General features: G+C 47.7%; 1 protein-coding gene across 1 annotated transcript; it reads left to right on the forward strand.

The window, feature by feature from the left end:
- The first annotated feature begins 28,925 nt into the window (after positions 1 to 28,925).
- LOC144767979 (sodium/potassium-transporting ATPase subunit alpha-3) lies at positions 28,926 to 106,485 on the forward strand. Its single transcript, XM_078651343.1, has 10 exons — positions 28,926 to 29,057; positions 39,886 to 40,036; positions 42,250 to 42,418; positions 55,716 to 55,870; positions 62,900 to 63,023; positions 66,610 to 66,755; positions 76,861 to 76,991; positions 90,971 to 91,072; positions 92,117 to 92,208; positions 103,277 to 106,485. Exons 1-10 carry the CDS (start codon positions 28,927 to 28,929, stop codon positions 103,303 to 103,305), a joined length of 1,230 nt encoding a protein of 409 aa, XP_078507469.1. The 5' UTR covers position 28,926; the 3' UTR covers positions 103,306 to 106,485.
- Positions 106,486 to 136,512: the final 30,027 nt, after the last annotated feature.

Below are 136,512 nucleotides of genomic sequence, written 5' to 3' on the forward strand. Positions count from 1 at the left end.
TTAAAGTTTCTTTTTGTACTTCTCAAACTGTCATATTGAACACTCTGAAGCGCAAATCCTTAATAAATAACCCTGGGTGAAGTTCTACCCTACGCTCACGTAGTTTGCGAAGTTTGCGCTATTTCGCACTTCGCAAATTGCATGTAGCACAGTGCAAGAACACGTAGCGTATAGCAGTCATTTTATGCTTGCGAGCAAAATGACAACCCAGCGAGACTTTTTCCTCGTTCGCGATCAGCAACATCCGATTGCGAATGTGGAAAATAAACCTCCCGGCGAGATTCTCAACGTGGGGAGGTCAGGTTTCTCATTGCGAGTGGTTGCGTATGCTCACGACCGCTCGCGATGAGAAACTACCAGTCCGCCTTGAGAAAGCTGCCGCTCGAGTAGAAATCTACTCGAGCGGTAGATAACGACCGATTGCACTGTGCAAGATGCGGTTTGCACTGATTGCACAGTGCGGACAAGCATTCTGCACTGTGCAATCAGTGCGAAAAGCCTTTTGCACAGTGCACTGCAAGATTCACGTAGCTCGCGTAGTGTGAAGTGCACTTTGCATAGCTACGTGTAGAACTACTACATGAACTACGCCCAGGGTTATTAAGAAACCAATGCACTAGAAGTGATAACTTCCATTGTGAGATGGGGCTGCGGAGAACTGTCCATGGACCAGGTCTAGCTGCAGGCTCCAAGTTTACCCAGGTCTGACTTTGAGGAGAATGAGGTGCTGCCCTGCTTAAACTTCAGGGGTCTTGTCTGGTCTGACCTGGAATGAGAGGGGCTCTCCTCTCTTCTTTCCCTTCTGGATCAGATGTGATCTCACCTCAAGTGGAGATCTGGCCGGGTCCTGAACTTAGAATTTGTTTGTACTTAGTTAGAGAACAGATCTTGGCTTATAATTATAAACAGTTCTCGACTGATCTTGACTAGATTTGAGGGGTCGTCTTACCTTTACTTTAGAGAAAGTTTAGCAGGTGCAGGGCATTGGGAGAGCTGGAAGTGAGCGTTGTCTTCTGCTGAGTGACCATGTCCTGAGTTGAGGAGACGTTTTCATGCATTCAGCTCTGGGATTCTTGTAACTTCTTTGATTTCTCTCAAGGTTTTGTCCTTCCTCAGTTGCAAGAGTTCCTTGAGCTTGAAGATGCTTGTTGTATTCTCTTATTTTACATCTTCCCTTTAAGTAGAACATTCTATATCTGCTGATGTCACCTTGCAACTTAGTGCTCTGGTGTTCTCTTATTGACAGTTGCTCCTGAGCCTTTAATGGGAACACCAGCTTTTCTCTGTACTTCTATTAAAGTACCTAAACTTCACTTCACTTTGATAACTTTATTTCGGTCGATGACCATAAAAGTGCAATAAAATATGTACAGGCAAGATGATAAAACATAAATACTTCAGAATTAAAAAGTAATTAAACATTGGTTATCAAAGGAATAGAAAAACAAAAACAGTAGTCCATTATTCCTTATGGATAAATACAGATGTAAAATCCCATCACCTCAAACTGCTACACTGCTCTACTTCCCTGGGTAGATTGTCCACTGAGTTCCTCATAACAAAAGTACCTAAACTACTTCAATGGCTTCATTGACTTAATAACTTAGATTACATCAGATGGCGACGAGGATGAGATACATCAATGCTCTGGTTGGTCACACTTTTCTCTCCTGGTCTCCGCAGCGCGACGTTGCTGGCGATGCCTCCGAATCCGCCCTCCTGAAGTGCATCGAGCTGTCCTGTGGGCCTGTGAAACAGATGCGAGAAAGGTACAAGAAGGTGGCCGAGATACCCTTCAATTCCACCAACAAGTACCAGGTAAATACTCCAGGTCAACAGCCTCCTGAGGGTGGCAGGGTGAGCCTGTCCGATCAAGCGTCCACTCCTGTGCCCTGCTTTCCTTTCTTGCCCCCCATCTACTGACTTCACGCCCGTCCTTTCACTGGGTTCCTCCTTCCTCATGTCTCTCTCCCTTCTTTTCACCTTTCCCTCTATTTACCTTTGATATTGTTACCCCATTGGTTGATCCTTCTTTATTGCCAATTCTATTCAGGCTGGTTGTGTGAATTCATTTGCATTGTTCAGGCTTGTGCAACTGCCACTCAAGCTCCTGAGAAGGACATTAGTGTGTAAGAATGGAGAGGGCCTTTCCTAAGTGAGACCCACTGTGGCTCTGGTCACTGCAGAAGAGAAGCCAAGTCTGCTAACACTCACAACAACTCCTCTCCATGACAAGGGTCCAGGATAAAGCAAGATGGAAGCTGGAGCAGGGAGCAAAGATTCAACACAATGAGAACTCAACAACAGAGGAGCTAGAGCAGAGGGGGCAGAGCAATGAGTGCTATGGAAATGAGAGAGTACCTAAAATGGTAGATGTTTACTGAAAGTGAACTAGGCAAGAAGAGATGTATTCAATGGCTGGTCCCAGATCAATGAAGGGGGGAAGGGTACTACTCAAATAGATTGACGGGAGCTCTAGAAGGGATTGTGCTACAGAGCCGGACGGGTGGTACAGAGAGGGTGGTGCTTCCAAGATTGGTGGATAATTCTAGAAAGGATGGTGCTAAGGAGGAGGATGGGTGGTACAGAAGGGGTGGTGCCAAGAACTGGAAAGACTTTACTAAATTATCATATCAAGCATGGTGGTATGCTATCTGCTGCAATCACAGACTAGACACAACATTTGTTTACCCGATGCATTGGCACCAAGACGCCTTGCTCTATGGGAGTCTGTTACGTTATTTATTGATGCTAATGCACGACGTTCTCTGTCTCTCACTCCCTTTCAACAAGAAGTGACCAAACCTCCATGACTTCCTCCATGTTGTTATTATATCGCTTAATAACGCCTCACTTTGTAGTATGGTTATTAACATAGACTGTAGCACCCTCCTCTTCACTGATTTTTTATATGACATTATTTATTTTGCATATGGAATGTTTAACTGACTTACATTCATATAATTTATGTCTATCAAAACTGAATTTGTTTTATTGTATGTCATTTTTTCCTTTTGTTATTGTACTTTATGCACTAATATATTCCTTTACCCCAATAAACTTACTTTGAACTCATAAAAGAAGTGGCGGTGCTACTAAAACAGATGGGTGGGCACTCTAGAAGGGATGGTTCTACGGATAAGAGTGGGTCCTAGAAAAGTGGAGCTGCTGATAGAAAAGATGGAGGTGTCCTGGAGAAGGTTAACTTGTGGTAGGTGGTATATAAAGGGTGTGGGCCAGTAGAAGGGGTGGATGTGTGCTGCAGAAGAGGATGTTTGCTACTGGAGGGTGCTGATGCGGGAAGAGGGGGACAAGTGTAAGAGAATTGGATAGATGTCAGAGATGCTAGAAAAGAGGCATTGGGTCCAGAGAAGGGGCATGGGTCTTATAGGATGGGGTGGAAGTGCCAGAGAGGACAGGGTTACACTGGTGCTATAGAAGAAGATAGAAAAGAAGGCAATGGGTGCTACAGAAGCCAGTGGGTGAGAACCTTCTGACCCCCATGATTTTTGGGGGGCCATACCAGGATAGATTTCTTTAGCTCCCGAAGGTTGTTCTCATCTTTGTGACAAAAGTAAAGCAGATGGGTACTTCACACCCCTCCACTGAGTTGTGCTTCCAGACTGGATTCAGGCTGACCTGCCGGAGTAGCTCTTACTCTTGTATAGCATGGCCCAAACACCTAGAATTAATATACACACACAAATGTGTACTTTATGAGATTACTGTTAATTATTAGGTGCTAATCTAATGTATCATGTGAATTAGAACCATCACTACTACAATGACAAATAATTTGAGGCCTCAAGTACAAAAAAAATGGCAAAGCCTGAGAAGTGCTAAAAACAGTCTGTTCAAAAGAGTATTTTGTTTTGTACAAAACCCCTTTTCCAAGTTGGAAAAGTATTTCTAATAAGTGGTTTGCAGACACATTGGTCTTTACAATATTCTCTTCTTCTTTCCATAAATCTCTAATAACTCTGAAAATCCAGGTACATTAACTCTAAAAAGAAAGAGGACCACACCAAAAAGACCCCTTTGTCCTTCAGTTTGTATCTAAATAACATCAGGAAATGGAAGCGGGTGTTTCTTGATTTCATTTGGTAGGTAGCACAGAATGTTTATATTGGATTAAACATGAGATGAAATCATTGTACCACAGAAAAGTCTTAAAAAAGTTCTATTTCCACCAGTTATATAGACATGTCTCCTGGAGCGGTAAGGATATATTGATATACAAGTGCAGGAAATCTGCCTTTTCTACATGGTCACCACAAATATTTCTCCTTTTGCTCAACCATAACGTAATTGAATTGGTGTATTTCTAATCAGCACATTTCACTTGTTTGTAAGTCCATAGTATATGGTGTAGATAGTGCACCCAGGGCCTGGAAGTTAGATGCCACAAGTGGGCTGCAGCCCCTATTTAGCAAATCATAATAGTGACAGTGCAAATATGGCTTCAGGCCTACCCTGTGTAACCTGACTATTGCAGTAAACCTTCACTGTGGCCTGTCAAAAGAAACCCCTTTTGACAGGTGAAAACCTCCCTCCTTTTAAATATTAGTAAGTCACTGCTATGTAAGTCTTGCAGCCACTGGGTAAGGGGCATGGTATTTAAAAGAGGGACATGTAGACTATTAACTATACAATGTCCCTACAGTGGATAAGTCCTAAAAGCTATTTTAACTGTGTCAAGCCTAGCTAGTTCTTTGTTTTGGAAATTAAACCATCCAAATAAATAATTAAACCACCATTTTTAATAGTTATTCAAAGTTCAATTCAAATGTGAAGTTAGAATTTTAAAACATATTAAGGAAAAGTAACTTTTAGAAAGTTACCTTTTATTTGTCAAATCTGATAGAGGCTAATTAGCATAAGGCAATGGAAGCTGTCAGCCTTGAATAGCACTGAAAAGGGTGTGAAATGCCTCCCAGCAGTAAATAATAGGCTGATCTGTGTGAGCAGAGATAACTCTTCTGAACTCCACAGAATATGCTGGGTGGAGGATGTGGGCATTTGTTTTTACATTATTGTCAAATCCTGTTTGACAGGTCTGTGGAGCCACATGTAACACTTGAGACTCTTGAAAGGGAGTGAACAGGATACCAAGACAATTCTTGTGGCTCCCATGTCTAGTTGCTGGAGGGCAATGCTTTTGTCCTACCAGACGTCTGTTTCTGGGTGTGTTGTGGGCACAGTGCCAGTCTCAAACTGTATTTTTATGTTAGATGTGGGATGACACTAGGATTATCCTTGTACACCCCCAAAACACACCCCAAGCCCACAGAGCCCATGCTGAGTGAGGGCGAACACTTTGTCATTTTAAAAAAATGCCCTGACACATGGCATTTTGGGCCTCTTTGCAGTAAGGCAAACAGGAACTGCTGAAAAGTGGGTAGGTTTTATCCAGGAACTTTTACGGGTAGGGAGTGCCAGTGCTTATTTTGAGCCAGTGGTTTACATTTGGGGTGCACCTGAATGTATTTTTCTTTTTTATTCATCAACAGTGAGGCGTTCCTACGAACCAGGGGTGCAACCCATAAAAGATTTATCTAGGTCATCTGCTTGAGTTAGATGGCTTTTCGATTTGTCAGTTGCATTGACAATGGGCCATGTAATATGCCAATTAACATGCAATAAAGAATGGGCTCAACATACGTAATTCTAGAAGTGGTAATTCCAGGGGAACAAGGCTTTAGCTTGTGAGAAATGAACAACCAGAAGTCTGACATCCAATCTGTGAATCCAAAGAAGCACTTTTTCCATGCGCTCTACCTTGTCGCAGCCATTTGGTATTTTCTGCCTGAGAGACAGGGCATTTGTTACACAGGGCATTGATATCTTGTGCTAGTCATGTACACTTTAGCAGTGCCAGTCCATTTCTCTGTACATGGCAGTGCACACCAGCCTAATCCTATCCTTTTGTATGACTAGTGAATTGCAGCTATAGTTTTGAAGACTTCCATAGAGCCTCAGAGAGGTCTTGGCAGAGCACCCATGCTTGGGCACCGGATGCTGCCTTGGCAGAGGCAATGCTCAGATCAGGCTCTACATCTAGTAGTTGGCAGTGGGGAGAGGCAGGTAAGGCCAGAATCAATCCCAGATACTGATGCAGGACATGGGAGGGTGCATCTGGAGGGATCACTTCAGTGGACCAACTAAGTGCACCAGTGAAGTTCCCAGTTGCAAACTTTTCCCCGTGAGTTCTCGTCGCCGCATGCCTTGTAACACCGCCTGGGTCTGATATCTCAGTGACACTGTCTCCCTTCTTACAGCTCTCCATACACGAGACTGATGACCCCGATGACAACCGGTACCTGCTGGTCATGAAGGGTGCTCCCGAGAGGATCCTGGACTGCTGCTCCACCATCATCATGCAGGGCAAAGAGCAGCCCCTGGACGAGGAGATAAAGGAGGCCTTCCAGAACGCGTACCTGGAGCTCGGTGGTCTCGGCGAGAGGGTGCTGGGTATGTATGCACCGTGGAGGTGCTACCATTGTCCTGGAGAGCTTGCAGGGTATGTGCCTGTACTGGGGGAGGTGATGGCTTGAGAGGGCTCTGTGAATGTGTATTATGGAGTGTGATAATGCAAGGGGGTACCTACAGGGGGGTGTCACAGTTTGAGAGTGCTGTGTGGATGTGTATTAGGGACGGTGACATTGTAAAAGACCCCGGGGTATGTACCTGCACTGGTGGATACTGTAGAGTTCCTAGGGCAACTTCAATATATGTTTAAAATAGATAATGCAAATGTTTTCAATAGAGGAGATCATCTCTCAATGTACAAAAATACAAAACAGTGTTCTATTAAATATTTTCTATACCATTTATGTCATATTAAACTTATTTTGACAGAGAAATTACTAATTCATACTACATGCATACTGCACTCATTCATATACCCATACATACGGATCATACATTTAATTGAGTTCTTTGAAAAACATTCTTTACATTTGATTTACAAGAATTGTAAATGGGTGATGATGCAGCATCCCACTATTAATCACAATAGGATATACAGTGAACCAATGCACCAATAAAAGAGAGATGTGGCAGCGATTCATCTACACGCGTTTCGGCAGAGGTCTGCCTTCTTCAGGAATGCCACTTCCCAAGTATTACTCTGGTGAAAATATGTCGCCGGAAAAAGGTAGAGTGTGTACTGAAAGGCGAGCTATAAGTTCATATGCCGGTCCCGTTGGAAGAAAAATGTGGGATCCTAAGCATATATCCACCGTTGGGCTGGAATAATGCTCCTGATTGGTGAGATAATACCAATGTGCAGAGGGTTTTCTAATTAAAATCTGGTCCTGAATAAGAGCATATAGTGGGGGGGCGACGAGCTGTGTACCCAGGTTATAAAGCGGATTACTTCGTATAGGAGGGTAATCCTTGTTGAGAATATCACTACTTCCTCAGCTCGCGCTTCTGTGTTACGCGATGCGGTCCAACTAGGATCCGGGTGCTTGGAAACTGGTGGACGTCATGGCTTGAACAGATTTTGCTAGAATGTACTAGGGACTGTGACATTGTGTTGTTCTATGACACAAAATGTAAGAGACCTCTGGGTATGTACCAGTAAAGAGTTTCCCATGTTCTGAGAGTAGGGGGCTTTGGTGAGTCTTAGTTTCAAGGCTGGAAGAGCATGCTGTGTGATATAAAAATTGATATCACCAAACCAAAGAGTGGAATTTTAAATTGTTAACTAGACCTACCACAAGTTAAATAACCAGTTCCTAAGAAGTAAAGAGCAGGTTTCGATGAGGATTTTCAGGCTCAGCCCTGGGGAGGTTTGGTGTTTGTTTTTTATTTAGTTGGAAAAAAGGGGACCCCTATATAGTGACTAGACTAGCTCTACATAGGGAAAGAAACTGGTAGGGAAAGGTCTATAGCTTAGTCAGAGGCTGTGACATTGTAATGAAACCCAAAATAATGTTTCCTAGCAAAGCTATGGCCTAAGAAACACCTTATTATAATAGATGATAATTTCAATCATTTTTTTGACAATTTATTATTGTTATTTTTAAATATATAAAAAATGAATAATACTTTTTCAGTACAATATCAGACATATATTAATCCTTAATCATGATGATCATTATATAGTACAAGTATACAGTACAAAATAAAACATAAGACACAAATGATGATGGTAAGGCGGTAGTGAGGTTTGGGGTTTGTGTCTGCTCTCCTCAAAAAGCTGCACATGTTGTTGTGCTGTCTTTGTCAATACATTTGTAGAGCACTTGCTACATTAAGAAAGCTTGTTTCTAAGCACTCCTAATGTTTACAGCTAAGAGACTAACAGCATAATGAGATTGTGCGGCCTAAGATTCTATTTCACTCCAATTCAGTAATGAGTTTACGTCCTTTGTACGCTTAACTACCAAAGGCAGTGATCACAAGCAAGGGAGGCTTACTCCAAGGTGATGTAGAGAGATAGAAACTCAGATACAGCATAACACAGGATTGTCGAATGTATGTCTCTTATCGAGACACAATGGGCATCATTCAGAAGCCATACTGATATAAACCTTCAAAACAACGCAACAACTCACAGTCGACACTATGTACATGCTTTGCTCCCCCTATGCCTGCCTTACACCCACCTCTCTCGACACAACCTTACTGACATCAATGCAGCCCTTGGTCACCTCACAGACCATACTTTTGGGCCCCTGGGAATATGTTTTCGAGTACCAATGGCCGATAGGGTGTGGGTGAGCCCGCTCCAGGGCACTGCTGCACCCTGCGGTGATTTGGCATGCATGACCCAAACTGCTGGGTCATCCCAGTCCAGAGTTTGACCCTCAGACTTAGCATCTCAGATGGAAGCCAAAGTCCGACAGGGGAGTAGGGCAGAACTTTCTGGCTGGCGAGCTCCATGAGGACAGAGGGCCCGATTCACAGATCTAACTTAAGACAAAATCCTAAACTTACTACCATTTTGGTATTCACAGAAGGTACTTACTCATTTTGGTATTCACAGAAGTTAGGACTCTTATCTTTAGGACTCATAAACTGAGAACATTCCTAACTTTAAGACTTTTGATATTCACAGAAGGACTTTAGAAGTCCTAAAGTTAGGAGTCCTAACTTTACTACTCCTAAACTGAGAAAAATCCTAACTTTAAGACTTTCGGTATCCACAGAAGGCACTTAGGAGTCCTAAAGTAAGGACTCCTAACTTCTGTGAATACCAAAATTAGTAAGTGCCTTCTGTGAATACCAAAATGGTAGTAAGTGCCTTCTGTGAATACTAAAATGGTAGTAAGTTTAGGATTTTGTCTTAAGTTAGTTCTGTGAATCGGGCCCGAGAACCTAAAGTGGGGTTTCAGATTTGCGAAAAATCTTTGAGTGGTATATCCCCAACAGAGATCTTAGATCGGCTAACTCCGGCCTTATCTGTTCCACTACAGTCTGCAGAGTCAGATGGGGAGGGAGAAACTTGTCACATTGTGCTGCCAGGTTGTGGAACCAATTGCCCATTACACTTAGAACTCAACCAAGTTTGTCAGTTTTTAGGAAGCAATTAAAAACGTGCCTGTTTCCAGGGGCTTAACTGATTAGTTGTAATCATGCTTGATCTCCCTTTCTCACTTTTAGCGCCAAGACGCCTCGGCATTCGAGCGCTTTATAAACGGAAATCTAATCTAATCTAATTATGGTACCAGATTATCGCTCTTAGAATTTTGTGTGACATAAATGTTGTGTCCCACATATCATTTACACAAATATCACACATTGTGGATAATAAAAGTACCCACTGGAGCAGCATTTCTGTTGTAAATATTTAGGACACTCATTATGTTAGAATATATTTTTACTACATTATTCTAGCATCCAGACCTCACCAACAGAGACAGAGAGCGTCAGAAGTGCCCTGTCTGGCACTATGAAAGCCAAAGATTCCCCTTGAAGGTCTCACAAGTTAAGGGTTCCTTCTCACGCTTTGTTTCAACATCATCTAGCCTCCTACCTGTCCTCTGTCCCTAAATCAAGCCCCCTTGAAGTAACTGAGACTCAGCAGTCCTGGTCAGTGCTTCAAATGGAAAAATAGAAGTGCAGGTACTCTGTACCAGATTACCTGCTTGTTTCTGAGAAGTGCTGGTACTCTCCAATTAAAAGTATTGCATTTCTCTTGAGAAGTGCTGGTACTCTACAATTAAAAGTACTGCATTTCTCTTGAGAAGTGCTGGTACTCTACAATTAAAAGTATTGCATTTCTCTTGAGAAGTGCTGGTACTCTACAATTAAAAGTATTGCATTTCTCTTGAGAAGTGCTGGTACTCTCCAATTAAAAGTATTGCATTTCTCTTGAGAAGTGCTGGTACTCTACAATTAAAAGTATTGCATTTCTCTTGAGAAGTGCTGGTACTCTACAATTAAAAGTATTGCATTTCTCTTGAGAAGTGCTGGTACTCTACAATTAAAAGTACTGCATTTCTCTTGAGAAGTGCTGGTACTCTACAATTAAAAGTATTGCATTTCTCTTGAGAAGTGCTGGTACTCTACAATTAAAAGTATTGCATTTCTCTTGAGAAGTGCTGGTACTCTCCAATTAAAAGTATTGCATTTCTCTTGAGAAGTGCTGGTACTCTACAATTAAAAGTATTGCATTTCTCTTGAGAAGTGCTGGTACTCTCCCTCTCAAAATAACAAAGTGCTGGTACTCGGTACCGGACAGTACCAGCCCAATTAAAGTACCCGTCCTGCTCCCATGGAAAGGTTCTGTTGTGCCCCTCTCCACAAACCAGGGACTGGTGCTATGAAGGAGACATGCACTATAACAAGACAGAAGAAAACTGAATATTCAAACATTCATAATAAGACCTCCTCCACCAAGGAGTACCCACAGACAGGTCCATCTCAGGTGAACGTCTAAGGAGCCTCAGTGTTCATACACACATATTCACCCAGCCCTGCTTTGAAAATCACACAGTAGTACTAAGGCGAAACGCCCAACAGTGCCCATGTTGCTGCACTGTGATTTCTAATATGTAAAGGTTTCAAAGAGAAACAAGAGATGCATTGAAGGCCATAGTGGTCTCACTGTTGTTTGCTACCTCAGGAGTACTTATGATACAATACCCAGGGGGGTTGCGGGGTCTTCCTGTGGGTCAGAGCTGTGCTTTTCTGTGCTCCCTTCACACTCAGTGTCAGGCCTGACCTGAGGTTCCCCTTCTCTTTGCAGGATTCTGTCACTTCTTCTTCCCAGAAGAGCAATATCCCAAGGGGTTCGCCTTCGACACCGAGGACGTGAACTTCACTACGGAGAACCTCTGCTTTGTGGGCCTCATGTCTATGATTGACCCCCCCAGGGCCGCGGTGCCTGATGCAGTTGGAAAATGCAGGAGTGCCGGCATCAAGGTGAGAGTGCCATCAAGAGGAAAGCAATCAAATTCAGATTTAGAGATGAGGGCAAAGCCTTCAAGATCAGGAGTGCCATTAGGGTGAGAGTGCCATCAAGAGGAAAGCAATCAAATTCAGATTTAGAGATGAGGGCAAAGCCTTCAAGGACAGGAGTGCCATTAGGGTGAGAGTGCCATCAAGAGGAAAGCAATCAAATTCAGATTTAGAGATGAGGGCAAAGCCTTCAAGATCAAGAGTGCCATCAAGGTGAGAGTGTCATCCAGAGGAAAGCAATCAAATTCAGATTTAGAGATGAGGGCAACGCCTTCAAGATCAGGAGTGCCATTAGAATGAGAGTGCCAGAAAGAGGAAAGCAATCAAATTCAGATTTAGAGATGGGGGCAAAGCCTTCAAGATCAGGAGTGCCTTAGGGTGAGAGTGCCATCAAGAGGAAAGCAATCAAATTCAGATTTAGAGATGAGGGCAAAGCTTTCAAGATCAGGAGTGCCTTAGGGTGAGAGTGCCATCAAGAGGAAAGCAATCAAATTCAGATTTAGAGATGAGGGCAAAGCCTTCAAGATCAGGAGTGCCATTAGAATGAGAGTGCCAGAAAGAGGAAAGCAATCAAATTCAGATTTAGAGATGAGGGCAAAGCCTTCAAGGACAGGAGTGCCATTAGGGTGAGAGTGAATCAAGGTGATACTATCATCAAGGTAAGAACGAGGGAATTCAGGTTCAGAGGCGAGAAAGAGGCCTTCAAGATCAGGAGTGCCATCAAGATAAACGTGAGGGAATTCAGTGTCAAAGGTGAAAGTGGGGCATTCAAGATCAGGAGTGCCATTAGGGAGAGAGTGCATCAACGTGATACTCCCATCAAGGTAAGAATGAGGGCATTCAGGTTCAGAGCTGAAAGTTAGGCCTTTATGGTCAGCCGCTGCACACGGTGAGAGTGAAAAAAATGGAATTCAGAATCAGAGGTGAGTGGCCTTGCAGCGATAAGGAGTGACATTGGGGTCACAGTACTTGAATTCAGGAGCAGAGTGATACGATCTGTGGGGCCTTCCCCAGAATCGCAGGGGGTGGCTTCCTAACCCCTGGTGCAAGAGATTTGTCAATGCACAAATATGAATCAGAAATGCAACTGGACTGCAACACATACAGAACCCACCGGCAATACTGTGCAGGAATTAAATCATGATCAGTCCCACAAGATGAGTTCAGGACAATTGTGGAACTCCAGACCCTCTTTAGAAAATGAATAGCACACTGAAAATAGCACTAAGAAAAGGGACATGTATTTAAAAAAATTAATCTGTATGTAGTGCATGATATATGAAAGCTAACCACACAGAATGCAAACATGAATGCAGCAAAACATGTTATGACCACCAAAAGAGCATGAATATGTGTAACATGGTTATTGAGTTTTTTCATGCTAACGCCCTCTGGGTATTTCTAAGCGCTATGTTATGTTTCAGCTACAGCAGTAAATATCAAAGCTGTGCTCGAGTTTCTGAGATGGATTGCACAGCATACCTGTATTGTCTTCATAAAATAGCAAGTCAGCTACTCTTTATCACTGCTTGATAGAGGCCAGAAAAATAAACACCCACAGGCTGGAGGCCACATTTTCTCTCCATCTTGAATGTCCCCTCTGACTGAGGCTGGTTGGTCCTGCAAGCTGGCATGTCTAGTGGCTTGATAATTCTAGTGCAAAATCCCTCCCTGACTATGTTATGTTATTAAAATGTATAAAGTGAACAAATACCAAGTTGTGTCTTGGCGCTAACAGTCCTGAAGCAAGTTAGGCCTCTATCCGTTAAATAGCAGGGTCTTAACCCCTTCGACGCTGATGACGAGCTCAGCTCGTCATGAGGTACACCTCTCGTACGCTCATGACGAGCTGAGCTTGTCATGAACCGCGGGATTTGCGAATCTTTAGCGCACAGCGGGAAATGCGCCGCACCGATGGTGTTAAGGGCTTTCCTGAAGGATGTCAAAGAAGGGAGACTTCTGATGGAGATTATGGAGGGTGTTCCAGAGCTTCAAAGCCCCCACTGTGAAGCCTCTGTCGCCCCAGTTAGACTTACAAAATCTGGGAGAGAGCATCAAGTTTTGCCCCTTCCGAACGAAGGCATCTGTTTGGAGAATACCAACGCAGTGACCGTCTCAAGAACGGAGGACCAGTACCGTGCAGCGCCTTATATGTGATGCATAAGGCCTTGAACTTGATGCCATTCTTAACTGGGAGCCAATGCAGTCTCCGAAGATGCTTTCCCACTAATTGAAACTTGAGGATCCCCAGCAGGAGCCTTGCAGAAGCGTTCTGAATCAAATAAAGCTTCTGTAACTGCTTCTCGGGCATGCCGAGATAGAGAGCATTGCAATAATCCAGTTTGGCAAGAACTAAAGATGTAACCACAGTTTTCCTACTATCTGCTGGAATCAAAGGTAAGATTTTCTTAATCACCTTAAGTACGAAAGAAAGGATGAAGAAACTGCTTTGACTTGAGCTTGGAAGTTCAGTTTCTCATCTATAATCACTCCCAGATGTTTTGTTTTGGTGGCCAGGATAGGTACTGCTCCCAATTTGTCCGGCCACCAGATCTGTGACCAGCTAGGGGCATAGTTACCAAACAGGATTATCTCCGTTTTTCCTGAGTTCAGGTTGAGGCAGTGCGAGCTCATCCATGATTCGACTGCCGGCATGCAATCCCTAAATCTTCTTACTGGCGGCATGATATTTTTACAAATGGAGAGGACAATTTGAGTGTTATCCACGTAGGATGTTAATGCCATCCCGAAGGATCTGATTAATGTAGCCAGTTCAGACACATATACATTAAAAAGAGTAGGGCTCATTGAGGATCCCTGAGGGACCCCACATGGGAGAGTGAAGGACGGGCAAACGTAGTTGCCCAACTACGGTTCAATACCTCAGTTTTTATAGTACCTGATCGCCGATTTTCTATTATGAAAACAAATGCAAAACCATGTCATCCTATACAGTGAGTGTTGGAAATGGGATCCCTTGCTGGCCAGGGCTTTCGCCAAAGTCAGTCAGAGACCACCACTCCCAAGTCAGGGCAAGGGAGTTACACGGCAAGATAACCCCTGCTCACCCTCTAGGTAACGTGGCGCGAGCAGCAAGGCTAAACTTGGAGGCGATGTAAGTCAAGTATTTGCGCACGCACCCCAGCAACAACACCCAGGCCCACCACAAAGGAAACTCCACACAAGGTTATATAAAAATAGCCTTTGTATTACACCAAAACACATTAGATAAAACACACACTTTACAATGTGCCAGAGGCACGGGCAGAATTTACAGGGGATATTTACAAGACAGGGCCACCTGGACCACTGTCAGGAATCAGAAGTAACACTTTCAGAAATAGCACTTAGAATATGAAATTACTTTAGCACAAAATAGCACACAACCAGTAACTACTGGTAACCAGGGTCTCACTAGCACCACCTGTACTAGGGAAAAACAACCACCTAAGTATTACAATACAAGTAGGGGCATAGACCTGGGGACAAAACACATGATGCAGAACCTACATTCAGCGGTGTAAAGAACACATGACGCATCAACACACGTTCAGCGGTGTAGAACACAGGGTGCGCAAAACATACTACACATTGTACATTTCCTAACACCCAAAAGCAATAGGACATAGATCATAACAGCATCTAAACCTCAGTTAGCGCATAAATTACCTTTAGCGCCGAACTCACCAAGTCCAGGTTGCGCCATTGCGCCAAGACCTAAACGTAGCAGCTGCCCACAAAGTGCTGGGCAGCTGAGGGACAGAACAGGGGGCCTAAACGCTGCAGCTGGCACTAAGTGCTGCGCAGCTGGGAAAAGGCCAAGGATGAAGGAGTGCGCCTCACTCCTAAAGTCCAGAGTACATGTCCCTAAAAGCAAAATACCTAAATGGTGCAGCTGCCCACTACTTGCTGGGCAGCTGGAATCAGAACTCGCCAGGGGCTCTCACTAGCCCCTCCGGAACACTGCGCCACACTGAGCCATCTGGCTCTCGGAATACTGGGCACCTGAACCTCTCTGGGCTCGAAAAACAAGAATGCCCCCTGAGCCTCTCGGGCTCTCAAAGAACGTTGGAGCCTCTCAGGGCTCGTGAATAGGGTGGGGGGGCCTTCGCTGGAGTCCCCCCTCTGGGGACTCGATATGGCCATCTGGGCAGTGGGGTCCTCCACGGGGGACCTAGGAACACCTGAGAGCCACTCTGGGCTCGAGAACACGGAACTGGCTTCGAGCCTCTCAGGGCTCGCGAAACACCCTATGGCCGGGAGCCTCTCTGGGCTCGAGCAAGGTGGGCGGTAGGAGGAGTCCCTCTCGGGGGACTCGAACATCACTTGAGGCCTCATGGGCCTCCTAACGCAACAGGGCTCGCTCTGAAGGGAAGGGGCGGGCCCCGACGCCCCTCCTCCCCGGCAATACACTCATCGGGTCTTTAGACGCGCCGGTCTCTGCCTCACCCGGTCCCCCATCTCGGGACCGGGCCTCGAAATGGAGCCTTCGTGGCTCCTGGACAAATCAGTATCCGGGGCTCCCTCCTGGTCACGGGAGCCCCGCAATGCTCGCACCACTGCCTGCTTCCGCCTCGCTCCCCGGCAGGGGCGGGACGGGGAATCTCCTCGGGCCGGCAGCCAATCACGGCGCGGCCCGGGGACAGCGTCACTAGGGAATCCCGGGCCGGCAGCCAATCACGGCGCGGCCCCGGGAAGGCATCATCAGGAGGCTCGGCCGGCTGGACCAATCCCAGCGCGGCCTAGTGATGACGCTGCATCTTCTCCTTCTCGGCCCGGTGCTGCGGCGGTGAACACACGCGGCAATGCCGGGTGGGCACCGGCTTGTTTAAAATCAAAGTACAACGGGCAAAATACGGGCGGCCAATGAGCGGGGTGGCACCCGCGCCGCTCGGTCACCTCACGGGGTGAAAGGATGCCGGGTGGGCACCGGCTGGGCACCCAAAGCGCTAGCAGCGCTAGCCACGAAGAAAAGGCGCTCCCAAGCGCCGCAGGACAAAATAAAGCGCTCTTAAGCGCTAGCCATGGGATTCCAGCGCTCCCAGCGCTGAAGGGCAGAAATACAGCGCTTCCAGCGCTATAAGCAGGATAAAGCGCTCCCAAGCGTTAGGAAGGAAAATACAGCAACAAAGTCCTTCAGTAGTCCAGCATCCTAGCAGTCCAGGGGCTGGGCAGGGCTCAGGGAGGCAAGCCTTCCCCTGAGCCCAAGCAGCAGCACGCCCCTGGCAAGATTCAAGTTGGGAACAAGAACATTTTTCCAAGAGGTCACAGCCTCTTTTTATACAGACAAATCCTTTGTCTAAGGGTGCAGGGTGGGGGAGAAACCAGTCGTAGCTGGTTCTGGAGCACTCTTGATGGCCCAACCACCCATTTCATTCACTGGGGAGGCTAGGGTCGTTAGACACACCACAGGGGGGCGGAGCCAGCATTGTGTGGGGAAAACCCAGCCCATCCAGGACACAGGTACACTCCTCCCACACATCACTCATGCTAATCTCACACTCACCACCGGGCAGACCCATCCAGACTTCCTGGAGCCTGGCATGCCAGCCAGCTCCAGCCAATCACGCTCCAGCACCCTCACTGCACACACACAGCCATGTCTAGAAGTAGCACTTCCCTTCTAGACACATACATGCCGCATACACCATCTCGCAGCATTCACTCTCACAAGTTCACACATACCAGACTCAAGCCTGTACACCCCACGCATCAGGAACTACCAGGGACACATACATTCCCCATGCATTCCTATGGGCGGGCAGGCCTAGCTCAGCACATGCACTCAGGGAGCGCACGCACTCTACACTGCGCCACAGTGTCAAAGTGCGCAAAGGCCAGAAATCACTATACTTCGAGGCAAAAAGTTCAGGGGTGACCCTGCCAGAAGGCCCAAGTCCAACACAACCCCCTTCCAGCCAAAACGCAGGGTAGGCCAATCACCACCGTGATGGACTTCCCTGGTGACACAACCGATAGAACACGGACGCGGGCCCGCACTGCAGGGACACCCTCCGGTCCTACGCCACGTTGATCCATAAGCCAAGCACATACTAAAAAAAAAAACAGGCCCAACTAGGCTACCCCACTGGTACTCCTTAGCTGTCCACGGCTAGGACCAGGCCCTAGGCCACCCAGATACCACTGGTCCATGCCCATCCACAGAGTGGGGGGTTGTAATCCCTGGCCTGCACTAGCCATTCTCCACTCCCTTTCTCAGTGTAGTTCCAAACTACCACTGATCCTTCAACCTAGGGTCCGCACCCTCAGGCTGACCAGAGGTCACGGGCAAGAATGCCCCACCCTACCTCTACTTCTGAAGCACCCTCCAGAACACAACTCTCCCACCCGTTTAGGACCTTACTTCCTCAGCAGCAGTGACCACGGTCAGACCACCACAAGAACGGTGTAGCGAGGCGTTGCACGTCGCGGTTCCCCCCAGTTGCGGTGCAGCCTCTGGCTCGTTGACGGCATCGAGACGACGTCGGTGAGCGCAGAGGCGGCGTTGCTCGAGGGGGACGTTGCTCAGTGCGGTGCCTACAGGACACCAGGGTGGTCATGACCGAGTCACAGCTCCTTTAACTGGTTTACCACCTGGGATTCACATTCACCGGATGCACAGGGGTCAGACTCCCTCTGACCCCCTTCCAGAGTTCTGCACCCTCCCACTGTAGAACAGGGTCCCTCCACTTAAGGTAGGCCCCACCTGCTCTCAGGGTAGTACCACAACACTCAGCCAAGAACCCTAAAGATCCCTGCTAGGCCTGTACCACCCCTTCTGGGAAACACAGGGTCTCTTCACTTAAGATGAGCCCCACCTGTGTTCACAGGGGTACCGCTAGAAGGCAAACCGGCCAGGACACTGGCTACAGTTGCCCTGCCGTCCAGGACAGGCAACCACCTGAACCTGGCTCCCTAACCTAGGGACGCTACCCTTTGGTTAGATGCCTGGCGCACCAGGACTTCTACAAGTTGAAAACAAAAATCTAAGACTTTCTCTCCTCCTTCAGCAGCAAGGCAACCACTGCAGGTCAATACCCCATACAGCTTACCCGGTTCCTTCTCTTCAGGCAGGAGTTCCCTCTTGTAACTTCAGGACACTACGTACAGTTGCCCTTACGTCCAGATCCGGAAACACTGGCTACTGGCTCCCCAACCAAGGGGCGTACCCCTTTGGTCAGATGCCTGGCGCACCAGGACTTCCTTGAGGGTGACACAACTAATGTGTCGTGTACAAGTCTGCCTGACACTCAGGACAGAAGTGGCATCACCATGGTCACTCCCTGGCGACACAACCCTTCTGGCTGGCCCCTGACCCACTGGCTTTTCCACTGGGGAACCTATCCCCCTCGCACCCCTCCATCTGGACTTCTGCACCCTCCCAACTGGAGCGGTACTGCCAGACACCAGAACTACTGGAACCCTGGTTACAGAGGTTCCACGTTCTCCAGACACTCTGGAAGATCCTCCTCAAATGACCTATTGGTACAGCCTAGGCCCCTAACCTGATGTTCCCTTCAGAAACATTCCAGGCCCTGACACTGGGTTTCGGGGACCTGGAGACATGCAGTCCCACCCACTCCTTCTCCTCTTGAGACAGGAGGTGAGTCCCTACACCGAGACCTAGCTGGGCTACAATGAACCTCTTCCACCACGCTGGGCTGGAAGACACCTCAGACACTCCTTTTGGAATCACTCCATCCCCTATGCCTCTCTCCTCCCAGAACATTACCAACTCCAAAATTCTGTCTCTCAACAGACCACAGAAATCAAAAAGCAGGCTCCACTATCTGCAGACGTTCTTGGGAAAAGTTCAACACACAGGACTTGAATATCTGAGCAAAACTAGCATTCAGCAAGCTCCCCATCCAGAGAACTCACAAACACATCCAGTGCCACACACCATTCATCCACACACACCCCTCCCCAGACTGGTAAGGCAGTTTCTACCACCCCTGACTTCTCAACCTGACCACACTTGACACAGGTACCATTACTCCAGGGCAGGGACGGGGGACACATGCACTAGACACACTTATGCTGCCACCACTGGATCCCACCCTTCTGGTGAATCCAGAAAACACACTGCACTTAGGGGGATAATCTACCCTCCAGAGCTAGGGACACCTAACTCAAAGTGCACAAGAAACACATTTCCACAGAAATGACATTTTCAGCAAACTCACAATAATCCCCACAATGTGATTTATCTAAAATGCAGAGTTTTGTGGTGCAGCCAGCTGCTACTGTGGTACAACGCAAACACAAATCCTTATCCTCACCGCTTGCCGCCAATGTTGGAAATGGGATCCCTGGCTGGCCAGGGCTTTCGCCAAAGTCAGTCAGAGACCACCACTCCCAAGTCAGGGCAAGGGAGTTACATGGCAAGATAACCCCTGCTCACCCTCTAGGTAACGTGGCGCGAGCAGCAAGGCGAAACTTGGAGGCGATGTAAGTTAAGTATTTGCGCACGCACCCCAGCAACAACACCCAGGCCCACCACAAAGGAAACTCCACACAAGGTTATATAAAAATAGCCTTTGTATTACACCAAAACACATTAGATAAAACACACACTTTACAATGTGCCAGAGGCACGGGCAGAATTTACAGGGGATATTTACAAGACAGGGCCACCTGGACCACTGTCAGGAATCAGAAGTAACACTTTCAGAAATAGCACTTAGAATATGAAATTACTTTAGCACAAAATAGCACACAACCAGTAACTACTGGTAACCAGGGTCTCACTAGCACCACCTGTACTAGGGAAAAACAACCACCTAAGTATTACAATACAAGTAGGGGCATAGACCTGGGGACAAAACACATGATGCAGAACCTACATTCAGCGGTGTAAAGAACACATGACGCATCAACACACGTTCAGCGGTGTAGAACACAGGGTGCGCAAAACATACTACACATTGTACATTTCCTAACACCCAAAAGCAATAGGACATAGATCATAACAGCATCTAAACCTCAGTTAGCACATAAATTACCTTTAGCGCCGAACTCACCAAGTCCAGGTTGCGCCATTGCGCCAAGACCTAAACGTAGCAGCTGCCCACAAAGTGTTGGGCAGCTGAGGGACAGAACAGGGGGCCTAAACGCTGCAGCTGGCACTAAGTGCTGCGCAGCTGGGAAAAGGCCAAGGATGAAGGAGTGCGCCTCACTCCTAAAGTCCAGAGTACATGTCCCTAAAAGCAAAATACCTAAATGGTGCAGCTGCCCACTACTTGCTGGGCAGCTGGAATCAGAACTCGCCAGGGGCTCTCACTAGCCCCTCCGGAACACTGCGCCACACTGAGCCATCTGGCTCTCGGAATACTGGGCACCTGAACCTCTCTGGGCTCGAAAAACAAGAATGCCCCCTGAGCCTCTCGGGCTCTCAAAGAACGTTGGAGCCTCTCAGGGCTCGTGAATAGGGTGGGGGGGCCTTCGCTGGAGTCCCCCCTCTGGGGACTCGATATGGCCATCTGGGCAGTGGGGTCCCCCACGGGGGACCTAGGAACACCTGGAGAGCCACTCTGGGCTCGAGAACACGGAACTGGCTTCGAGCCTCTCAGGGCTCGCGAAACACCCTATGGCCGGGAGCCTCTCTGGGCTCGAGCAAGGTGGGCGGTAGGAGGAGTCCCTCTCGGGGGACTCGAACATCACTTGAGGCTTCATGGGCCTCCTAACGCAACAGGGCTCGCTCTGAAGGGGAGGGGCGGGCCCCGACGCCCCTCCTCCCCGGCAATACACTCACCGGGTCTTTAGACGCGCCGGTCTCTGCCTCACCCGGTCCCCCATCTCGGGACCGGGCCTCGACATGGAGCCTTCGTGGCTCCTGGACAAATCAGTATCCGGGGCTCCCTCCTGGTCACGGGAGCCCCGCAACGCTCGCACCACTGCCTGCTTCCGCCTCGCTCCCCGGCAGGGGCGGGACGGGGAATCTCCTCGGGCCGGCAGCCAATCACGGCGCGGCCCGGGGACAGCGTCACTAGGGAATCCCGGGCCGGCAGCCAATCACGGCGCGGCCCCGGGAAGGCATCATCAGGAGGCTCGGCCGGCTGGACCAATCCCAGCGCGGCCTAGTGATGACGCTGCAGCTTCTCCTTCTCGGCCCGGTGCTGGGGCGGTGAACACACGGGGCAATGCCGGGTGGGCACCGGCTTGTTTAAAATCAAAGTACAACGGGCAAAATACGGGCGGCCAATGAGCGGGGTGGCACCCGCGCCGCTCGGTCACATCACGGGGTGAAAGGATGCCGGGTGGGCACCAGCTGGGCACCCAAAGCGCTAGCAGCGCTAGCCACGAAGAAAAGGCGCTCCCAAGCGCCGCAGGACAAAATAAAGCGCTCTTAAGCGCTAGCCACGGGATTCCAGCGCTCCCAGCGCTGAAGGGCAGAAATACAGCGCTTCCAGCGCTATAAGCAGGATAAAGCGCTCCCAAGCGTTAGGAAGGAAAATACAGCAACAAAGTCCTTCAGTAGTCCAGCATCCTAGCAGTCCAGGGGCTGGGCAGGGCTCAGGGAGGCAAGCCTTCCCCTGAGCCCAAGCAGCAGCACGCCCCTGGCAAGATTCAAGTTGGGAACAAGAACATTTTTCCAAGAGGTCACAGCCTCTTTTTATACAGACAAATCCTTTGTCTAAGGGTGCAGGGTGGGGGATAAACCAGTCGTAGCTGGTTCTGGAGCACTCTTGATGGCCCAACCACCCATTTCATTCACTGGGGAGGCTAGGGTCGTTAGACACACCACAGGGGGGAGGAGCCAGCATTGTGTGGGGAAAACCCAGCCCATCCAGGACACAGGTACACTCCTCCCACACATCACTCATGCTAATCTCACACTCACCACCGGGCAGACCCATCCAGACTTCCTGGAGCCTGGCATGCCAGCCAGCTCCAGCCAATCACGCTCCAGCACCCTCACTGCACACACACAGCCATGTCTAGAAGTAGCACTTCCCTTCTAGACACATACATGCCGCATACACCATCTCGCAGCATTCACTCTCACGAGTTCACACATACCAGACTCAAGCCTGTACACCCCACGCATCAGGAACTACCAGGGACACATACATTCCCCATGCATTCCTATGGGCGGGCAGGCCTAGCTCAGCACATGCACTCAGGGAGCGCACGCACTCTACACTGCGCCACAGTGTCAAAGTGCGCAAAGGCCAGAAATCACTATACTTCGAGGCAAAAAGTTCAGGGGTGACCCTGCCAGAAGGCCCAAGTCCAACACAACCCCCTTCCAGCCAAAACGCAGGGTAGGCCAATCACCACCGTGATGGACTTCCCTGGCGACACAACCGATAGAACACGGACGCGGGCCCGCACTGCAGGGACACCCTCCGGTCCTACGCCACGTTGATCCATAAGCCAAGCACATACTAAAAAAAAAAACAGGCCCAACTAGGCTACCCCACTGGTACTCCTTAGCTGTCCACGGCTAGGACCAGGCCCTAGGCCACCCAGATACCACTGGTCCATGCCCATCCACAGAGTGGGGGGTTGTAATCCCTGGCCTGCACTAGCCATTCTCCACTCCCTTTCTCAGTGTAGTTCCAAACTACCACTGATCCTTCAACCTAGGGTCCGCACCCTCAGGCTGACCAGAGGTCACGGGCAAGAATGCCCCACCCTACCTCTACTTCTGAAGCACCCTCCAGAACACAACTCTCCCACCAGTTTAGGACCTTACTTCCTCAGCAGCAGTGACCACGGTCAGACCACCACAAGAACGGTGTAGCGAGGCGTTGCACGTCGCGGTGCCCCCCATTTGCGGTGCAGCCTCTGGCTCGTTGACGGCGTCGAGACGACGTCGGTGAGCGCAGAGGCGGCGTTGCTCGAGGGGGACGTTGCTCAGTGCGGTGCCTACAGGACACCAGGGTGGTCATGACCGAGTCACAGCTCCTTTAACTGGTTTACCACCTGGGATTCACATTCACCGGATGCACAGGGGTCAGACTCCCTCTGACCCCCTTCCAGAGTTCTGCACCCTCCCACTGTAGAACAGGGTCCCTCCACTTAAGGTAGGCCCCACCTGCTCTCAGGGTAGTACCACAACACTCAGCCAAGAACCCTAAAGATCCCTGCTAGGCCTGTACCACCCCTTCTGGGAAACACAGGGTCTCTTCACTTAAGATGAGCCCCACCTGTGTTCACAGGGGTACCCCTAGAAGGCAAACCGGCCAGGACACTGGCTACAGTCGCCCTGCTGTCCAGGACAGGCAACCACCTGAACCTGGCTCCCTAACCTAGGGACGCTACCCTTTGGTTAGATGCCTGGCGCACCAGGACTTCTACAAGTTGAAAACAAAAATCTAAGACTTTCTCTCCTCCTTCAGCAGCAAGGCAACCACTGCAGGTCAATACCCCATACAGCTTACCCGGTTCCTTCTCTTCAGGCAGGAGTTCCCTCTTGTAACTTCAGGACACTACGTACAGTTGCCCTTACGTCCAGATCCGGAAACACCGGCTACTGGCTCCCCAACCAAGGGGCGTACCCCTTTGGTCAGATGCCTGGCGCACCAGGACTTCCTTGAGGGTGACACAACTAATGTGTCGTGTACAAGTCTGCCTGACACTCAGGACAGAAGTGGCATCACCATGGTCACTCCCTGGAGACACAACCCTTCTGGCTGGCCCCTGACCCACTGGCTTTTCCACTGGGGAACCTATCCCCCTCGCACCCCTCCATCTGGACTTCTGCACCCTCCCAACTGGAGCGGTACTGCCAGACACCAGAACTACTGGAACCCTGGTTACAGAGGTTCCACTTTCTCCAGACACTCTGGAAGATCCTCCTCAAATGACCTATTGGTACAGCCTAGGCCCCTGACCTGATGTTCCCTTCAGAAACATTCCAGGCCCTGACACTGGGTTTCGGGGACCTGGAGACATGCAGTCCCACCCACTCCTTCTCCTCTTGAGACAGGAGGTGAGTCCCTACACCGAGACCTAGCTGGGCTACAATGAACCTCTTCCACCACGCTGGGCTGGAAGACACCTCAGACACTCCTTTTGGAATCACTCCATCCCCTATGCCTCTCTCCTCCCAGAACATTACCAACTCCAAAATTATGTCTCTCAACAGACCACAGAAATCAAAAAGCAGGCTCCACTATCTGCAGGCGTTCTTGGGAAAAGTTCAACACACAGGACTTGAATATCTGAGCAAAACTAGCATTCAGCAAGCTCCCCATCCAGAGAACTCACAAACACATCCAGTGCCACACACCATTCATCCACACACACCCCTCCCCAGACTGGTAAGGCAGTTTCTACCACCCCTGACTTCTCAACCTGACCACACTTCACACAGGTACCATTACTCCAGGGCAGGGACGGGGGACACATGCACTAGACACACTTATGCTGCCACCACTGGATCCCACCCTTCTGGTGAATCCAGAAAACACACTGCACTTAGGGGGATGATCTACCCTCCCGAGCTAGGGACACCTAACTCAAAGTGCACAAGAAACACATTTCCACAGAAATGACATTTTCAGCAAACTCACAATAATCCCCACAATGTGATTTATCTAAAATACAGAGTTTTGTGGTGCAGCCAGCTGTTACTGTGGTACAACGCAAACACAAATCCTTATCCTCACCGCTTGCCGCCAATGTTGGAAATGGGATCCCTGGCTGGCCAGGGCTTTCGCCAAAGTCAGTCAGAGACCACCACTCCCAAGTCAGGGCAAGGGAGTTACACGGCAAGATAACCCCTGCTCACCCTCTAGGTAACGTGGCGCGAGCAGCAAGGCTAAACTTGGAGGCGATGTAAGTTAAGTATTTGCGCACGCACCCCAGCAACAACACCCAGGCCCACCACAAAGGAAACTCCACACAAGGTTATATAAAAATAGCCTTTGTATTACACCAAAACACATTAGATAAAACACACACTTTACAATGTGCCAGAGGCACGGGCAGAATTTACAGGGGATATTTACAAGACAGGGCCACCTGGACCACTGTCAGGAATCAGAAGTAACACTTTCAGAAATAGCACTTAGAATATGAAATTACTTTAGCACAAAATAGCACACAACCAGTAACTACTGGTAACCAGGGTCTCACTAGCACCACCTGTACTAGGGAAAAACAACCACCTAAGTATTACAATACAAGTAGGGGCATAGACCTGGGGACAAAACACATGATGCAGAACCTACATTCAGCGGTGTAAAGAACACATGACGGATCAACACACGTTCAGCGGTGTAGAACACAGGGTGCGCAAAACATACTACACATTGTACATTTCCTAACACCCAAAAGCAATAGGACATAGATCATAACAGCATCTAAACCTCAGTTAGCACATAAATTACCTTAAGCGCCGAACTCACCAAGTCCAGGTTGCGCCATTGCGCCAAGACCTAAACGTAGCAGCTGCCCACAAAGTGCTGGGCAGCTGAGGGACAGAACAGGGGGCCTAAACGCTGCAGCTGGCACTAAGTGCTGCGCAGCTGGGAAAAGGCCAAGGATGAAGGAGTGCGCCTCACTCCTAAAGTCCAGAGTACATGTCCCTAAAAGCAAAATACCTAAATGGTGCAGCTGCCCACTACTTGCTGGGCAGCTGGAATCAGAACTCGCCAGGGGCTCTCACTAGCCCCTCCGGAACACTGCGCCACACTGAGCCATCTGGCTCTCGGAATACTGGGCACCTGAACCTCTCTGGGCTCGAAAAACAAGAATGCCCCCTGAGCCTCTCGGGCTCTCAAAGAACGTTGGAGCCTCTCAGGGCTCGTGAATAGGGTGGGGGGGCCTTCGCTGGAGTCCCCCCTCTGGGGACTCGATATGGCCATCTGGGCAGTGGGGTCCCCCACGGGGGACCTAGGAACACCTGGAGAGCCACTCTGGGCTCGAGAACACGGAACTGGCTTCGAGCCTCTCAGGGCTCGCGAAACACCCTATGGCCGGGAGCCTCTCTGGGCTCGAGCAAGGTGGGCGGTAGGCGGAGTCCCTCTCGGGGGACTCGAACATCACTTGAGGCCTCATGGGCCTCCTAACGCAACAGGGCTTGCTCTGAAGGGGAGGGGCGGGCCCCGACGCCCCTCCTCCCCGGCAATACACTCACCGGGTCTTTAGACGCGCCGGTCTCTGCCTCACCCGGTCCCCCATCTCGGGACCGGGCCTCGACATGGAGCCTTCGTGGCTCCTGGACAAATCAGTATCCGGGGCTCCCTCCTGGTCACGGGAGCCCCGCAACGCTCGCACCACTGCCTGCTTCCGCCTCGCTCCCCGGCAGGGGCGGGACGGGGAATCTCCTCGGGCCGGCAGCCAATCACGGCGCGGCCCGGGGACAGCGTCACTAGGGAATCCCGGGCCGGCAGCCAATCACGGCGCGGCCCCGGGAAGGCATCATCAGGAGGCTCGGCCGGCTGGACCAATCCCAGCGCGGCCTAGTGATGACGCTGCATCTTCTCCTTCTCGGCCCGGTGCTGCGGCGGTGAACACACGGGGCAATGCCGGGTGGGCACCGGCTTGTTTAAAATCAAAGTACAACGGGCAAAATACGGGCGGCCAATGAGCTTGGTGGCACCCGCGCCGCTCGGTCACCTCACGGGGTGAAAGGATGCCGGGTGGGCACCGGCTGGGCACCCAAAGCGCTAGCAGCGCTAGCCACGAAGAAAAGGCGCTCCCAAGCGCCGCAGGACAAAATAAAGCGCTCTTAAGCGCTAGCCACGGGATTCCAGCGCTCCCAGCGCTGAAGGGCAGAAATACAGCGCTTCCAGCGCTATAAGCAGGATAAAGCGCTCCCAAGCGTTAGGAAGGAAAATACAGCAACAGAGTCCTTCAGTAGTCCAGCATCCTAGCAGTCCAGGGGCTGGGCAGGGCTCAGGGAGGCAAGCCTTCCCCTGAGCCCAAGCAGCAGCACGCCCCTGGCAAGATTCAAGTTGGGAACAAGAACATTTTTCCAAGAGGTCACAGCCTCTTTTTATACAGACAAATCCTTTGTCTAAGGGTGCAGGGTGGGGGAGAAACCAGTCGTAGCTGGTTCTGGAGCACTCTTGATGGCCCAACCACCCATTTCATTCACTGGGGAGGCTAGGGTCGTTAGACACACCACAGGGGGGCGGAGCCAGCATTGTGTGGGGAAAACCCAGCCCATCCAGGACACAGGTACACTCCTCCCACACATCACTCATGCTAATCTCACACTCACCACCGGGCAGACCCATCCAGACTTCCTGGAGCCTGGCATGCCAGCCAGCTCCAGCCAATCACGCTCCAGCACCCTCACTGCACACACACAGCCATGTCTAGAAGTAGCACTTCCCTTCTAGACACATACATGCCGCATACACCATCTCGCAGCATTCACTCTCACGAGTTCACACATACCAGACTCAAGCCTGTACACCCCACGCATCAGGAACTACCAGGGACACATACATTCCCCATGCATTCCTATGGGCGGGCAGGCCTAGCTCAGCACATGCACTCAGGGAGCGCACGCACTCTACACTGTGCCACAGTGTCAAAGTGCGCAAAGGCCAGAAATCACTATACTTCGAGGCAAAAACTTCAGGGGTGACCCTGCCAGAAGGCCCAAGTCCAACAGTGAGCGGACAAGATCTAAACGGTTCTACGCAAGTCTTGAAAACTTCACCCTTTCTATGAAAGACATAGAAGAATCTGAGAAGAGGCGCAGAATAGAAAAGTAGAGTCTGATAGAACGAATGCAAAAAATAGAAGAGTTACAGCGGGAACCATCACAGTGTTCACGACAGGAGGTGAGATGAGGTCCTTCAGATCAAGAGTGGTACCTGAGTGAGGGAGCCATCCAGGTGATAGCGACCAGCGCAGGCCAGCGGTCAGGAGTGACTTAAGGGTGCGAGTGAGGGATCTCGGATCAGAGGTGAGATTGGGGGCCTGCAGCGGAGGTGACGCGGAGGTGTGGCTGCGGAATAAGATGTGACTTGAGGGTGAAAGTGAGGCAGCTCGGATCAAAGGTGAGAGTGAGCTTTCGAAGGAAAGGGACTGACTTCAGGGTGCTTCTTCTTGCTTAGGACCCTTCCCCCGTGCCCCCATGAGATAATCTTGCAACCGTTCTTCACACAGTACAACCTCCACCTGTCCCATCCTTTCCCAGAAGTCGTCATTCATGCTGCATGACCTGTGTCAGGCCTGGCTTTTCATGAGAGTTCACACCTGATGCCTTAGGGCTTATCCTGATGTTTGCATGCCCAGAATCCTCCCTCGATGCCTTATCACCTCTCTCTGACCCATTCATTTCCGGGATCCTCGTTCCATGCTCTATGACCTCTGCCCATTTCCCAGAATGCTTTCTCCTTGCCCCATGAGATTTGACCTATACTTGACCCGTTCATTTCTAGCCTCTTCCTGCCTTCCTAATTCTATCCCAGGCTTCATTCTCCATCCCCTTTAACCTCATCCATTTACAACTTTCCACTTCCATAATCTGTGATTCCCATCTGAGTCCTTCTGTCCCAGGATCTTGCCTTCATGTCCTCTGACCTTTGTCCGCAGGTCATCATGGTAACCGGAGACCATCCAATCACTGCCAAGGCCATCGCCAAAGGTGTGGGGATCATCTCAGAGGGCAACGAGACGGTGGAGGACATCGCTGCCAGACTCAACATTCCCGTCAGCCAGGTCAACCCAAGGTGAGTGTCGGTGGACAGGACGGTCAGCCAGGTCAACCCAAGGTGAGTGTCGGTGGACAGGACGGTCAGCCAGGTCAACCCGAGGTGAGTGTCAAAGACAGGACTGTCAGCCAGGTCAACCCGAGGTGAGTGTCGGGGACAGGACTGTCAGCCAGGTCAACCCGAGGGGAGTGTCGGTGGACAGGACGGTCAGCCAGGTCAACCCGAGGTAAGTTTCAGGGGACAGGACTGTCAGCCAGGTCAACCCGAGGTGAGTGTCGGGGACAGGACGGTCAGCCAGGTCAACCCGAGTTGAGTGTCGGGGCCAAGACAGTCCGCCAGGTCAACCCAAGGTGAGTGTCGGGGACAGGATGGTCAGCCAGGACAACCCGAGGTGAGTGTCGGGGGACAGGACTGTTAGCTAGGTCAACCCGAGGTGAGTGTCGGGGACAGGACGGTCAGTCAGGTCAACCCGAGGTGAGTTTCAGGGACAGGACGGTCAGCCAGGTCAACCCAAGGTGAGTGTCGGGGACAGGGCGGTCAGTCAGGTCAACCCGAGGTGAGTGTCGGGGCCAAGACAGTCCGCCAGGTCAACCCAAGGTGAGTGTCGGGGACAGGATGGTCAGCCAGGACAACCCGAGGTGAGTGTCGGGGGACAGGACTGTTAGCTAGGTCAACCCGAGGTGAGGGTCAGGGCCATGACAGTCCGCCAGGTCAACCCAAGGTGAGTGTCGGGGACTGGACTGTCAGCCAGGTCAACCCGAGGTAAGTTTCGGGGGACAGGACTGTCAGCCAGGTCAACCCGAGGTGAGTGTCGGGGCCAAGACAGTCCGCCAGGTCAACCTGAGGTGAGTGTCGGGGCCAAGACAGTCCGCCAGGTCAACCCAAGGTGAGTGTCGGGGACAGGACGGTCAGCCAGGTCAACCCGAGGTGAGTGTCGGGGCCAAGACAGTCCGCCAGGTCAACCCAAGGTGAGTGTCGGGGACTGGACTGTCAGCCAGGCCAACCCGAGGTGAGTGTCGGGGCCAAGACAGTCAGCCAGGTCAACCCAAGGTGAGTGTTGGGGACAGGACAGTCAATCAGGTCAACCCGAAGTGAGTGTCATGGACAGAACTGTCAGCCAGGTCAACCCGAGGTGAGTGTCGGGGGACAGAACTGTCAGCCAGGTCAACACGAGGTGAGTGTCGGGGTTAGGACGGTTAGCCAGATCAACCCGAGGTGAGTGTCAGAGACAGAACTGTCATACATGTCACCCCGAGGTGAGTGTCGGGGACAGGACTTTCAGTCAGGTCAATCCGAGGTGAGTGTCGGGGACAGGACTTTCAGTCAGGTCAATCGGAGGTGAGGGTCCGGGGAAAGGACTGTCAGCCAGGTCAACCCAAGGTGAGTGTCAGGGTTAGGACGGTTAGGCAGGTCAACCCGAGTGAGTGTCAGGGGACAGGACTGTCAGCCAGGTCAACACGAGGTGAGTGTAGGGGTTAGGACGGTTAGGCAGGTCACCCCGAGTGAGTGTCAGGGGACAGGACTGTCAGCCAGGTCAACCCGAGGTGAGTGTCAGGGTTAGGACGGTTAGGCAGGTCAACCCGAGTGAGTGTCAGGGGACAGGACTGTCAGCCAGGTCAACACGAGGTGAGTGTCGGGGTTAGGACGGTTAGCCAAGTCAACCTGCGATGAGTGTCAGGGGACAGGACAGTCAGCTAGGTCAACCTGAGGTGAGTGTCAGGGGACAGGACTGTCACCCAGGTCAACCCGAGGTGAGTGTCAGGGACAGTACTGTCAGCCAGGTCAACCCGAGGTGACTGTTGGGGACAAGGGGGTCAGCCAGGTCAACCCGAGGTAAGTGTCAGGGGACAGGACTTTTAGCTAGGTCAACCCGAGGTGAGTATCAGGGACAGGACTGTCAGCTGCGTCAACCTGGGGTGAGTGTCAGGGGACAGGACTGTTAGCTAGGTCAACCCGAAGTAAGTGTTGGGGGACAGGACTTTCAGCTAAGTCAACCCGAGGTGAGTTTCAGGGGACAGCACTGTTAGCTAGGTCAACCCGAGGTGGGTGTCGGGGACAGGACTGTTAGCTAGGTCAACCTGGGGCGAGTGTCAGGGGACAGGACTGTTAGCTGGGTCAACCCAAGGTGGGTGTCGGGGACAGGACTGTTAGCTAGGTCAACCTGGGGCGAGTGTCAGGGGACAGGACTGTTAGCTAGGTCAACCCAAGGTGGGTGTCGGGGACAGGACTGTTAGCGTGGTCAAACCGAGGTGGGTGTCGGGAACAGGACTGTTAGCTAGGTCAACCCGAGGTGAGTGTCAGGGAACAGGACTGTCAGCTAGGTCAACCCAAGGTGAGTGTCGGGGGACAGGACTTTCATCCGGGTCAACCCGAGGTGAGTGTCAGTAGACAGGACGGTCAGCTAGGTCAATCCGAGGTAAGTGTCGGGGATCTCACCCCCTGCATACAGACCTCATTCCACTCACAGACCTCTCTCCTATACCTCACCCCTGCTCACAGATCTCACTCCCTGCTCACAGACCTCACCCCTGCTCACAGACCTCACCCCTGCTTACAGACCTCTCTCCTATACCTCACCCCTGATCACAGACCTCAGCCCTGCTCACAAACCTCAATCCCTGCTCACAGAACTCTTTTCTATACATTACCCCCTGCTCATTGACCCCTCTTTTACCTCACTCCTTCCTCACAGACCTCTCTTCTGAACCTCACCTCCTGCTCACAGACCTCACCCCGTTCACAGACCTCTCTCTTATACCTCACCCCTGCTCACGGATCTCACCCCCTGCTCACAGATCTCACCCCCTGCTCACAGATCTCACCCCCTGCTCACAGATCTCACCCCCTGCTCACAGACCTCACCCCTGCTCACAGACCTCACCCCTGCTTACAGACCTCTCTCCTATACCTCACCCCTGATCACAGACCTCAGCCCTGCTCACAGAACTCTTTTCTATACATTACCCCCTGCTCATTGACCCCTCTTTTACCTCACTCCTTCCTCACAGACCTCTCTTCTGAACCTCACCTCCTGCTCACAGACCTCACCCCGTTCACAGACCTCTCTCTTATACCTCACCCCTGCTCACGGATCTCACCCCCTGCTCACAGATCTCACCCCCTGCTCACAGATCTCACCCCCTGCTCACAGATCTCACCCCCTGCTCACAGATCTCACCCCCTGCTCACAGATCTCACCCCCTGCTCACAGACCACACCCCCGCTCACAGACCTCTCTTCTATACCTCACCCCTGATCACAGAACTCAGCCCTGCTCACAGACCTCACCCTCTGCTCACAAACCTCAATCCCTGCTCACAGACCTCTCTTATATACATTATCCCCTGCTCACAGACCTCTCTTATATACATTATCCCCTGCTCACAGACCCCTCTTTTACCTCACTCCTTCCTCACAGACCTCTCTTCTGTACCTCATCCCGTACTCACAGACCTCACCCCATTCACATACCTCTATTCTTACCTCACCCCTGCTCACAGACCTCACCGCCTGCTCACAGACTTCACCCCTTGCTCACAGACCCCACTCCTTGCTCACAGACCTCTCTATTATACCTCACCCCTGCTCACAGACCTCTCTTCTATACCTCACCTCTGCTCACAGACCTCACCCCTGCTCACAGACCTCTCTTCTATACCTCACCCCTGCTCACAGACCCCTCTTACACCTCATTCCCTTCTCACAGACCTCTCTTCTGTACCTCACCTCTGCTCACAGACCCCTCTTATACCTCGCTCCCTCCTCAGACCTCTTTCTGTACCTCAGCCCCTGCTTACATACCTCACCACCGCTCACAGACCTCTCTTCTATACCTCACCTCTGCTCACAGACCTCTCTTCTATACCTCACCTCTGCTCACAGACCTCACCCCTGCTCACAGACCTCTCTTCTATACCTCACCCCTGCTCACAGACCCCTCTTACACCTCATTCCCTTCTCACAGACCTCTCTTCTGTACCTCACCTCTGCTCACAGACCCCTCTTATACCTCGCTCCCTCCTCACAGACCTCTTTCTGTACCTCAGCCCCTGCTTACAGACCTCACCACCGCTCACAGACCTCTCTTCTATACCTCACCTCTGCTCACAGACCTCTCTTCTAGACCTCACCTCTGCTCACAGACCTCACCCCTGCTGACAGACCTCTCTTCTATACCTCACCCCTGCTCACAGACCCCTCTTACACCTCATTCCCTTCTCACAGACCTCTCTTCTGTACCTCACCTCTGCTCACAGACCCCTCTTATACCTCGCTCCCTCCTCAGACCTCTTTCTGTACCTCAGCCCCTGCTTACAGACCTCACCACCGCTCACAGACCTCTCTTCTATACCTCACCTCTGCTCACAGACCTCTCTTCTAGACCTCACCTCTGCTCACAGACCTCACCCCTGCTGACAGACCTCTCTTCTATACCTCACCTCTGCTCACAGACCTCTCTTCTAGACCTCACCTCTGCTCACAGACCCCTCTTATACCTCGCTCCCTCCTCACAGACCTATTTTCTGTACCTCAGCCCCTGCTTACAGACCTCACCACCGCTCACAGACCTCTCTTCTATACCTCACCTCTGCTCACAGACCTCTCTTCTAGACCTCACCTCTGCTCACAGACCTCTCTTTTATACCTCACTCCATGCGCACTACCTCCTCTTATACCTCACCCCCTGCCCACAGACCTCTCTTCTATACCTCACCCCCACTCACAGACCCTCTACAACCTCAAACCTCACCCCCTGCTCACAGACCTCTCTTCTATTTCTCACTCCCTGCTCACAGACTCCTCTACAACCCCAGACCTCACCCCTGCTCACAGATCTCTCTTCTATACCTCACTCCACGCTCACCAACCCCTCTTATACCTCACCCCCTGCCCACAGACCTCTCTTCTATACCTCACCCCCACTCACAGACCCTCTACAACCTCAAACTTCACTCCCTGCTCACAGACCTCTCTTTTATACCTCACTCCATGCTCACAGACCTCTCTTCTATACCTCACCCCTGCTCACAGACCTCACCCCTGCTCACAGACCTCTCTTTTATACCTCACTCCATGCTCACAGACCTCTCTTCTATACCTCACCCCTGCTCACAGACCTCTCTTTTATACCTCACTCCATGCTCATAGACCTCTCTTCTAAACCTCACCCCTGCTCACAGACCTCTCTTTTATACCTCACTCCATGCTCACAGACCTCTCTTCTATACCTCACCCCTGCTCACAGACCTCTCTTTTATACCTCACTCCATGCTCATAGACCTCTCTTCTAAACCTCACCCCCTGCTCACAGACCTCTCTTTTATACCTCACTCCATGCTCACAGACCTCTCTTCTATACCTCACCCCTGCTCACAGACCTCTCTTTTATACCTCACCCCTGCTCACAGACCTCTCTTCTATACCTCACCCCCACTCACAGACCGTACCCCCTGCTCACAGACCCCTCTACATCCCCAGACCTCACTCCCTGCTCACAGACCTCTCTTTTATACCTCACTCCCTGCTCATAGACCTCTCTTCTAAACCTCACCTCCAGGTCACAGACCTCACCCCCTGCTCACAGACCTCATCTTCCTGCTCACAGACCTCACCCCCTGCTCACAGACCTCTCTGCTGCACTCCTAGCCCTCCCCCGCTCATGCGATCTTGTGTCTGTAGCGGGCGCATTCTAGTTTATGCACGTCACACTGACGTGACGTGCACCGGCCATGTTGGAAGCTGCGCGCGCATCCCCAGTCAGAGCGCGGGGAGTCTGAGTAGCGATCGGAAGCGCCGGCCGGCGCTCCTCAATCAGAAGTTGTAAATCTAAATAAATACTTTACTTACCCTCAACGAGTGTTGTGCATACCTTGGTACACCCATACATCACAGTGGCGACGAGGTCGGGAGGCTACAGCTGGCCATCTCGGCAGAAAAAAAAAAATCGAACCCTTCACCACGTGGGCAACAGCAGGGTAAGCAACCCCCTGACCACCTGTACACAGCGTTCAGCAGCCCCACGAGGCCACAGTGCGGAGGGCATAAGGGGGCACGGCGGAGCCCACCCAGGAACGACAGATTGAGGAGCGTGGCAGTGCCACAGCCACCGGAGGGGTGGCGCAGTGGCCGGAGAGGTAACACCGCGCCCCGCAGCAGATAAACCACCGTGCAGACCATCCCACGAAGCCGCGGAAGGTAGGAACAGCGCTGGCTGCCAAGGGGGAAGAAGTGGGGACTGGCACTAGGAGTCCCCAGGAGGACGCCGATACAGAAGTAAAAGACAGCACCCCAGGGAGCCCCACCAGCAAAGCCGTCAAAGCGACAGAGAACAGGGAGGTGAGGATGAGCACACCGGCAGGCTACGCTATCGCACCGGTGCAATTCCTACCGAAACCTGGTGAACCCCTGATGAAGTGGGAGGATTGGAAGGAATATATTGATAATTTCATTGGGGTCCTGGAGGACGAAAATGAAGAGAAGTTCACCCCCCCAAAGGAAGAAACGCATCTTGCTGCTGAACCTGGGACCGGAGGGTCTCAGGATTTACAAGAGTCTGGTGCCCAAGAAGAGAGAGGACACCGATACGGATGTATATGCCCATGCAGTAGAAGACCTGGATGAGAGGTACCGCCCCACCATATGTGTGTCTGTGGACAGGTTCAATTTCCAGCAAAGGAAACAACGGGCTGGAGAAACCATAGAGGAATATGTAGGGGCCTTAAGGAAACTAGCGGCCCCGTGCAAATACGCACTGTGGGAGGATGAATTCATAAAGGACCAGATCGTGATGCACACTACGAGTACACAGGTCCAAGACAAGTTGTGGGCGAGCGGCGACACCACGCTCAAAGAGGTCATGGTCATCGTGAAAAGGGCCGAGCTTGCTAAGAGGTGTGCGGCAGCAACCAAGAAAGATGTGGTCACTCCGACAATGGTGAACAGGATACAAGAAGGAGACCACCGTAAGGACCAAAGAGGAAAAGATCCAGCAGCCAAAGGAACTAGCAAGTGGCAAGGGAAACAACCAGGGAGCGACAGCAAGAAATCGTGCTACAGATGCGGCAGTTGGTCCCACGATGCCCGTGACAGAAGATGTCCCGCGTTCAGAGCCAAGTGCCTATACTGCGGTATCCTGGGCCACTATGAAAAGGTGTGTAGGAAGAAACATTCGAAGGAAACTGTGAAATGCGTTGAGCAAGGGGAAGAAGATCTGGAAGAAGTAGCAGAAGAAGAGGTGATCACTGTCCTGTGCATATACGACCAGGTGATGAGCATAGATGGGAGGAAATCCACAAAACCCATCCTGGACATGTCAATGGGAGGAATCACCATCACCGTGGTGGCGGACACAGGATCCCCCTTCACCATCATCCAACAGGCAGTATGGGAAGAAACATTCAGACCCAAGTTGGGACCGGAGTTGGAAAAGCTAGACATCAGACCGGTCACTTACAATGGGGACCGCATTCCAATGTTAGGGTTCCGCCGCCTACTGTTCAAATTCAGGGGCCGGTCAGCATGGTGCAAGCTGTACATTGCCGAAAAGGGACCCTCGGTCCTGGGATGGCTAGACCAGGGGGACCTAGGAATTAAACTGGATCCAGGAGGGAAAGAGCAGATTTTACTTACTGAGCAAGAAGAATGGCCGGACATGAACAAATGGAAGGAGAACTACCCGAAAGTATTTGGTGGCACAGTAGGACGGATGGAAAACTTCCAACACAGGATTGTGCTCAAGGAAGGGGCCATTCCGGTAGCCCACAAGGTGAGGAATGTGCCGATTGCAGTGAGAGAAGCAGTCCAAACTGATTTCCAAGAGCTGGAAAGGAAAGGAATAATTGAGCCAATAACATGTGCAGAATGGTTGGCGCCCCTGGTGGTCGTAATGAAGCCAAATGGGAAGGTCCGGCTCTGTGTGGACCTGAGAGAACTGAATAAGAATATCGTTGTGGAGAAATTTCCCCTCCCCAGAATCGAGGAAATGTTGACCAAGACCAGGGGGGTGCAGTGGTACTCCACTATCGACTTGACCTCGGCCTATCACCAAATTGCACTGCACCCGGACAGCAAACGGCTCACATCCTTCATCACCCCGTTTGGGTGTTACCAATTTTGTCGAATGCCTTTTGGGCTGGCCTCAGCAGCTGCTGTTTTCCAGAAAATGATGCACCAACTGTTCAGAGACTGCAAGGATGTCCAGTATTTTCAGGATGACATCTTGGTGATGGGGCGAGACCAGCAGGATCACGATCAGAAGCTGGGAAAGGTGTTGAAAACACTAGAGAACAAAGGACTCACGGCGGAGTGGTCGAAGTGTCGGTTGGGCCTGCAATCAGTAACGTACCTGGGTCACGAGATCGGACGACAGGGCGTCACCCCCAAATCGGAAAATGTCAAAGCCATCGCTGAAGCACCGCCGCCCAGGAACAAGGAAGAGGTCAGGTCGTTCCTGGGGATGGCAGAGTACTACAGCAAGTTTGTAGTACACTTCGCTTCCAAAACCCACAACTTGAGGCTATTGACCAGAGACAGCACAGTGTTCCAGTGGACACCAGAAGCCCAAGCAGAGTTCGAATTAATCAAAAGGGATGTTACTGGAGCTGTTCCCCTTAAAGGGTACGACCCACAAGGCACCACTATACTGACGACAGATGCCAGCGACAAAGGCCTGGGTGCTGTACTCATGCAAGACAGAGGCAGAGGGGAGATGGAGACCATCAGCTTTGCATCCAGAGCACTGACAGATACGGAGAGCAAATACAGCGTGATCGAGAAAGAAATGCTGGCGGTCGTATGGGCCATGATGAGATTCCGGCAATTTCTGTGGGGTACACGCTTCCTACTCAGAACAGACCACAAACCTTTGGTGAAGGTGCTGACGTCGAGCGGACATGCCAATGCCACCCCTCGGATATCCAAGATGTCTCTAAAGTTGCTCGAGTTCAGGTATGATGTTGAGTACATTCCCAGGAGCCGGAACCGAGTAGCGGACTATCTGAGCAGGGCAGCTGCCATGGAGCCAGGAGAGGAAGACCCTGCCGGCAGTGGGGATTTGGTAGCTCTAATAGAGGACCAAGAGAAACTGATCAGTCTACAAGAATGGACAGAGTCATATGAAGAAGACACTGACATAAAGGAAGTGAAGGGGCACATCGTGCAGGGATGGCCGGATAAAAGAAACGTGAGAGCAAGCCTCAAGCCGTACTTCGAGGTGCGAGAAGAACTGTCGATAGGAGACCGAGGGATCTTCATATACAGAGGAGATAAGGTGATTCCTCCAAGGAACCTCACCTCAAAACTGATGGACTTGCTACACGAGGGACACCTGGGCATAGGGAAACTCAAGGCACGTGCAAAACAGAATTACTGGTGGCCCGGCATGGACATAAGGGCTGAAAGGCATTTCCGAGAGTGTCCCCAATGTCAACGGGCGGACAAAACATTAAAACCATTGAGGCCAGCGATAGGAAAATTTGATCCCCCTTCAAATCCGTGGGAAGAACTATCCATAGACATTTTGGGACCGGTCCTAGATGACCAAGGCACACAGAAATATGTGTGTGTGCTCATGGATCGCTACTCGAAGTGGCCAGAGTTGAGAGTAGAGGAATCCATGGACACGGAGAACATCCTTAAGTTCCTGTCAGAGACTTTCACAAGGGAAGGAATACCGAAATCAATCTTGAGTGACAATGGACCCCAGTTCACGTCAGAAAAATGGACCAAGTTCATGCAAAGAAATGGCGTCACCGTCAAACACACTGCAATCTACCATCCGGCTGGAAACGGTTTAGTGGAGAGATTTAACAGGGTAGTGATGGGAGCCATACAAGCGGCCATCTCAAGTGAACAGAATTGGGAGAAGGCGCTAGAGAACATGGTATGGGCCTACAGAATAACCCCCACTGGCACGGGGTATAGTCCATTCCAAATATTGAGGGGACGTGAACCTTTTACTCACGACAACAGAATTTGGAAGGAAAAGCTCATCACCAGTGAATGGTCCCCTGCAGTGGTGCGGGCCAACCTGGAAAAAGCACAGACAATTTACAGCAACCACTACAACAAACGAAGGAATGTCAAAGGCACAGGTCTGGAACAAGGAGAGTGGGTAAGAGTAAGATTGGCCACCCTGCAGAAGAAGGGGGACAGCAAGTACAGCAAGCCGTTGCAAGTGGTAGAAGTGTATGATCGGGCAGCTCTATTAAGTGACGGAAATGTGTGGTCCCAAGACCGCATGGCCAGGTGCAATAAAGTTTTGGGCTGGGAGCAACAGGGCACCGACTGGGAAGACAAGGAAGGTTCTGAGGTGGAGAAGAGTCAAGCGGCCGCGGAGCAGCAAGGAGGAGTGAGAGCTGAAACGGAAAGTGAAGAGGAAGGAGAAACTGGAAGTCCAGGAATGGAAAGGGACAGGTTGGAGAGAAGCACGCATGAAGAAGGAGCTCTAAATGAAGGAACAGTAAGCAATGAGTTGCAGAGTCAAGAGACAATGGAGAACCCAGTCAGGGTCACAAGGAGTGGAAGGCAGGTGGTAAGACCTTCCAGATATCGAGATTTTGAATTGGACGATGAACTGTAAGTGACTCATTTAAGTTTGGTAAAAAGGGGGAGATATGTAGCGGGCGCATTCTAGTTTATGCACGTCACGCTGACGTGACGTGCACCGGCCATGTTGGAAGCTGCGCGCGCATCCCCAGTCAGAGCGCGGGGAGTCTGAGTAGCGATCGGAAGCGCCGGCCGGCGCTCCTCAATCAGAAGTTGTAAATCTAAATAAATACTTTACTTACCCTCAACGAGTGTTGTGCATACCTTGGTACACCCATACATTACAGTGTCTGTCCTCCAGGGACGCCAAGGCCTGCGTGATCCATGGGACGGATCTGAAGGACATGTCGACGGAGCACATGGACGAGATCCTGCAGAACCACACGGAGATCGTCTTCGCGCGCACCTCCCCCCAGCAGAAGCTGATCATCGTGGAGGGCTGCCAGAGACAGGTACCACCCCCCAACCCCCCCCCCACCTTCCCCCCAAGGTTAGAACCCGGTGTTGAAAGTTGGGTACAGAGAGAGTCCACCAAGACCTTAGACCTAACCTTACAAGTGAGGTACACAGAGGTACCCCCCAGGCCTGGACCCTAGTGTTGGAAGTGAGGTACAGAGATAAAGGGGCAGGGAGTGTCTGGTAGTGGATCAAAGAGAACTACGCAGCCTTGGTATTCGGTGCGCTGACATTTAATAGCACCTGAAGCAGGTCTCTGAGTAGAGCTTTGGGCATTACCCTGGTACAAATTAAGCACTGGCATACCACCGAGGGCCTGCACCTGGAGTCAGAAGTGGAATAGGGAGGGCACCACTGAGGCCCTGCACCTGGTGTCAGAAGAGGCACCAGAGAGCTGGGCCGCTGAGGGTTGGTCCCTGGTGCCAGGTGTGCGGAGAGGGCCAGGCACTGTCAAAGCCTCACACAAGGTATATATTTAGGATAAAAAATCTATAAGTGGAATAGGAAAGGCAGTGCCAAAGCTAGGTTGCAGATTTCAGAGGAAGGATAGGGGTGGTTTCTCCTATGGGTGTGCAAAATTCACGTAGTTTGTTTGCACGCAAATATGCGAAATCGCAGCAAAATCATGTGTAATTAAGTGAAATACTAATCTGCCATTTTGTGCTATATCTTAGCGTGAAAAGCATCCTTGTGTCAATTTCTGATGTGAGGATGAATTTTGCGCCAAAAAAAAGTGCAAAAAGCAAAAGCACCACAAACATCACTCGCTCACATTCTTTTGTTCACGAGCATCTGCATATCTGGCCCGATTCACAGAACTAACTTACTACAAAATCCTAAACTTACTACTTTTGGAATTCACAGAAGGCATTTAGTAGTCTTAAGTTAGGATTTTGTCTTAAGTTAGGATTTTGTCTTAAGTTAAACTTAAGACAAACTTAAGTTAAACTTAAGTTTAACTTACATCAAAATCCAAATTTAAGACAAAATCTTAATTTAGGAGAAAATCCTCATTTTGGACAAAATCCAAATTTAAAACAACATCCTAATTTAAGACAAAATCCTAATTTAGGACAAAATCCTAATTTAAGAAAAAATCCTAATTTAAGACACAATCCTAATTTAAGACAAAATCCTAATTTAAGACACAATCCTAATTTAAGACAACATCCTAATTTAAGACTACTAAGGACCAGATGTAGGTGAGGGACATTTACCGATTCATAAATACCGAATTTTACCGATTCGGTATTTATGAATCGGTAAATATGAAGGAGGGAGATGTAGGGAAACTTCAAATTTGAATTACCGAATCGGTAACATTCGGTATTTACCGATTCGGTAAATACCGAATCGGTATTTCCTATTGATTCATATGGGCTGTGAAGCCCATAGGAATCAATGGGAAATACCGATTCGGTATTTACCGAATCGGTAAATACCGAATGTTGCAAGGGTGCAGGGGGTGTCACTTTGACACCCTCTAGCACCCGAAGTAAAGGTATGTGTGACATGTGGCACACATATATACCCTAAGGGCATGTCTGTGTTTCACATTGCACAGTGTGCATGCACAGATGTGCATGCACACCTGCATTCGGTATTTTACCACACAATAGGATTGTGTGGTAAAATACCGACTCTTAAGGGCCTGTGACACTCTCAGGAGTGTCACCTACATTTGGATTTACCGAATCGGTAAAATTACCGATTCGGTATTTTACAGAATCGGTAAATTTACCGAATCGGTAAATTTACCGATTCTGTAAAATATTGGCCCCTACATCTAAAAACCCTCAATACCGGTCGGTAACGGCCGAATTCGGCCGTTACCGACCGGTATTTGCTCTCCTACATCTGGCCCTAAATGCCTTCTGTGAATACCAAAAGTAGTAAGTTTAGGATTTTGTCTTCAGTTAGTTCTGTGAATCGGGCCCTAAGTTTTTAATGCAAGTGGTGCCTTCTCTGTACATTTTACCGTAATGGTGCATAATTACATCAAGTAACATAATGGCATAATTTTAGGGACATTGCTTAACAAGTGTAACATGAAATTCATGAAGTTATGTAAATTTCGTCAGAGTAATTTAAATTTCGCCAAGCCGAGTTACTACCTCTCATTAACTGCGAGAGGTCAAATGTTCTTGAGCGTGGGCTTGAATTTAAAAGAAAAAAAACTGGACCTTTCACCCTTTCTCTCCTCCATCAGGGTGCCATAGTGGCCGTCACCGGGGACGGGGTGAACGACTCCCCTGCCCTGAAGAAGGCGGACATCGGGGTGGCCATGGGCATCGCTGGCTCGGATGTCTCCAAACAGGCGGCCGACATGATCCTGCTGGACGACAACTTTGCCTCCATCGTGACTGGTGTAGAGGAAGGTGAGTGTCGCGACATCCGGTTCGAGCAGATGCAGGTATCCTGTCCCTGCCTCAAAGGGCTGTGTGTTAAATGCCTTTAAAGTGAGAGCTGGGCGTTAATATCAGATGAACAGCAGACGCTGAGCCCCTTGCGCCACCAGTGTGTCACGTTGCGTGACGCATTGGCAGCGCAACCTGCTGCGTGATATTTTCAAGCACATGTAAAGCCACCCTGTGTGGTTTTATCTGCGCTTGTAAATATCGCCCCTTTTCACGCAACACTTTGCATGTTAGGGGCGTGACATGGGTGTTGCTGTGAGTGTTTACACACCACACCCATGTCCACAGATGCATTTCCAGATTTACGAGCCATCGTAAACCTGGAAGTGCATCACAATTCTATGCCACCCCAAGGGGTGGTGTAGCGAGGCGCAACGAGGAGAAATGTTTCATTTCTACTTGTTTTCTACCCTCTTCTTCAATGCGTGCTGCATTCTACAGGATGCATGGAAAGAGGAAATGAGCTCATTTGATAGTTTTTGTGCAAGATGCACAAAAACAATCCCCGCCGACACAGGCGTCCTTGCACCATGGTGCAAAAGTGCCTGCGCCGGCACATGGTAGCAGTTTGTGCAGCAGCGCAGGGAAAAACACAGAGATGCGACATATTGTTGTAAATATGTTTTAGTGTGGTGCAGAAAAATGACTTGCGGCATTGCGCTGCCTTCGTTTCTCGTAAACAGGGCCCAATGTTTGGAAGTAGGACTCTCAAAAGGCCTTAACCACAGACTTCAAATGAATCAAAACCAGGGAGCTAGGCTGCTCTTTTAACAATCAAGGCCGTGTCACATAGAACCATCGATGAAGAAACTTCACTGGCTTTCGGTGGCCCAATGGGCCATTTTCAAAACAGGCTGCATTATCCATGAATCACTCTATAACTAAAGCCCGAAGTTTACATCTTCAAGAATTCAGAGCTACATCCCAATCTCAGATCATCCCAGTTGAACCCATTAACGGCTCTGAGATGTAAGCAGAAAAGGATGGGAGGGGTGAGATTCTCAGTGACAGGACCCCAGATATGGAACTCACTTCCAACTGAAATTAGGCTGGAAGCAAACTATATGACCTTCAGGAAGCATTTGAAAACCTGGCTGTTCAAACAAGCTTACAGCCAATAATACGAGCTGTTGCTGCCTTCTTTACCCTAGTGCCAAGAAGCCTATGGTGTTCTTGCGCTTTATAAGTTTGTTATAACATAACATAACAGGTGCAAGTGATCTAGAGTGGAGAAGAAATGGAGATGGAAAGGTGTGTGGTGGAATGTGGCCTGAAATGTCTAGTATTGGGTTGGGTTTAGGAGTGGTGAAGGGTTTCCAAATTAAAAAGTTGGGATCAGGAAAATGAAACATTTGATATATATCAGCATGAAAGGAAGGAGGGGCTACCAAGGTGGCTCATGAGGGGTCCGGGATGTACCATGGCCAAATATGGGTCAGAGAAGCCTCTGGTGGCCAACGTGGATGATCTGCTGGGATTTGTGGTAAAAGGGTGTGCCGTGAGTGATGAAAAACTTTGGGCCTGATTTTATCCAGGTGGACGGCCTGGGGGTGTGCCAGGGCAAAGGGGTAATGGCCAGATTTACATCCAGGCAGACGGCTCGTGGGTCCGCCGACGCAACGGAGTAATGGCCGATTTAAATAATGACGGCCGGAGTATTCACCATTCGCCTGGCGGAGGTCTTTACTTCTGCCAGGCTGTGCATACTCCGCCTGCTAGGTATATAAATGACTGCCAAGAAGGTGGTCATCTATAAAGGCATTGACAGGATCCGCCATCACAGCGGTTCCTGTCAATTCATTGTACTGTTTGTTACAGGGCTGCATCCGAAGGGCGCAGCCCTGTAACAAACAGTAATCTTTATTTCTTTTCAAAAATAAAAATCTGAAATAGGATTTTCCTTCTATAAAGAAAATAAATAATGCTCCTGTTGCCATGGGAGGCTTTTCTCATGGGGGAGGGAGCATTAAAATATTTTTACTGTTCCTTACCGCCAGCATCTGGCATGTGCACGCTCACACGCGGTGGCACAGTGCCAATAAGCAATACTGAAGATGAACTAATTAACCAGCTGGCATCGGCACTCAGGCACTGTGGCACAGTGCCAAGACGTAAGACTCCAAATACTCCAATGAAGCACCTGGCACGTGCACACTCAGACGCAGAGTACATCTGTCTGTGCACCAGCAAACGCTGTGTCACAGTGCAAGGAGTTGGACAGCGTCACACGCGTGCAGAGCTAATGCATTCATGGAGCACCTGGCACGTGCACAGCCATACACCATAGTATAGAGGGAAACAACCTTTACAATGCAATCATTACATCGCACTACGTTTACAACGCAGTCATTACATCGCAACAATCTTTACAACGCATGTCACTACAATGCATGTCATTACAACGCATGTCATTACAATGCATTTTACCCCTACACTATCCAATAATTGCCCTACTGTTGCACCTCCTGGAGTTATAATAGTAATTTTTACCCCTATATATCCAATACTTACCTTAAATGCAATGTAATGGTATGCATTGAATGGTATGCGTTGTAAAGGTATAATGCGATGTAATGGAATGCGCTGTAAAGGTAGTTTCTAAAATTGCAATGTTGTGGCTTGCATTGTAATGGAATGCGTTGTAAAGGATGTTGCGATGTAAAAACTGTGTTGTAAAGGCATGCATTGTAAATGTATGGGTTGTAACGTCATACATTCTAGTATAGCACCAGCTGCGTGCACAGAGAATGCCCAAGAGCAGCGCACAGTCAGTGCACATGTAAACCCTCTGGTCCTCTTCCAAAGCAATGATGGTGTCACAAGCTTGCAGAGCTGATGGTGAGCCTCCCAGCACCTCTCAGGAGAGGTTGATGCTGACCGTTGACCCTCCTCACGTGAGAGGCGGGGTCCGGTGCTCACTGCACTTCTAGAGGTCAGTAAGCTTCAGCCACTAACTCTTCTTCTAGTTGTAACCACAAAAAACATTCCTTTGGGAGTTTGCCAAATAGTGGCACCTCATATTTTAAATGATTAATGACAAATGCAGACCCCCCCCCCTAAAATGAATGCTTTGTACAGTCTCACAGCCTTGGTCAAGAGGAACCATGTCCAGGGCTTCCTTTGCGCTGGTGACAGCTGGATGTCAACACCTGCACTCCTTTTTCGGACCCACAACATATTTGTTATCATACATGTCGGAAACCGGGTTACCCCAGTCTGGAGAGGGCTCTTACCACGATCAGAGACTAGCTCCTAATCAGGCAGTCGATATTTCTTCAAGCTTATCACGTCTACCCTCTGGTAGCGATTTGTCACAAAATGGCATGCGTTCTGCAAAGCAGGGGTACTAACAATTAAGGCAGGACCAAATAACACTCGGAGATTGAGATACTACCAAAACAAACAAAAAAGAGTGAAGGGGGTTAGAGTAGAGGGGTGTGGAGTGGAGTGTCTCAAAGTGGAGTGTTGTAGATTGGAATGGCATAGTGTCATAGAGTGGCGGGGCCTAGAGTGGAGTAAAGTATCATAGAGTGGCTGGGCGTAGCATGGAGTAAAGTGTCATAGAGTGGAGAGGCGTAGAGTGTTGTGTCGTAGAGTGGAGTGCTGTACATTGTGGAGTGTCATAGAGTGGAGTGGCCTAGAGTGTCGTTGTAGAGTGGAGTGGTGTAGAGTGTCACAGAGTGGCATGTTGTAGATTAGAGTGGTGTAGAGTGAAGTGGCATGGCGTAGAGGGGAGTGGCACCTTGGAGTACAATAGAGTGTTGTGTTGTAGAGTGTCTTAAGAGTGGGGGGGCGTAGAGTGGAGTAGAGTAGCGTGTCGCAGAGTGGAGTGTCATAGAGTAGAGTGGCATGTTGTAGATTGGAATGGTGTAGAGTGGAGTGGCCTAGAGTGTCATCGTAGAGTGGAGGGGTGTAGAGTGGAGTAGAGTGGCGTGTCAAAGAGTAGAGTGGCGTGTCATAGAGTAGAGTGGCATGTTGTAGATTGGAGTGGTGTAGAGTGTAGCGGCACGTCTTGGAGTGGAGTATAGTTGCGTGCTGTAGAGTGTCTTAAGAGTGCAGGGATGTAAGTGGAGTGGCACATCGTTGGGTGTCAAAAAGTGGAATGAAGTGTTGTAGCATGGACTGGCATTTTGTGGAGTGGAATCTCACATAATGGAGTGGTGTATTGTAGAGTGTCATGGAGTGGAGGGGCATAGAGTGGATTAGAGTGTTGTATAGTGGAGTGGTGTAGTGTAAAGTGGTGTAGTGTGGAGTAACCATGGTATGGTAGCACACTGCCATTACAGGCAACACATTTTCAATTTAAATGGCGATTACATTAGCACAGACATACAGTATTAGTCATAAAAGTGTACAGTAGACAAACAACATGTGGAAATGTCATCACCCAGTGTGTTGATTTGTATTAAAATATTTGTCTTCACCATACTTCAGAATTACAATAAATGTGCTTCATTTATGATCTTCTAATTTTGAGGAGCGGAGGCATGAAGACCTAGGCATAGAGGCGCAGATCACATCATTGAACATTCTTGGACCAAAGGGTTCTTCTGCCCTCTCCCTCCAATGGGGCCATTCTGACCTCATCTCAGGAAAGCATACAGGATCTAGCCATTTCATAGTGGAGTGTGATCGCTATCACGCCACTAAGGGGAACCCTCTGGCCATAGTGTGGTAAGAGTGGAGCCCATTCTCTCATGGTCCTGATGAATGCAGCGGACCCAGTTGGGCCTTTAGGCAGAAACATGTTGACCTCACTCACGGCTGTGGGGGGACATTAATATCCCCATTACACCGATCACCTTATTTTAACCACCATATGGATGCCGGCACTCTTCAAATTTAAGCTGACACCCATAATGGCCTTTTCATCCACTTCTTTTTCACAGGCCCCCACTTAGTTTAGAAGTGCATCACTGTCGTCAGGTGTATGCCCGCCCCCTATCAAACCAAGTTTTTAGAGGGCGAGGACTGGTCTACGATGAAGCATGACACCAGGCGGTGCGTGAGGCCAGTCCTTCACTTTTTGTGAGATGCCTGCACTCACAAATTTAAAACTGCACTAACACTAGCGACACTAAAACTGGGAGCGGCTCATTGTGATACATAGTTTATGTTGGAGGCTGCCGTCTACCTGTACCCCGTGCCTCTGGTTCCCTCAGCCCAGATGTTATCTGGCTTTTGTGGTTATATATCTCATTTTTATATATTCTGAAATATCTGCACAATTAATTTACAAACATTTAAATGTTGTAGTGAGGTAGAAAAAAGTCTTTCCTTTCACAGCAAAAGTGTCACATAAATCCTCTCACTTTGAAGTCACAAAAAGAAAGGTAAACACCAAGCTCCCTTGAAAGACAGAGCCTGAACTTGGACCTCTGTCTTTGAAGGCAGTGCATTTGTGACATGATAAGAACAAGACTTAAATGCCTGTTTACAGGAAGTGATCACTATTGGAAGAATACAGTAAATAGGCGACGCACCACGGGACGGACAAACTCAACATAGACAGCCTAACACAAGTAAAGCCAGCAAGTAGAAAGCAAGCAAATGTGAGTTACAAACCACAAAGCCAATGGTAAGTAATAGATGAAATGCCTTTCCAAGGAAGCTTTCAGAATGTCCCCAAGAAGTCAGTTGCAGACCAGGCATGTGTTCTGTCTTATAGGCTTTGACCTAAAAAGGAAGAAGATAAATATAGGAAAACAGTATACGAGCGAGAAAACATGAAGGAAAAAGAAGAAAAAGAGACAGGAACTGTAAGGCAGATGAATAAAGAGGCATGAGGTGGAATCAAGACTAGTTAGCCTGGTAATTCGGTCAGCACCACTGGCGGAGAGATCCTGAGAAAATTTCAGGGTTCTGAAATTATTTTTTGCTTACAAATAAACTACTGGCCATGTCTCTTTGAATCTCTGATCTTAAATATTTTTGTTTTCTACAATCTTACAGCCATTTTGCATGCTACATCGTTGTGTTGTCTGTTCTGTATGTGTTTGAGCCTGTGATTGTTTTGTTTCATACTAAGGTAAAAAAAACTCTAAGGACTTAATCTGTGTTTTCTCTCCTTCTCTCACTTTGGCATGAACTTCTGCTTGCGCTCTTCTGCACACTGCAGGCCATGCTTTCACCCCCTCCCCTCTGCATAGCCTGCATTCTCCTCTGCAGGAGGCTTGAATGCCTGCTCCCAGTGCTAGTAATACTGAGATCTTGGCCTTTGCTTGCACTTCTGAATCCTTTTTTGCTGCCTTTAAATAGGGTGAAAGGGGAACTTTTGTCAAACTCATATGTGAAAGGCACTGCTGCTTACTTCCGGTTTAAGCCCTGCCTCTGGTAACGCCTTCTTCAGGGGAAGGTTCCACCCTCCACCATTCACTCTATCTGTTACTGAACAGGATGGAATTTAGGCCCTACCCTAGATACATACAGACAACCCAGCACCCTATATGATAACACCTCTGTCGAATTAGGGCACACCACCCCTTACCACCCTCACCCTTCTGATAACACTTCTTTCTGGGGTAGGGCCCACCTTCCACCATCCACTTACTCCCCATGAAGTCTGAAGATTCAGCCATTTATTTTGCAGTTCTGCCTTCTGCAGATGATGGGTTAAAGGCAGAGATTGGTTACTCACTCACCAGAATCCCAGGCCTCCCCTCTTACGTAGCCATTATTGAGACGCTATGCTACCACACTTCTGTGTGGAGGTTATGGCTGTGGTTCCAGCAAGGTGGCCGGTGCTGCGGTAGGCAGGGTCCGGTCCGGCTGCAAAATGCTCAGAAAATGGGCCAGGAAGCTGGAACATACTAGTGTGCAGTGTGTGGGGTGAGGGGAGAGGGACATGTCACTGACAGTCACAAGACTTAATTTGTGATCCCATCATGCTCTTCAATAATAAAGAATATGTTTTGTGCCCCATCCTAAAAACTCTTACTTTAGTGAGTCCAGCCCATTTGCATACCTAAGCGACACCTCTCCTGTATGTGGGCGTGGCTCATAATACGTGCCCAGGCAAGCACAGTAAACTAACACATCCCCACACAGCTAACCCACTTAGAGGAGCTATAATTATGTGTGACATTGGAATTGCAGTGCAGTGATGCAGAGACCAGCCATAAAATGCTTGAGTCTAACCCCTGATGCGTGGCTCATGGTAGGGTGGTTTCTCCCCTCATCCACCAGTTAGCTTGAGTTCATCATTCATCACTAATGACCTTACCGGCAGGACAGGTACGGCATTTAATTACACTTGTTTCTTTATGTGCCCATGGCTGTGTCTCGGGCCCATAATTGCGAACAGGGTAATTAGCAGCTTTTTCTTACAGGTGTGGGCAAATGAAAGAAGGCGCCTTCCGGGTTAGCTTGAATCCCCATCTTACTCCCACCAAAAAGACTTCTCTGGTGGTGGTCTTATTTCAGATCACTGACAAAATATCGAATACAAAAATATAGACTTACCAAAATATCAATGCCAAAAAATAGAATGCAAAAATATCGATTTCCTATCTACAAACAGGTAAGTGCAAAAATATTGAATCAGAAATATAGTTGTAAAAAATATAGTTAGTCAAAATATATATATTTTTTAAATGTCTTAAAAGTAATTTAAAATTAATAAAATAATAAATATAATTAACTAAAACATACTTAAAAATACTTAAATTACCTTAAAAGTGTTTAAAAATTAATTTAAGTTATAAAAAAACAACATTTTATTTTTTAATACATATATATAAATTAACGTAATATTAATAAAAAATATACAATATTTTTACCGTAGGATAGCGGGAGGGTAAAATTTACTATTACCACTCCAGTGAGTGCAACAGTAGGGAAAACATTGGATAGCTGGAGGGTAAAAATTACTATTCCCACTCCAGAAAGGGCAACAGTAGGGAAAGCGTTGGATAGCGTAGGGGTAAAAATTACTATTCCCACTCCAGAGAGTGCAACAGTAGGGAAAGCATTGGATAGCGCAGGGGTAAAAATTACCATTCCCACTCCAGAGAGTGCAACAGTAGAGAAAGCGTTGGATAGCGTAGGGGTAAAAATTACTATTCCCACTCCAGAGAGTGCAACAGTAGGGAAAGCATTGGATAGCGTAGGGGTACAAATTACTATTCCTACTCCAGAGAGTGCAACAGCAGGGAAAGCGTTGGATAGCGTAGGGGTAAAAATTACTATTCCCACTCCAGAGAGTGCAACAGTAGCGCAAGTGTTGGATAGCGTAGGGGTAAAAATTACTATTCCCACTCCAGAGAGTGCAACAGTTGAGTAAGCGTTGTATAGCGTAGGGGTAACAATTACTATTCCCACTCCAGAGAGTGCAACAGTAGGGAAAGCGTTGGATAGCGGGAGAGTAAAAATTACTATTCTAACTCCAGAGAGTGCAACAGTAGGGAAAGCGTTGGATAGCGTAGGGGTAAAAATTACTATTCCCACTCCAGAGAGTGCAACAGTAGGGAAAGCATTGGATAGCGTAGGGGTAAAAATTACTATTCCGTCTCGAGAGAGTGCAACAGTAGGGAAAGCGTTGGATAGCGTTGGGGTAAAAACTACTATTCTAACTCCAGAGAGTGCAACAGTAGGGAATATGTTGGATAGCGTAGGGGTAAAAATTACTATTCTAACTCCAGAGAGTGCAACTGTAGGGAAAGCGTTAGATAGCGTAGGGGTAACAATTACTATTCCCGCTCTAGAGAGTGCAACAGTAGGGAACGCATTGGATAGCGTAGGGGTAAAAATAACTATTCCAACTCCAGAGAGTGCAACAGAAGGGAAAACGTTGGATAGCGTAGGGGTAAAAATTACTATTCCCACTCCAGAGAGTGCAAAAGTAGGGAAAGCGTTGGATAGCGTAGGGGTCAAAATTACTATTCCTACTCCAGAGAGTGCAACAGTAGGGAAATTAATGATTTAATATATTAATAAAAAATAAATTAAATATTAATACCAATAAAAAATTAATTAAAATTAATTACCAATGTTATATTATGTAATAATTAATCAATTAAAAATACAACTAATATTAGTTATTCAAATTAATTACATATTCATAATTAATTAACAATAAATTAATTTGCAATAACAAAAACTAATTAATAATAAAAACTAATACCAATTAATAATTAATATACGGTAAAATAATTATCAATACACAAAAAGTATTTTAATATGTAATTAATTACAATTAAATTACTTCCCACCCAATTCCCCTATAAACCCACAACCCACTACTGAAAATAAATTAATAAAATTAATATAATTATTAATTAATCAATTAATAAAAATTAACTAGCAATCAAAAAATAATTACCAATTAATTCAAAATGAATACCAATAAATAAAATAAAATATCGAATTAATTACAATTAAATTACTTCCCACCCTATTCCCTATAAACCCACAACCCGCTGCAGAACTAAAATGCAAAATTAAATTAAAAACAATTAGTAATTTCTAACAATCAATATTTAATTTTATATAATTAAATTACTTCCCACCGTATTCCCCTACAAACCCACAACGCACTACAGAATTAAATTACGCAAAAATTAAATAACATAAAATTCATTACTTAAAATAAATTACAAAAATAATATACACTTTTCACACATATACTAACATACAAAATACTTTAAAAAATTCGATATAATTAAAAATTCGATATTTTGTCTTTCTATACTTTAAAAATCGATATTAAATTACTTACCTTCAATTCGATATTTTTCACCTCTATATCCTGCCCATTCGATATTTTGTCCATTCTATATTTTGAATTCAATATTTTGTGTAGTTACCCTTATTTCAGTAGATGGAGACTGGTCCGGCGGGGGGGGGGGGGAGAAGTTGGTAGCGAGGGGGTGTGGCCAGAAACAAGGCTTAGACCTGAATTGTGCACTTGCCTTGTCCCCGGGTTTGGCGATACACCAGAGTTCTCTCTACTCCATTATGGCTGATGTGTCTGCCTGTGCTTATGATTCCTTATCCATGCCTGTGCTTACGATTCTTTATCCATGCCTGCGCTTCTGATTCTTTAGCCTCAGCCTCTACTTATGATTCTGTAGCCTCTGCCAGTACTTATGATTCGTTATTCTTTGCCTGTACTTATGATTAATCTTCCTCTGCCTGTACTTATGATTCCACCTCCTCTGCCTGCACTTATGATTCCTCCTCCTCTGCCTGTACTTCTGATTCACCCTCCTCTGCCTGTCCTTCTGATTCTGATGTCCCCTCCTCTGCCTGTCCTTCTGATTCCTCCTCCTCTGCCTGTACTTCTGATTCACCCCCTCTGCCTGTACTTCTGATTCACCCTCCTCTGCCTGTACTTCTGATTCACCCTCCTCTGCCTGTACTTCTGATTCACCCTCCTCTGCCTGTCCTTCTGATTCCTCCTCCTCTGCCTGTACTTCTGATTCACCCCCTCTGCCTGTACTTCTGATTCACCCTCCTCTGCCTGTACTTCTGATTCACCCTCCTCTGCCTGTACTTCTGATTCCTCCTCCTCTGCCTGTACTTCTGATTCACCCTTCTCTGCCTGTCCTTCTGATTCTGATGTCCCCTCCTCTGCCTGTCCTTCTGATTCCTCCTCCACTGCCTGTACTTCTGATTCACCCCCTCTGCCTGTCCTTCTGATTCTGATGTCCCCTCCTCTGCCTGTCCTTCTGATTCCTCCTCCACTGCCTGTACTTCTGATTCCTCCTCCACTGCCTGTACTTCTGATTCACCCCCTCTGCCTGTACTTCTGATTCACCCCCTCTGCCTGTACTTCTGATTCACCCCCTCTGCCTGCACTTCTGATTCATCCTGTACTTATGAATATTTACACTCTGCCTGTACTTATGATTCACCCCCTCTGCCTGTCCTTCTGATTCCTCCTCCTCTGCCTGTACTTCTGATTCACCCCCTCTGCCTGTCCTTCTGATTCTGATGTCCCCTCCTCTGCCTGCACTTCTGATTCATCCTGTACTTATGAATATTTACACTCTGCCTGTACTTATGATTAATCTTCTTCTGCCTGTACTTCTGATTCCACCCCCTCTGCCTGTCCTTCTGATTCCTCCTCCTCTGCCTGTACTTCTGATTCACCCCCTCTGCCTGTCCTTCTGATTCTGATGTCCCCTCCTCTGCCTGTCCTTCTGATTCCACCTCCTCTGCCTGTACTTCTGATTCACCCCCTCTGCCTGTACTTCTGATTCACCCTCCTCTGCCTGTACTTCTGATTCACCCCCTCTGCCTGTACTTCTGATTCCTCCTCCTCTGCCTGTACTTCTGATTCCTCCTCCTCTGCCTGTACTTCTGATTCACCCTCCTCTGCCTGTACTTCTGATTCACCCTCCTCTGCCTGTACCTCTGATTCCTCCTCCTCTGTCTGTGCTTCTGATTCCTCCTCCTCTGCCTGTACTTCTGATTCCTCCTCCTCTGCCTGTACTTCTGATTCCTCCTCCTCTGCCTGTACTTCTGATTCACCCTCCTCTGCCTGTCCTTCTGATTCTGATGTCCCCTCCTCTGCCTGTCCTTCTGATTCCTCCTCCACTGCCTGTACTTCTGATTCACCCCCTCTGCCTGTCCTTCTGATTCTGATGTCCCCTCCTCTGCCTGTCCTTCTGATTCCTCCTCCACTGCCTGTACTTCTGATTCACCCCCTCTGCCTGTCCTTCTGATTCTGATGTCCCCTCCTCTGCCTGTACTTCTGATTCCTCCTCCTCTGCCTGTACTTCTGATTCCTCCTCCTCTGCCTGTACTTCTGATTCCTCCTCCTCTGCCTGTACTTCTGATGTCCCCTCCTCTGCCTGTACTTCTGATTCCTCCTCCTCTGCCTGTCCTTCTGATTCCTCCTCCTCTGCCTGTACTTCTGATTCCTCCTCCTCTGCCTGTACTTCTGATTCACCCCCTCTGCCTGTCCTTCTGATTCCTCCTCCTCTGCCTGTACTTCTGATTCCTCCTCCTCTGCCTGTCCTTCTGATTCCTCCTCCTCTGCCTGTACTTCTGATTCCTCCTCCTCTGCATGTACTTTTTCTGATTCCTCCTCCTCTGACTCTCATTGCCTGCTCTTCCCAGTACTCTGCTTTACCCTCTACCTAAGATTAATTTCCCTCTGCCTGTACTTGTTGCCCCGCTTCCTTTACCTGTAAATCTGACTCCTCTTCTCCTGCCTGTACCTCGATTTCCTCTGCTCCTGACTGTACCTTTGAAATTTGAATCCTTGTTCTCCTACCCTAGTTGTTTGTCTTATTCCTCCTCCTGCCTGTACCTCTGCCTCCTCTTCTCCTGCCTGTACCTCTGCCACCTCTTCTCCTGCCTGTACCTCTGCTTCCTTCTCCTGCCTGTACCTCTGCTTCCTTCTCCTGCCTGTACCTCTGCCTCCTCTTCTCCTGCCTGTACCTCTGCTTCCTTCTCCTGCCTGTACCTCTGCCTCCTCTTCTCCTGCCTGTACCTCTGCTTCCTTCTCCTGCCTGCACCTCTGCCTCCTCTTCTCCTGCCTGTACCTCTGCCTCCTCTTCTCCTGCCTGTCTCACTGCCTCCTCTTCTCCTGCCTGTACCTCTGCCTCCTCTTCTCCTGCCTGTACCTCTGCCTCCTCTTCTCCTGCCTGTACCTCTGCTTCCTTCTCCTGCCTGTACATCTGCCTCCTCTTCTCCTGCCTGTCTCTCTACCTCCTCTTCGCCTGCCTGTACCTCTGCCTCCTCTTCTCCTGCCTGTACCTCTGCCTCCTCTTCTCCTGCCTGTACATCTGCCTCCTCTTCTCCTGCCTGTCTCTCTACCTCCTCTTCTCCTGCCTGTACCTCTGCCTCCTCTTCTCCTGCCTGTACCTCTGCTTCCTTCTCCTGCCTGTACCTCTGCCTCCTCTTCTCCTGCCTGTACCTCTGCCTCCTCTTCTCCTGCCTGTCTCACTGCCTCCTCTTCTCCTGCCTGTACCTCTGCCTCCTCTTCTCCTGCCTGTACCTCTGCCTCCTCTTCTCCTGCCTGTACCTCTGCCTCCTCTTCTCCTGCCTGTACCTCTGCTTCCTTCTCCTGCCTGTACATCTGCCTCCTCTTCTCCTGCCTGTCTCTCTACCTCCTCTTCGCCTGCCTGTACCTCTGCCTCCTCTTCTCCTGCCTGTACCTCTTCTCCTTGTTCCCCTACCCTACACGTTTCTCTTATTCCTTTCCTCTGCCTGTATCTCTGCTTCCTCCTCCCCTGCCTGCACCCCTGACCCCTGCTCCTCCTCTGCCTGGCCTGTCATTAGTTCAGCTTCCGTTTCCTGTCCCCTGCAGGTCGTCTGATCTTCGACAACCTGAAGAAGTCCATCGCGTACACGCTGACCAGTAACATACCGGAGATCACCCCCTTCCTGCTCTTCATCATGGCCAACATCCCTCTGCCCCTGGGCACCATCACCATCCTCTGCATCGACCTGGGCACAGACATGGTGAGTTCAGGGCCTCTGGGCGTCTCCAGGGCACGCGCGGGCTTCTTTCTGGTCATCATGGTGCATCATCTGCCTGTCTCTGTGTGCACCAATCCACCAATGGTGGAAGTGTGCACACACCAGCCCCCTCCTGTCTCTACTGCACTGGGGGTTAGTTCTGCTTCCAGATGAAGGTAAAGTGAAAAAAGCTACAGACAAGAGACGCTTCATGCTTTGTACACCCCCTTTCCTTTCAATAACATGAAGTTTGTTGTAAGCTCTCTTTGTCCCCTCGGGAGCTCAGTAACCCTGGGCGTAGTTTGCGAAGTAGCGCTAAGCGTAACTACGCAAAGTGCACTTCGCACTACGCGAGCTGCGCGTAGCACTACGCGAACTGCGTAGTGCCCTGTTCTCACTGTGCAAGATGCCGTTTTCTATGATTGCATCCGGTACTGTGCAATCATTGAAAACGGCATCTTGCACAATGCAAGCTGTAGTTTTCTGCCGCTCAAGCAGATTTTTACTCGAGCAGCAGCTTTCTCAACGCGGACTGGTAGTTACACGACCACTCGCAATGAGAAACCTGACCTCCCCGCATTGAGAATCTTGCCGGGAGGCTTATTTTCCACGCTCGCGGTCAGCAACTTGATGTTGCTGATCGCGAACGAGGAAAAAGTCTCACCGGGATGTCATTTTGCTTGCTCGCAGTCCGCGAGCAAGCAAAAAATGGCCGCTGCACTACGCTACGCTACGCGTGTTTGCACTGTGCTTCGTGCAATTTGCATAGTGCGAAGTTGCGTAAACTTCGCAAACTACACGAGCGTAGCGTAGTTATCCGCCCAGGCCTAGAGCTCAGTCAGACTTGGTCGGGTAATAGCTAAACACAATTTTTGCCACAAAATGTCCTCAAAATTACACAAACATTTCTCTGAACACATGGATATATTGCAGATCTGTGTGCAATAATGGCAGGTGGAGAAAATGTGTCCTGAAATGAAAAACCTCTTCCATGCACTGCAGGCACCCACGGGTATACATTTCACACCGCAAACTCTATCACAACTTAAAAAAAGATTGTTGAACAAAAATACCATATATTTTTTAATTTCGTTGGCAGAAACACAATTTTCACCCAGACTTAGTTTTGGTGAACATCATGTCATGTTGGTGGAAACTTGGACCATCCTTGCTGTGAAACAAAGATGGAAAGTTTGCCTTCTGCTTTTTTGTGGTCAACTAAAATATTGTTTTAATGCCCAGTGTTATGTCTGTCTTCTTTTTCGAGCTCTCTCAAGACAAGTGAAGTGCTCTTTTCTCCCCTTTCCTATCACCACTCAGATACCTAATATGAGTTTAGGTAGTGTTGGTACATACTAACCCTGGGCTAAGCACTACGCTACGCTCGTGTAGTTTGCGAAGTTTGTGCTACTTCGCACTACGCAAATTGCACGTACCACAGTGCAAACACGCGTACGTAGCGTAGCGTAGTGCATCGGTCATTTTTTGCTTGCTCGCGGTCCTCAACGTCAAGTTGGTGACCAAAAGCAAGCAAAATTAAATCCCGGCGAGACTTTTTCCTCGTTCGCTATCAGCGACATCAAGTTGCCGATCGCGAGCGTGGAAAATAAACCTTTCGGCGAGATTCTCAACGCGGGGAGGTCAGGTTTCTCATTGCGAGTGGTCGCATATGCTTGCGACTGCTCGCAATAAGACACTACCAGTCCGTGTTGAGAAAGCTGCCGCTCGAGTAAGGCAGTAAATGACAGCTGGCACTGTGCAAGAGGCCGTTTTCAATGATTGCACTGTGCCGACAAGCTTCCGGCACTGTGCAATGTACGGGAACATGGCACTACGCAGTTCGCATAGTGCTACGCGTCTCTCGCGTAGTGCGAACTGCACTCCACGTAGCTACACGTAGCGCTACTTCGCGAACTACGCCCAGGGTTAGTACATACTATCCAGGGTTCATGCTCTCTGGTGGCTTGCTCTATAAGGGATAAAAACTCTGCCTAGTCACTTAATTCTAGTCTCATTTAATGCTCATATATGGTCCACGGAATAGTAAGGTGATGGATCTTTTACTTTCAACGAGAATATAGACTATTATATTGTAATTAAAACGATGGTCTATTGGTTAAAGATTAGGTATTTTCTAAAACTAGTGTGATGATGCCCTGTTCTACTTTGGTGTTACACTTAAAATATCTTTGAACGTATTTCCCATGGAACATCTAAAACGTAACTTTTTTGTATTTCTTTGATTGCACTGATCCTGAATAAGTCTGTGGTTTAATTAGAATAGTAGCTGAAACATTTCAACAGCTTATGCATTCCTATAGGGACTGTTCTATTGAGAACGAACTTTATCTGTCACATAAGAGATTTTCACAAAGAGGATGATTAAAAGTGGCATATATACCAAGCTGAATGGCTGTTTACTTTGTAAATTGTAACAATAAGTACAAATGAATAACAGACACCACGCAGTGCTAATATATCATTGTATTTCCGTTTGATACTGTTATAGCCAAGACCCAAATGGGGGATTGAAAAAAGACAAATAGATATGCTGTATATCCGCAGTAACAAACTAGTGTTGAAAATGAGATTCGTACAATTCCATGTCTTTAAGTCAATAGATCAAAACTTACCAAAATCGAATTTTGTTACCTCCTGTCCCTAAGGTCGCAGTCTTAGTAGAACAATTTGTTCCTAGGCTGAGAAAAGAAACATGATTATACACATAAATGAAGTCAGCCAAAGTCCTCATTTTACTGAAGAAAAGCAAAACTTCTTAAAAGAAGAAAAATATGTCATATGTAGTATAATAATATACATTAGAACATTGGAATGTTGGGAGCTCCATTGCAGACAATGGAGTGCTCCCTGATTCTACGGGCCGGTAAAGGCCAGCAGAGCAACATTCCAATGTTCTACAAAGGCTTCTCGAAGTTTGAGGTGATTTATAGCTCCTCGAGCTTCGAGAACCCTTTGTTTAATTTGTTAGAACATGCTGCCCTCTAGTGGCAGAATGTTCTAATAGCCTTATAGCCCTTCGTAGCAGGGCTATACGGCTATTAAAGTCCAGCTGTTTCGTTAAAGTCCCTCGCCTTCGGCTCGGGCCTTTAACGATTCAGTGGGCCTTTAATAGCTGGTATAGCCCGCTACGGCGGGCTATAAGGCTATACTAGATCATGCCATGTATACAGAGGACACTCAGATGGAGATACAGCTGGAAGAACGATCAGGTCATGTTAAGATGTGATGTGGAGGGGTGATAGGAAGGCGTGGTGTGGAGGGATGATGTGTAGGGGTAGTGTGGAGGGGTGATGTGGTATGGTGTGAAGGGGTGTGTGAAGGGATGTGTGAAGGGGTGTGAGGGGTGATGTTGAGGTGTGATGGGAAGGGGTGTGTGGAGGGGTGATGTCGAGGTGTGGTATGAAGGGGTGTGTGGAGGGGCAGCATGGAGGGTGATGTCAAGGTGTGGTGTGGGGTTTTTGGAGGGGTGATGTTGAGGGGTGATGTTGAGGGGTGATGTGAAGGGGTATGTGGAGGGGTGATGTTGAGGTGTGGGATGGAAGGGTTTTTGGAGGGGTGATATTGAGGTGTGATGTGAAGGGGTGTGTGGAGATGTGATGGGGTTGGGTTGGAAGGGTTTTTGGAGGGGTGATGTTGAGGTGTGATGTGAAGGGGTGTGTGGAGGGGCGATGTTGAGGTGGGATGTGAAGGAGTGTGTGGAGGGGTGCTGTTGAGGTGTGGTGTGAAGTAAGGGTGGGCGTAGTTGGCATTATACCACTACGCGGAATTCCACAAAGTTGAACAAAAACTCTGTGAATTCCACTCTGTTGGACTCTCAATTAATAAAACAGAAACCTCATATAAGTATCTCTGTCTTTCTATGCTAAAAAGCATATAGTAATTTCACGAAAGTGAAAATGAAAATTTAGCAAGCAGTGAGAGAGGTGATGATTTTGGGGTCCTCCCTAACCTAGGGAGAGAACCAAGCAGATGCCTTGAAAACAAAGAGCACTTCTTGCTGAACGATTCCGTGGTGGTCCCATCCTCTTAGGACCACCACAAGCACAGTTATGGGCAAAAATACAATCACACCCAAAGGCCCTGCAAAGCATTATGGGACGAGTTTAGCAGTAGGCAGTGAATATTATAGTATCCAATATCAAAATAATTCTACAAACAGCTGCAGTTCAACTAGTCGTTACTAGGTGTCCTCATGAGTCAAATGCAAAAGCATTTGACTTGAGGGACAGCTAGCAACAACTAGTTGAACTGCAGCTTGATGTAATAATTTCAATGCTTTTGCATTTGACTCGTGAGGGACACTTAGCAACGACTAGTTGAACTGCAGCTCTTTGTAGAATTATTTTGATATTGGATACATAATAATCACTGCCCACTGCTAATCTCGTCCCATAATGCTTCGCCTGTGGTTGTATTTTTGCCCATAACTGTGCCTGGGGTGGTCGTAAGAGGATGGGACCACCACTGAATCGTTCAGCATGATGTGCTCTTTGTGTTCAGGGCATCTGCTTAATCCTCCCCTTAGATTAGTGAGGACCCCACAATCATCACCTCTCTCATTGCCTGATATTTATCATTTTTAAAGTTCACTTTTGTGAATTCGTTGTATGCTTTTTGGCATGTAAAGTTGCTTTATCAAAGCATTTGTAGGTGCAGTTTAGTAGCTGACTGGAGTTTATGCCTGAAATCCGTGTTTTTAATGAAATGCGTCTGGAGTTCATTGCCCACGGTTAGTGTGGAGTGGTGATGTTGGGGCGTAATGTGAAGGGGTGTGTGGAGGGGTGATGTTGAGGCGTGATGTGAAGGGGTGTGTGGAGGGGTGATGTTGAGGTGTGATGTGAAGGGGTGATGTTGAAGGGTGTGTGGGGGTGTGTGGAGGGGTGATGTTGAGGTGTGATGTGAAGGGGTGTGTGAAGGAGTGATGTGAAGGGGTGTGTGGAAGGATAGTGTGGATGGGTGATGTTGAGGTGTAATGTAAAGGGGTGTGTGGAGTGGTGATGTTGAGATGTGATGTGAAGGGGTGTGTGGAGGGGTGTGTGAAGGAGTGATGTGAAGGGGTGTGTGGAAGGATAGTGTGGATGGGTGATGTTGAGGTGTGATGTGAAGGGGTGTGTGAAGGGGTGATGTGAATGGGTGTGTGGAAGGATAGTGTGGAGAGGTGATGTTGAGGTGTAATGTGTAGGGGTGTGTGAAGGGGTGATGTGAAGGGGTGTGTGAAAGGATAGTGTGGATGGGTGATGTTGAGGTGTAATGTGAAGGGGTGTGTGGAGTGGTGATGTTGAGATGTGATGTGAAGGGGTGTGTGGAGGGGTGTGTGAAGGAGTGATGTGTAGGGGTGTGTGGAAGGATAGTGTGGATGGGTGATGTTGAGGTGTGATGTGAAGGGGTGTGTGAAGGGGTGATGTGTAGGGGTGTGTGGAAGGGTAGTGTGGATGGGTGATGTTGAGGTGTAATTTGAAGGGGTGTGTGGAGAGGTGATGTTGAGGTGTAATGTGAAGGGGTGTGTGGAGGGGTGTGTGAAGGAGTGATGTGTAGGGGTGTGTGGAAGGGTAGTGTGGATGGGTGATGTTGAGGTGTAATTTGAAGGGGTGTGTGGAGAGGTGATGTTGAGGTGTAATGTGAAGGGGTGTGTGGAGGGGTGTGTGAAGGAGTGATGTGTAGGGGTGTGTGGAAGGATAGTGTGGAGAGGTGATGTTGAGGTGTAATGTGAAGGGGTGTGTGGAGGGGTGTGTGAAGGAGTGATGTGTAGGGGTGTGTGGAAGGGTAGTGTGGATGGGTGATGTTGAGGTGTAATTTGAAGGGGTGTGTGGAGAGGTGATGTTGAGGTGTAATGTGAAGGGGTGTGTGAAGGAGTGATGTGTAGGGGTGTGTGGAAGGGTAGTGTGGATGGGTGATGTTGAGGTGTGATGTGAAGGGGTGTGTGAAGGGGTGATGTGAAGGGGTGTGTGAAGGGGTGTGTGAAGGGGTGATGTGAAGGGGTGTGTGAAGGGGTGATGTGAAGGGGTGTGTGAAGGGGTGATGTGTAGGGGTGTGTGGAAGGGTAGTGTGGATGGGTGATGTTGAGGTGTGATGTGAAGGGGTGTGTGAAGGGGTGATGTGAAGGGGTGTGTGAAGGGGTGTGTGAAGGGGTGATGTGAAGGGGTGTGTGAAGGGGTGTGTGAAGGGGTGATGTGAAGGGGTGATGTGTAGGGGTGTGTGGAAGGGTAGTGTGGATGGGTGATGTTGAGGTGTAATGTGAAGGGGTGTGTGGAGGGGTGATGTTGAGGTGTGATGTGAAGGGGTGTGTGAAGGGGTGATGTGAAGGGGTGTGTGGAAGGATAGTGTGGATGGGTGATGTTGAGGTGTAATGTGAAGGGGTGTGTGGAGTGGTGATGTTGAGGCGTAATGTGAAGGGGTGTGTGGAGGGGTGATGTTGAGGTGTGATGTGAAGGGGTGATATGAAGGAGTGATGTGAAGGGGTGTGTGGAGGGGTGATGTTGAGGTGTGATGTGAAGGGGTGTGTGAAGGGGTGATGTGTAGGGGTGTGTGGAAGGGTAGTGTGGATGGGTGATGTTGAGGTGTAATGTGAAGGGGTGATGTTGAGGGGTGTGTGGGGGTGTGATGCATATTTAGTAGCTTCTTTCTGACATATTCTGGGAGACGAGGGACTGCCCTCTGGTGCCTCACACATCAGTTTCTTCCCTTTCACCAGTCCGTGATTCCTGTCCACACATGCTGGGCTGATCTAAACTGAGACTGGCCTTTAGTTAAATATCTCCCAGTTTGATCGATGACAAGCTATCAATAAAGAGACTAGTATCTGAGGTTATTAATAGCTGCAGGTTCCAGTTACCGACGCAGACTCCCCAGATGGAGCAGACCTAACAAGACCCTTGTGCCACCTTTTCTTCTGGGATACATAACACTGGGGGAGGGGCGAAGACACCTACGCACAGTCACATGGCCGTCTGATTGCAGGTGTGTTCTGGGCAGGTTGTGATCAGCCAGTGCTTGTTTTTCCTCCCACACCAGGTCCCTGCCATCTCTCTGGCATACGAGGCAGCCGAGAGTGACATCATGAAGAGACAACCGCGAAACCCACGGACGGACAAGCTGGTGAACGAGAGGCTGATCAGCATGGCCTATGGTCAGATAGGTAGGTCACGTGATGTCCTTGGATGACGACATCGCTGATGACGTCACTGCGGGTCTGCACTTGTTTCTGTGTTAGAAGCACACACAGGCAGCTTATAGGTCAATGAAAGTTTTGTACTGAGGGAAAATAACTTCACATTGTGGCAGTACGTCACACACACGAGAGACAAATGGGTACCTTTTCTTTACATATCTACAGTGCAATTGAGTGCTTTTTGCGCGAGCAATATGCAGTGGCACCTGTCATGCACACGCACACACAGGGGCAGATTTACAAGGTCTGGCGCAACTCTGCAAATCAGCAGGGATGCGCCAGAAAACGTACGACATGGAAAACCACCTGGGAGCCACCACGGATGCGCTGCATTTATAATGTGGCGCACAGATAGGCAGATGTGTGTCGTCTCTGCCGGCGTAAGGTTGGCACAGTGCTAGAGTCGCGTCGTGGGCGCGACGCAACTCCAGCACTGTTCCAACCCGGCCTACCTCCAACATGCTGCGTCTCGTCTTACACCTGCTTCAAGCAGGCGCAAGGTTTTGACGCAGCGGTACCGGAAAAGTGACTGAGTGAAATCTTGTAGATTTTACTCAGGCACTTTTCTGAGACTTTCCTGCGACGGACCGCCCACACTGCGACGGTACGCCCACATTATATCGGACGAAAATATAGTGTGGCGTAGCTGTTTACAGCGTGATACATCTCCCTAGATTTGTCACGTTGTAAATCCGTTGCAGCATGGCGCTTGCTTTACGCCGCCGCTGCTTCACAGAAGTGACTCAGCGGCGGTGCAAATGCGTCGCAAGTGCCTCGTAAATCTGCCCCCTTATTTATAAGAAATATATAGGCTTTCTATAGTATTACCCAAATGTTGCGCAGTGGAATAAAGCATTACACTCTGGAACAAATGATGTTGGTACACACTCAGAGTGAAACAGACAAAAAAAAGTAATGGATGAAATGCTTCAATTAATCTCAGCCACTGGTAATTACTCGGGAAACATTCCAGTCTATTATTATTTTGCACACCATACGACCTCAATTTGGCCCCAGCCATATGCAAATCAGTCTTGACCCTGCTCCAGTGGAATCAGTCCAGCCCGAACTGCCAGGCTAGGTCCAACGCGGACCGGAAACAGGCATCCTAGAACCGGTTTAGCCCTTATTAAGGCGTATCAGTGAGTATAGCTCAATTGTGGCGGCACAGGGTGAAAGGGAGCCAGGACTGGGAATACCCATCCCACTTCTAGCATCACACTGAAGTGGCAAGGGTATGCCCTGACATAGGTCCCGTGTTCACTGTGCTACGGGAACTAAGCTATACCCGACTGAGGAGCCACAATTAGGATAAAACCCGGTCTTGGGTTACTTGTGTTATGGTTCAGGGAGGACCGTAGTGGTCCCCCGTTCTATAAAACACAAGACACTACGGGGCAGATTTACAAGCCCCGCGCCACTAGTATGTCACTTTTTGTGATGTACTAGTGGCGCAGGGGGCTCCTCCATATTTACAAGGAGAGAAAAAGCCACCCTGCGTGACTTTTCCTCTCCTTGTAAATACGCCCCCTTCACACGCAGCACTTTGCGCTGAAGGGGTGTTCCATAGGTGTTGCTGTGGGTGTTCCCAACCAACACCCATGGAACAAGACACATCTCCAGATTTACGAGACATCGTAAATCTGGAGATGCGTCTGAATGCTACGTCACCCTAGAGGTGGCGTAGGGAGGCGTAATGAGGAGAAATGTTTTCATTTCTCCGCGTTTTTTCCTCTTTCAATGCGTGCTGCATTCTACAGCATTCTACAGCACGCATTGAAAGTGGAAAAAGCCTTTATTGATTGTTTTTGTGAACGAAGGTGCCCCTTCCTGCACAAAAACAATCTCCCCATGGCGCAGGCATCCTTGCACCATGGTGCAAGGGTGCCTGCGCCGGCGCATGGCAGCAGTATATGCGTTAGGAGAGCACAGGAATGCGACATATTATTGTAAATATGTCGCATTCCTGTGCTCTGAAAGTGCAGCAGCGTGGTGCAGCTAAAGGGCTTGTGGTGCCCGCTGCAGCACTTTCTTGTAGATCTGCCCCTACATCTATCCCTTTGTTAAATAAAAAGACACAAACAAAACATGTATACATCATAGTTCCTCAATGAGTCGTCGAGGCGCTTGACCCACTCTTCCAGATCTTGTGGTGTGAGACTGAGGAGACACAGGAGATACAGCCACAGCAGGCACCGGTGAGCCTCCGAGACAGGTGCTTGCAATGATGTGAGGAATCCCTCATAATGGCCTTTCCAGGACAGTGAGTAGTCACCATGCGTTCCGTACTAGTCACAACTTGCAATGGATTGGCATAGAATGGAGCATCAGATTTGCTTTTAGGCTCTGCATGACAAGAACACAATCCCGTTTCATGTCTCGAGCACATCGACACTTGTCTGCATAAATCTTCAATCTGTATTCCTTCAGTAAGTCAAACTTTCTGAGTATCAATTGTTCTTTCAGTGGTCCACTGGGGCAGCTTGGTACCCATGGCTCTCCTGAACATCAGGGTGTCCAAGCTTTAGATGTTTGTAGATTAGGTGGAAATATGTGGTTCAAAACAAAGGAAATGTACTTTTGATGTTTCATGTGTTTTGATTGGCTACTGTGGAGTGTAAGTAAAAGAAAGAGAAGCATAATCTGAGCCCCCAGTTTGGACAAAGAGCTGACACTACTTAAATTAAAGTAGGCACACACCTCTCTGGCACCCTGGTCAACCTCACTGCTACCACTTGTGTTGTTTTATTCTATAAACTAACCTTGGCACACACCATGTGCCACCCTCACCTTCCCCACTCTGTACTCCTCTTACCTGTGCAGCCCACGTGCTACCCTCTGGTGTCCTCCCACCCTCTCAGCATCAACCTGCTGTGCACTATTATTAACACCCTAAGTGCACAGCCCACCTGCTGCCCACCTACCCTCCCTTCAAACACCAGTCATGCACTGGTAGGAGCCGGCCCATGCGCACAGCCCATCCGCTACCCTCTGGTGCCCTCCCACCCTCACTGCCACCACCTGTTGTGCACTGCAATAGACAGACTGTATACACAGAACACCTGCGGCCCTTTGTGACCCTCCCATCTTCCCTTCCACCACCAGTCATGCACTATTAGGGGCTGGCCCATGCACACAGCCCAACTGCTGCCCTCTAGTGCCCTGCCACCCTCACTACCACAACCAGTCGTGCACTGCTATACACAGCCTATGTGCACTGCCCCCCTGCTGCCCTTTGGTGCCCTCCCACCCTCTCAGCATCCACCTGTCATGCACTGTTGTTAACACCCTAAGTGCACAGCCCACATACTGCCCTCTGGTGCCACAACCTGTTGTGCACTGCTATGGCGGGACTAGCTGCACAGCCCTCCTGCCGCCCTCTGGTGACCTCCCACCCTCACTGCCACCACCTGTTGTGCACTGCTATAGACAGCCTATGTTAACAGCCCTCCTGATGCCCTCTGGTGCCCTTCCACCCTCACTGTTAAAGGCCTGCCCATGCTCACCACCCCTCTGCCAGCCTCCTGCCCTCACTGCTCCTCCTCTCTTGCAGGAATGATCCAGGCGCTGGGAGGTTTCTTCTCCTACCTGGTGATCCTGGCTGAGAACGGATTCCTGCCCTCCTTCCTGCCTGGGATCCGTCTGAGGTGGGACGACAGGACCGTCAACGACCTGGAGGACAGCTATGGTCAGCAGTGGGTGAGTACACATGGGATGCAGAAGGGTGATCTGATGGGCAGGGGGGCAGAACCTACCTTACCTACTCTATAAAAATATATAGATTCCTGGATTTCCTTGGCGCCCATGCCACTGCACTCCCACCTTAATGCACGGGACAACTCTGCTTTGTGTTCCAAGTAGTTGAACAGCTTGACCGCTTTAACAGTGCTGAGTGGCACTTGAAGAGCTGTGTGTGTTCCCAGTGCGGCGACATCAACCTCCCCACCTGTCCTCAGGAGGGGATGGGCCACTCGCCAGATGGGGTCCCTGTTAGGGTGCCAACTGAAGGAAGTGACACGATTTGGGCCACCCGGGTCACTCGCGACCACCTCTCAGCCTTCCATACAAATGAAGAATATGTCAGGCAGTATAGAATACAAACCAAGCATATTTATTCAGGTACACTTGAGCGGAGCCCAGTCTGCCCGGTCTCTGTGGATTGCTGCAGAGGGACTGACATCAGATAACATGGTGATACATTATATACGATTCAGAACCAATGAAGGCACGCCCAGACTGGACATTTTCAGATGGAGGCAGCTACACAAAGGAGGTACAAAAGGATAAGTTTCAATCCTAAAACCGGGCACAAACGATCTCAATGCCAAGGTCGTTCTGCCTGTGCCCATCATTGCACTAGTGGGAGCAGGCCTCTATCTAGTGGGAAATGTATGAGCTAATAAGAACAGTGTATTAATTAGTACAGCAGGACCCAACCTTGGAGAAAAGGAAAATTACCAAAGCTGCTACTCCCAGAGGCAGAGAGAGATTAGTTTCACTCATGGGTCAAAATGGCGGCCAAACATAACATGGTACTGCGAATGCTAACTTATGCAGAACAATATATAAACAACACAGCTATGACATTTTTCTTCTAACATAACGCATGACTGAAATGTGTCCCAGTACTTTAGTACCTGGGGTAACACATGACTAAAATATGTCTCAGTACTTTAATACATGGGGTTACACTTGACTGAAATGTGTCCCAGTTCTAGAATGCCTTGGGTTATGCATGACTGAAATGTGTCTCAGTACTTTAATACTTGGGGTTATGCATGACTCTAATACCATGGATTATGCATAACTAACATGTGTCCAAGTATTTTAATACTTAGGGTTATGCATGACTAAAATCTGTCCCAGTACTTGAATACCTCAGTGACTGATATGTAGTCCAATACTTTATTCACTGGTGTGACTAAAATGTGTCCCAGTACTTTAATACCGGGTTTATGGAGAACTGACGTGTCCCAGTGCTTTAATACCTGGGTTATGGAGGACTGATGTGTCTCAGTACTTTAATAACTGGGGTTAGCATGACTGAGATGTGTCCCAGTTGTAGAATACCTAGGGTTATGCATGACTTAAATATGTCTCAGTACTTTAATACCTGGGGTTATGCAGGATTGTAATACCATGGGTCACGCATAACTAAAATGTGTCCCAATACTTTAATACATGGGGTTACTTACACAGGACTGAAATGTGTCCCAGTACTTTAATACCTAGGGTTATGCAGGACTGACTAGTCCCAGTACTTTGATACCTGGGGTTATGCAGGACTGACTAGTCCCAGTACTTTGATACCTGGGGTTATGCAGGACTGACTAGTCCCAGTACTTTGATACCTGGGGTTATGCAGGACTGACGTGTCCAAGTACTTTAATACCTGGGGTTAGGCAGGACTGAAATGTGTCCCAGTACTTGAAGACCTGGGGTGACGCAGTACTGACGTGTCCCAGTACTTTGATACCTGGGGTTATGCAGGACTAAAATGTTCCCCTGTACATTAAGACCAGGGGATACTTAGGACTGCTGTGTCCGAGTACTTCAATACCTGGGGTTACGCAGGACTGAAATGTGTCCCAGTACTTTAATACCTAGGGTTATGCAGGACTGTTGGACTTAGCCCTTCTGGCAGGTTCACCCCTAAACTTTTTGCTTGTACTTGTGAATTGGTGGTAGTGATTTTTGGGGCTCTGCTCACTTTTCCCAATGTCCCAGAGTAAAAGTGCGTGCGTGTAGTATGGCTGGCCTGCCCTCCCATAGGAATGCATGGGGAATGTGTGTGTCCATGTTAGTTCCTGATGTGTGGGGAGTGCAGGCTCGAGGTTAGTATGTGTGAACCCGTGAGAGTGAATGCTGCGCGATGGTATGTGCGGCTTGTATGTGTCTAGTGGTGAAGTGCCACTTCTAGACATTGATGTGTGTGTGCAGTGAGGGTGCTGGAGCGTGATTGGCTGGAGCTGGCTGGCAAGCCTGGCTCCAGGAAGTCTGGATGGGTCTGCCCAGGAGCGAGTGGAGAGATCAGCATGAGTGATGTGTGGGAGGGCTGCACCTGGTTCCTGATGGGGCTGGGCTTTTCCCACACAATGCTGGCTCCGCCCCCCTGTGGTGCGTCTAACGACCCTAGCCTCCCCAGTGAATGAAAGGGGTGGTTGGGCCATCAAGGGTGCTCCAAAACCAGCTGCAACTGGTTTCCCCCCACCCTGCACCCTGAGACAAAGATTTTCTTAGTATAAGAAGGGGCTGTGTCCCCTTGCAATTTGTTCTCTTCCAGGATCCTGAGGGGGCTGCTGCTGTTGCTGGGCCAGAGGACCGCCACTTGGACTGTCTCCCTGCCTGGAGACCCAGTGAGCTGGCTCTGGGCACAGCCTTGCTCCCCCCTGCCTGCCTAGAAGGACTTTTGCTGGGCTTGTTGGCCCCTAGCGCCTGGGAGCGCTTTATTTGGACCTCTAGCGCTTGACAGCGCGTAATTTTCGTCATAGCGCCTGGGAGCGCTTTGGTTGCAGGAGACCGGTGCCCACCCGGCGATTGCCCCGTGTTTGCCGATTTTATAGCCCTGGCAGGTGCCCACCCCGCCAGGGACCTGGTGCCGTTGGTTTGGCCCCATATCGAGTGCCCACCTCGCTTTTTGATTTAATGGCCGAGGGAGCCCACCCCTCGACAATCACCGCCGCAGCCCAGGGGCATTGAAATCGTTGCTGGACCGCTGCCTAGTGCAACCCGGAAGCGCCGCCTCCACGTCCCCCAGGGACGCGCTACTACTGGCTGCCCTCAGCAGCGCGACCCGGAGGTGCCCGCGGCTCGCCTGGTTGTAGGCGGGGCCTCGGTACAGGAAGAGAGCGGCGCCGGCCTTCACGGGGCTCCCGTGACTGAGGGAGAGCCCCGGAGTGCTGCCAGGAGGCGGAAGAAGAGCCGAGCAGAGGAGAGCCGCCCCAGGAGAAGCGAGAGCCGCCGCAGGACCGTGTGAGTGACGGCACGCAGTGTTGGTTCCAGAGAAGGGGGAGGCGTCGGGGCACATTGCCGGTGTCCGCCCCCCCCCCCCCCAGTGCTCTCTCCCCGGAGTGAGGGCAATTGTTGGTGGAGCCCTGAGAGGGCTCCGGGGGCCATTGTCATTTTGAGTCCCCATGAGGGGGACTCCGCCGATTGCCCCTCATCTTGTGCAAGGGCCCTGAGGCCCCACCGACCAGCCCGCATTACCGTGGTTGTTTAGAGCCCCAGTGAGGCTCTAGGTGCCCCAATTTTGCTTCGAGTCCCCAGGAGGGGGACTCCAACGGCGGCCATTATTGATTTCGAGCCTAGAGAGGCTCAGGGGGCATTTTGTTTCTCGAGCCCAGATAGGCTCAAGGGAGCACAGTTGTTTTACGAGCCCTGAGAGGCTCGGGAGGGCCATTCTGTTTGTTTAGAGCCACGAGGCTCTTGGGGGACACAAGTGCTTTGTCCAGAGCCTGGGAGGCTCCAACATTGTCCCCATCAATGTTCTTTCAGCTGCCCAGCACTTCGTGGGCAGCTGCCACGTTTAGGCCCCCTGACAATTGGGACAAAGGGCGTCCTAGCCCTAGAGAGGCCCGTTGGCCTAGGGACTGCCACAGGTTGTGGCTAATGTGATTCTGGCGCATTTATGATTTATGTGCCAATGTGTTTTTATGCGTCATGTGCCTTGTTCTTACACCTCTGAATGTTGTTGATGCATCATGTGTTTTCCTTCCTTACCCCTCTGAATGTATGTGATGCATCATGTGTTATGTGCTTACACCCCTACAGGTACTGTGATACTTAGGTGGTTGTTTTTCTCCTAGTGCAGGTGGTGCTAGTGAGGTCCTGGTTACCAGTAGTTACTGGTTGTGTGCTTTATGTTCTATTTTGTGCTACAGTGATTTATATTCTATGTTCTAAGTGCTAATTTTACTAAGTGCTATTTCTAAAAGTGCTACTTCCAAAAGTGCTGATTCCTGACAGTGGTCCAGGTGGCCCTGTCTTGTACATATCCCCTGTAAATTCTGCCCGTGCCTCTGGCACATTGTAAAGTGAGTGTTTTTCATCTAATGTGTTTTGGTGTAATACAAAGGCTATTTTTATATAACCTTGTGTGGAGTTTCCTTTGTGGTGGGCCTTGGGGGTTGTTGCTGGGGTGCGTGCGCAAATACTTAACTCACATCGCCTCCAAGTTTAGCATTGCTGCTCGCGCCACGTTACCTAGAGGGTGAGCAGGGGTTATCTTGGCGTGTAACTCCCTTGCCCTGACTTAGGAGTGGTGGTCTCTAACTGACTTTGGCGCAAGCCCTGGCAAGCCAGGGATCCCATTTCTAACAATGGCTGGCAGCGTGAGGGATCCGGATTTGTGTTTGCGGTGTACCACAGTGGCAACTGGCCACACTACAAAACTCTACATTTTAGATGACCACATTTTTGGGGATTATTGTTTTTGGAAGTTCCATTATTTTCTTCTCCTGAAGGTATCATTGTGCAATTGTGTCCAGTACATTTGTCCCCCGCCCGGCGCCCAGAGTTTGGTACCTGTGTCACGTGTGGTCAGGTTGAGGAATCAGGGGTGGTAGAAACTGCCTTACCAGTCCGAGGGGAGGGTTGTGTGTGGATGAATGGTGTGTGGCACTAGACAAGTGAAGGGTGAGTTCTCTAGGGAGCTCCCTGAATCTTTGTAAATTTGGTACTCCTGCTTCAGCTCTGACAGTTAAGTCCCCTGTGTTGCACGTGTCTGCTTTTAATGTCTGGGTCTGTTTATGCATGAGCTGAGAGAGTTTTGCAAAGAGAGAGACATTGCAGTGAATGAGTCAGACACCCAGTCCCAACTTAGGGGTAACCTAATCCAACGGCAGAAGGAGGACTGGGAGCGTGAGCACAGTGAGGAGAGGGCCCGGGTCTCACACCATGAGGGTGGTGGGTCTGAGGGGAGCCCTGAAGAGTCTGAGGAGGAGGAAGAAAATGATAGTACAGGGACGCCAGCAGATAGTGAGGACCCCATAGATAGGGAGTCCCTTGCTGGGTCCAGCGTAGGAGGCAGCGTAGGAGGAAGCGTAGGAGGCAGCGCCTCATCCCTTTCCCTGTCCCCAGAGGAGCTGGAAGATAGGAGGAGAGAAAGGGAGCATCAGCTGGCTTTAGAAAAGCTCAGGTTAGAGCATGCCCAGGCTATGGCACAGCTGGGCGTTAGAAAGCAACAGCTAGAGACTCAGAGGGTCTTAGCGCAGGAAAGGATAGACGAGGCTGAGAGGGCCTCCACCAGAGGCAAAGTAGCTCTGGAGGGTAGACTATCCCCTGCGCGCAGTTTTAATTTTCTGGACTCCCCAGGGCGGGTTGGGTCCAGTGGTGGCAGTTATATAGATTTCAGTGTAGGAAATCTCAGTCCCAGTTCCCCCAGTCTGGTACCTGTTTCCCAAGAGGAGGAGTTAAGGTTGAAGTTCAGGGACAGTAAGAAACTGTCTCACCAGTCTTGGGAGGAGTTTGAGGATGAATGTTGTGATACACCGTGGGCTTGGGTACAGGTTCACACGAAAGATGATTTTGACGTCTTGTTTGATCTGATTGTCAAAGAGCACCTGCTCAGTTGTTGTTCACCAGGGTTGCGCACACACCTGTTGGGGTGTGGATTGTCTGACGATGTGAGCTTGCAGATGAAGCAGACCGCTGGGAAAGGGCCAGAGGTTCTTTAGAGTCCCTAGTGAGTGAGTCCAAAAGTAGTGGTTCAGGTATCTTCCAGCCCAGCGTGGTGGAAGAGGCTCAGCTCAGCCCAGCTAGGTCCCAGGATAGCGAGGAGGGTGTAGGGGCTTACTGCCTGGCTCAGTGGAGCAGGAGTAAGTGGGTGACCGTCGGGTCCACAGACGCACGAAGCCCTGCCTCAGGGCTTGGGTGGTTTCTTTAGGGAACACCAGGTTGGGGACCTAGGCTGTCCTGTTACTCCATTTGAGGTGGATCTCCTAATGAGTAGAGGACCTGGAGCGGCTGTAACCAGAGCTCCTGTGGTTCTAGAGTCTGGCAGTACCGCTCCGGTAGGGCGGGTACAGGAGTCCAGAGTGAGGAGTGAATGGGGGATGAGTTTCCCAGTGGAAGAACCAGTGGGTCAGGGACTACCCAGTTGGGCTAGGTTCCCGTGTAGTGACCATGGTGACACCACTTCTGTTCCGGGAGATCCGCGCCAGACAGACAGTCACACGACACATGGGTCATGTGTCAGCCTCAGGGGGATGGCGTGTGAATCCGCAGAAGTCCTGGAGTGCCAGGCAATTGTTCCACCAAAGGTTTTAGACCAGAGGTTGGGAGTCCAGGTTCAGGATCAGCCTGACCTGAAGGGTAGGACGACTGTAACCAGTTTCCTGACCGGTTCTTCTTCCAGAGGAACTTCTCCAGTTGGGAGAGGGCAGACCTCTGGAAGGGGGTGCAGAGGGTGGGAGAGCCCACCTCTGACCCCGGTGCAACCTAAGGGGTTAAACCCTGGGTTGGAATGGCGTTGTAGGTTTACCCCTCGCCGGAGGAGGAGGAACCCTAGGAGAAGAGGTAGGGGGAAGAGAGCCTTCCCTGAGACTCCTGGTCCGCCTGAGGTTGTAGACCCTAGGCTGGAGAACCAGTGGCAGTCTAGTCCTGTCTTGCAGACAGGAAGAGTGGAGAATGGCTACTATGTGCCAGGGGTTACTACCCCCGCTCTGTGAATAGGCAAGGACCGGTGGCACCTGGGTGGCCCAGGGCCTGGTCCTGGCCACAGAAAGCTCTGGAGTACCAGTGGGGTAGCCCAGTTGATCCAGACAGTGGTTTGAGAAGGAATCCCATGGGTTCAACGTGGCGTAGAACAGGAGGGTGTCCCTGCAGTTGCTGGCCCGCGTCCGTGTTCTATCGCCCCAAGCAGGGAAGTCCATCACGGTGGTGATTGGTCTACCCTGCGTTTTGGCTGGAAGGGGGTTGTGTTGGACTTGGCCCTTCTGGCAGGTTCACCCCTAAACTTTTTGCTTGTACTTGTGAATTGGTGGTAGTGATTTTTGGGTCTCTGCGCACTTTTCCCTGTGTCCCAGAGTAAAAGTGCGTGCGTGTAGTATGGCTGGCCGGCCCTCCCATAGGAATGCATGGGGAATGTGTGTGTCCATGTTAGTTCCTGATGTGTGGGGAGTGCAGGCTCGAGTTTGGTATGTGTGTACTCGTGAGAGTGAATGCTGCGCGATGGTATGTGCGGCTTGTATGTGTCTAGTGGGGAAGTGCCACTTCTAGACATTGATGTGTGTGTGCAGTAAGGTTGCTGGAGCGTGATTGGCTGGAGCTGGCTGGCAAGCTTGGCTCCAGGAAGTCTGGATGGGTCTGCCCAGGAGTGAGTGGAGAGATCAGCATGAGTGATGTGTGGGAGGGCTGCACCTGGTTCCTGATGGGGCTGGGCTTTTCCCACACAATGCTGGCTCCGCCCCCCTGTGGTGCGTCTAACGACCCTAGCCTCCCCAGTGAATGAAAGGGGTGGTTGGGCCATCAAGGGTGCTCCAAAACCAGCTGCAACTGGTTTCCCCCCACCCTGCACCCTGAGACAAAGGTTTTCTTAGTATAAGAAGGGGCTGTGTCCCCTTACAATTTGTTCTCTTCCAGGATCCTGAGGGGGCTGCTGCTGTTGCTGGGCCAGAGGACCGCCACTTGGACTGTCTCCCTGCCTGGAGACCCAGTGAGCTGGCTCTGGGCCCAGCCTTGCCCCCCCCTGCCTGCCTAGAAGGACTTTTGCTGAGCTTGTTGGCCCCTAGCGCCTGGGAGCGCTTTATTTGGGCCTCTAGCGCTTGAGAGCGCGTAATTTTCTTCATAGCGCCTGGGAGCGCTTTGGTTGCAGGAGACCGGTGCCCACCCGGCGATTGCCCCGTGTTTGCCGATTTTATAGCCCTGGCAGGTGCCCACCCCGCCAGGGACCTGGTGCCGTTGGTTTGGCCCCATATCGAGTGCCCACCTCGCTTTTTGATTTAATGGCCGAGGGAGCCCACCCCTCGACAATCACCGCCGCAGTCCTGGGGCATTGAAATCGTTGCCGGGCCGCTGCCTAGTGTGACCCGGAAGTGCCGCCTCCACGTCCCCCAGGGCCGCGCTACTACTGGCTACCCTCAGCAGCGCGACCCGGAAGTGCCCGCGGCTCGCCTGGTTGTAGGCGGGGCCTCGGTACAGGAAGAGAGCGGCGCTGGCCTTCACGGGGCTCCCGTGACTGAGGGAGAGCCCCGGAGTGCTGCCAGGAGGCGGAAGAAGAGCCGAGCAGAGGAGAGCTGCCCCAGGAGAAGCGAGAGCCGCCGCAGGACCGGGTGAGTGACGGCACACAGTGTTGGTTCCAGAGAAGGGGGAGGCGTCGGGGCACATTGCCGGTGCCCGCCCCCCCCCCCAGTGCTCTCTCCCCGAAGTGAGGGCAATTGTTGGTGGAGCCCTGAGAGGCCTCCGGCGGTCATTGTCATTTTGAGTCCCCAGGAGGGGGACTCCGCCGATTGCCCCGCATCTTGTGCAAGGGCCCTGAGGCCCCACCGACCAGCCCGCATTACCTTGGTTGTTTAGAGCCCCAGTGAGGCTCTAGGTGCCCCAATTTTGCTTCGAGTCCCCAGGAGGGGGACTCCAACAGCGGCCATTATTGATTTCGAGCCTAGAGAGGCTCAGGGGGCATTTTGTTTCTCGAGCCCAGAGAGGCTCAAGGGGGCACAGTTGTTTTATGAGCTCTGAGAGGCTCGGGAGGGCCATTCTGTTTGTTTAGAGCCACGAGGCTCTTGGGGGACACAAGTGCTTTGTCCAGAGCCTGGGAGGCTCCAACATTGTCCCCATCATTGTTCTTTCAGCTGCCCAGCACTTCGTGGGCAGCTGCCACGTTTAGGGCCCCTGACAATTGGGACACAGGGAGTCCTAGCCCTAGAGAGGCCAGTTGGCCTAGGGACTGCCACAGGTTGTGGCTAATGTGATTCTGGCGCATTTATGATTTATGTGCCAATGTGTTTTTATGCGCCATGTGCCTTGTTCTTACACCTCTGAATGTTGTTGATGCATCATGTGTTTTCCTTCCTTACACCTCTGAATGTATGTGATGCATCATGTGTTATGTGCTTACACCCCTACAGGTACTGTGATACTTAGATGGTTGTTTTTCTCCTAGTGCAGGTGGTGCTAGTGAGGTCCTGGTTACCAGTAGTTACTGGTTGTGTGCTTTATGTTCTATTTTGTGCTACAGTGATTTATCTTCTATGTTCTAAGGGCTAATTTTACTAAGTGCTATTTCTAAAAGTGTTACTTCTTTAAGTGCTGATTCCTGACAGTGGTCCAGGTGGCCCTGTCTTCTACATATCCCCTGTAAATTCTGCCCGTGCCTCTGGCACATTGTAAAGTGTGTGTTTTTCATCTAATGTGTTTTAGTGTAATACAAAGGCTATTTTTATATAACCTTGTGTGGAGTTTCCTTTGTGGTGGGCCTTGGGGGTTGTTGCTGGGGTGCGTGCGCAAATACTTAACTCACATTGCCTCCAAGTTTAGCCTTGCTGCTCGCGCCACTTACCTAGAGGGTGAGCAGGGGTTATCTTGGCGTGTAACTCCCTTGCCCTGACTTAGGAGTGGTGGTCTCTGACTGACTTTGGCGCAAGCCCTGGCCAGCCAGGGATCCCATTTCTACCGAGGACTTACCTGTCCCAGTACTTTGATACCTGGTGTTATGCAGGACTGACATATCCGAGTGCTTTAATACCTGGGGTTACGCAGTACTTTTATCGACAAGCCTATGCATAAATGAAATGTTTTGCAGATGTGTTGGTCCTACTGGCAATATAAGATTGCGGTGCACTCACAGACCTGTGGCCTTGTCTTACAGACCTACGAGCAGAGGAAGGTGGTGGAGTTCACGTGCCACACAGCGTTCTTCGTCAGCATTGTGGTGGTGCAGTGGGCTGACGTCATCATATGCAAAACACGGAGGAACTCAGTCTTCCAGCAGGGCATGAAGTAAGTTTGGGGTGCTGCGAGGGTGAGGGGTGGCATGTGCACAGCACACTGGGCTTGGAAGGTCACTGCTTCTGGAATGTGAGTGACCCTCGATTGGTGCAGTGAGCATATGGGTCCGATTTGGCATTGGTCTTTGGGTGAGGGGCAGAAGGGTGCAAAGAGCACACTGGATCTGTGAGGGCATTGGTCGGTGGATGGAGCAGACAGGTGCAGAGAGCACACTGGGTCTGTGAGGGTATTGCTTTCCTTGTGAGGAGCGAACAGGTGCAGAGCGCACACTGGGTCTGTGAGGGCATAGGCCTCTGGGTGAGGTGTGGATGGGTGTGGAGAGCACACTGGGTCTGTGAGGGTATTGGCCTGTGGGTGAGGGGCAGACGGGTGCAGCGAGCACACTGGGTCTGTGAGGGCATTGGTCTGTGGGTGAGGGGCGAATGGGTGCAGAGCGCACACTAGGTCTGTGAGGGCATTGGTCTGTGGGTGAGGGGCAGACGGGTGCAGAGAGCACATTGGGTCTATGAGGGCATTGTCTCTGGGTGAAAGGCGAACGGGTGCAGAGCGCACTCTGGGTCTGTGAGGGCATTGGTCTGTGGGTGAGGGACGAATGGGTGCAGAGCGCACACTGGGTCTGTGAGGGCATTGGTCTGTGGGTGAGGGACGAACGGGTGCAGAGCGCACCCTGGGTCTGTGAGGGCATTGGTCTGTAGGTGAGGGGCAGATGGGTGCAGAAAGCGCACTGGGCTTGTGAGGGCACTACTCCTGGAATGGGGGTGACCCTTGATTGGTGCTGAGAGCACACTGGGTCTGTGAGGGCGTTGCTTTATGGGTAGGGGTAAACGGATGTAAAGAACACACTAGGCCTGTGAGGGTATTCGCCTTTGGGTGTGGTGGACGAGTGCAGAGAGCACACTGGGTCTGTGAGGGTATTGGTCTGTGGGTGGGACGGACAGGTGCAGAGAGCACACAGGGTCTGTAAGGGCGTTGGTCTGTGGCTCGAGCAGGACAGGTGCAGAGAGCCTACAGGGTCCGTGAGGGCATTGGTCTGTGGGTTGGGCGGACAGGTGCAGAGAGCACACTGGGTCTGTGAGGGCCTCGGTTTCTGGATGAGGGCCAAACGGCTGTGGATAGCACACTGGGTCCTTGAGGGCATTGCTCTCTAGGTAAAAGGACAGACTGATGCAGAGAGCTCATGATACAGTCCTGGACATTGATGCAAAAGTGGGGCATAAACATATATCACACCCACAGCAAGTACATACGATGCAGCCAACACTCACTGCAATCTGCTGACTACAAAGAGGGAGCACTGCTCGGCATTGCTGCCAGGGGTTGCTCGTGCAGCACTACACACTAGAGGCAGCCGGTGAGTTCAAGCGGTGGAGAGACAGTTATCGCACACGTGGTAATGTGAGTCACCACCGGAATTGAACGTGCCACTTGATTCCTTTTGTGTGGTGTTTCCAGTGAGAGTCAATATGGCTAAAGATAAGGATCCTACACCTCAAAGACAAGGCAACCTAAACCACTGGGAAAACGTGGTGACCCCCCTAATGGAGACAGAGCAGAATGCCCCACCCATTCCAGACAATGCAGCCTTGCTATTAGCAATCCAATCCTTGCAGGAACGCACTGAGGGATACATGAGGTCCGATCCGAAGCGTCTCTCCTGCGACAGGATCTGCACAATGTATCGGAAAGAGTTACAATGGCGCAGACAAGGATCTCACAGGTTGAGGGCACAACCCATGGTCTACAGAATAAAGCCTCAGAGCTTGGGACTGTGGTAAAAGACCTCAACTGGAGGGTGGACGATGTGGAGAAACGCACTAAAAGGAACAACCTGCGCTTTGTTGTCTTTCCAGAGGGGTTTGAGGGCTCCAACATGGGGCCTTTTTGACCATATGGCCGCGGTCCTCCCTTCCACTGGAACAGTTCTCATTATGTTTTATTATAGAATGCGCCCAAGGGGCCTTAACTCCCAAACTGCCCCTGGGCGCTTCTCCTCGTCCAGTGATAGCCTGCTTTTTGAATTTCCTGGATGGGGATATGATACAAAGACAGGTCCGTCGCCTGGAAGAGGTCAGCTAATGAAAACAGTAAAATCATGTTATTCCCGGACTATTCTCGAGTGGCGGATTTTCAACTGTATCAAGGTTAAACTGAGAGCCCTCCAACTGAACTATAGGCTGTTGTTCCCTGCAAAGCTTAAGGTTATATTTGAGGGCAAGGCATTTTTCTTTCACTCCCCTGAGGAGGCTAGGACCTGGCTGGAGGAGCACCAGCCCCTGCAAAACATCAAAGATGGCCAATGAGGTGGAGCTACTTTTTACCAGAGAGGGGCAAGGCCCAAGAAGTGCCAGTATTGGAGAAAGAGACAAAGCCGAACTGATGGGCCATGGCAAAGGGGGAACCCACTTGTGGTTCACCAACAGAAATGAAGGCCAGGATGGTCCTCAGTCACAGATGGAGACATACCTTTACTATGTAAAAGGTCAAAATCAGCAGGTGAACAAAGTGGTCGGACTTCCCATGTCTTGGACAGAGATCGATCCTCAAATACCGATGACCCGCATCCTTTAGCTAAAGAAATTGCAATACTAAAGCAAGGACAATCCACCCGCGACACAATGGGAGGAGACTAGCCTGGTAACTGAATGGTGGCATAGAGTCAACATCAATACTCTTGTAGGGAATGGAGCCTCTCCCTTGCCCCCTATGAACTTAAAGAGGCTCCTTGGAGCAGCTGGTGTGCAACTCATTTGTGATTGTTACTTTTTTCAATACTTCAGACGCTCTAAAGTTGTAAAGGGGGGTTTATTTGAGAAGGGGGGCTACAGACCTCACTGACTAGTCCCGTAACGTGGTTACCAGGTCAGCTAGCTTGGGGAATGTGCAGGAGGTAGGTGGAGAGTACTTGGTGGGCAGAGCTGGTTTGGGGGAGGGAGGTAATTCGGTTAGAGAGGGTAAGTTCATGCTACAAGTGGGACACATAGATGAGTCATACAGATACAGGCAGTGGGACCCACCGTGGGAAGCCCAGATTACACCTCAGAATGTGAACGGTGGGACTAGACCAACAAATCGGAGGTGCACACAAAATTGTCGCATGTGGGTTTCAGTACGGGATCCCGTGGAGTAGCCATTCTAGTCAGAAAAACCCTCCCTTTTCCATGGAGAAAACATGGACCGACTCCAGTGGGACATACGTGGCAGTGAAGGGATTTCGGGGTCGAAGAGATGTTACTCTGATCAGTGTTTATCCCCCTCCCCCCAAAGACTGCAAAAGGCGACACAAAATGCAGTAGCAGGGATCTTGTTGGAGGCAGGTTCCTCTTTACACATTGATGGGGGCGACTTTACTGATGTAATCTACCAGAATCTGGACCGCACCAGCCCAACTAAGGGACCAGAGAAGAAGACGGTCCTGCAAACTTTACGGCTACCCTGGGCGTCTCAGACCTTTGGTGCAGACACCACCCCATTGATCGTAAGTGTTCATTCAACTTCAGAGCCCAAAAGGCGTTTTCCAGATTGGACAACATCTTTGCACCTACGGGCAAAGCGAGAGGGCTGGAAAGAGCTGAGTAGCTGGCCAGGGGTCTGTCAGACCATTCCCCACTGTGGCTAACATTAGGGATTCAGAAGAGTAGAAGGACATTGACCTGGAGATTAAATGCCTGTGAACTTAGAAACGCTAATGTAGTCAAAGAAATCAGAGTAGACACAGAACTTTACCTCACTGAGTATAAGGACTTATAAGGCCGTACTTAGAGACAGCGCAAAAAATATGATAGCTCACAGAAAGAAAAAAGAGTGACATGACATGGAGGAACTGGAACAGACCCTTATAGAACTAGAGGGAAGGCCAGGGGCACATTCAGATCCCAAGATTGCGATAATACGTAGAGAATACAAGTCATTGGCGCAGCAAGAAACCAGAGCCATGATCCTATCCCAACAGTACCGTCTGTACGATACCGGGGAAAATGGAGGCGGTTACTGGCCTGGCCGGAAGGCAGCTGAGGATAGATGGGTGACTGAGATCATAAGAGAAGATAGGGTCTCCTTTGCCACACCCTGAGACATCGACACAGAGTTTACAAGATACTATGTGGCCTTTTATAAGGCACGGCCCTTAGCAGACGCCGCTCAGCTATAGAAATACACGGAAGAGCTAACAGTCACAACTTTGTCAGGGGACGATTGGCAAACTCTGGAGGAAGAGGTGGGATCGCCAGAAGCACTAACTGCTATTGGTCAATTAAAGACTGGGAAGACCCCGGGCCCTGATGGTGTACAGGCTTTTAAAAAGAATGCCGGAATCCTAGGACCACACTCACTTAAGAAGTTTGGTGCAGCTAAAGTCGCATAGGATAGTCGCATTACCTGAGAGGCTGCTAGTCGAGCGGTCGCTTTTTTAGAATTCTACTCTTTTAAAAAACTTTGAAAATATTGCAATTACCTTTATTTCCCTTGTGTCCGCTCCCTTCCTTGCATATAGCGTTTCACGGATCTTAGCGTGATGCTATTATTTTTAAACCAGATCGCTCCTACCCTCACTGCTCATTTGCACACTATTGAGGCAACATTCTTAAGGTCCCCACTTGGGTGGTGCCTTAGTCGATTTTAGGACTCAGGCTCACCAGGTCCCGGGCTCGATCCGGTTTTGGCGGCCATATTAGGTGGGTCATCATTACGGCGAGCGTTCTAGTCGCCCCTACAAAAGGAGGGATCAGTTACTAGGTCGGGAGATAGTCGCATTACCTGAGAGGCTGCTAGTCGAGCGGTCGCTTTTTTAGAATTCTACTCTTTAAAAAACTTTGAAAATATTGCAATTACCTTTATTTCCCTTGTGTCCGCTCCCCTCCTTGCATATAGCGTTTCACGGATCTTAGCGTGACGCTATTATTTTTAAACCAGATCGCTCCTACCCTAACTGCTCATTTGCACACTATTGAGGCAACATTCTTACAGTCCCCACTTGGGTGGTGCCTTAGTCGATTTTAGGACTGAGGCTCACCGGGTCCCGGGCTCGATCCGGTTTTGGCGGCCATATTAGGTGGGTCATCATTAGGGCGAGCGTTCTAGTCGCCCCTACATAAACGTCCACCCATGTCTACGTGCAGCGGGCGCGCCGGAGTCACGCCAGAGTCCAGCCCGTCTGCGCCCGTCCGCGGCCGGACGGGCATAGGGCTTGACTCTATGCCGGTTTGCAGTACCGACAGGGTGAGTTATTCTCGGAAAGACCTACTCAGTCTCAGACCTGCGAAAAATTCAGAGTGTAAGTACGTTTCAGAGTCAGATGATCATTTTGAAAATTGTACGCTCTGTTGCCCTTATTCCTTAAAACTGACCCAGGCACCGGTTTCATGCCCAGGCTTGAAACTAGCTTCATTGAATTGTAGGTCGCTTCCCAAACATGCCCTGTTAATTAATCACCTTCTTCTTGACCACGAGCTAGATATCCTGTTTCTCACAGAAACATGGCTTACGACACACTCGGATTCGGATATCGTCATGGCTCTCCCTCCGGGTTTTCTTATTCAGTCCCAACTACGCCCCTTGGGTAGGGGGGGCGGGCTGGCTATTCTGCACAGAGACCATTTCACGTGCAGAATTAGCGATGCACAAATTACGGACTCAGAGAGTTGCCATTTTTCAATTCAATTGGCCCCTACCACCTCTCTTATAGGCCTTTTGGTGTACCGCCCCCTGGGCCATTTTGGTCCTTTTGCCAGCTCGTTGTTAGAATCCATCTCAGCTCTGGCCCCTTCTGCATCCAATTACACTGTTCTCGGTGACCTCAACATTCATTTTGATGATCCCCTTGACACGGGGCCGCTGATTTGAGGTTGGATTTGGCTGCTTGTGGACTTCAATTGATTAATAATGGGCCCACCCACAATCAGGGCCATTTGTTGGACCCTGTTTTTACGAATGTCTGTTCTATCCAGGCAAAACCCCCTTGTCCCCTCCCCTGGACAGACCATTTTTTAGTTTCTCTTTCCTGGCCAGGGGATTTTAGGAAACCTTATAAGTCCGTCATTTATACCCAGGACAGGGCCTGGTCTAGACTCTCGATTGAGGATTGGTCTAGAGCATTGGAACTTACGACTCCTGCTCCTACTGCGGACCTTGCTTTGGCTGACAGCAACTTTAGGAACTGGATTACCGGTTCACTTGACTCCATTCTACCCATAAAAACCAGAGAAAATAAGAGTGGGAAAATAGGCTCCACCCCTTGGTTCAATTCGGAACTGAGAGCTCTCCGAAAGGACTGCAAAAAATTGGAACGTCTGTGGAGAAAGGACTGGCTCCACACAAAAAAAGACTCCTACCGGACGGCTGTTAGAGCCTACAAACTAGCCTTGAAAGTAGCCAAGGCCTCTCACTATGATGATAGGATAAAAAATGCCACAAACTCCTCGAGAGAGACCTATCTCATAGTTAAAGAACTCTTAAAGATTCCGCAGCCCCCTATATCGGCTCTGGCTTCATCGGACAGGAGTATGGAACTCGCGAAGTTCTTTGACTCTAAAATTTCCAACATTTTGACCGCACTTCCTCAGCCATCTCAGCTACTTTGCTGGGATAGCGTGGCTCCTGAAACTTGCTCAGCGGAGTCTCCTCGACCACAGCTTAATGCCTTTAGGGCCGTATCATTGGATGAACTTGATAAGACCCTGGCTAAAATGAAAAGTGGCTCTCCTTGTGACCCCGCTCCCATGAGGTTTTTGAAACAAGTTGCTCCCGTGATTGTTTTGTCTGTACTGGAGCTGATTAATTCCTCACTGTTACAAGGCTCCGTCCCTCCCAGTTGGAAGGGGGCGGTAGTTAAAGCCCTACTAAAGAAACCCCAGCTGGATCCGGCTGATCTGGCTAATTATAGGCCGATCTCGCTCCTACCTGGCATTAGCAAAACCGCCGAAAAACTGGTTAATGTCAAGTTGTCCCAGTTCCTGGAATCTAATAAACTCCTGCGTTGCTCCCAAACAGGGTTTCGCCCTGGCCAGGGCACGGACACTGCCCTCCTCGCTGTTATCGAGGAAGCTAGGTGCATTTTGGATTCAGGGGGATCAGTGGCAGTGATCCTCCTGGACCTTAGTGCAGCCTTTGACACGGTGAATCACCGTGTCTTGATCCATCGGCTGGCCAGGGCGGGGCTCGGGGGCACTGCCCTAGCCTGGATAGAGTCATTCTTGTCGGGCCGTACGTTCCAGGTCTGGGATGGCAACTCTCGTTCTGACCATCTTCCTCTTCTAAGTGGGGTGCCCCAGGGCTCCTCACTTAGTACTACTCTTTTTAATGCTTACATGGCCTCTTTGGAAGATGTGGTTGCCCCCTTTGGCATCAAGATTGTGAGTTATGCGGACGACACGCAATTGGTCGTCTCTCTCTCACATCTTGACCAATGCTCAGACAATTTGCTACACTGCCTTCAGGAAATTCATCTTTGGATGTGCGATTCCTCACTCAAACTTAACGGGTCTAAGACAGACATTATGCTGCTGGGGAAAAAATGGACAGCGATTCCATCTTCTGTCTGGCCCGTTACTATGGGTGAGGTTCCCGCTCCCAAAACAGAAATCAAGAGCCTGGGGGTCTGGCTCGACCAGGACTTATCCATGAAAACCCAGGCAATACAGCAGGAACTTGTTTTGGACTTCTACGCTCTGTCCGTAAGATTCTCCCTCTGCTTCCCCCTCTGTCCAGGAAGCTTCTAGTCCAGGGATTGGTACTCTCACGACTGGACTATAGCAATGTGATCTACCTAGGGGCCCCTGAAGACACTCTCGGCAAACTTCAACGAACACAAAATGCGGCAGCCAGGATGCTGTTGGGCCTTCCGTCCCGAGCCTCTGCTAGACCAGCGCTCAAAGCCCTCCATTGGCTTCCTGTGCGAGAGAGGATTGATTTTAAAGCTATGTGTATCGCCCACAAGCTTCTGAATGGGCAAGGGCCTCCGATTTTAGCGGGTCTGGTCACCCCGTACAAAGCCTCAAGATCTCTTCGCTCGGACAATGAACGACTTGCAACTGTCCCCAAGTTTAGGAAGGTACGCACGGGAGGCCGTCGCTTCTCAGTGAGGGCAGCCGCACGCTGGAATTCGCTTCCCCGTGGCTTGCGGCTGGAATCATGCTATCTACACTTTCGCAGGCAACCTAAAACCTTTCTCTTTCCTAAATAGGTCCATTTGCTCCCTTCTGCCCGTTTCTGACTTCTGACTTTATAGCGCGGGGATGCCTTCGGGTCACCAGGCGCTCTATAAATCCCTAAATAAAATAAAGAAGTGGGAGCCTTCCCATTGGACCTACACAGTGCCGTTATTGGCTAACAGACTGATAACAGTGATCAGCTTTTTAATACATCTGGATCAATTGGGCTTAATGCCAAAAAGGTCGACCAGATTCAATCCCCGCTGATTATATAATTGGCTTGAGATGGTCCCAAATAGCAAAAATCCCCATCTAATCCGGTCATTGGACGCTAAAAAGGCATTTGATGCTGTTCATTGGCTCTTTCAGAGGCAGGTCTTGGTGACGTTTGGGTTTGGTATCAACTTTATTGCCTGGTTTGGCCTACTCTATAAAAACCCAGTTGCTGGACTCAGAGTAAGTGGTAAGCTATCTGCTGAATTTCACAGAGAGGGCCACAAGGCAGGGGTGCCATCTATAACCCCTTTTATTTGCCCTAGTACTAGAGCCCTTGGCAATCATAGTCAGGGCTCACCTGAACATATTGGGATTCAGAATATCGGAAGAGGACTTGAGTGATAAATGAATATAGTTGTATGCGGACGCTATCCATACCGACTGTATCACTCGCTGCCATATTTGAGATATTTGCTAGTTATGGGGCACATGCGGGCTATTGAATTAATCGGTACAAGTCCAGTCTCTACCCCGCTAATAGAGACTGGACTTGTACAGGACAGTTGCATATTGACAGGCGGGGATTTAAATATTTGGGTATTTAAGTGACCTCTAACACCAGAACCAGCTTAGTACACAGTATTTGCAGGGTAACTACAGACTTCCATGAGGATGTTGCAAGATGAGGGATACGGCAGTTGAAAATACTGGGACGGGCGTCAAAGTACAAGATGGTGACACTCCCGAAGCTCCTATATATCCTTCAAAATACCTCCCATAAGATCCCAGAAGACATGTTTACTAGAATAGACAGTGAAACCAGAACGTTGCTGTGGAATGGGAGACATCCTAGCGTGGCACTGGGGGCACTGCAGGGAATCAGTATAACTGGGGTATTTCCCTCCCCAAAATCCAGGCCTACTATTGGCCATCAATTTTAATTGTTGTCAATGACTGGGGGTACCGGCCCAAAATCACCCTACTAATGCGCTAGAGTGGACCCATTTCCAGGTCCAATCATACTTACTCTACACATATGGGGGTAAGGGGTCGCGCAGCTCTTGGACGGCAACCCAGATGACCATTGCAGTATGGAAATGGGTGGAAAGGTTAATGAAATGGGACAAGAAGTTGTCGCTAGAGATGCCCCAGTGGGTAGGAACATGCCTAAATGAATTCAGAGAGTTGAAGGGCTTTGGGCAGTGGGACATGATTGGCATTTCTTAACGTGGAACTCTCTTCAAGGAGGGTAGGTACAATACTCCTCTTTAGCTCCCTACATCGGGAATATCATCTATGCAATACCCAATATTTTAAATACCTACAACTGCAACATGCCTAGCAGGCAGAAAGGATAGTAGTAGATGACCTTCAGGAGGGTCCACCACTAGAGGGGAGACTCCTCCAAGGGGAGTTAGCTGAAAAGGCAATATTCATGGACATACAAGACTGTGAAGTAGTGTGGCTCACTGGTTAGAGGCGGCAGACCCGAGAGCAGAGGACGGCCCGGGACCAGGGTTCGATTCCCGGCGCGGCAGGTTTCTGGACCAGGGTCAGCGGACTCGATAATTCTCTCGCCTCGGTGCCCACTCTGATCAGCGTTCACACTCGGCAACTCTGGGCATTAGCTTGCCTCATCTTCACTAACGGCCCCACCAGACCGCCGGGGATGCCTGGTCTCACCCTGGAGATACCCATTAAGGGACCATCTCTCAGGGAAGCCAGGAAGGGTTTCGCAGCGGTCGAAGCGCCTTGGGACCCTACGGGTAAGTAGTGCGCTATATAAATGCCTATACATACATACATACATACACTGTCCTTAATAACATCCCAGACACCCTGAGAAACTGAAAGCAACATGGGAAGGTGAAGTGAGTGAACTAGACACCATGGACTGGGAGGCGGCCCTAATGCACCCAAGAGAGGTAGCAATTAAGTCCAGCCTACCACTTATTCAATTTTTTTTTATTTATTTATTTTTATTTTATTTTATTTAATTTAATTTTTTAATTTTTATTTAATGTAATTTTTTTATTTAATTTTTAATGTAATTTTTTTTTATTTTTTATTTTTAATTTAATATTTTAAATTATAAAAATATTAAATTAAAAATTAAAAAAAAAAACATATTTAATTTAAAGTCCTCCACAGAGTGTATTATGCAGGACCCACCTCCATTGATTTGGTAGGGCTGCAATACTCAACCGCCTGAAATATGGAGACGAGGTAGGGACATTTATACGCCTCAAATGGTCCTGCATAGAGATTGGCTCATACTGGAACACTAGAGTGGAGGAAGTAAATAAGATACTAGGTGTCAACCTGCCAATGGACCCTAAATGTGTGCTCTTCGGGATACCGACAGAGGTAGTAGACATGCCCAGGAGTAAACTCCTCTTTAGCAACCTTGGTATGGTGGTAGCAAAAGGAGATATAGCCAGTCACTGAGGAGCCCCTGAGCCGCCTACCCCCAGAGAATGAAAATTGGAAATATAGCTCTACATGGCTGATGAGAAGGTTACATATAAGACAAGAGGGTGCCCCAAGTTCTGTAGAGTAAGGGGTTTCTGGCTCAAACATTACAATATAGATATGAGTTGAGAAGAGCCCTCCACCACACAATGTCCCTGCAGGATACAACCGTAGACCGAGAAGCTTTAGGTCCACAGGGGAACCGCCATGGGTAAAATGCTGCTACTATACTGTAACTTTGTAATACTATAGGCTTGTATGCTCTGCCCCACATAGCTTTGTTGATGGACCAACGTACTGTTTTGTAACATTCTTTGTTCAACAGAAAACTAAATAAAAAAAAAATTTTAAGTTGGAAAAAACAGAGTTAGAGCCAAATGTTGGTCTTCGAACCATATTATCTTTTCAAATGTCAGTGGGGAAAACATCTCTCAATTTACATCACAAAAGTAAAGCTAATTAAGCACTAAAACAATTAACTTTTAGGCCATCACACATGGAACAGGGTTTAAATCAGCAGACCGTGGCCATCCAAAAGTTAAAATATCAAACATCCAGAATTTAAAAAAAAACATTAAAACAACAGTGGGAACAAGGATAAAAGATGGATTATTTATCCCACAGAATAGAGAATGTTTATTAAAAAAAGTGGTGTGGCTCACTGGTTAGAGGTGGCAGACCCGGAAGCAGAGGATGGCCCGGGACCAGGGTTCAATTCCCGACGCGGCAGGGTCGTGGACCAGGGTCAGCGGACTCGATAATTCTCGCTTCGGTGCCTACTCTAACCAGGGATCACACTCGGCAACTCTGGGCATTAGCTTGCCTCATCTCCACAACGGCCCCCCACATACACAGGGGATGCCTGGTTTCACCTTGGAGATACCCAGCAGGGATCATCTCACAGGGAAAACCAGGACGGGTTCCCCAGTGGTCTACAGCGCTGGGACGTCCCCATTGCTGGGGTAGCCATGCGCTTTACAAGACAACATAACATAACATACAAGCGGTCTAAGTGCTACTTAAAGTCTAAAAGAAAGTTGGGGTAGGGGAAGCGAGTCGGGTTGTAAATGACGGCTGCAGGATGTTTTTATGCATGCAACCTTTTTAACGACCCACATTAAGCATCTTAATAATTGATAATTTACAGAACAATATTTTTATGCTCAGCTTTTTGAGAAGCCATCAGGTGAAGCAGTTAAAAGAAGTATTGTTATTTGAAATCAAGAGGCGTGGTGTGCCATTTGTTATCAATGCTCCCAGTTTTCAGTTTTTACTGCTTTTACAGAGAAATACAGACGGAAAACAATGTGTTTCCTGTCTGTATTTATTTTTAAAATTGGAAAAATACTGAAAATTGTTCTTCTGTGAGTGGTTGTCCATGCTGTCCTTCATGAATTTCAGGCGATAGGCAGCACGGAAAATTAAAAGACAGTTACATGTTACCATATATTTGTATATTATGCGTATTTTTACCTGTGGGTGTAGTGTTTTATATTTGGCTGCTTAATTTTCTAAAATCTGACAGGCACCAAAGTATAAGTGCATGTTTATCTGTTAAATAAATGTGGAAATATACTATTTCATGACTCCATTTATTGACTCCATTTATTCTAAAAAGAACAAAATAAATAAGGATAAATATCAATAATATGGCCCAAAAAAATGGCTAAATACATATTAAGGGCCATATGTATCAAGCTAATTAGCATTCGCAAAGGCCGAAATTCTGCGAATTTCGGCCTTTGCGAATGCTAATTAGATAAATGGTATGTATCAAACATGTTTGATGCAAAATAAGGAATTGCAAAATTTGCTATTCCTTATTTTGCGATTGCACTTAAGCCCCCACATGCATCAAGCATTTTTGGAGTCGCAAACGGTGCGATTCCTTAAAATCGGCCGTTTGCGATTCCAAAAGTGCTTTTTGGGATGCATGAAGCAATTTTAGAATTCGTAGCATTTTTGCGAGTTCTAAAATTGCGGTTGCTTTTAAGAAGTCGCAGATGTGCGATTTCTTAAAAGCAATGCATCATTAATTTTAAAAGTGCAAAATCGCAATTAGGGTGTCAAATTTACCGAGTGGTTGAACCACTCGGTAAATTTGGAAAAAGTGTTTTAAATGGAGAAAATGTTTTTTTTTCAACATTCATGTTTCACACACACATGTCCTTAGGAAACATGATGCGAAAAATACATTTCAGGGGTGCATGGGGGGGTCCTTTGGACCCCCCCCCTGCACCCATGAAATTTTCAAAGTGCCACTCGCAATTTGCTACTGCCTTCCCATTGACTCCTATGGGCCTTTTGGCCCATAGGAATCAATGGGAATTGCGAAAATGTACTTAAGAATTCGGTATTTATTTGGGATTCGGTAAAAATTGCGATTTTTACCGAATCACAAATGAATACCGAAAATAATGATGCATAGCATTTTGCACTTCTTAATTTGCGATTCCTTATTTTTCGCAAATTAAGAAGTGCAAAATGTCACAATGATGCATGTGGGGGCAGGAATCGCAAATTAAATGCAATGTATCAAACAAAAAATATTCAAAAATTGCCATTAAGGATTCGCAAATTACCACCAACTTCTAGTTGGTGGTAAATTGCGAATTCTTTTCAAAAAGCTTTTTTACAAAAAAACAAAGGTGCCATATGACGCCCATACATGCCCTTAGGGCATGTATGGGCGCCATATGCCCCCAAATGTCTTTTTCAGGGGTGCAGCAGGGTGTTCTTGAGACACCCCTGCACCCTTGAAAAAATTCCTAATTTGCAAATTGCACTTTCATTCCTATGGGCCTCCTGGCCCATGGAAATGAATGGGTAATTTGCGATTAGCAATTTGCTAATCGCAAATTAGGAATGCTAAGGAATCGCTATTGAAAAGGGATTTTGTACATACATACCGTTTTGCATTTCCTAAATAGCGATTCCTTAAAATTCACTATTTAGGAAATGCAAAATAGTTTGATGATACATATGGCCCTAAATGTAAACAATAAAATTAAAAAAATACCATAAAACCGGAATCCGTATTCGTAATACAGCATTTTAATGGGCTCACTGTCACAGTATGCTTTGAACATGTTGCTTGTCCCTTTCTCACTCGGCCCCTCGCTTTTCTTGTCCACTCAGAAATAGGATATTGATCTTCGGCCTCTTTGAGGAGACGGCCCTTGCAGCCTTCCTGTCATACTGCCCTGGCATGGACGTGGCCCTCCGCATGTACCCTCTCAAGTGAGTAAGAAGGCGATGACTTGCAATATTCACCATTGGCCCTGCTTCGATTCAGGATAGGCACCACCTCCCTTTGCCCATCTGGCCCTGCCTTGACTCAGGATGGGCACCACTTCCCTTTGTCCATCTGGCACTGCTTCAACTCAGGATGGGCAGCACTTCCCTTTACCCATCCGGCCCTGCTACGACTCAGGATGGGCACCACTACCCTTTGCCCATCTGGCCCTTTCAACTCAGGATGGGCAGCACTTCCCTTTTCCCATCTGGCCCTGCTTCGACTCAGGCTCGGCACCACTTCCCTTTGCCCATCTGGCCCTGCTTTGACTCAGGATGGCATCCCTTCCCTTTGCCCATCTGGCCCTGCTTCGACTCAGGATGGGCACCACTTCCCATTGCCCATCTGGCCCGGCTTCGACTCAGGATGGGCACCCCTTCCCTTTGCCCATCTGGCCCTGCTTCGACTCAGGATGGGCACCACTTCCCATTGCCCATCTGGCCCTGCTTCGACTCAGGATGGGCACCACTTCCCATTGCCCATCTGGCCCGGCTTCGACTCAGGATGGGCACCACTTCCCTTTGCCCATCTGGCCCTGCTTCGACTCAGGATGGGAACCACTTCTTTTTGCCCATCTATCTGGCCCTGCTTTGACTCAGGATGGGCACCACTTCCCATTGCCCATCTGGCCCGGCTTCGACTCAGGATGGGCACCACTTCCCTTTGCCCATCTGGCCCTGCTTCGACTCAGGATGGGAACCACTTCTTTTTGCCCATCTATCTGGCCCTGCTTTGACTCAGGATGGGCACCACTTCTTTTTGCCCAACTATCTGGCCATTGTATAATCGATTTTGGTCCAGAGACCTCCTTGTAGTCATATGGGTTCCTGTTTGCTCTCAGCCATCAGTGGGCTGAGGATTGCCTCACTGGAGTCTGTCTGAGCTAAAGCCACCCTCTGAAGCACCTCACTATCACTGTTCAGCTAGAAGGTAATGAGTAAAGAATGTTTACAACATCCAATGTCTTGTTCTTCTCTCTTTTTGTGCAGACCCAGTTGGTGGTTTTGTGCCTTTCCTTACAGTTTCCTCATCTTCATGTATGACGAGATCCGCAAACTCATTCTGCGAAGACACCCTGGAGGTAAGTCACAAAGAGGGTGTGGTCAGACGCAAAACACACTGTGCACTGTGGGTCCCACTAATCAGTGACCCCATTCTAAAACTGAATTAACACCCCACTCTTCAACGATATAAACATCCCCCTGCCCACACATTATCCTCAATTCTCTGACAACATTTAACCCCTTCACTGCAGCGGCTATTCCGCCGCAGTGCTAAGGGGGCGGGGCGGAAATGCGGCGGGCGCATGCTGGTGACGGAACCGCTCCGTCACCAGCGTCGGTTGACCTATGCTGATGACGGAGGGGTTCCGTCATGGCCCGCCCCGCTCAATAGAACGCTCAGCGCAGGCGCGGAATTCGCGCCGCGCATGAGCAGCGATGAGCGGCGAGCGGGTCATGATGGAACCGCTCCGTCATCAGCACAGCGCACCCGCAGCTGATGACGGAGCGGTTCCGTCATCAGCATGCAAAGGGTTAATAACCTCCTGCACTCTCCGGCTTTTCTTTGAAAGCACCTCATCCCAACAACACTACGGACAGGGTCACATGAAGGCATGGACAGTTCCCCTCAGTATTCTAAACAGACCATTTCGCTACGCAACAGACGCCCCGAGGCAAAGAGGATCTTCCCAGACAGCACTTCAACCAGAAACAGTTTTGTATTCAGCATTCTGCTGGACTCACTGCATATTTACATCAGTGAGAATCAGGGACGGGTTAGATCTTAGCGGACGGGTTAATTTGTCACAACAGTGACAGATAACCCATAGGATATAATGGGATTTATATTTCGGCAGACGGGATGTTGTCACCCTTGTGATGGAGAAACCCATCTGCCAAGATCTAAATCAAGCCCTCAGTCTTCCTAAAAGACACCCGTCAATTTCTGGACACACCAAGCTCGGTGTTCCAGACAGAACCCCCTCTGTATCTCTGTGTCATTTAACCTTGAGGTGATGATGTACACCAATGCACCCTTATGTTGGAAACACAAGGCATACAGACAAAAATAGCATTCCCTCAGGTGTAAAGCCTCAAGACCATGGAAGAGTGACACCACTGGGACAACAGTTGTTGGTCTTGTACTTAGCATTTTACCGAATTGAAAACTCACTGACAAAAACACAGGATCTCTTGAACATCTTTCAGTCTTTACGGTGTTTGTGAATTTGTGATCTTGAAGATACCTGAATAGAGGACCTATATTTACAGATTAATTAACCAATTATTCTCTGACACGAGTTAGCTATCATGGGATCTTGTAAATATATATGTTTATTAAGTTTACATAGAAATTCTTTATAGGGCGAAGCACCTATTCTTGTCCACAGTGGAGCAGGTCAATACATTCTTCTTAGTGACAGAGTTGGTGACTAATCCATTCTCTAAAAGTCCACAAAACACACCAAATCCATCCTCATCCAATGATCAAATATTTTATTTGAAAAATTGTTTTTATTTGATGCCAGCACAGACAATGTGTTTTATTCTCAACTGGAATTTCATCAGGGCTGTAAAATAATGTATTATTACATGAACTTTATATTTAAAAAAACGAATTCACAGAAGATATATTATTATAAACATGACAGTATCTGTTTCATTATAATATATCATATAATATTCTTCCTCATATTAATCAGTGGATCTGCAAATCATAAACAATAAAATCATGTTTACTTTGTTTTGCATGATAGAGGTTTATACATAATTACCCCTGTCCCCTTGTGGGAAGCTATACAGACTTTTCTGTAATCATTATGTACAAATGAGCACTTGTAAAGCCAGACAGTCATGATTAAAATTATTACATTTAATCATGATGATAACTTTTGCTAGCAGTGTAGTCCTACATTATTTTTGTCTGTTTCCTAAAATGTACACTTGTCTTACTCGTATTAATCTCATCTAATGAAGAGTGAATCTTATTTTGATTAAAATGTATAAAATTAGATATAATAATATGTTAAATAGGACTGTAATCCTTATATAAAACATGTTTCCACCAAACCTCTCATCAAGAATTTATCAGGCGTGTAGTCCTCTGCTTGAATATATTAATATTATCGAAATACATCCCTTGTTGCTACAAAATGTGAAGGAAAATGGCCTGTTAATATAGCTTCCTTAAAGAACTAGTAGACACTTGCTTTGGACAATACCTTTTGTAGACTATAGTTCATTTATCCCAATCAATCTGCCATTAGGATCGAAATGTCAGTTCCTGTTGACAATCATATGTAAACAGGCCTAATGTAAGGATCCATATGCTAATTTACGACACCAGCCGTACTCTGCATAATGTTCCCATATCAGTTTGAGTTCTAAAATATCCAAATATATCTAGTACAAAGATAATCTGAGTCAACATAGCTATTGTAGCAACTAATTCCCCATACATCATATTGGTTTATCCAAATATTGTAGTTCAATGTATAATATAACGCACAATTTTATCTTGTAAATCGCACAGGTGAATATCAAAATCAAAGCCGAATATTGTAAGTTATTTTGTAAACGAATCGAGCCTTACATGATCATCAAGCATTTGCCCGTATACAATGATTACGGAATTACCTACACCTCAGACATCAGAGACCAGGTATTACAATGCTGAAACTCTTCATAGCCTAAGGCCCCCTGCCACGAACTGCTCTCGGCACCTCTACGCAGCCGAAAACATTCCACAAACATGCCCTAAATGTAAATTAATTCTTAAACCTAAGCCCACAGCTGCACTAACCCTTGACTACCATATGCTCTTGATAAACTGCAGATCCCTGCCTAAACACAGGACAGAAATCGCCCTTTTACTAGAAGAACTCACTCCGGATATTGTATTCCTAACGGAAACATGGCTCACTACAGATTCCGATCCTGCCCTAGTTAGTGCTCTCCCCCCTGGCTTCCAAATGACTCGGCAGGACCGGCCTGACGGGAGAGGTGGAGGCCTAGCAATTATCCATAAAGAACAGTTTCAGTGTCGGGTTGTCCCCGAAACCATCCCCAACTGTGAGAGCCTCCCGTTCAGTATCGACCTCTCACCAAATAACTGTTTCTCCGGAACTCTTATCTATCGTCCCCCAGGTCCCCTTAAGCAATTCCACCTCCGTCTTCCTCAGATTGTCGCAGAACGCGTTAGCACCACGTCCAGCTTCACTTTGCTAGGTGATCTTAACCTGCACTTTGATTCTGCATTAGATCAGGTAGTCACCACACTGGCAGATGACCTAGCTGCGTTACAACTTACCCAATACGTTACAACCCCTACCCATGTTAAGGGTCACTTATTGGACCCAGTATTTAGCAACTGTGCTTACTTTACAGTTGACGCGCCAATCCCGCTTCCGTGGACAGATCACTTCCTTGTGCCTTTCACATGGACCACGTTTAAGCCTCTGCAGACTGGACCCACCACAAAACTTACCCGAGCTTGGTCCCGCCTTTCAGTTGACGACTGGGCTTCCAAGCTCGCCACCAACCAACCCCTTTACAATGAGTATCCTGGCCTAGCCAATCAGGCCTATGCTGACTGGATCACGCAAACACTCGAAAACATCCTCCCCAAAAATAAAATTACGCTAAAACGCGCCCATAAAACGGCTCCCTGGTATACGGAGGCTCTCAGGGACAAGAAACGCCAATGTAGAAAAAACGAAAGACGTTGGCGTGTAGACTACTCACCAGAAAGCAAAATTTGTTATCGAGAGTCAATCAGAGAATACAAAACTGAAATCAAAACTGCCCAGACCACTTATTTCTCTAACAAAATCCTCCTTGCTAAATCAAAACCCAAAGAAATATTCCACATTGTAAAAAAACTAACCAAACCCCCTCCTAGCTTGCACGATACAAAATCTATAACCCACTGCAACGATATTGCTGAGTTTTTTCATCAAAAGTTAATAATATCTACTCTACCTTTCCCCCCAGCAATATCACCTCTCTTGCCCAGTCCAACGCAGCTCTAACTACCCTCTCCCCTCAGCCACAACCTACTCTGGATCACTTCCCTCCTGTGGATCTTGCCACTCTAGAAACCATAGCTCGGAAAGTAAAAACCGGCTCACCTGACGATCCAGCCCCACCAGATATCTTAATGTCAGCATCCCAAATTACACTCCCAATCATCAGGGATGTACTCAATGCATCGATAACCTCCAGCACAGTTCCTTCAGCCTGGAAACGAGCCATGGTCTGCTCACTATTAAAAAAGCCTAATTTAGACCCATTGGACTTCAGCAATTATCGGCCCATCTCCCTGCTCCCGTGGGTGAGCAAAATCTTAGAAAAATATATTAACCACCATCTGGTAAATTTCTTAGAAGACTCCCAATTGTTGGATGTCACCCAGACGGGCTTCAGACCCAAACACGGGACCGAGACTGCCCTCCTCATGGTCACGGAGGAATCCAGAAAAATCCTGGATCAGGGGGGATCGGTGGCAGTGATCCTCCTTGATCTCAGTGCAGCCTTCGACACGGTCAGCCATGACACCTTGCTGCACCGTATGTCCAGCGTTGGAATTAAGAACAAAGCCTGGCTCTGGTTTAAATCCTTCCTGGAGGACAGATCCTTCCGAGTCTTTGACGGTGAGGTGGTGTCCACCAGCAGACCACTGAGGTGTGGAGTCCCTCAAGGCTCCTCTTTAAGTCCTGCCCTTTTCAACATCTATATGAGGCCACTGGCCGATGTCGTCCGCCGTTTTGGGATCAAGATCATCTCTTACGCGGATGACACACAGTTGGTGGTCTCACTGGCGCAGGTAGATAACCCACCTGCGTCAGGCGGACTTAGAGACTGCCTAAAAGAAGTAAAAAGCTGGATGTCCCTATCATCCCTCAAACTGAATGGGGACAAAACGGAGCTGATGCTTCTGGGCCCCGCCGACCCCCTTCTCCTCAACTCCCTGTGGCCCGCTGATCTAGGCCCCCCTCCAGCACCTAAGAACAACATCAAGAGCCTTGGGGTATGGCTGGACAGCTCCCTTTCATTTAAGACCCAAGCCACAAAACTTTCTGCAACCTGTTTTGGCCTCCTTAAAATGCTTAAGAAAATCCTGCCTCTCCTCCCTATGGAAGCCAAGCAGGTAGCAATACAGGGTTTAATACAGTCCCGCCTGGATTTCAACAATGTGTTATACCTGGGTGCCCCAGACTACACCCTACGCAGACTCCAGACAGTGCAGAACTGTGCGGCCCGTCTATTGCTCGAACTCCCTCGCAGACAATCAGTGAGGTCCGGTCTGGTCAACCTTCATTGGCTGCCAGTACGCCAAAGAATTCATTTCAAAGCCATGTGCATTGATCATCAGGCCTTTTGGGACAAGGGTCCCATGATCACCTGGGATCTGGTCACTCATTATGTACCCACCAGAAACCTCCGGTCTAGCCAGACCTTCTTAGCTACTCCCCTCAGAATAAAAAAGACCAGGTTGGGCGGTAGGACGTTCGCCTATAATGCAGCCAAGACCTGGAATGCTCTCCCCCTCCATCTTAGAGCCAACTCCAACCACTCTTCATTCCGAAAGCAACTCAAAACTTTCCTCTTCGATCTTCCCTACTAATTCCCAGTCAGCCACTCCATGAGGCCCCCCCTATTATCTTCTAGCGCTTGGACGCCCCTGGGCAACAATTCGTGCTCTACAAATGCACATCCATTTCCATTTCCATTTCCAATTTGTGAAGCTTCAAGTGTGCAGTGTATTGTACCGTGCATCCTTCTAACGGGCAGCTGCACTGCATGTGAGACAAACTTGGCCAGGGTACAGCCTGCCGTATTAAATTTGTTAATCCTAATCCCTGATGAAAGACTAGCACATTGCAGTAACCGCATATAATATTTGTGGCAACAGCCCAACACTAGGCTTTTAGCTCATTCTTTCCATCCATCTCTTGAATACCATGAAAACGTATGCCAAATGAGGCCGCCATCTTGAAATGTCTGTTATGTAATGTACAGTAAATCCAGCTAGCATGACCCATGTTAGAATAAACTAAATAAACTATACTATACTAGCCTGTGCAGCATATCGAACCACGCAACCTTCGAGTCAACAAACGTACTGCGCGTGAAGCAAACAGGAGACAGTGTCTTACTGACAATGTCTTACTAAAGGCGACTTCATATTATCATAATTAAAGAGCCTTAATCACCCGAATATCATAGAAAACCGGGAAGGAACACTACATTCATACGTTCATATGTGACCTCACCACATAACATCCTACCTACTAATTAAGTATTTGCCTTTTTGTAACCATAACCACATTCTGTAAGAGTTTGCTAACCGTTGTTATATTAACGGTGTTTGTATAAAGGGCCCCCTCATCCCCTAAGGGAGATCCCAGCACTATAAAGAACAAAACAATGAAAGCCAATCATTTGGCAGAGAGAAAAAAGAAAAATTAACCAAAAATGGAAGGAGAAAAATGAGAACTAACCCCTTCCCATATCTTCAGAAACAACTTCTCCTTTCCTCATACTTGTGCACGCCCAAATTGTAGTGGCGACAAAGCAGGCGGAAATCTCCTGTTGGTGTTGAAGGCAGTGTATTTTTTGGAGAAAGGAGTTGTGGCAGCCGAAAGCCAGACACCACCATCCAACTAACTCCAGATTAAAATTCAGCACTCCAACGTAGAATAATCATTCAGCCATTCTAAACGTCAACGCTAGAGTTACCATGACACCAGTCATGGTCAATGGTTGAACACACACCCAACCCTATGCAATGCACCAGATTTACTTCAGGGACCCTTCTTATACAAGGAGAGGCTCTGAAATACAAAAACAAAAAAACTAAAAGCAGAAGAGCTCCAGATGAGCTCAACCTATGATGAAGCATGCCACCCAGTATGGGTGAAGGGTTGTACCCTTTTAAAGAAAATTTGCACTTATGACAAACTAAGGAATGTAATGCAAATGTAACTATGCGCTGCTAAAACAATAGTTGTATATATGTGATATGTCTACCTCGAAAATGTATCAGCTGCTGGTCCTAATCCCTTCATATATATTGCTTACGCACTGCCATTATGTCTTCATGCTTACCCCAATATATTCTGCTTTTATGCGCTGTTAAAATAATATTTATATCTATATGCTTCGTCTACCTCGAGAATGTATCCATCCATGAGACTGGCTCTATGCATACTTACTTTTTCCAAGTGTAACCCTGTGCAAATATAACTGTGCTGCTAAAACATTATTTATATATATATATATATATATATATATATATATATATATATATATATGTGTGTGTGTCTGTGTGTGTGTGTGTATATATATATATATATATATATATATATATATATATATATATATATATATATATGTGCTGTTTCTACCTCAAAAATATATCATCTACAGATCAAAGAGCTTCATACATTTAGTTTACATACTGCCATGGTGTCTTTAAGCCTGCCTCAATCTCCACAGCTGCTATGCGCTGCTGAAACAATACCTATATTCATATGCTGTTTCTACCTCCAAATGTACCAGCTACTGACACTATTTCCTTCATATGTTTCATTCACGTTCTGCCATTTTTGCCTCTAATTCTACCTCAGTTTGTAAACCACATAATTACTGCTATAAAATATTGTGAAGCTCTCTGATGCCTTCGGGTCAAGTTCACACTATATAAAACTCAACAAAAAAATTAAATAAATGACCATTGTGTGAGTCCAAAAATAATAATTTGATCATTAAAACAGCCGGGGATAATGTTTATCTCCAGTTTATGAAACAGCCTAGCATTCTTTAGATGTTAAATTATGCAAATCTCTGGGAGTCGGAGAATTTGCGATAATGAGGCGTTTTTTTAATAGTCTGTATTTTTAACAAATTACAGACCTTTCTCATGTTACATAAATAAATGCAATACTGCAATGTAGTGCAATGAGGTGTTCAGGTCACACAAGAAAGAAGTGGAGCAGACTTTTTGCCATCTCTTGCATTTTCTCTCACTCTCTCTTTCTGTGTGTATCTATTTCTCTCATTCTCCATCTGTCTTTATACTCAAGTCCTACCGTTCCCAGACCACCTCAGTCACCAAGGGGGTTCCACAGGGCTCTTGCTTGAGCCCCACGCTGTTTAATATCTATGTTACCCCTTTGGCTGGGCTGCTGAGGAAATTAGGCTTCGTTCCCATCTCATACGCCGATGACACGCAACTCCTCCTTACCTTTGACAAATCGAACCCACATATACAGTACATCTTCTCGGAAGGGATGAAAGGCATCGCACAGTGGATGAGGGATAACTTCCTCCAATTCAACACTGAAAAATCTGAGATAATGCTAGTCGGAGAAGCAAAATTGAGATGGTCCCCCAATTGGTGGCCTGGGGAATTAGGACCAGCCCGCCCCCTAAGCAGACAGTGAAAAACCTAGGAGTGCGAATTGACCAGGAACTAACGTTAGAGGAACATATAAACATCGCAGCCAGGACTTGCTTTCATACCCTTGGCATCCTACTAAGAGTGTTTCCTTTGCTACCATCAGTAACCCGTAAAACCTTATTCCAGGCACTAATCATCAGTCGCCTCGATTAATGCAATGCTCTGCGGATCTCTGCTAAGGAAAAATCCCTAAACAAACTCCAGATAGTACAAAACACTGCTGCCCGCCTATTGACCAACGCCTCATCTACAACACCCTCTGGTCCCCTTCTTCATAAACTTCACTGGCTCCCAATCAAAAAGAGAATTCAATTCAAAATCCGCTGTATGGTGTACAAATCATTCCATAACATGAGCCCTAGCAACCTAGCCCAAAAGTTGACCAGATATACCCCGGCCAGGCCTCTCAGATCCAGCCATCAATCACTTCTTTGTACTCCCCGTATCAAACTGGCACGTACGGGAGGCAAAGCTTTCTCCCATCTGGCCCCTCGGTACTGGAACCAACGCCCCATACAGATGCGCTAGTGCACAAATTTCTTGGCCTTCAGTAAACTTCTGAAAACTGAACTGTTCTAGCCTTCCTTGGTATGACCACAAGCAGTCTGAGCGCAGAAATACCCCGTACGGCGAGAAGACACATAAATATATAAAAAATAAAAAGTTTCCTTTATCTCTGTTCCTCCATCTCTTTCTTTTGTAACCTTTTCCTTTCTTTTCTCTCTCTCTCGCTCTCCCTCCTTCCAGCTTCCTCGTTCATTCTTTTTCCTGTCACACACTTTGCCTCTTATTTCTTCCCATCCCTCTCCCTTTCTCCTCCTCTTACAGTCTCCCGCTCTGTTGATTTTGCTGCCTTTCAGATTGCCTCTCCATTTTTCTGTTGTTTGTGTTCTGCCTCTATTTTCTTTCAAACTCTTTCTCAGATTCACTTTCTTGCGCTATTTCTATTTTCTCTTTCAATCTCTTTTTAGTGGTTAGGAGACTAGTAGTAACAGGACACACAAGAAATACTGTCATCTAACATAGGCAATAAAAGTTAAATACAAAAATAACTAGCATTCAAAGGGACATGGTTTTGAATCACAACCTACAATACAATAGAAAGTGGTTAAAATGTTAGCAAAAACTATTTGGATTTCCTTATAATACAAAATATTGTTACAGTATTTTTTTGGGCTGCCAAAAGTAAATATGTACTACACAGCAGGAACTTTTGATGTTTGGTTAAAGAAGACTGTGGATGATACTAATGGCCCTTTCCCAAGCTGGTTTACAATGTTGCATGTGCTTCTCTTGAGTCCATATTCACCATCTGTAAATCAGGTATTCTCTGAGTCAAGAGTGCGTATGATAAAGTGTTGGTTCTTGATGTAAGTAACAATTTGCTGGTGCCCCTCCTAAGTGCTATATTTGTAACACTTATGTTGTATTCATTCATAAAGCTTCTGCAATGCTTTTCACTCACTCTATACAGTAAGGCGTTGCGTTCGGTTCTTTCTCACTCAGGTAGAGGGACAAAGTACAGACTCAGTAGTTGTGAGCGAAATCCAAAATTTTCATTTACATTGTAGAAAACACATTTTAAAATTAAAAGATTTAAAACTAGAGTTACAACAAACTTACTCCCTGGTATTCAAACCTACAGAGAAGAGTGGGTCCATAGTTTTTACAACTATCCAATGGTATGTCTAAGAAAATATCAAATTGTTGCAAGGAAATAATTAGTTTAACTTCAGAATGTGAAATTTAATGAAGAACTATAGACCTATGCTATGTAGTCAACCCTTACAGTAACGTTCCAAATATGGAAGGTATGCAATCAATAGAATTGATGATAGCAGCATTTCTCCTTTGCCAATATACATCTTGAATTGAGCAATTTAATCTTGTGCCGTAACTACTTTAAATTCCAATGAACACTTACGTAAAAATGATGCAGTGATTGGCAGCAATATGGTGCTCAGATACAATAACATCTACATGCTTTTATACAAAAACACAACCACCAGGATGCACAATGGGAGAACAAGGTGCTGGGTCATTGACAGTGTGCTACAAATATGAACATAATCAAAGGGTGAACTGGATACCTTTGTTGAAAAGTTATCACAAATGCACAGTTCAATAAAGTTTGCTCTTCAGAAAGATAATCTAGGAGTACATTTTCTTGATCCAATGATTTACCTTCAATCCAAAACACTTCAAACAGGTCTGTAAACAACACTGACCGGTAGAAACGTGTTAATGGCCTTCAGTTTTTATCTGAAATCACTCATTCTGAATCTAACAAACAGCCAACTGCTGAGACTTATGCCATGATCACAGAGGAAGATATATTGGAGAAGACAACAAGAGGCGCTTGACAAATTCAGAAGTAGGGAAAGCAGAGTATATAAACCTCAGAAGCTAGGGGACCTATCAGGTGAATTTAATGGCACCGAGCTCTACAAACATTTATTCAGATTTCTCAAGGTTGACTTAAATCCTTTTGCCATATGATAGACAAGCTCCAAGTATAAGTAAGATACTAAAATATCCTTTTGCATGAAAAGAATTGCTTACATGATAATAGTTTGTCTTTTGTAGTAAATTGAATACACATGAGCTATACATATGGTTTTCATTTCATAAATCCGTAAGTCAAACTAAACAAAAGTTCTTCTTCTTTCTTTCACATCCCCCAGGTTGGGTAGAAAAAGAGTCTTACTATTAAACTGCGGTGCCAATCAAACAAAAATTCATCCAGTGAACAACCTTCATCCTTTCGCCTTTGAACCTGTGAAATACTCTCCTCCTCCAACCTCAGTAAAAAGAAAACTGTCCAGACTGGGGAAAGCGCCTCCAGCGTAACACAACAGGATCCAATGTGTCGCAGTACTAGAATCTATTGCTTGACCATCGCAAAGGAGGAAACAGCTGTACTGGTTCCTTTCTGTCCTCATGTCTTTTATTCTCTGTAAAATTATAAATATATATGTATATATAGACATATATATAGATATATAAATATAACAAAATGTATTTTTTATTTTAACTTCATCTGAGAAAAGGTGTTTTGCAGAAAAGTTGCATCTTGACTCAGCAGGGAGTTTACGTTTTGTCGTGATGTGTAAGGGTGAAGGTTTTTGGGGATAAAGGGGAAAGTCTTGTAATTATATATCCTAGATTCCTTTTACATTTTATTTTCCCTTTAGTGTATTTGTATCAATTTTGATGACTTTTGCTTTAATGTCCTCTTCCACCTTCACAAAAGCTTTTCAAGGCTTCCAGATGTGTGTAGGAGGCTGTTCTGTCTGTTTTTGTGAATGATGCATGTAGGGCTATATACACAGAAATAATCCTAGAATGGCAAAGCCATAGGGACAGATTGTGGGTTTGAAAGACAAAGCCATAAAGTAGTAAGAGAATTCATATAGCTCTCCTGTAATTGTAAGTCAACGTGGCGGCCATCTTGAAACCAAAGGCTTTCCATTTACTGTGACGCAGGCACCACCAAGGATTATAAATAGATAATTTTCCTTTTTATTATAAATAAGTCTGTCAATTTTGAATTACCAAGCATTTATAAAATTACTTTTTAATTGTAGAACACTTGCACTTTTTTACATTTATCTTAATTAATGAAAATTGTTTAGTCTTAAACTATTTGCTGCAACAATTTTTATTAAAAAATTATGGTCTTGCTGTGGGTGTCTGGCGAGGCTTCCCTTGCAGTTAGAGTGGACTTCAGTTCTAAAGATGGCTGACACGTTGATTTTGCGAACAAAAAAAACTCTTAAAGAGCATGAAATTCCAGTCTTTTTTAAAAAAAATGTATTGGATAGAGAATCTTTTAAGATGCCATGTAGTATTCCAGTGCTATGAGCTGAAAAACAATTACTCGAGGAAAACTTCTCTCAGCAATACGTATCCATAACAGCCACCTTGGAACAGGAGTCTTTCGATTTACTGTGAAAAGCCTTACCACTACGTAATCATTAGGGTGGTGACAAAATCAGTGTCTTAAAGTCAGTTACAATCAATATGTTCACATATAATTCGCATAGTCTGAAGTAGCCCTGGTTGTTCCTCCTATTTTTTAAATCCATGGAAATTGTTATTAGTGAGCCAGACAACAGCCCAAAAGCCTTTTGTCAAATGTAGGCAATAGTGCTTCAGTAAAGTAAGAAAATAAATTCACTCATGACCCACAGTACAGAAATCTAAAGTATGCCCTACTAATATGCTAAGTGGAAACTCAGCAAATAAAAAAAGACAAGAAACATTGCGTAAAGACACGGTCATGTTGTTTATCAATTTAGAAAAAAAGCTATTGGACCCTACAATTTCAAAAAATGGGAATATGGCCGGTGAAAACTAATGGGCGTATGGTTTCCAGTTCAGTGATAGGGAGAGAGCTTGTCAAACATAGTCTGCCTTCAATGTGTATGATCTATGTGGAGGAAGAATAAAAAAAACATTCCAGACTTGTTTTCTCTGCCTCTTGGCTCTGAAACATTCCATTATCTTTCTGGAACATGGGCTTGTTGTTTCCTATTTGGGCAGGGGGGCACTTAGACCTGTCAGTATGCAGTCTGAGAGGCGGAAGCATGTTTTTGAAAGACTGTTTGCCCATGGGCAGTACTTGGCAAGTTATGAATGCCAGTTAGCAGGGTGGGTGACTTTGGTAAGTGCCAATAGAAAATCCGGAAGGATGTACTCGGACTGCCAAACATTTTCATACATTCAGATTTATAATTCAAAATGTTTTCTCATCATATCAAGTCATCATTCCAATTTTTGGGAATCTAAAAGAGACAATGTTTTAATCCTACCATTAGAGTACCCTTAGAGCGTAGTAACATTTTCATAGGGTGGTGTGAACTTAGTTGCTCCTAGATATATGACGTTTTCGTCCTTGTTGCAAGAGATACATGTCTACGTGAGATTGGTTAAAGCACCTGGGATCAACCCGCTTAAGAATCTTAGCTCACTGGTGGGAAATTCTTTAATAATTAAATGTTGTGAGTATAATAAAACTGGCCAGTTTATCAAACCAGGACTAAATGTATAGGGCGACTTATAAGATACGCATCCCTTCCAATTCTACTGTCAATTTTTCAATGCCATCCAACAAACAACTTGTGTGTGCATTATGCTCTATATATATTGATCTTCAATAGGAAAGCCTTTCCATACCTATGATCGCAGTTGTAGGAGTTTACAGCACAACCCTTATAGCTTTCATATCAGAATATTCCATAATGGCTTTTATCACCATATGCCGGCCATTTCTATTAGGTCTAAAGCCATGTTCTGTTTATGTTCTATCATCTCAAATTAATAGGCTGCTTCTCTGACAGCATTTTTATACCTTCTGTGAAATAGGAAAAGCAGAACTGGAAGGTTGACAACACTCGAAATGAATATGAACCATAATAGTAAGGAGATGTAATATTTGGGGGCAAAGGGATCGGTGACCAACCATTCCAACTCAAGCCCTCCACTCCCATTCGGCACCAATGACCGAACAGACCGACTCTGAGCAGGGAGGCGCAGTGAGCTCTCACAGCAAAACATGAAATGAGGAAAACCATCAGGAAAAGAAAGTTAGATGACGTATCCAATACCAGCCTTCTTCCCATTTGATAGGGACCCCCACAGAAGATCCCAAGAGAGAATTGAGAACGGGCGAGTCTGGAAGAAAGCACAACCCACCACAACACCGCAAATATGAATTGATCTAAAATACACTTGGACTCCGTGCACTCCAAAACCTATGTAAAGCTTAACTCAACACTCCTCGCCGTTGTATGTCTATAGTGATGGTGTAGCACAAGCGTAGCCACTGAACATGAATATTCTGAGAAATAATAATCAAGGGGGCCGATTCACAGAACTAATCTGAGACAAAATCCTAAACGTACTACTTTTGGTACTCACAGAAGGCATTTAGTAGTAGTAAAGTTCGAATTTTTTCTTAAGACAGACTTAAGACAAAATTAGACCAGATTTAGGACAGACTTAAGACAGACTTAAGACAGACTTAAGACAGACTTAAGACAGACTTAAGACAGACTTAGGACAGACTAAGGCCAGACTTAAGACAGACTTAAGACAGACTTAAGACAAAATCCTAACTTTATTACTACTAAATGCCTTCTGTGAACACCAAAAGTAGTAAATTCAGGATTTTGTCTCAGATTAGTTCTGTGAATCGGGCCCGATATGTTTAAGCCTCGTAGGACGCTGGAGCATGCTTCGGAGTTCCCTTGGTGGCGGACATTTACGTGGTAGGGTATCAGGGGGTGGAGTACTTAATATTGTGCTACCATAGCACCGTAGCAAAAATATCAACAAATAAAACATCGAAAAGCTAAATATATATACATAATTAAAGGATCACTATTATTAACTCCACAGATCTAGACCTTGACTTTGGGTGGTCGCACGGAATTTAAAACTCAGTATTTTGACATACAACGCGATGCACCCGGCTAGCAATTCTTAACTCTTCTGTACAGACTCCTCAATGCTACGGTAGAGAATCAGAAAGTCCTGAGAGATCCAGTCATCTGGAAAAAGAGCAACGCCATATAGTACGCTCTACTCCGTCTTTCAATCAGAATATCACCTTTTGATGTACCAAAGGCAAAATGTCGTTTATGATATGCAAGCAATGCCTCGTGGGCAGAAACTTGAGGCCCGCGTGTATTTACAGTATTTCAGAGATCACAATATGTTGGCCTTGAAAGACTTCCCGCATGTGTTCTCTTGAAAGGTCGCTAGAGCTCACAGACCTTCTTTGCCCTAATGGTACTTTTTGAGGCTAGAATGGAGAGTGTGGTGGTATCTCGATTGTTGAAATGGAAAGAGAAATTGGGGCAAAGAGGAAAACCAACGTTACTAATCAAGTTGTCCAGCATGAAAAGACATGGCTTGTTAAGAAAGGATATTAAACTGCTGGTTCCAAGGAGAATCCTCCACAATGGAGGAAAGTCAACATTTCTCTTGAAATAACACTGATGGGCATCTTATAGCCTTAGCAGAAGAACCCGCAACTGGGAAACGGGGCGTGAGATCATGAGTGACGGTACATATGTACTGCGTATAGTTTCCAGTAAAATCCACCCTTGACCCCACCACACTGAATTGATCCTAGGGGGAAACAGCCTTTACAACGTGGGCAGAGACGTTTCCCCGCAAGCACCACCACACTTAACCACGCATATGCATGATTAAGACAGTGTATGGTCTAGATGTCCGGATGGGCAAGAACAGGAAGTGTCCGGACAGAAAGCTTGACGCGGACAGGTGAGGGGGGCTGGGGCCGGGTTTGAGGGGGTTGGAGGTAGTTTTAGGTGTGGGGTGTTTTTTGGGGGTCGGGTTGATTATAGGGCAGGGTTGTAGGGCCTCAGGGCAGGGGGGGCTTGGGTAGTTTCAGGTTGTTTGTAGGACAGGTACCAGAGCTTTAGGGCTCAGAGTGGGGGGGGGGTCGTGGTAGTTTTAGGTTTTAAGGCTGGGAGTAGTTTTTAGGGCTGGGGAAAAGTCTTGTATATTGGGCAGGGTTTTAGGGCTCAAGGCGCAGGGGCTGGGGTGTTATCTCTCCCACACATCCATTTACCAATCGTGCCTTTACAACAAAATTGACTGGGAAAGGCATGCGTTGTAAAGGAATGTGTTGTTCAGATGCATTAGTTGTTCGTAGTGGTTTGTAGAGGCACACATGGTTTAGCCATGCGGGCCTTTGTCATACAAATGATCCCAGGAGTAAGCATGGGACGAGAAACGTAAACTCTAAGAAAGAGAAGTGGACTCAGAGGTCTTGAGGGTGAGCCAGATGAATTTAGAAAGTGAGAGTGCAGGGATATCCTATGATCAAATACTCAAAGATTTACTATAGAAAAAGGATGGAATTATGAAAAATAATGGAGGCCATCCGGCTCCCCGGATATTTCTGGAAGAAGTGAAGAAGAACGAAAGTAAATCAGAGCTCCTCCTGTTTTACAGAAGTGAATCTTAGCCAGAGATTGGCCACGTGCCGTATTAGGGCGGGCAGCCCCAGTGTCTATAGTCACGCATGGGTGGTGTTACCATTCTCATGATCTACAGTTTCTTAGTCTTCCTTCTACTGGCCAATATTGCATTGATTCTATAGCTCTCCGCTACCTCGTCCCTCTCCAATTCATCCTTCCCTTATCTTCCTCCATCCATTTATTTTTCTTTCCAACCTTCTCACTTTTTTGCTAATCTCTTTACGCCAAATGTTCTCCAAGATCTGTGTCTCCTCATCCATATTATTTTCACGTCTACTCTCCTATGTACGGTCCATGTTGTTTTCTTGACTTTTACCTGACATTAATTCTAGACTCCTACTTGACTGTCAAAGGATACAGTCAGTTGGAGTTACTCTGCTTCCATCATGCTTACCTAGTTTCTATACCCGTTATGTTACCTGCATGTTGTGCTTTTGTTTAATTCTTAGTACGCAGGAAGGGATCAAACAGTAGTCCCCGCTGCTCCCCTTGAGCTCACTGAGGGGCTTATTTACAAGCCCTGTGGCTGCAGGAATGGCACTTTTTGTGACGGACTGGTGGCGCACAGGGCTTAGCCATATCTACAAGGCCACGCAAAGCCACCCTACATGGCTCTTCATGGCCTTGTAGATACAGAGTGAGGCAACGCAGAGCAAGTGGCTGCGTTGCCTCACACTATGATGGGGAGGCATGCCATGGGCATTACGGTGGGAATTCCCACGTAACAACCATGGCATTTGACACATTTCCAGATTTACAATATTCTGTAATACTTAAAATGCGTCAAAAGCCTATGCCTTCCCAGGGGAGGGGTAACGGGGAGAAATAACTTTATTTCTCCTCTTTTTTCAGCCGCACACATAGGAGAAAATCAACGTTTGTAAATGAGGCCCGGATTTTTTTACAGTCCCAATCTACCCTCTTTCAGATCCGGCATTTAAGTCAGACCTTCTAGCCAAAAATAAAGAAATGGTGATAACTCTAAGCAGCCGGAGAGGACAGTCTGCCCTTGTACCATGAGCTGTAATCCCTCACCACTCCATTCACCTGTCAGATGGGTAGACGAGGGTAACAAGGTAGCACTAAACCAATCTCCCTTACTCTGACTTCACTTCAGCCATTTTCTAGTAGTGTACAATAGCTTATTTTTAAATGTATTTATTGTTTATATTTTCAACATATTATAAGCATTTGGCACATCTGTACCAGTCTATGAAATAATTGTCTCAAGGACCGAAGAATAAGATTAGACAATCTTTAAATGAAGAACTGGAAGACACGAGGAGTTTAAGAACAATGCAAAGTGGGCGAGAAAGGATGAAGAATTTCAGTACCATTCTGCGAGAGTTGGAAATGCAAAGACAGCGAGGATTTCTGATCCAATTTTTTGTCACTGTTTTCTCAAATCCATTCTCCAGAAGCAAACCAGATTCCAGGCCATCCAATGCCATTTTCAACTACTGCCTAAAGGAGCTGACTTGTTACATGAAGAAAAAGAGCAGTATTCATGGAAGCGTATCACCTCTTGACAGGCGGGACGTGCTCGTGCTGCTCTTGATTAGACATGGCAGCCCTGGCATCAAGTTTCCAAACTGAAAACTAACAACAATGGCCCATTCAAAGCAAAAAAAAGAGCTCTTTAGTGGATGCTAGTCTTCAAGGGTCATTTGCCGAATAGTTTTACTTTTATTGTGTATGGTGGATTCTCTAGATCCTTTATAATGAAGTGACTGGTGAGTATATAACAGGATGGACAGGGGCTGCTTCTCGTACTCTTTGTAATTGCAGCTCATACATTGTGGTGACGTGATAGCATGTGGTATGACAATCACATGGTAATGGCACCAAGATGGACCCAAACTGACCAAACACAAAAATGACCCTTTTTTAAAGGGCCCTAATTCTTCACAGGCTCTTTTATTGATGGTAGCCTGAGCAATGACAACACAGTCGTGAAGGCGGGATCAGTAATGAAGTATCACAAAGAGCAACATCAACAGTTCAACATCAGGACCAGATTTAATTTATGACACCGTGTGTGGAAATAACTAGCAACTTTCATCCAAATTAAGTCTTTGTAGGGAGGATCTACTCTTGCATATATATCTACACAGAGGCAAACACAAAATGGCTGATATTAAAATGTATATCAGTCAGCGTGTACCTGTGTCAACCGAAATCTAGAGTGTGGCTTTACCACGGAGTGACACAGATGCATGTTTTATGCAAACACAACAGAGAGGCATCCTTTTAGAATACAGAGTTATTGGAGAGCTCCCTACAGAATCAGTGAAGCCTAACGGCGGTGATAACTCTTACCACCAAGTCCCCCCCCAGTAAGGAGTCAGGGGCACTGGATGGTGGTAAGAGAATGTGTGTGTGTGTTTGTGAGAATGTGTTTGTGAGAATGTGTTTGCCTGCGTCTCTGTTGGGGCAGAGAGAATATAGCGGGGGTCTCTCCCCATCTCTGCCTACAAGGGGAGGTGGACCCCCTGCTCTCTCCTTTTCCCCAGCGTGAAATACATTCCACTGTAACTCAACAATATGCTATTTTTAATGCAGACAAATCATGTGATTTGCTTTTTTTCTGTTTCCTTTTTTAATTTTGTGGTGCAATTTGACACCGCCCCTACTCTCAGCCTCTTGTTTGTATTACTCTGTCTTTGTCCTAATTTATTCTGAAGTCAGAAGAATGTCAAAGTGTGAAGTCAACAATTTAAATACAAGTAAATAAAAAAGAATGAAAAATGAATTATATTCTCTAGGTTGATTTTGTTGTGGTCGTGTCTCATTGTTTTATGTACATTCCTCATGGACAATCTCTTTGTTGACATCCCTGTGGAATGTAAATTCCACTTTCTGTTGGCGGCCATTTTGAACCACATCTAATTCCTTATATCCAGCTAATTTTGTGAACCGGTCACATCCTTAATGTAACATAGTGGCATCCATACGGTGCCACTGTTACTGCAATGGGGTCCACGTGCTATAGAATTGTAGGGAAACATGATTCAGTCGGGTCAAAAAAAGGGGGCGTTCTGAGCAGGGAAGAGCTAGGTATTGTGGGGTGTCTAAAATGATAGGTGATCGCGGTATCGGAACCACTCAGCGAAGGTGCTCCAAGTTGTTGCAGCCATCCCAGAAAAAACACGTCCTCTTCTCTAAAAGTGCCAAATCCTGGGGATGGAGAGCAGCAGCGCTTCTGAGGACCGAAGGATGCGTGAAGGCTGGAGTCGCTGAAATCTCTGGTAGGTGTGAAGGACCTATGTGATGGAAGGCTCGAAAGTTAATGTGCATAGATTTGAAAATAATGCGCTTAGGGAAGGATAAGCAATATGTTCTGGCAAGTGCAGAAGTGTTCGAAGATCCACTAGACAGTTTCAGAGCTAGACGAGCGATCACATGAAGTCCATGAAGATTACAGGCAGGGAAGTTACAGAAGTCTAAGTGACTCGGAAGAGTGGTAGGGGCAAAAGGAAGAATCTTGTACTTAAGTTTTATAAGCCAAAAGCAGATGGATTATTTACCTGGACTGGAAGAGAGCTGATGGTCAATAAGAAAACCTCCAGAATTCCAACAAGAGACAATCAAAATCTCCCAACTGGCCCTGGGGGTAGAGTCTCCAGCCCTGAACTTTCTTCTCCAGCCCGCCATGTCTCAAAGGGCCTGGGAAGTGGTCCTGCAGGACTTGGGCGGTCCCCCCTACTTGGTTGGGTTAAAAAGCTCAGAACGGACCCAGCTCAGAGCTCAGGCTAGCCTTTGGGTGGAAGCCACCAACCATGTAAATGTGAAAATGTAAATTGATACTTGTATAGCGCACTACTCACCCGCAAGGGTCTCAAGGCGCTTGTACGAATACCGCTGTGGAACCCATCCTGGCTTTCCCTGTGAGGTGTCCACTCCTGGGCACCCCCAAGGTGGAGGCCAGGCATCCTTAGCGTTGTGGGGGCTGTTGGGCTCCTGCCATGCCCCAAAGGGCACAGAAGAGGGTCCAGATGGCTTGGGGAGGTCTTCCCAGCTTGACCAGGTTAGGAAGCTCTGACTGGGCCCCTAGTCAGAGCTCTGGCTGGTTCTAGAGTGGAAGCTCCTGGCCCAGGGCTCCGTTCTCCGGCCCTCCATCATTTAAAATACCCAGAACAGGGTCCCACAAGCACCAGGAGGACTCTGCAGCTCAGCTCAGTTAAAAAACTCTAACAGGACCCTTGGTTCAAAGCTCCACTTGACCCTGGGGTAGAAGACTCCAGCCCTGGGCTCCGTTCTCTGGCATGCCATGCCTCAAAGAGCCCGGGTGGAGTCAGCAGGTCCGGTAAGGTGTCCCCTGCTTGGACAAGTTAAAAACTCTAACAGGGCCCTGGGTCAGAGCTCTAGCTGGTAGTCCCCAGGGGCTCCATTCCCTGGCCCGCTATGTCTCCAAGGCCCTGGGAAGGGGGCCCGCAGACCAATGAGGCCTCCCCTGCTCGTCAGGGTTAAGAAACTCAAACTGGGCTCCAGTTCAGAGCTCTGGCTGGCCCTGGGTTGGAAATTCCTGGATATGGTTCTGATCTCTGTCCTGCCTTGTCTCAATGTCCCCAGGACAGGGGCCTGCTGGCCGGGGGAGGCCACACCAGCTTACCAGGTTAAGAAGTTCAGACCGGGCCCAGGTGCCGAGAGACATGGGGGCCATGCCTTGACGAGTAGGAGGGCCGCTGTGGTTCATACGGAAGTCCATGTCAAGGGCCCTTTCGGAGCTGCCACAGGTTCAGATCCTGGTGGTGGTAGTAAAAATACTAAAGCAAGATCTTTGAAGGCTGAAGTGCATCAGGGTTTCGAGAGTAGCTGAGCAGCTACCTCCATGCAATCTATTGAAAGTCCTCCTATGAGCCAAACCTTTGTCTCAGTGCTGGGCGCACCTCTACGCCTAGTTTCCCCCTGCCACCAGTAGGAGGATGAGGTGTCGGCCTGTTGGAGATGGCCTTCACTGCCCACCCTGAACAGCCAGGTACAGGGTTGGTGGAACACACCTCGCAGGTCAGCCGGACGACTAGCTGGCAGAGCGAGGGAACTGTGTGAACGTGAATTGAAGTTATGAAGGTACGTGTGTTGCACTGGATAGAACACGGGGAAAGGATAAGAGGTAGCGTGGAGTACGAGGTAGTTGTTTATGAGGGTAAAATACTTGGGGTGTCACATATTGGCAAGTAAGGCCTTAAATCATGGGATTAAGAGGTCGGGTAAAGGATTCTCCGGGTTTAGGTACGGGAGCACTTAGCTTTATGTTTAGCGGGAAAGCGCTGTCTCTATGGCAATTTGGAATATAGCATGGTGTTTTGCAATGCAAATGTATAGTGTCAATAACAGTGTTTTGAAGTCAGATTTTAACAGCAACGTTCTTTTACCTTGTAGTGTACCCCTGACGAAGGACTTCTCAAAGTCCGAAATGCATCGGGTTAGTTCAAGAACTTGCAACCGAGGATACTTTATGTTTTTTACGAGAAACGGCCTTTACAACGAAGCCGTTTCCACGAAATCTTTAACCACGCATACCTTTACTACGAGGTTTGTAGTAAAGGCATATGTGGTAAAGGTAAAAAGTAAAAAAAGGGGGGCTTGGGGGGTCTCCCCCCCAAATAAAAAAAACTCACCAGAAGTCACGTCGGGATCTGCAAATAATCAGCGTCGTTTAAGAGAAATCGGAAAAAAAAGTTTGGTTTCCTCTTAACGACGTATGACGTCACCACGCAAGTAGTCGAGGAAAAGGTTATGCGTGGAAACCGAATTCCGTTGTAACGCATGCGTGGTAAAGGCATGTGTTGCAACGGAATTCGTTGTAACGTCATACATTCGTTTTTTTCGTGCACGGAAAAAGGCCTGGATGGGCATATCCGCGTCATGAGAAGTTGTTAAAATATAAGCAAACCACGTGTGGAAAGAATGATGAAAATAAAATGCAATGAAGCAAAATTCTGGATTACATGGAGTAATTATTACAAGCTAAAAGTGAAAAAGTTATCAAGAAGGAATAAGAGATAATTATGCAAGCTGTGCGTCTGGTTTGGAGTGTAGCACCACTCCACTTTTGTTGTTGGTACCTTCTAACCAAAGGACAGGTATGGGTGTGCCAACTCAGAGAACCATGACACCAGCCAAGGAGGCATCATTCAATTTCACATTGGCCTTGTGGCAATCTGCCTAGACAAATTAAACAAAGCTTTTGTTGCAAAGTTTACAGGTTTGTGAAGTAGGTCAAAGGTTACACTATGGAGGAGGCCGAATAGCAGACTATAAGAGTAATCGCGTCAGCAGAGTACTAGTGAGATGAGCATACTACCATACTGAATGGGATGTGTGGGCAGATCCTACATATATTCACCATCTGATGTCAGCTGCTGTTGCTGGAGTGATGGTGCAGGACACAATCTTCTTGCAAGGACTGAGAACACCTGGGTTTCTAGTAGAGAATGCAGATATCAAGAGAGGAAGGTGCACTGAGCCCGGCGCAATGAAACATGCCGATGAAGGAAACGACTAGATCTGATATCAGAGTTTAGCTTCAGACTTCACAGCATCATCCAGTGACAGATGGTAGTGAGACAGATACACAAGTCTGGAGGAGTAGTGAAAAGGAAAGTAATGAGAAGATCTGGGTGTTGTCATAAGGATAGTACACAAATCAAAACAAGACGTCTGTGAGTGAGGCTGTGAAAAGTGAGAAGGGGGGGAGCAAGGATGGAGCCCAGAGGGATTCCCCCTGGGAGTGAGATGTGTTGATGACTTGCAAGTATCAAACAGCTGAGAGGTAGCAGTCGAGGATGTGAGATGCAAGCTGTTTATGTGCAAGGCCTGTTATGTTTTGGGAGCCAAGAGAAGATACCAGGGTAGGATCAGAGAGTGTCAAACAAGCATGTCTAGAAGTAGGACATAAGAAAGGCAATGATGAAGAGCAGAGCAGTGGTAAGAGTGTTGTGCTAGACAAAGACAACAAAAGTACATGGATTTTATCTACTTTCAGTAAATGTGATTATTTGTGTAAAACAAGGAACACAAGCCTTAGCTGCAACCGCTTGCCTGCTAGGAAAGAAGCAGCAGGAACTCAAATTAAATATGGCACTGGGCCAGTTTAACATGGGGAATCACTCCACACCTCCCAAAAAGATCCCAGTGTTCCAAGATTATATACGTTTGGTTCAACAAAGGCAATCATACAAATTAGTGGAACAGAAAGGGCAATGAACATAAAATACATGTTGCACTACCCCCACTTACTGTCATGAGTGGCACTTCTGGATGACGCTTGAAACGTCTTTTTGGTTTGAAGAAGGGACCTTTTATCCACAGAGGCAGTGCCAGGCACCAGATTGTAACAGGAAGTCTAGCAATGCCCGAGAAAATAATTCAGAAGGATAATTTACCATTTACCAAGATGGATTATGTAGAGTTGGCCCTTCTGCATGTCATCATTAGAATGTTAGTTATGTTGCTAGGATGGAATATTAGCTTTTGATTATAGGAGTTGGTTTGTGAGCTGTGAAGCTGTGCTGGAGGTATCTACCTTTACTCTCCAATAACGCAATTTATCATTCATCAAAGTGACTGAAAATTGGATCTTTTCAATTACATCAATAATTGTCCATTAATACAATCCTAAACAAATAGATATTGACAATAATATTAGAAGATCTGTATCCAGTACAAATGTTTTTTATATACAGAAACTATTGAGAATTTCAAAATCAGACACTAAATAGAAGGATCTACAATACGCAACAATGGTGCTCTGTGAAGTAAAGTGATCCCACTGTATAAGTGGGTGCAGTGATAGAAGTATAACATTTGATCGTGAAGTAGGTAATGGACTATAAGATGGTCAGTTGCAGGCCAAATGCATCGAATGGACAAATCCATCAATCTCCTGGTTGACCAGCTTCTTAGTAAATTGTCTTTAAGTCCCTAGTATTGATGGTGTTTCGACCTAGAGGGCATTTATAGGGTCATCATCTGGACAGTAATCAATTTACTGATCATCAGTAGATCCCAAATCATTTGTTGAAGGAAATTCTGAAAGAGAATCCGAACCAGTCGTGAGTTCAGTGCAGTACCTAAAAAGGCGTAATTTGCAACAATTAAAAAGCGTTACCAATTGAAAATGTTTTAGCGGAAGTAGTCCATTCAGGGGGTGACTGCTGAACTGCACGGGCCCCAGAGGTGGATATGGTAGAATAATTATCGCAAAGCGTCCCAAGTGAAGGATCTTGGGTGTGAGGGACTGAGTTAAACCGACACCTTGTTACAGAAATGTAAGCGTGACAGAAAATATCTTGGAGTCGAGGCGTCCTTAGGAAGATCTCATGGACACAAGAACATGAACCTCTCCCAGAATGCACCCAAAGGATGAGTGCGGGAGAGTGAATCTCTACTTTATACTGTCCACAAGGATGAAGTAGAGATTCACTTTCCCGCCCTCATCCTTTCAATCTCATTCCCATGAGAACTTCCTATGGAAACGCTGAACCAGAGACTTATTCCCTCAAGCTTACATTCTTGAAACGCAGTGTTGGTTTATCTCAGTACCACCCACGCGCGATCATTCACTTCGGACGCTTGGAGAAAATTATTCTCCTGTATCCAACTCTGAGGCTCATCCAGTTGCTGCAATCACCCCCTGAAGAGTCTGCTGCTCCCAGAAATTTCTCAGTTGGACTTAGTGATGCTTTCAAATTATTAAAGAATACACATATTTAGGCCCTGCTCTGAACTCCGAACAGGGTCGAGTTTTCTTTCAGGATTTCCAACAACATATGATTTTGGATCTACTTATGCTCTGCAAATTGATTAAGGTCCTCAGGAGGACCCTATAAATCCCCCTGGATGAAACCTCCATCAACATTCGGGGGCCTAAAGACAATTTACTAAGAAGCTGGCCAACCAGGAGCTAGTGATGGATTGTCCCATTGTTATGCCAAACCGTTCAAAGTTTTTGCCCTGCAACTAAACATCTTATTAGCCATTACCTACTTATCGATCACCTTTCCATCACTGCACCCACTTGCACGGTGTGGTCGTTTTACTACACAGAGAACCATTGTTGCTTATTGTAGATCCTTCTGTACAGAGTCTGATTGTGAAATTATTAATAGTTTTTGAACATATAGGACTTTTGCACTGGACACAGGTCTCTAAATATCATTGTCAAAACGTATTTGCTTATGATTGTTTTAATTGACAATGTATTATTGATATTATCCATGTTGGTGAATGAAACCTTGAGGGATTTTTTGTTGGCTTTTGATTACTACATACCCTATCCTCCCTAGGTATGTGGGTTGCTTCTGTGGTGGTTATGGTACCCCAGAAAATAATTCAGCATGAAGGGAAAAAGAATGGAGGCCAGAAAAGCCCTTCAGAATGACCACGCTAAACAGAGGCAATAAGCAGAGTAGAACACAGGATTTGGACAGAACAAAGGGTCCACAAAGTCCAGTTAGTGACCAATGGCACAGGAACAAATGTGACACAACTAGCCCAGAAAATGAAGCCCTTTTTATAGCAGATAACAGGACATGGCATCACAGTAAACGAACAAGGTTGGCCATCTCTGGTTAGGTAGAAGACTAATTTGTAAATAAAGACATTTTTTTCCTGAAAAAATAATCCAAAACATCTTTAGATTTATTGTATTTGCCCTTACACTTTCAGGTAAAATAATTGTATCCCAGCTTCCCTTACCCCTATACTACAGGTGCCTGAACTAAATATGGTTGTGTTAGACCTGCCAGCCTCAAGGTGGTCTTCCCCCCCCAAACGTTTTGCCTTCCTGCTCCATTTTTGTTAATCTCGTTTTTGCTGGCCTAGGGCTCTGTGCACTTTACCACCGCCAACTAGTGCTAAAGTGCATGTGCGCACTCTTTAAAAGACAGTAACATTGGCTTATCCCAAATTGACACATTAGAATTACTTATAAGTCATTAGTAAAGAAGTACTACATGTACCAAGTGGGCCTGTAAATGAAATGCTACAAGTGGGCCTGCAGCACCTATTGCGCCATCCCACTTAAGTAGCCATTTGAACATGTCTCAGGCCTGCCATTGCATCCCGTGTGTGCAGTTTCAACCTGCCATTTCAACCTGTCAAAATAAATCTTTTACCAGCCCAAACCTCCCTTTTTAATACCCATACCTCACCCCTGGGAAGGCACTGGATAGCCCAGAGGGCACATAGCAGTATATTTAAAAAGTTAGACATGTACTCTTAAGTTTTACATGTCCTGATAGCAAAAAAAAACATTTACATTTGTTTTCCACTACTGCAAGGCCTACCGCTCCCATAGGATAATATTGGAGTTACCTTACTAAACTTAATAAGCGGCAGTTTCCAAACGGGACATGGGAGAGCTCGGTATAAATATTGGACCTCAGACAACAACTCCTCAGTAAAATTCTGGACCTGGTGGTACTCGGCCAGGAAGGACTGCCACACTTTTGGACTGCTGCCTGGCTGTGCTGACCTGCTGCCCTTTTGCATGGGTGAGAATGACTGGACCTGTATCTGCTCCAAGGGCTTGTTGGCTGGCCTCCTGACTAGAGCCTCAGGGACAGTAGGTGCCAACAACCGAGAGCCCAGCAACTGGACTCTGCAATCTGCAATCTACCCTACCAAGTATTGCCACCCCAGTCCTAGACCCTTGGAAGTGGACATAAAGGTGCTCAGCCAGCCAAACAGTGAACCCAGAAGAACGGACGCATCTCCTCTGCTGAGCGGCACTCCCAAATAGAACCTACACCGCCTCTGTTTTGAGGGTTCTCCTGACACAAAGGACTCCACATAGACCCGCAGCTGCATTGGAACCGCCGCCTGTTTGAAGTTTCCTGAATCAAGCATTTGCATTGCAAATCTCATCAACAGCAGCCTCAACGACAATGCAGGTTCTGTCATCAAGGCCTCACAACTACCTAGAACTGACGCATTGATTTAAATGCAAGGCGCATCCTCGATGCCGTACTTTGCATCGCATGCCCTCATTGGTGGTATCCTCAACAACACAGGACCTTGCATAGCAACACCTCAGTAGGGACGCATCTTCTCGGCAATGCAATGCATCCTAGGTGCGGAACTTCGCAAGGCTCCGCTATTAGGACTAAAGGTACTTTTGTTCAGCAGGCTTAACAGGCTCTCTGTAGGCAGCCCGCGCTCCATCACAGTCAGTCTAAACGTGCGACTTTGTCCTGGCGTGACCAGATATGCACATTTGGGACTTTGAACTTTTTGGCTCAATTTTCACTGCCATCTTTTAAACCTGCAGATCTCCTTTTCTACTAATTGGATTTTTGTTGTTTTGGTCTTGTTTTATTTATTAAAAAGTATTCATTGTTCTAGACTGGTGTGAAATCCTGCTATGGTGTGTTTTCACTGTGTTATTGTTTGAAGTGTTGCCCAAATATTTTACACATTACCTCTAAGTTAAGGACTGAAGATACCAGAGTGTTGAGCACAGGATAATGTGGGGTTGCTTGTGACTTCACCCTGACAAGGATTGTAGTTGCAGCTACAGTGGGGTTTTATACCCCTCAAACAGTAACTCAGTTTCTTACAGGCTACCAATGAGGACTCCGTCCCATCCATGTTGTAGGGAGAATCAGCGTGGCCTGAAAATGTCGGAATAGTTCATATGCAGTGGCTGAAGAGGAAAACATTCCGGCGGCAGCAAAAGGTAAGGAGTTTCTCCGTACACTCTGTCTCCTCTTAAGAACTGCTGGTTTATGGGGATTCTTAAAGTAAAATTGTTTAATCAAATGGGGAGCATGAACCTGATATGCACCTTTCCAAGAACCGCCATGAGGTTTATAACCTTTCCAATCAACAAGGACCTGAAGTTTCCCTTTAAAATACTGGGAATCAAACATTTCTTGGACTTTGTATTCAGGCTATTCGATCACACAACAAGTATAGGCTCAAGTTTTACTTTAGCAGAACGACCTTTATGACAGCGATCGGGTTTCAAATGAGAAAATAGAAAGGAGAGATAACCTCTCCAAGAAGATGGAAGTTTTCGTCTTACCATGAAAATATTTATAATGTTTGAAATTTGAAAAGGCCCTTAATATTGCTGGGAACATTTGGGCCTATAGATTGAACGAGAAAAATTGAACCAGACTCTGCCACTTACCTTACAGGTAGGAGCATGTTGCCCGTGCCAGTTAGGGTGAATCTTATCCATGGATTTAGAATTTGCCAAATTTTGAAGTACTTTCTCTCAAACCTTCTTCAATAAATTGAATAACCTTTGAACTGCAGGTACAGGAACTTCCATTTCAATCTCGTCTGGAAAGGTTTGAGGATGGACTCCTGTTTATGCAAAGAAAGGGGAAAATCCAGTAGAAGTATGGATAGAGTTCTAATAGACAAATTCTGCTGAAGGCAAAAGGAACTTCCAGTAATCTTGAGAGGCTCGAATGTAACATCTTAAATATTATCCTAGAACTGTATTCAAACTCTCAGTTTGTCCATTAGACTCAGGGTGGAATCGAGAAGTTAAGGTTGTTTAAATGCCCATCTTGAGACAGGACATAGAGATTTAAAAAATTTAGAGACGTGTTGAGGACTATGATGAGAAATTATTTTCATAGGTAATCTATGAACGCGAAATATTTCACAATAAAAACGTGAACCTGTTGGGGAGAGCTTAAAAATGAGCCATGTAGTGAAGGAATTTATAGTGACCATGATTGTGGTACAATTTTCAGAAGGGGTTAGATCTACAATAAAATCAGTTAAAATAATTTCCCAAAGGTTGGAAGGAATTTCAGAAGTCTTAAGTAACCTGCTTTTTAGTGCTTCATTTTCGTTTTGGGCAAAGATTCCACAGGATTTTAAGGAACTCCACAACTTGGTGAAGAGAAGGCCACTAGAACTTTCTTCTGACTAAATAGTATGTGATCCGTTGACCACTGTGCCCCGAGATTAAGCTATCATGGCGAACAAAAATCAGGCCCTTGGGGTCTTTCATTTGAAGATGAGGTTATAATATTTTTAGTTTGTGTAGATTGAATCGTTTGGATTATTGACCGGCTGATTCTAGAAATGTAGTGGTTATAGCAGAAATAAAGGCTTGAAGAAGAAGAATTTTTTTAAACAGTTTTGAAACTTTTAGTTTTCAGGATAACACCTAGAAAAGGAATCAGCAACAGCATTCTCAGGCCCAGGGATGTAGGTGAGAAAAATGACATTACTGGAATAAAAGGCCACAATGAGCTGGTCTGCTCAGCCTGTTGGAAAACTTGCAGGGTTGCATGATCACTTCAGACAGCTACTCTGTGTGGGGCTCCTTCAAAGAAATGTCTCTTATCAATGAATGCTGACTTAATTGTTAGGAGCTCTTTCTACAAGATTGAATATTTTGTTTGGCTGGAGAACATATATTTGAAAAGAAAGTGATGGGATGTTCATCTCCGGCATGATCAGAACAGATTAAAACTGCCCTCACAGCTGAATCAGAGAATTCTATAAAAGATATGGGATTATATGGTAGCTATAGGATGGGAGCTTGGGTAAACTCAGCTTTCTAGCCTTCAAATCTAACAAGGCATCTTTAGTCCAGTGAAAGGCCTTGTTCTCGTTTTGTAGATCTGTAATTTGCAGACCAAATTTAGAAAAGTTGTTGATGAATTTTCAATCATAGTTTGTGAAACCAAACAAAACTTTGGATTTCCTTTAAGGATGAAGGTCTGATTCAATCAAGAATGGCTTGTACCTTTCCTGTGTTCATGACAACACAGTCTGATGAGAGGCCATATCCGAAATATTCTGTTTTTCAAACATTTTTCAGCCTGAGCAGTTTTCCTCTTAACCTTTGCAAAACTTCTTATCACGGCAGGGCTTTTCAGTTGGATCTATAAAGAAAATCAGGATACTGCCCAAATAGGCAACCATAGACTGAAGGATTAGATTGGAGAAGATAGTGTCCATAACAGCAGGGGCATTACATAGCCAAAATGTCATTACTCCTCTGTCCTCAAAGTGCTCAAAAGGTGTTCTGTGAACTGTTTTCCACTCATCAACAGATCAAATACACATCAACTTTTAGGCTCCTCTAAGGTTTAAATTGGTGAAGAACTTGGCCCCTTGAACGGCTTCTAAACATAGGATAAGAGGCAAGGGGTAATGAACTTGGATTGTGACCCAATTCAGACCTCTGTAATCTGTACAGTGACGAATTTCAGAAGTTACCTCCTTAGGCACGAAGAATAAGGATGCTCCAGCCGGAGCTATGAATGGAGCATTCAGACCATTAACTAATTTAGCATTGAGATATTCCTTCAGCGCTCGTCCCTCCACAGGGGAGAAAGAAAAGACTCGCCCATAAGGAACAATGGCATCTGGCAGAATGACAATAGAACATTCAAAAGTGTGATGAGGAGGTAATTCTTTGGCTGTTGATTCTTGTAAAACATCAATAAAATCATAATAAGTATCAAGAGCTTCAAAGAGCTGAGCAATAAACTGAGCAGATATATCCATAGAAACTGTGGAAGGTTTAACGGAGAACTGATTAGCAGTACAGTGGGAGACACAAAACTCGGATCTCAAAAAAAAATGGTCTTTGCAGACCAATTAATATAAAGATTGGCTAACAATTGATAAACAGAATGATAGGGTACAGAGGGGAAGAAATTCAAATTAAAGTGAAAGTTTAGTGATTAGTTGCAATCTTGAGGTTTAAGGGTTGAATTTCCTCAACTACTAAGCCAGGAAGCATGATAGTCCCATCTACAGCTTCTACAGCTACTGGAACTTCCATGTTAGAGACTAGAATGTGGTAGAGCGCGGTCCACTAAATGTTCATATAAATATATAAAGTTCAAATGTTATTAAGAACTTGCAACAAAAGAGGTTTGGTCTCGAGTAAAAACTCCACTTGTAAGAGAACAAACATTGGGGCATATTATCAAGGAACGGCGTTAAAATTATCACCGCTTTAGCGGCAGGAAACTGCCGCTAAAGCGGCCATAATGGGCTTGAAAATTTGCCCTTGAGAATTCCCATAGAAGCCCATGTTCTGGTGTTAACATGGGTTTCTATTGGAATTCTCTACGGCATATTATCAAGCCCATTATCTCCGTTTTAGCTGCAGTTTCCTGCCGCTAAAGCGGCAATAATTTTAACGCCGTTCCTTGATAATATGCCCCCTTGAGATTTGATATGTATAGGCAGGGATATTTTATTTCCAATCACCTCTATTCCCTGTACTGGGGGATCTCTAGTTTCTCAGCTTCTCTGGATTTCGAGGGGGGCGTAAAGCACACAAATTCATAAGATGACCATCCTGACCACAGTACATAAATAATTTGAGCTTTCATCTTCTTGCCCTTTCCTCTAACGCTAGAGGACCTGTAGCAACACCAATCTGAAAGGGTCCATCTTCAGGTACTGAAGATTTGTGTAAGTTCGTAAACAAAGGTTTATAAATAGACTTGGATGTGGACAGTCTTTGCTGCTCTAAACGTCTTTCTTTGAGACGACAATCAATTTGAATGGTTAATTACATGAGAACTTCTATAGAAGCCGGCCGAGGAGACATTGCTAGTTCATCTTTTAATTCATCCTTTAACCATTTCCGCAGAAGACTGAAAAGTGTAGAGTCAGTCTAATTTATTTTTCTTGCCAGGCCCTTAAATTATGACATGCATGAGTGAAGACCCAATGAACCTTGGCAGATATTTAGAACCTCATCTTGGGCGGAGAATTTGTGATTCTGGTGGTCAAACATCTTTTTAAGTTCCACGAGAAAGTCTGCAAAGTTGTTCAAGAGGGAGCGTCATTAGGAACCAACAGCATAGCCCAGCCCAACGCGTTTAACAGTAATAGGTCTTAATATAAACCTCACCTTAGATATGCTGGAAAATAGATGTGATGTTTAAGTATGAAATTAACGTGAAAGATCTTTAGCTTTCAGGTGCTGCCACAAATTTCCTTTCCACCAAGTCCGCCGAAGGATGATCCAGCTTGGCTTGTTCTAAAATATGCAATGAATGCCAAAGTGAGGCATTATCTGTGGTCAGGTTTTTAACTTGGATTGTTAGATTATGAACAGCTACCAGAGGACTTGAATTTGAGGCTCTTCTTGAACCGGATCGATTATCAAAAGTCGAAGGCGTCTCAACCTGTCAATTGTGGGTCTTCATGCAATGCTTGTAGTGCCTTCTTGGTTTCAAAGAAATGGCTTCTTATCCTCAGAGGCAGTGCAAGACGGCAGATGAGAACAGGAAGTCTAGCAATGCTTAAAAAATAACTCAAAAAGAACAATTGATGGACAGAATGACGAACAATGTCATACATTCAACCCAGTACAGAGATCTGGGCTTAACTCCCTAGTTTTTTTGCTCACAATGCCATTCCAGTTTGGACCCAGCCATATGAAAATCAGTCTTGACCCAGCGCCCAATGGGAACAGTCCAGCCCGAACTGCAGTTGGCAGATGTGGGTCCCTTGCTCACTTTGCCACTGGATTCAAGCTAGCCTGGCTGATGAGGGCTGTTAGCCCGAAACCGGTCCCAGGATGCTTGTTTCCGGTCCAGGGAAAACATGGCTTGGCAGTTCGGGCTGGACTGTTCCCATGAGGCACAGGGTCAAGACTGATTTGCATATAGCTTTGTCTGAACTAGGGTGGCAAAGTGAGCAAAAGAATGATGATGGATTCAACCCAGATCTGTGACTGGGGGTGAGTGTTTAAAAAGTTTCAGCACTCCGTACATCATCTCCTTGTGTTTGCTTCAAAAAAGAATTCAGCATGAAGCGAAAACTGGAGGCCAGAAGATATCTTTAGAATGACCAGACTAAACAGAGGCGACAAGGAGAGTAAAACGCAGGAACTAGAGAAAAATACAGGATCCATGAGGTACAGTGAGTGAGCAATAGTGCAAAAAAAATGGCGACACAAATGGTCCTGAAAACAGAGCCCTTACATATCAAATAAGAAGACATGGCATTGCAGAAAATAATCAGGTTCAGCCATGTTGGATTGGGAAGAAGAATGGTGATTCTCCGATTAACATACACAGAGAAATTTGATTTCATTAAAGACAATGGAGGCTAACATTATGCAATAACTTTTATTGCTGCCCCAACATGCAGCCCTTTAACCCGTTTACCAGGGCGGACATTCCGCCGCAGTGCAGGCGTTCCACGGAGTGGGTGGGGCTGCGTCGGCCAATGGTCGTGCACAGCACCCGGAAGGTTGGCTGACACGAGCACGGAACGGGTTAAAGAACATGTGTTACATCACAAGTAAAACATTCGATAGAACGTTAGAAACATAACATAGTAACAGTGTAGCTAGGCATCATCCTCTTAAGGCTGCAACGAAAAGTTAAATTCATCTGAATAAACTTGTTGAATTGATGGTATTGCTTAATGAAGAAACGTAATGAAGAATTGTCTGTAAAAAAATAGAAGAGTGATAACTACTAAAAAAAATGAAATTTTAATATTCAAGTAAAATAAGCATTGTAAAGGCAACAAAGCATCCTTAACATACATACAAAAATATCAATTCAAATATAGAATTTACTTATTTACTTTAAAAAATATAACATTTCTCCACATGTGCATGGGAGTGTGGGATAATAATAGCCTCTGTTGTCTTTAATGAAATCAAGATTCTCTCTGTATATTAATCGGAGAATCGCCATTTCATTACAAAACCTGAGGCTACCATTATGCAAGTTTCAAGCTATTTAACGCCATACTGCTCACGTGCTCCACCAGTTTAAGATAGAAACTTGCAAAGGTAGAAGCACTAGACCAGTCTGCCGCTTTAGGTATATCTTAAAGCGTGCCACAAGCTCAAAAGACTTTGCTGGCCATTGCACCCCTGGAAGAGTGCGCTTCAAATTTAGTTAAATCCACTCCAGCTTCTAACATAATCGTTTTTACCCATCTGGAGATAGTAGCTGCAGATATAGCTTTATAAGGCTTGACAAAAGATATCAGCAATTGATTTTCACCAACTGGTCTAACAACAGAAGTAACACTTTTGTAAGCTTTCAAATAATTAACAACACAAAGTATTTTACAATCCTTAAAATAAGGGTAAAAAATACTCTAAGACATTGTTTTGGTTCTTCTACAAATGTCAAAATGGACCCCGGGGGGAGGGGAAACATCTGCTGCAGATTTCTAATGCTCCAACATCTGATACTCTTCTGAAAGATATAAGGCAGAGAAGAGCAGCTAATTTCATAGATAACTGTTTTCTTGATAGTAAAGGGTTGTCAGGCCAAGACATAAATAAGGAAAAAATAAGTCTGACGTTCCATAAGAATGGATATCTAGACCTAGGAGGGCATTTAAGTCTTCTCCCTTTCATTACTCTGCAGATTAAAGAATCTTTACCAACTGAAAATTCATTAATCAGCGAGTGTCCAGCTGACATTCCTGATCTATAACAGTTCAATTGCAAAGGTCTGATCTAAGTAACTCTGCTAAGAAATTTGCTATATAAATTATAGGAGCATCCACAGGATCCAAATCTCATTCCATGCACCAACTAGACCATTTTTTCCATACACCAGTGTATCTTTTACTTGTCCCAGGTGCCCATGACTCATCCAGCAGGCTTTTAGCCTCTTCTGAAAGGCCTGAGTATCTGTTTGATCGCCTGAAATCTTCCAAACAAGAATGGTCATGTTTCCTTCTAGTAAGAGAGGATGTTGCTCCCCTTCTCGTCCTAGGAAAAGGTCTAAATTCCTTGGAATTAAATGTGGGAAGTCCATTGCTAATTCCAGAACCCCAGGAAACCATACCTGTGTATCCCAAGAGGGAGTTACTTAAAATATCTTGTCATTTTTTCTCCGTATTTTCAATAATACCTTCAGTATTAGAGCGAAAGGGGGAAAAGCATAACAGTTCCCCATGTCCCAGGTTTGAAGTTGAGCATCTATCCTCATTGCTTTGGGGTCTGGTCTTCAGCTGAATTAGTCTTCTACTTGATATGTTAATCTGCTGGCGAACAGTTCCACTTGGATGGGGCCCCATAGGTTCTGAATCTTTTGAAAAACGTTGGGGTTGTTTCCAGGTGCTTGAGTCCCTTAGAAACCTCGAGTTGCAATCTGCTCTCATGTTCTGGTGACCAGGAATGAACCCTGCTTTTAGTAAAATTTTCTGTGTCCAGCTAAAATACCAAATTTCCTTAGCCATATTGGCAAGTGTTTTGGACCTTGCGCCCTCCAGGCGATTGATATAGAACACGGCTGTGAATTGTCCAGTCTCAAGAGAACTACGCTGTTCTTTATGGATGACTTGAAGCTCATCAGTGCATTCAAACCAACCGTCATCTCTAGACTATTTATGTGAAGTAGACGTTCCTCTTGAGACCATTTCCCTCCAGTCTCTGTCAAACCTATTCTCGCACCCCAAGCTAGTTTGCTTGCGTCTGATTCCACTATGAAATCTGGGACATTCCCGAAGATTGTCTAGCCATTTCAACTGTCCAGATTGTTCTACCACCACAGGAGAACCTCTCGTGTGTCTTGAGACAGAGGGATCGTCCCTTCCATAAACCCAAGGATTTTAATCTCTGCAGGGCCCTGTAGTGTAAAGGACCTGGTGAAACAGCTTGGATAGAAGAGGACAGAAGGCCAACCACTCATGCTAAGGATCTTAGGCTCAGAGTATCCTTTGAAAGGACATAAGCTACTTCCTTCTTTATTTTTGACAATTTTTTTAAGGGCAATTGTAATTGGCTTGTGATGGTATTCGCCTGAAAACCAAGAAACTCTAGGAGTTCTTACAGACTTTTCTGTGGTGATAATACATCCCAGTCCCTCTACGAGGTCTATTGTCCATTTAATGTGTACTAGTAATTTTTCCTGACTCTGTGACATTATCAGCATATCCTCTAGGTAGATTATAATCTGGACACCCCTTTTCCTTAGAAAGGCTACTACAGATTTAAGAACTTTGGTGAAGCACCAAGGAGCTGATGAGAGGCCAAAGGGAAGACAGCAGAACTGGTAAGTTGTGCCCTTCTATGAGACCCTTAAATATTTCTATGAGTTGTAATCCATTGGTATTGCGAAATAAGCATCCTTGAGATCCAATTTCACAAGCCAGTCTTTTTCTTGTAGGGTGTCTCTCCAAAGATGGATACCCTCCATCTTGAAGGGCCTGTAGACTAAAAATGTGTTCAGCTGGTTTAGGTTTATGACTGGCCTCCACCCTTTGTCTTTTTTCTTCACTAAAAAGATTGTACTTGTGAAACCGTCCCTTGAGTTTCTGACTTGGTGAATGGCACCTTTCTGTAACATCCGGATAACCTCCAGTTCTACCAAATTTGACTATTCTTGAGCTAGGATCAACTCTCTGGGTGGGTGTGTTTGATAAGGTGTGTGGGTGAAATCTCTTGAAACCACTTACGGTATTCAGTATCCATGGGTTGTTTGTTATTAAATACCAGTTTTGGCTGAAAAGACATAATCTTTGCCCTACCTTTACATGGGAAGAACCACTAGTGATAAGGACTCTTACCTTAGTTGCCACCTCCCTGGAATCTGCCTCCTCCGCCATGTGATCGTGTACCTTGGCCTCTCTGGGGGAAGAAGGTATTGTTGCCTCGGTATTGTCTTCTAAAGCCTCTTGGGTTATTTGGGTAAAATTTGGACCTCTGTTGTCCACGGCTGGGAGCCAGTCCCATCCTGCCAGCCCTGGCGAAAACTCTACCTCCAAACATTCGTCTCATGTGAGACTGAGCCCTGCTGAAGGCTGATAAAGTTGAAACAGACTTTCCTAGGGCTTTCTCCAAAGAGTAAAACATTTGAGTCACCCTTTCGGTCTTTATTGGCGAGGTCGGGAAGTTTAGGATTAATCCTCATAAGTATCGCCTTTCTACGCCCAGCCGAAAGGCCAGAGTTAGCGTTGCCCAAGAGACATAGTGCGCGTTGACTCCATCCATGTAGTAGGTCAACATCTATATGTGTGCCCTACAGAGAAGCTTCTTCTGCCAGATCAAGGATTCTTGCGAGTGGACCCAAAATATCCAAGACCCTGCCTTGGCATTGTTTGAGGCAACGTTCTAAGCCATTACTAGGATCCTTGCCGGTTTCAAATAAAAATATCATCACTTCTGGATGCAAATTTGGAGTCATCCCAGCTTTTTTATCTCTAGGTCTTTCTGCATTCTGCCCTTATCAAGTTTCGCCTTTCCTTCTCGAGGGAGCTGCGGATCCAATGTTTAATGAATTTCGAAACATGGTCCATAGGCCATCAGTCTGGCCACCTTTGGTGAGTGATCTCGTTAGAATTAAACACTTCCACCCCTGTAGGGTCTTTAATGGCTTTTAAGCTAAAGCCTTGCTCAAAGTCTTCTTCGAGAAGATAATTAAATCTTTTAGGGGATCAAAAATATATTCATCCTCCTCATCCTCAGGGTATGCATCATAGGAGTAGGTTTCTGTTCCAGCTTGCAAGCTATGGTCTTTTGAGCCATGAAGGTCCCTTGGTCTTATTGTGCCGCGATGGATACCTGGGCTTATTGCGCCAATAAAGCTGCTCTTGCAAATTGTACCGCTATGGGTACCAAGGTCACTTGTAGCACACAGGCTACCTGATGCTTCACCTCTGTCTTTTGTAGTGCACGGGCTACCATTGATAAGCGGAACATTAGACAAATGTTTTTTTTCTTCATAACCCTACCTCCTTTTCTGATGGGAGTCTCATCCTCTGAAAGGGATATTAGGTACTCTTCAGAGTAGTCCCTTTTTCTTTTGCTAAGGGCAGCCTCCACAGCCTCTTTCAGGGAGGATTTAAATTACTTCTCAAGGAAATTAATGAATACTCTCTTACTGAGGGGTATGGATGAAGTCCCCTCTGTTTCAATATCAGACATGATAATGAAATGGTTGTTTAAATAATACTGTTTAAATAAAGTTTTAGTATTTCAATACAGTAAAACAATTATCTAAAATTAAATGTCTGATAACTAAGTAGAGGTTAAAACAATCCCCTTATCCCCCCCCTTTTCCCTTAAAGTATCTTTCCTTATCTTAATTTGTATCAGTTGGAGAAACTGTCCTTGAGCCTGCCTCATACGGTGTCAGGAAAAGACCGTTGCGAGGCTCGCGCTTGCTTGGTTACCATAGAAACGGTACCAGCAAGAATAATCATTTGTCTTCTGCCCCTTTTTTTCTTTGTTTAGTACGCCACTTCACCATTATGGGGGAAAACAGGACTGTGAGAAAAAACAAAAGACCAACAGTGAAAAAACTGAGCGGGGAAGGTCGGGGGCAGGGTCGCGTCTGTCCCGGGTTCGAATCCCAGCTCCGATGCGTGCCAACTCAACTGTCTCTCTACGTCTCTTGCAAGCGGAGAGTGAAAACTTTCCCCCCAAAAAAGGCTGGTCACGCGAATCCCAGCTCTGAGGATCGGGCATTGATTGCGGTGGTGGTCTCTCTCCGAGGGGGTGAGAGACGTTGTCAAGGCAGTCGAAGGTAGGAGGGGAAAATACGAGAGTCTGGAGACGCTCTCTGAGGTACCCTTAAACCCTTTGGCATGAGACACGGTGTCTCTGAAGTATCGGACGTAGAGTCCGATCCGGCTACTTCACACTCATTATAACGGAGAGTTGTGAACAAATCATGCTGGTTTGCGCATTCGTTAAGAAAAGGTCAGTCTTGGCATACATTTTCTCTTGATATATAGTCATACATTATAACATTAGTTCGTATTGAGTATTACCCATAGGTAGGCTTTCCTGTTTTCAGTTTCTATTTTTGGTCAATTCTGGTGGGGTGTTTTCAAGTGATTTCAATACCTTAAAAAACAGTGGTTGGGGGCGGAGCCAAGATGGCGGCGGAGTAGGACATGTTTCTGGTCCCCTCCGGCGCCAGGCCCTGCATAGCACCGTATAGCACCGGCCCCGGGAGTAGCCTAGGGCCGCGGGCTGCTCCGGAACCCTTGGGAAGCTGTGGTCGGCAGTGGTGGACTTTGCTGCGGAGTCGGAGCCGGTCCTCGCCGCATTGAAGCAGACGGTGGTGTTTGCGGCTGACCGGGCCGCTACGCGAGGCCGCGGCCTCGGAGGGCCTGTGGAGGCAGGAGCACGGAGGCCGACGAGCCCGCTCTGGGCACTGTGACTGGTGTTGCGGGGATCCGCCGGCACCGGAGCGGGGCCGGATTGCTCTCGAGACCTTTGCTTTGCGGGAGGAGGCGGAGCCTGGCAGCCGGGAGCACCCGACGCTGCAGCGCGGCAGGCTAACTACTGGAGGCCGGGGTCTGCGGCCTGGATCGGAGAGTGGCGGAGGCGGCATAGGGACCCACACGACTGCTCGGAGCTCTGCGGCGGGGTCGGCCCCCGGGGAGTACAGGCGGCGAGCTCAGGAGATCGAGGCGACTGGGGTGAGGCGGTGACCCTCCGTTGGGGGCCCGATCGTGCCCAGTCGGCCCCTCGGATTCTTGGTGCCTGGAGTAGGGGCACGAGACGACGCGGCCGGTTGGCCTCCCGGGTGGTGCAGCGCTGTGGGGAGGGCCCGGCGCAGATCACGGGAGATCAAAGTATTTATCAGAGACATTGCGGGGGCTGTGAAGACCACGTGGCTTGGTGGTTGCCTGGGGGGACCCCACTGGGGGCATAGTAGAGACTCTTGGCGCGGGTTTGGCTTTCTCCCCCCCCCCCGAGCGGGAGCAGTGACATTGTGGTGCATTGGAGCTGGGCGCTACGACTTGCGGGGAGGCATCGAGTGGAGGGCCGTGGTCTGGGCGCCGGAGCTAGAGGGGCCTGCATGCTTCACGAGCCTTGAGGGACGGTTGGTCACTGGAACTTGCACGCTTCACGCTGCATCGAGGCTGGTGCTGCGACGCCGCTCCTACACATTGCTATAAGGACTGGAGCCGCGGAGGCTGTCTTTGCTGGGCGCGATCTACCGCATCTCTGACCTTGGGGCTCCATCACCGGGGGTGCACCAACCTGTTGTGGCTGAGGTCCCGAGATTGGACTTTGTACGAGCCGATTCTGCAGGGGCACGGTTCTACCCTGTGACGACGCGCCTCCTGGCGGGGGGGCCCCGTGGCGCCATCTTGACTGGGCCTGCCTGAAGGGCCTGGCAGCCCCGACTTGCGGGTATCGTTCATCTGTACCCTGGGCTGGCCGGGGGGGGGGCGGCCTGTACTGCCTTAGCGCACTCCTGCCAGTCCGGGCTGGAGAGTGGGGATCGCCTTGCCACTTGCCACGACCGCGGCTTCGCGATGTCTAACCCGCTACGCAAGGGGAGGCCGGGGAAGGACGGTGCACCTAAAGCTTTGCAGCAACCGAGCTCTCCGGGAGCCAGTGGCTCGTCAAAGCAATCGGATGATGAGGCGCCTGCCACCAAGGCCTTTATGTCCGAGCTCTTTGCCTCTATTAAGGAGGACATCTCTGAACTGCGGGCGCAATTGGCTTCAGATCTGCGAGAGGTGCGGAGGGATGTGGATGGAATCGGCGAGCGGGTGGCGACCTTGGAGGATCATGACCTGAGTGTGGCGAACGATGTGCACCAGCTACAGCAAGACATTATCCGCCTCACGGAACAGAATCTGGACCTGCAGTCTCATACCGAGGACTTGGAGAACCGTTCCCGAAGGAACAACATCCGCATCCGGGCGGTGCCATGGGATGGAGAGGTAGGGGACTTGCGTGGCTATGTCTAGGCCTTGTTTCTGGACGAGGAGGATGTGCAGGAAATAAGAATGGACAGAGTACATAGAGTGGGGCTGCCCAGGCGAGGGGGACCCCCCCCCGGACATCCTCGTATGTGTCCACGACTTTCAAGTGAAGGAGCGCATCCTGCGGAAGGCCAGGGCCATTTCCTCTCTGCAATTTAGGGGCCATCATCCGCAGCTCTACCAGGACCTCGCAGCCACAACGCTTCGGAAAAGACGGGAGTTTCGCCCCGTGACCTCCTTCCTGCGGGAACGCAATATCTCCTACTCGTGGGGTCATCCCTTTCGTATCATCTTTCGCTAGCAGAACAGGCTAGCGCAGATCCGCTCCCTCCAGGTGGCGAAGGATCTGTTGGGGCTGGAGGACGTCGCACCTTCCCAGGGAGCAAACACTTCACCATCGAGGAGGCGTCATCGCTCGTCTTCCTGGCACAGAATTAAGGAGGACATCTCTGAACTGCGGGCGCAATTGGCTTCAGATCTGCGAGAGGTGCGGAGGGATGTGGATGGAATCGGCGAGCGGGTGGCGACCTTGGAGGATCATGACCTGAGTGTGGCGAACGATGTGCACCAGCTACAGCAAGACATTATCCGCCTCACGGAACAGAATCTGGACCTGCAGTCTCATACCGAGGACTTGGAGAACCGTTCCCGAAGGAACAACATCCGCATCCGGGCGGTGCCATGGGATGGAGAGGTAGGGGACTTGCGTGGCTATGTCTAGGCCTTGTTTCTGGACGAGGAGGATGTGCAGGAAATAAGAATGGACAGAGTACATAGAGTGGGGCTGCCCAGGCGAGGGGGACCCCCCCCGGACATCCTCGTATGTGTCCACGACTTTCAAGTGAAGGAGCGCATCCTGCGGAAGGCCAGGGCCATTTCCTCTCTGCAATTTAGGGGCCATCATCCGCAGCTCTACCAGGACCTCGCAGCCACAACGCTTCGGAAAAGACGGGAGTTTCGCCCCGTGACCTCCTTCCTGCGGGAACGCAATATCTCCTACTCGTGGGGTCATCCCTTTCGTATCATCTTTCGCTGGCAGAACAGGCTAGCGCAGATCCGCTCCCTCCAGGTGGCGAAGGATCTGTTGGGGCTGGAGGACGTCGCACCTTCCCAGGGAGCAAACACTTCACCATCGAGGAGGCGTCATCGCTCGTCTTCCTGCGGGTCATCCTGTATGACTGGCTCTGAGAGGCTTGAGGGTGCGGATCTGCTGGAGGAGAGGGGGGGGACTGGGGGGTTGGAGGGGGATGCTTGGAGATGGGCCTGGCCCGGGGGCATATGGAGTGGTAGTTGGCACTGGCCAGGGAGTGGAAACGGATCACACTGATAAGCATACAGAGCGGAGACTCCCAACATCACTATGCCTGTTAGTGTGGGTACCTGGAATGTGAAAGGTCTCAACTCTCCGCAGAAGCGCCAGAAGCTCTGGAAGTACCTGTCAGATCACCATCTTGATGTGGGGGCCCTCCAGGAAACCCACTTAGCTAGGAAAGATGAACTTAGACTCCGACACAAACAATTCCCCCTCATTTATAGAGCGTCAGCATCCACCAAGCATAGGGGGGTGGCCCTCCTGTTCAGGGCATCCCTTCACTTTCAGCCTCTAGGGGTGAGCAGTGATAAGGAGGGTCGTTGGCTGATGGTGAAGGGGTCATTATATGGTCGACAGTGTACATTTGTGGTTGTTTATGCCCCTAATGCTGGACAGAATGGTTTTTTACAGGATTTGCTGGACAGGGTGGGAGACTTTGTAGAGGGGCACTTGTTCCTCCTGGGGGACTTTAACATGGTGTGGGACAGGGACATGAACTGTTTGGGGGCACGCAGGGCAGATTCTGGGATCTTTTCGGATGAAACGCAACGACAAATAGGTGCCCTGGGGTTGGTAGACAGCTGGCGTTTCTTACACCCACACACTAAGGATTACACATTTTTTTCTCATGTCCATCGCTCTTACTCTCGTATAGATCATATTTTTGTTAGTCAGGCCCTCAGGGGGGATGTCCGAATATCCAGTGTTTTTCCACTCTCGGTATCTGACCATAGCCTGGTGGTTCTTGGGCATGTGGGGGGGGGGGGGGGGGGGGGGACGGTTGGCGAAAGTGGTACTTCACGGCAGCGCTGGTGCGGGATGAGATGTCCTGTAAGGAGCTGCAGAGGGCTATAGGAGAGTTTATGGCCCTTAACCCACCTTCTGACACCTCAGTGTATGTCACTTGGGATGCATGCAAGGCCTCGTTACGGGGCACATGCCTCGCCCTTAATGCAAACCTCAATAAACTGCGGAGGAAGGAGAGGGAGGACCTGGAGGCGGAGCTTGCTATTTTAGAACAAGCACACAAGTCAAACCCCTCTAGGATGACCCTCCGACCGTTGACGGCGGTGAGAGAGAAATTGAGGGCCCACTATAACAACCGGGCTGAGTTTACCCTCCTGCGCCTCAGACGCGTCTCCTACTCCCAGGGGAACAAGGTGGGGCGGCACTTGGCCCGGCAACTTCGAGATAAATGTGAGAAGGACTACATTGGGGGCATACGGGACCACACGGGTTCTGTGCAGCACAGAGATGCGGACAAGGCAGCTCTTTTCGGCCGCTTTTACGCGGATCTCTATTCAGGCGACACCCTTGACCCAGAGGCCCAATCTGCGTTCCTGAATGGTCTCCCGATCCCTCAGGTGTCCAGAGAATGGAATGATTTGCTGTCCTCCCCCATCACTAGGGAAGAGGTTCTGGACGCCATCAAGGCTCTGAAACTCCACAAGGCCCCGGGTCCTGACGGTTACACTGCCCTGTTTTACAAGACGTTTGCTTCGGACCTCTGCGATTACCTGGTCTCCCTCTTTAACAACATGGCGTCTGAGGGGAGAACTTCTGAGACTATGGCCGAGGCCCTGATTACCGTCCTCCCCAAACCGGGGAAAGATCATACCAATTGCGCGTCCTATCGCCCGATAGCGCTTCTCAACCTAGACGCTAAGTTGTATTCATCTATCATAGCTGGCAGATTACAGGACTTAATGCCGGCCCTTGTACACCCGGACCAGTCCGGAATTATAAAGGGCAGACAAACTCATGACAACTTAAGACGCGTGATCCATCTGATCGAGAAGGCCAATAGATTTCATATACCGGCAGTGTTGGTGGGGCTCGACGCGGAGAAAGCTTTTGACCGTGTTGATTGGGGCTTTCTACACCGCACCCTGGAGGCCTTCGGGTTTTCGCCCCACTTCATAAGAATGATTGA

Source organism: Lissotriton helveticus, chromosome 7 (genome assembly GCF_964261635.1).
Source record: "Lissotriton helveticus chromosome 7, aLisHel1.1, whole genome shotgun sequence".
Taxonomy (NCBI): Eukaryota; Metazoa; Chordata; class Amphibia; order Caudata; family Salamandridae; genus Lissotriton; species Lissotriton helveticus.

What these genes read in the sequence shown, in the direction of transcription:
- LOC144767979 (XM_078651343.1), top strand. Translation starts at nt 28,927, where the DNA reads ATGGTAACCGGAGACCATCCAATCACTGCCAAGGCCATCGCCAAAGGT. An exon ending in CGTGACTGGTGTAGAGGAAG is followed by an intron (nt 42,419 to 55,715) that starts GTGAGTGTCGCG and finishes TGTCCCCTGCAG; the next exon opens with GTCGTCTGATCTTCGACAAC. An exon ending in GTCTTCCAGCAGGGCATGAA is followed by an intron (nt 76,992 to 90,970) that starts GTAAGTTTGGGG and finishes TTGTCCACTCAG; the next exon opens with AAATAGGATATTGATCTTCG.